The 144,179-nt window shown below is 40.8% G+C and overlaps 2 protein-coding genes and 1 non-coding gene across 13 annotated transcripts in view; 2 read left to right on the forward strand and 1 right to left on the reverse strand.

The window, feature by feature from the left end:
• Positions 1 to 11,406: 11,406 nt before the first annotated feature.
• Positions 11,407 to 81,287, reverse strand: LOC104604697 (serine/threonine-protein kinase BLUS1-like). Of its 6 annotated transcripts, XR_016081056.1 has the most exons (23): positions 80,901 to 81,282; positions 78,963 to 79,217; positions 78,727 to 78,851; positions 77,158 to 77,202; positions 76,752 to 76,833; positions 76,571 to 76,639; positions 74,850 to 75,020; positions 74,701 to 74,766; positions 73,781 to 73,849; positions 73,618 to 73,689; positions 73,431 to 73,489; positions 73,055 to 73,333; positions 49,452 to 49,588; positions 49,157 to 49,248; positions 48,912 to 48,971; positions 14,054 to 14,155; positions 13,920 to 13,971; positions 13,768 to 13,823; positions 12,901 to 12,965; positions 12,773 to 12,824; positions 12,627 to 12,703; positions 11,788 to 11,905; positions 11,407 to 11,704 (listed from the first exon to the last, which is right to left on the reverse strand). XR_016081056.1 is itself a non-coding variant. In XM_088896156.1 (22 exons), the coding sequence occupies exons 1-21, from the start codon at positions 81,063 to 81,065 to the stop codon at positions 12,589 to 12,591; spliced, it is 2,100 nt and encodes a 699-aa protein (XP_088752282.1). In that variant the 5' UTR covers positions 81,066 to 81,282; the 3' UTR covers positions 11,788 to 11,905; positions 12,551 to 12,588. The 6 variants fall into 6 exon arrangements, 3 of the variants coding, with proteins under 3 accessions (XP_010267471.1, XP_088752282.1, XP_010267470.1); XR_016081055.1 differs by lacking the exon at positions 12,627 to 12,703 and having other exon boundaries at positions 80,901 to 81,279; XM_088896156.1 differs by lacking the exons at positions 11,407 to 11,704; positions 12,627 to 12,703 and adding an exon at positions 12,551 to 12,615.
• Positions 81,288 to 100,933: 19,646 nt separating this feature from the next.
• On the forward strand, positions 100,934 to 101,051 carry LOC148804493 (U5 spliceosomal RNA). Its single transcript, XR_016081492.1, has one exon. It is a non-coding gene; the product is annotated as a U5 spliceosomal RNA (small nuclear RNA).
• A 40,514-nt stretch (positions 101,052 to 141,565) lies between these two features.
• LOC104604695 (metal-nicotianamine transporter YSL3-like) overlaps positions 141,566 to 144,179 on the forward strand; it is a 4,850-nt gene continuing 2,236 nt past the window's right edge. Inside the window, exons 1-7 of one of the 6 annotated variants that reach the window (XM_010269165.3) lie at positions 141,944 to 141,975; positions 142,100 to 142,194; positions 142,369 to 142,539; positions 142,634 to 143,057; positions 143,186 to 143,358; positions 143,942 to 144,039; positions 144,133 to 144,179. The exon at positions 144,133 to 144,179 is cut by the window's right edge and continues 88 nt beyond it. In XM_010269165.3, the coding sequence (XP_010267467.1) occupies positions 142,652 to 143,057; positions 143,186 to 143,358; positions 143,942 to 144,039; positions 144,133 to 144,179 (724 nt within the window). In that variant the 5' untranslated portion in view covers positions 141,944 to 141,975; positions 142,100 to 142,194; positions 142,369 to 142,539; positions 142,634 to 142,651. Of the gene's footprint in view, positions 141,976 to 142,034; positions 142,225 to 142,368; positions 142,540 to 142,633; positions 143,058 to 143,185; positions 143,359 to 143,941; positions 144,040 to 144,132 lie in introns of those variants that run through there. The other 5 variants (XM_088896157.1, XM_010269164.3, XM_010269162.3 and 2 more) reach the window with 5 other exon arrangements.

Genomic DNA, 144,179 nt, shown 5'->3' on the forward strand with positions numbered 1-144,179 from the left:
AACACAGAACCTTGCTCTGTCTTACTCTTACAAAAGCACTTATTATAAATTTATACTTACAATTATGTTATTGTAAGTTCAAAGCATCTTTCTAACGCAATCATATCATATGTAGCATTTTTGTAAATAAAGGGAGAAAGATGTCGGGGGTTGTAGTTGCCTAGTTGGTGGAATTGAGGAAAGGGAAGCCAAGGCCGCAGTTAGGCGTCAAACCGTCAACCCTCTTACCCTTCTTAAAAAAAAAAAAAAGACCCGACTAATGGCTAACGCTACTAACATGTAAAAGAATCATGTTGGAAGGGAACAAAGAAAATTGGAAATGCTGACGTAACGCAGCAAAGCTTCCTTATTTCCCACCCCGTGTTTAAGTCGTGTACAGCCAGTCAGCCACACCCCTTCTATGGTCATGATTCATGAAAATGCCATCTTTTCATTTTATTCTTTTTTTTTCCTCCTCCTGGTTTTCCAGTTTATATATGCTGTCAACTTTGAACAGCCATTTGATTATTTCAGATTTTATAAATAATTAAATTAAATGTTTATTTTATACAATAAAGTATTATTATTTTGTTTTCTTTTTAATTTCAGATGGGCATAACTATCCTTAAATTGATGGATGCTCCCCCTTTTCCTTGAGGCTTCATTTGGTAGAACGGTATAAAAGAAAAGCTTCGAATTGGCATACTAAGTAGATATCACCCAACCCAATTTTTTACCCAAATGCCAAATCATTCAACGTTCTGATCTCTCAACTGAACAGGTCAAGGTCAAGCCAAGTGTTAAATGTCAATCAATTCTCACTTGTATCTCCCCGTCCCCGGTTCTGCTATTCTTCTAATCTGGGCCACAACCACGGGCCACCGGCCCACAGCCGTATTATCTAAGGAGGTCGTGGCGACGAATCGGGAACTTGATTTCCCATTAAAAGCATCTTAACCGTACAATTTTTTGAGACGATTGTGATGCCAATATGCTCTCATGAATGAAAAATTGAAAATGCCACCCCTAACACGTAAAGTAAAATCATAAAAAAGAAGAAGAAAGTCTTAAAATTCCTTGGTTGGAATGGAGAATGGAGAATGGAGAGGTGACGACAGTTGATAATTAATTAACAAGTTTTTTACTACTCTACTCTATTCTATTCTATTCTATTATAATGGAGAGGTCTTAGCTAAAGGTCCTTTATTCCACAACCACTTGCCTTATCCTTACGGCATTTACATCCATAAATTAAAATAATGATAAGTGAATTGCTGGGCAACTTCAACCTCTGTTTTGTTTTTAGTATTTTAGGCAACTTTCCCAACTTCCGTTCCTTTTGCTGGCTATCTTTTCTTTTATCAGTATTTTAGCAACCCTCAAATCCCCATGACATGCACTAGTTAGTAGACCATAGCGTACGTCTACACCATTACCATGGAATCCATGTCTAACTCAGTCTCAGCTTTTAGCCTTTTACATGCGTGGTCGAGGTTGTCCTTGTTAGGCAGTAGGGTTCTCGCCATCCAGCTGGGAGGGAGATCCATTGTTGTTTGTCGAAGCAAATAAGCAACCTACATCTCGTCATATAATATCATGTCCATTATGTTGCATGTATACAAAAACCACACACAATAACGATGTTGGGTGGAGTTGTTGAGCCAATCTCACCCACACTTGAACCAACTATCATGTCCTATCCACAAGATAGAAAGATAGACACCGGGTCGTCTTTGGATCTGTGGGATTTTCAACTATTGACTTATTGATTTATAATTTATAATTAACCAATATTGTTTGCTCTAATTTTCTGGCCCAAATATTAAGAAAAAGAAAAAAAAAAAGAGGAGGTTATTTCTTTTTTATTTAAAACAGAAAATAAAGGAAAAATAGAGCACCGAATGACCGAACAGAAAGATATGTATATGATTTGTGGCTAAATTTGAAATGAGGTTTTGTGTCAGTTAGGAAGTTGACAAGTCTGCAGTTTTATCTCCATTTAATTTGTTGGGAAAAACAATAGAGGTAGACATAGTTCCAAATAACAAGTTGTAGATAACTAGACATATTAGATGGCGGAATGCTGGACACCTACAATAAGAAGTTGCGAGTTGCTAGCCCTACACATTTTCACCCTAGTCTACGTGGACGGTGGACCTCATCTTCATCATACCATAGGATCAAGTTTAAATTTAAGGGTAAATTACATATAGGTATCATGTACTTTGGGGGTAATGAAAGATACATATCATGAACTTTCAATTGTAATATTCGAGTACCTTGAACTCTCAAAAATAGATACTTGCATCTATCTATTAGCATTCTGTTAGTTAAACATTGCATAATGTCAAAAATATTTTTTTCATTGTAAATTTTTTAAATTATTCTACGAAGTAAAATCATCACTAGAGAATGTCATCATCAGAAAATTTGAATATATTATTTGTTGTGCATGTGAGAACGTCACAGGATAAGGGTATTTTTGGGATTATATAATATTTAACTAACAGAATATTAACGGATGGACCTATGCGTCTATTTTTGAAAAGTCCAAGGTACTCAAGCATTGTAATTAAAAGTTTAAGGTAGTATAGGGTACCTATATGTAATTTGCCCTAAAATTAAAGCACTAAGGACAGAATTGGAGTTAGAGTTAGATCTAAGCAGTATTTGGAGCTATGGGCATTTATTCAATAAATGCTACCACAGGTAAGGGTGTCAATGGACCGGTTTTGGACCGGGCCTCGTTTAATCCAAAATCAATTCGGACAGATTGGATGGACCAAAAAGACGGTGAATTGGACCAATCCAGTCCAAAATATTTATTAGATTGGACTAGACCTGGTCCATCCGTAATAAATTTATATTGAATTTAGTTGGATTAAGTCAATATCTGGTCCATTGATATAAGATAAGAATATAGGTGTTAATGGACCAGGTTTGGGTTGAAACCAATCTAAATAAAAATGAATTTGAACAAATTGGATGGTCCAACCATTGAATTAGATCGGTCCAAAATGATCTAAATTATTCATTGGATTGGATTGGACCTGGTCCATTTGTAATGGACTCACATTGAACTGGGTCGGATAGGACCAAATCCAGTTCAATCGACACCCCTAGCCATAGGTGCCACATCAGCATTTAGTCCATCATACTGATCCGTATGCATAGAAACTTGTAAAAATATGCCTCGATTTATGTGCACACCTACCATTGAAAAAAAGATTCATTTTAACGTTTTCCCAATAGATAGATATTTATTCACTGTTTTGATGATATAGTACCTAATAACACTTAGTTGTCAATAAAAGATTCTATTATTCCTTTTTTCGATTTTACAAACAAATCAAATAATATTTAATGAATAAACGGAAACTATACAAAACACATACCTAATTAGGCTGCTCATGCTCTCAAATCTCATGCGATGCCACAGCTGAAAGTGATTTATGCCAAAGCTCACAACTGTCTCTAGTATCAACCGTGGAGAGGAGGCCGGTTTATTCCTTTAAAAAGCCAAATTGAACGATAGATGTGTGGCTGCTATTTACAAGCAGCATACAAGACAAGGCATTTCAACTATGGAAAAAAAAAAGATTGGAATATCATCTAGTGGTGGAGATATTTTGAGAGTACATGGCTCCTAGTCCTGGGTCGGTGGGTCCTCCGCTCTCCCCTGAGTATCATTTCAGTCCATGTATAAATGTGTGGCAATAATGTATGTGGTGTAAAGGGGTTATAATTCTATGGATGATCTATCATATCCACAGACCAATTGAAATTTCTTATTTAATAATTATTATTTTTTATATTTTTAGAATTAAAAAGTAATTAATTAATTAATTATATTTTATCATTTGATCACAATGATTGAAATATTATAATTTTACGGATGATCTATCATATCCACAAAGCAATTAAAATTTCTTATTTAATAACTATTTTTTGAATATATCATATAATGTTTATTTATTTTTTACAATTTTTGGAAATAAATAATAAATAATTATTTATTATATTTTCACTTAGAAGTTGTGCCAATGCATGTTTTATGGTTGGATAGGAGAGTTGGGTTTTTCCCATCCCATAAAACATTAAAACTTAAGAGTTATAAGATACAAATTATAGTTAAGCATAAGATTTTTAATGAAATTATAATTAACAACAATATATTTCTTCATAAAACCATTAAAATATATTAATTTAATGTATATGCACCTCATTGAGGTTTTATATTTAGTGTTATTGATGTATTTTTATGATTTATTAAAGTATTTGTAGTGTTTTCAAGCATATCTATACGTATCTTAGTTTTTCTCCGATACGCATGCGTATCCGAGGCGTATCCCAATACATTTCTTAAAATTACTCTTCCGGTACACTAGACATTTCCGATAATTTGAACTTTGCTCTATCCTCATTTCCCACACAAATCTGAAAAAAAGAGAATGAGTTTGTTTGTGAATATGAAATTCACTACCCCTTTCAAAATCCCAAAAATGCCCCCTAAAAGAATATTATAACGCCGGCACCCCCGAGGTTCAGAAGTCATCAGTCATAATCAGATGGATGGATTCTCGATCAGAGACGGATGGAGCTGTTGTTGGTAGCATGGTTTTTAAAATCAAACCGGTCAAGGGTTTGGTTACCGGGTTGAACGGTCTGATCGTTCCAACCGAATGCTTGACCCGTTCTGACAGAAAAATAAAAAATCAATGGTTAATCGTCCGGTTGAACGATTCGCTGACCAAAATCAATGATTTAAAAAAAAATCTGATTTTTGAGAAAAACAAAACTGATGAGATGACCGATTCTTGATTTTTCCGATCTGATCCTGATGGTGTACAATCCGACTGGTCCTAGTTGTCAACAACCTTGCCTCTGAACGGAGCTACAGGGAGCCTGAAACAGAGAAGATGAGGAAGCTCCGGGGGGAACCTGGTATGAATGCTCCGAAGCTCAAGTTAGAATTCTTAGGCAAGATAAAACCAGATGGTGCAAAGTTCACGTACCTTGTTCTTGGGGGTAGGGAGCCTTTTATAGCCACCTCGTGCACTCACTCCTAAGCTTCTGTCAGGTCGAGTATGATTACCTCTGGTCTCCTGCTAGTTCGGGTGTCATCCCCTCTACTGGACAGAACCGCCACTGCTCCCTTTTGTCGGAGCCGTCTCTACGACTGGCGGTGACGGTGGCAGGTGGCAGTGGTAGGTGACCATTGAAGTGCGGCTGTCAAGCGTCAGATCCCAAGTCAGTCAGGTGCGTCGCCCTCAGATACGGACCTCCTCGGTGTCAGGTATGGTACGTTTGCTCAGTTCGGCGTCCTGGAGGCAAAGTGCTGGAGTGGCGAACGAGGTGAAGTCTTGAGTTCGGATAGGGGAGTGTCCCGAACTGCCATGAGGCGGGCCAATTCGGGTCACTGCCTTGTGTGGCTCGGGGCCTAAGGGAGAGTTCGGGCTCCTCGTAGGGAGTTCGGGCTCTTAGTAGGGAGATCGGGCTCTTAGTAGGGAGGTTGGGCTCCTCGTAGGGAGCTCAAGTTCTTAATAGGGAGGTCGGGCTCCTCGTAAGAAGTTCGGATTGCTGATTTTTCCCTTTGGTGCTTGTGCCCTGGGTGCGCTATTGTGCGGAGCTGTTTGCCTTTGCCACGTATTAAATGATTACGAGGTCAAGCCAAATCTTACTTCATCAGATCCGATTTTAAAAACCATGATTGACAATGTTGCATTAGAGAAGCCCGGGAAAAGGGCGAGTTCTGAGACTGAGACTGAGAGACTTGTGGAGGTACGGCCAAGAATTGCCACCCACCACTGTCATATAATAATAGTGCCATGCTTGCATGAATGCATGTACCCTGATACCGATAATATTCACGGAAGCGTTAGATCGGTAGATGCTAATGGTTGTCGATTTCTTTAGACTTAATAATAGGCAGTCAAAATCTGGAGAGAGAGAGAGTGAATGTGAAGCGGGTGTGATCACTGATCAGGGCCAATTTTATGAGTTATGAGGAGGAGGAAATCCGACCGATTTCTGGCAGTGCCAGAGTGCGCCGTGCTTTGCAGCCTTTTTTGGCTTATCCTTCCATTTCCATTTCCATTTCCATTTGATGCTCTATTGTTAATAAGGATAGAAATAGATTATACAATTAAGAAAGGTCAAAGGTAAATGAGCAATAATTATTGTTATTATTATGGAGGGATCAAGGTAGTGGGGTGAGGGAGAGGGAGAAGGAAATGCATACAAGTGTCCTGTTGTTGTTCATTACCATTTAACAGTGCAGTACAATATTGGGATTTGAGACCAAACCTTTCCCTTTTCTTCTTGGACTTTTTGGGTCTAAAGAAATCTCCGGCTCCAGGATTTTATTTTGCTCTGTCTATTTTATGAAGTATGCATCCCCCATTTATACCTAGATTTCATTCTTACAATCCTTTTTAATTTTATTAAAAACTACTTTAGACCCTGTAAAGTTTGGAAATATCATTTTTCTTCTCAAATTATTATATAAAAGCTGTTTTCATTATTTTAATTTATTTAAAATACCCTTTTCATCTTGCATACTTTGAGGGCGAGACTGATCATTTTAATTATTTAAGATTTAAAATGTTTTTACAAGCATTTATCTTTTTTTTTTTAAAAAAAAAAACGAACACAAGCAACAATGCAACATCCAGCTAGCTGGTATCTGTATTGAGTGTGAGGGGATTGCTGATTGAACCCACACCAGCATTTTTGCATTTGCAAATTGCAACCCACCCTTGCCAGCTTAGCACCTACATATATACATACAATTATTACAGGCAATTGCATTTGGCGAGCAACTCAGCAACGCCAGCTGGAGTCTGTGTAATATAAATTAGGGCATCCGCATGCCCACCTATCTTTTACATAGACAAGTAGACAACCAAACTCTCACTGTATTGATTACAATAATTAATTATGTTCTTTTTTTTTTCTTGTTATAGATTTATGGAGCGCCACTAACATAAAAATCATATTGACCTAAATTAGAGCATTAATTCAGTTTTTTAATGCTTTAATTTATTGAATTAATCCTTTCATACTCTTATCAAAGCATTATTCTCTTATAAAAAAAAAAAAAAAAAAAATTAAAGCACTAATTCATAGCTAGACTATAGCAAAGGGCACTTTGGGCCCTCCAAAATCACCTCGTTTGATGGCCCATCATAATAATGCTACAATTTTCAGTTCCTTGACTGATGACTGGTGACCTAAAATCCCACAGCCCCAGCTTAACTAGCATCTTAACAATAATTTAAGCAAGTAATTCTATTCCACCGATTCATGATTCATGATTCAACAAAATTTGATTTCTTCATTTACTGAAGTTATGAAAAATGAAAATAAGATGTACCCTAGCTAATCTAATAATAAATTAATAATGGGAGGTTTGATGCCAATATTATTAATTAGTGTGACAAGGGGTCTAGCGGATTCCAATATAAAGGTGAACCACCCATATTGAATCTTTTTCTATTCAAATTTGCACTGACTGATGAGTAATGTGTTAATAAAGAATTTCTGATAAACAATTATTATATATATTAGAAGAATTTTATTAGCTGGAACTAATGTTTTAAAAATTAGGTAGCTAGGCGTTTTTTAGCTCATCATCATTCCATTATGATGCAAGCCAAGAGACAAAGCGATAAATAATTGAAGGTGCAATAACAGAAAAGCATACATGCATACATACATTATGTATTTATTTTATTTAACATTCATCGAATGACAAAGTGATAGTGTCATCATATATCTATGTTCCCAGCCAGCATTATACATCCTAACTGCACGGGGCGTTACGTTGCATACTGTTTTGATTGCTAGGGCCCAGCCAACTACAACACTACAACACAACCACGCATACACTGTAAATATAATTGTAAAGTGAAAGTAGACAGTGAAATTTCTGCTATCTCTTCTTTTAATACTGTTGATTTATGTCATTTGTTTTAAAAAAAAAGTTTTAAATTCTTCTGCCCAGGGAGCGTAATGATGTATTTAAAATAGACCTGTTTCAAATTCTTCTGCCAGGGTTAGATTAGGATCGGGTTGGGATTTTACACTTCATTAACAGAATTTTTCAGGTCCGAATCCGATCCGACCAACAGACTTACAATTTGGGCTTTAATCCCGACCTAACGAGTTATGTTTTTCCTCTTTTCTCAGCAGTCCCACATCTTTTTAACTAACATTAAAAGTATGAATCCACGTATCCAAAAGCTTTTCCTCTGTTCATGGCAGATTTAGTTATCCAATTTCTTTTCCTTTTCTAGTAAGTTCAATTCACTTTAAAGTTATTCAACCAAATGTGGGTTAAATTAATCTGAATGGGTTTGAATGTGGAGGCATCTTGATTATCTGAAACCCCAAGATTGTAAATTTGTTGTTGTTTGCTTTTCATTTTCCTAAAGATGAAGATGATTAAGGGCAAACTTAACGAGAGAGAGAGAGAGAGAAAGAGAGAGAGAGAGAGATGACCTAATTCATTGGTGGCATCGATGCCGAAGTTCACCGGTTCCTGAGAGTTTGAGAGTGAGAATGAGAACTGAGAAGATAGAACAATGAAAAGAGGGAAATGGGAAAGGTGGGCAAACTTAACGAGAGAGAGAGAGAGACGACCTAATTCATTAGTGGCGTCGATGCCGAAGTTCACCGGTTCCTGAGAGTCTAAGAATGAGAATGAGAATTGAAAAGATAGAACAATGAAAAGAGGGAAATGGGAAAGGTGGGCAAACTTAACAAGAGAGAGAGAGAGAGAGAGAGAGATGACCTAGTTCACTAGTGGCGTCAGTGCCTGAGTTCGCCAGTTCCTGAGAGTTTGAGAATAAGAATGAGAATTGAGAAGATAGACAATGAAAAGAGGGAAATGGGAAAGGGTTAGTCGGTTTAGGAATTTAGGGTTTAAAAGCTATATAAAAGTTGGGTCAGACATTTTTTGACAAATCCCGAGCCCGACCAAAAAAAAATCGAGTTGGGCTTTTAGGCTCTAGGTCAAGCCCGCATGCTAAATTTAAAATTGGTTTTATGATGGAATTGGAATCTAAATTTTTTAGAATCAGAACCAAAATGGTCTATTTTTATAATTTGTTTGGTTCAGACATAAACCAAAATGAAAATTGGAATTAGCTGGAATTAAACTTCATTTCCAAGGGAATGAAAGAAAATGGCCATTCCCTTAAATGGGAGATGACATTCCACTAGGAATGAGAATGGGATTCCAATTCCAGCCAAACAAACAGTTGGAATCAGAATGACTAATCCCGATTCTCATTCCAAATCCTTACTTCCACAACCAAACAGACCCTAAGTTTACTTTATTCTACCATGGAGCAATCTCGCACCACCTTCGATTTGGAAAACAAAAATTCAAATGAATTTCATAACGTTTCAGATGATCCATTAGAGCCCGTTTAGCAGGACTTGTATGCTGATTTTATTGCGTTGATAGAGCCACTTCCAAAAAAAAATTATCTATAATAACTTCACTGAAAGTTGATTTTTAAGTTCATATAAGTCTTTTCGTTTTTTAAATTTTTATAAAACAATGCCAAAAAAAATTAAAGCCTTGTTTGATTAACTTGAAGATGAAATCAAATCAGCCCCCCTACAAGATTGTCCCCCACAACGTCCCACAACACATCCCCGCCATATATTGAGAACATCTCCCAATGATAATACTAGAAATGATGATGTCTTCATCGAGAGGTATTTCCAATATACGGTGGGGATGTGCTGTGGGACGTTGTGGGGGGGCTGATTTGAACTCCTTGAAGGTGGACACACCTGTGCATAATTAATTAATATGAAGTAGTCTCCATGTTTAGCAGCCTTTTTGTTTGAAATTTGAACCAAACCATTAACCATGACCAAGGGTTTGGAGATTGGTGTTATTGCAACTGTACTGTCCATCATCAATTAGGCTATGTTTGGTTTGAAGGAAAATGTAGGGAAAGGTAGGGAAGCTTTTACAACCCTTCTATTGGTTTCCCTGTCTTTTCCTTCCTTTCCCTACCTTTTCCTTTAAACCAAACATTTCCTTTCCCTACATTTTCCTTCAAACCAAACATAGCCTTGGTGTTTTTTTTTGGTTTTCTTCTGTCATCATTGGGCTAGCTCCATCTACATCTAATCTCTTGCCCGTCAAGTGCATGTCAACATTAACCCCAAACGCAGTAAACATGGAAAAAGCATAAATTTTGCCTACAAATGTATAAAATAGTGTATGGACGTACCAAGAAGCCATATTGAAATTGAAATTGAGTTCTTGCTTTCATTTGCTCTACTTCTATATTACTCGCTCGGTCTAACGTCTAAACTCTGATAAGGCGACCATTAATTCTTTGCCGATCTGTAGTCAATGGATAGCACGCACCTACTCGACGTGAGCCTCTTCTGTCTTCTCTTTAGTTACACTTTCATTATCACAGACTTTTCTAAGCATAGCCCACAGGCCACAGGCAAGTCTGAAAACGATGTTATGCCAAGGGCCCAAGGGCTTCAGCAAGGAAAACCCATACATTCAATCGCCTTGAATATATGGTAGGTTCATCTGGGTTTCCTCCACGATCACCAATTAATTAATTCATACAATTTTTTTTTTCCATTGACATGACATAGTCCAATAAAATCAATTTTGCATCTCTCCTAACTCCTAAACTCTTAGTTAAGTCTCGAGATGGCATTTGATAACTGCTGAAATAGTAGCTGAAAATTTCCAAAGTTTAAAAATGTAACACTTAGGGGGTGCTTTTTTTCTGAATTTTGAGAGAGGAAAAGTTGGTCAATGAAATTTTGATTCTTATTAACAAAAAATTCATGTTCTTTTTTCAAATTTATGTAGAGACCAGAGAATAGGCACTCATATTCCTAGCATTCATATCCTATAATATGAAAGTAAACCCCACACCCCAGAGAACATCTCAGCATGCAATGGGAACATCTACCATACCTGTCACAGGGAGATGCTTTTCTCCCAGTGCATGGTTGGAATGTGATGTGGGGCACGCTATGTGCATCGGTGGTAGCTAGGTCTCTAAGTTTGTCCTTCCTAAAAAATCTGACTTGTTAGAAAAAACACTCAGATGAGACCTAAGCCACAGGCCTACAGCCACCGAGAAAAAAATAGTACTGTATTTTGGCTTAATTTGAAAAAAGTATAAATACAAATATGTGCAGTGCAAATATATACAAAACAATATAAAATACAAGGTTTTGCGCTCTACATATTTATATTTATACTACTTTCAAACTGAGCCTTAAAAGTGTCCATTTAGTTTGGGTCAAGATTGGAATTACAAACCTGTTTGATTCAGACGGTACTGATACCAGAAAAGGCGGGATAATTAAAGTATAAAACATAATAATAAAAACATATCTAATAGTAGTTGTGAAGAAAAATATATATCGAACATCATCATAATTTTATAAATCAAAACTTCATAACATCTAAAAGATAATAAAGAAGCATATTCTCCACCACCGCCAAAACTTTTGGCATTCCTAATTGGCGATTAATTCAAAAATATCGCCCCCGATGGAAGAGTTCACTTCTAATCCATAAATGAATAAAAGCAAAATACATTTTCTCGAGAAACTCATTTACCCTTCCTATTATTATTTTCCATCCAGGGAGGCTGTGGATCGTTTGCAGAAAATCCTTCAATAATTAGTCGGTAAGTATTTTGCCTACATCTGCTTCTTACTGGTACAGGTAATAGAAGCAACAGGTTAGCAGAAAGAAGAATGTCAATGTGAAAAAATGACTGATAAAAGAAACACTACTACCTAAATCTACGTGGTTATTGCTCTTTCTACAGTTTCAAACTTCAATTTTTGAGGAGCCTCTTTATCCTCTTCTGCTTCTTTCTTCCGGACAACATGTAGCATTTAAGTGCTGTTGCAACTGGAAATTGCAGAGAAATCAAGCCATGTAGGAATTATTACTAATCTCGTAGATGTTAAAAATCATCTCAGGCACCCATTGCCTGCTCTTAGTACATGCAGAGTATGTTAAGTGAAGTGGAACAAAATATTCTCAAGGCTGTGTTTGGCTGCAGTGCAATTTTATTTGCACCAGTACAAATGTGTGGGAGTGCAAATGAAAAAAATGCAAAATTTTTAATTTTTTTTGGATTTTACTTTATTCTACTTTGGGTCTTATTTTACTTCATTTCCATTGCAACCAAACAAAGTAAGGTAAAATTTGAAGCAAAAATAAATCAAAACTTGCACCCAAATCATTTGTACTACCATAGTTTTGCATCAGTGTAAATGAATTTGCACTGCAACAAACACAGCCTTAAGGTTCAATCTAGCAAGATGCAATATAGGAAGGAGGGTTGACTTAGAAGCCAAGAACCTAATAGTCAACTTGTTACCTGATCCAACCAGAAAATGGACTCAACATTCAACCGAAGTGCACCCTGAATTTAATTTTCATAAATAATCCAGGTTGGGCTTGGCTAGGTATTGATTAGCATACCATAATTGTAAGTGAGCGAGCATTATGTCTTATGATTTAAGGGCATACAATAATATCTGTCCTAACCTAAGATGAGGTTGGCTGGTTGGAACAGTCAGTTCAGGCTATGACCAGCTGAAGCTGCAAAGATCCTGGAAATTACCTGACTCAAAAACCGTGAATACTATTAACCATATCCATAATAGAAAATTCAAGTTATTTGGTGTAGGATTTATTTATCTGCAATCACAAATATTAGGGTAGTTTGTTATTCAAACTTCAGTGCAAAAGGAAGTAGGTACACTTTACCTGTGTGTGTCTCAACTTTGCAGTAGTCAGTTCATCAGTTAAACTAATCATCCTACATAGAAAAATTAAGCAAATAAGTAAAAATATGGAGTGAAAGCTTAGCTACTTGGTATATTATGATGGCCTACCGTGCTTTAAGTTCTGAAATTTTTGCAAGTAATAACCGTTCTCTTTTGGAAGCAGCTGTTTCAACCTGCCAAAAGAACAGGTGAAGACTTTTAGTAAATAAAAAAGAATATACAGTCAAGAATTCTATGGCAAGAGAAAAATGTGATGCCAAAGGTTTAGTTCCATATCCAGTCCGAGTTCAAATCAGCCCCCCACAAGACTGTGCCCCACAGCGTCCCACAGCACATCCCTGCCGTGTATTAGGAATATCTCCCAATGATGACATCATCATCTCTGGTACTATCATGGGAAGATGTTCCCAATACACAGCAGAGATGTGCTGTGGGACGTTGTGGGGCGCAGTCTTGTGGGGGGCTGATTTGATCTCATCCAGTCCAACCCTCCCAAGACACCAGATAGCTGAGACCAACATTGGGTAGTGGTATAAAGAGTCAGCAATTCTATTAGAACGTGGAACAGGATAAGTACAAGTAGCAGATTTACCAAGAAAACAATTTTCTCAATAAGCATTAAGGAACACAGGGTGACCAGTGTTGGGTGGTTGGTTCTGGTTATTTTGAGGGATCTCTTTTTCTTCCTTTTTTTATTATTTTGAATATACATTTCGAAGATAGAAGAATCAAAAAGAACCAAAAATCTTTGCTGTGCTTCAGTCCACCATAGGAATAGTATCAAACTATTCTATGGTTGTATTTGATTCCTCAGAAATAGGTGGAGAAGATGAAGTCATGTGAGAGTCCTCAAGGCATTCCCTAATTAATTTTTGGTGGAGCAAAATGCAGCCTATACGTATCAATGAACAGTGAAAGAAATAACACCATTATAAGTCCTATCTCATCATCTTTATAACAGAGAGAAACACTCACATTTGCATCATTATCTAAATTGTGTGGTGGTGGGGGCACCTTTGCATTCTGAAAAGCTGAAAGACAATTCAAGTACTTTAAATAAACCTGTTAAATACCTGTATCATAGATTAACATGACTAAGAACATATTTGGACATATTTTTCACTCACCATCTACTACCTCAGCTTGTTGGAAGCTATTCAAAAGATCCATAATAAGATCCTGTTAATTAAAAAAAAAAAGATTATTCAAGAGGAATATAGTTATAAAGCGAAATAGAGGACTCAAATAATTTTTCTTTAACCTGTTGGAATAAGGTCTGCTGAAAAAGGCTCTGAAGATGAGGCATGAGAAGTGATGCAGGCAAAGTACTGTTGTTTAATTCCCTGGATGATGGATTGACAGGCTGAAAGAAACAGGGAAAAATTATTGTCAATAAGATTGAATATGGGTTAAGACTCTAAGATAAGAGACTAAAAAGGAAGTCTGAAAAGGAATATTTAGAATGCAACAGAATAAGATAGATGTAATGAATATTTAGAATGCAACACACTGCGACACTGAATATCCTTGTTCAGTAACATGTAATGAATATTCTTTCTCTAGCAGTTCATACATGTCCCATGACTGCATTTTCTTCATTCAGAATTTAAAAGTTTTTTTTTTTTTTATTTCATGGATGTTGGATTTTTTTCTTTTTTTATCAGTAACATGAAAAGAAAAATTACTGATGATGAAAAGAATTAATGATATCAAAAGAATGTCCTAGAACCCTCTCAAGACCACTTGGTCAAAGTGGCTCCGATACCATCTCAAAGAACCATTCAACCTAAAAGCTTAAGCTGTTAGGTGAGGTCCTTGAATAGATTGATATTCTCTAACAAACCCCTTGAAAGAGTTAGATCAACCCTTGCAACCTATCCCTTGGGATTCCTTCCTTTTAAAATTTTCAATAGACCCAACCCTGAAAGATGTTCCCCAATACAGTTGTTCCCTTTGTGTCCCTTGTTTGACCAACTAATTAGCTAGTCTGTTTGACACTTATTTTGAACACAAGATTAAGTCACTCCCAATTGCCTTACTTCCATGATTCATCATCACCATCATCATCATCCAATCCTTACTTCCCTGTATCCTGTTTCGCCAATCTGTTCTGTTCAATGCCATCTCCATTGTTAAATTATTTCTTACTAATTCCACCCATATCCTTTTTTGCCTACCCCTAGCCCTTCTAGCCCCTTCAACTAGCAACAAATCACTTCTTATGGGTGCTGTTGATGGTCTTCTATAGCATGTGATCAAACCATCATAGCCTACTTTCTCTCATTTGATCACCTATAGGAGCTATTCCTGAGTTCCTTTGGAAGACTTCATTTCTAATCCTATCCTTTCTAGTTTTCCACTCACATCCATCTCAGCAGCCTTACTTCCCTGATTGTGTGCCTATATTGCCAAGGCCCTTGACTGTTGTTTAGGAACTACCATACAACAGACTTTAGAGGCAATTGAATGTATTCTTTGCTATTTTAAGAAAATTCCAAGAAAGTACCTTTTATATAAATCATAAACATCTAAAAGTTGAAGGCCCACTTCAAATTATTGTACAATTTGTTTATGGAAATTTTGAGTCTTGTGATTGTGATTGTGCTATGGTACAAGTGTTACTGAATTATTGTTGCCGAAACTCTTATATGAGAGTTAAAGGCCCACTTCAAGGCTGTACAGTGATAACCAGACACAATTTGGTACAGCATGATAGGGAAAAACATACCCAAGTAGATCAACATTATACTTGAGCAAAAACCTTGAGTAGGGGTCTGCTACCTTTTGTGAAATCTAGTTAACAACTAGTTGACAGGGAGCTTTGAAAGGAAAACAGTTAATGTTAGCTTTTTTTCTCAAGCCAGGAACAGCCACTGATAGTAACCCAATTTTCTTCTTCCGTTGAGACTTCTAATAGCAATAGAATCAAATACCTGAGAAGACTTTGGCGCTAAAAGCATCAAGCAAAGCAAGGAGTATACATTTCATGGAGAGCAGGTTCTATGACGTTGTAACCAATACATAAAACATGTGCCTATGGGGCTTTTTTGATCTGAATGACTAATCAGTGGAAAAGTATAGAAGGAACCACTAAAGTCCCAAAAGTAGATAGATTATCCAAAATGGATATTACAGTGGTTACAATCATGAAACCAATGCCCAGTCAAGTTCTCAAAATGAGCATAACATGTAAAAATATGATAACGCCCAAGGCCCAACACTGCAGGCAGGTACCCAGCACTCAGCCCCACCCAACCATAGTGTTGACTCCACCTTGGTCCAACCCAGGAAACTGCCTATCAGATACATATATACCAGGAGGCCACATCACTAAGAGGTTTGAGCACTCTCGAAGCTGCTCAATAGAATACAGTTGTAATCTGATAAGCCCATATCAACTGGTATCAGAGCCCTGCCTCCCAATGCCAGTCACCAAATTGGGTGGCGGGTGCAATGGAGGGTAGAGTCAAATAAATAGAAGCCAACCTCCATAAGGTAACTGGAGATCTCAAGGAAATTAAGGAGATGTTGTCTGCTATCATCACCCAAATTGATCAATTGTCTACCTCCGGAAGTAAGGAAAGTTTGAGCAGCAGCAACACCCAACAGAATGCCAATGGTGGTGGCAAAAGACCCCTGCAACCCAGCAAGTGTCCATTACATCCATACACTTGGATGGTTAAGCCAGTTGCAGAAATTAGGGTTTCAAGAGAGTGAAAGAAAGAAAAGAAGAAAAGAAGAAGAGGAAGAAGAAAGGGAAGTGTCGAGAAGTGTGTGAAGTTCACTGTTCACACCCTCAAGTTCACTTTATAATTGAAAATTAATAATTACAAGAAGGCCCCTATCCGGGTGCCCAAATACAGAGAGAGTACAAGGAAGGAGAAAATGACCAAAAACACCCCTGTCTAACCATTCTCAACACTCACCTTCAAGCTGAGCATATATGTCAATCATGCCCAGTTTGGGAAGGTTCTTAGCAAACTTTGGATGGTGAACACCTTTAGTGAGGCAATCAGCTAGTTGGTCTTCTGACCTTACAAAAGGAAGGCAAATCTCTAATAAAGTGTCTATCCACCTCAATATGCTTTGTACGATAATGTTGGACAGGATTGTGAGCAATATTTATGGCTGCTTGATTGTCACAATATAGTCTCATTGGAGCGTTTGCTTGGATGCCCATCTCAGTCAATAAGGTCTTCAACCAGAGTAGTTCAGACGCTCCATGAGCCATTGCCCTATACTCTACCTCAGCACTAGAACGAGCAACCACAGATTATTTCTTACTTCTCCAGGAAACCACATTGCCCCCTCCAATTAAAGCACAATAACCGAATGGAGATCTTCTATCATCGATGGACCCTGCCCAATCAGCATCTGTGTAAGCCTCAATCTTTAGATGGCCATGGTTGGAATACAACATCCCTTTGCCAGGGCATCCTTTCAGGTAGGCTAAAATTCTGTTAACTGCCTACATATGAGATGTCCTAGGTTTATGCATATATTGGCTAACCACTCCAACAACATAGGAAATGGCAAGTCTAGTCAAATAAAAATACAAAAGGCGTCCCACCAATCTTTGATATACCCCCCTATTTGGAAGAACTTCTCCTTCAGTAGAGTTCAACTTGTGGTTGGGATCAATTGGAGTTTCTACAAGCTTACACCCTAATTTCCCAACATCATGAAGCAAATCAAGTACATATTTCCTTTGTGACAGAAAAATCCCCTTCTTGGATCTTGCAACTTCAATGCCAAAAAAGTATCGGAGATCACCAAGGTCCTTAATCTCAAATTCAGAAGCAAGGAATGACTTTAACTGAGAGATACCTGTGATATCATCACCTGTCACAACAATGTCATTGTTGAGTGGGCCGGTTTGTTGTGTTGAGTGGCCCGGTTTGTCTTTAGTTTGTTTTTATTTAATTAGGAAGTTGTTGGGCCGAGGCCCATTAGTTTTTATTTTTTAAAGTTGTGACTATTCAGTTTTAGTAGCCGCCCTACTAAGGGCATCCTTGTAATATCTCATCTTTAAGTTAAATATAAATATAACGAGGGGCTGGCGGCTAGGGTTAACTTTCTCATAACTCTAGTTGACCTCCTACTCTTTTCTTCTTCTCCTTCATTCTCTATTGCTGAAATCTTCACCTTCCCCCCTTTTTCTCTCACAAGTAGCTTGACTGAATCAGCAAATAGTGATTTCTACTTGGTATTAAAGCAGGTTGAAGGTTCTTGAAGTTGTTCTCTTATGCAGCCCTAGATCGGCCGACTGCATAGTGATTTAAGAGGCTGATTGAAGCTCTCAAGAAAGCCCAATTTTTGGATTTTCTTGATGGATCTGTGTGCCCTGTAGTTGGTCTAGGGTTTCTCATCAGAATTAGGAAAAACTGGAGAAAGGGGAAGAGTCCTGTTTTTGTTGGACCCTTCAATTTTGACCTAGGAAGTGGCACCCTAGTTTTTTAGGGTTCCTTGGAGTGTTTTGTAAGGGGCGATTCAAGTCCCACATGGTTTGGAGGCTTCTACAGAGGGTGGTTGTCTTTTCTCTCTCTTCTCCCATCCCACAGAAAAGGAATCTTTTGTGGGAAGAAAGCCCAAGACACCAAGGAAGGGTTGTTGGTTCCAAAAGGTGTCTTGTTTGATCTTGCTGCAATTTTTAGTTATTTTCTTTACCTTTTTTGAGAAGCATGGAGGGCCATAGAGTTGAAAATAAGCCCGGGAGTGAAATGGGACCAGTGGGAGGGGGTGCTAGAGACCCCTTCGGGGCTGGAACCATTACTACAGTTAGGTTGGATGGTGCAAACTACTTGGAATGGTCACAACCTGCAAAGATGGCCATTGGGACTCGTGGGAAATTAGGGTATATCACTGGTGAAGAGGTGAAACCCGAAACTAGCAACTCCCGGTGGGTGCAAGAAAATTATATGGTGATGACTTGGTTGTGTAATTCCATGTTGCCATATATAAGTAAAAATTTCTTATAAACACTGCTAAGGAAATATGGGATGGGGTTGCAGAAACCTATTCACAAAGGGAGAATGTTGCTAGGGCTTACCAACTGAGAAATCAGATTATTGCTACAAGGTAAGGAGATAGATCTGTTGCAGCCTATTTTTCAGCCCTTAAGACCCTGTGGCAGGAGATTGACCATTTGGAGAACTTTGCTTGGGGAACCACCAAGGATGCAGCTACCTATTAGAGACATTTAGAGAAGTACAGGGTGTTTGAATTCCTTGCTGGCCTTAACCCTGAGTATGATATTGCATGACAGCATCTTCTTTCCAGGGATAGTGTCACTCTCTCCCAAGCATATGCTTTTGTGTCAGGGGAGGAGTGCAGGAGGGATGTGATGATGAAAACCCAAATTTCTGATCAGTCTGCCATGGTAAGTGTTGTGAAACCTAAACAAAGTGGCGGTGAAATCAAGAAGGAAGACAAAAGAGACTTGGTTTGTGACTACTGTAAGAAGCCTAAATATATAAGAGATACTTGCTGGAAGCTTCACCCACATCTTGTGCCGACTAGATTGAGAAATAAGAAGGGAAATGCGCACATGGCAGTTACCGGTGACACTCCGGCCCCTCCTACTACAGTTGCTTTGGAGTCTGTTGCAGTTGCTGCAGTAAGGGCCGAACTTGAGAGGTATGGGCTACTTCTGAACCAGCGAGATACAACTAGTTCCAGTTCAGCCGCAAGCGGACAACAAGGTACAGGTGGCACTGGTGGAGTTCACTCTACCTCCTTTGCTCACACAGGTAGTTCACACGTCACTGCAAATTATGTTTCCACTTCAGGTAAGGAGGGACCTCCTTGGATTATAGATTCTGGAGCCTCAGAGCACATGACCCATAGCTCCACTATTTTTTCCTCTTACCAGCTTTGTTCTGGCAGAGATAGGGTCTCCACTACTGATGGATCCATGTTCCTATTACTGGGAAGCAATCTGTCAAGATTAATGATTCTATTTGTTTACCCTCTGTCCTTCATGTTCCCAGATTGAGCACAAATTTGTTATCTGTTAGTACTTTGACTAAGAATTTGAACTGCTTAGTAATTTTTTCTCCTGGAGGTTGTGTTTTGCAGGATCTGGATTCAAAGAGGACGATTGGGAGTGGTCGTGAAGTGAATGGAATCTACCTCCTGGATGTTCCCCCTCACTAGTCATCATAGCAGGGACAGTGAGTCAAGATCTGTGAGTCAGATTATGCTTTGGCATAATCGTTTGGGCCATTTGTCTTTTTCTTCTTTAAGTTCTTTGTTTCCAAAACTTTTTGAGTTTGTTAGTCTGTCAAGTCTGGAGTGTGAAGGTTGTCAACTTGGAAAGCATTGTAGACATTCTTTTAAACCTAGTAATCAAGTCCGTCAAGTCTTGATGTTCTTCTTCTTCTATGGGAGGCTATCGCTATTTTCTCCTATTTGTGGATGATTTCTCTCGATACTCTTGGATTTACTTGATGAAATCCCGCAATGAAGTACCATCCTTGGTGCGACAATTTCATCAGATGGTACTAACACAGTTTGGAACAAGAATAAAGGTGTTCAGATCTGACAATGCCAGGAAATATTTTGAAAGACATCTTGCCTTGTACTTGTTAGAATATGGTGTTGTCCATCGGAGCAGCTGCTCCTACAGTCCACAACAGAATGGTGTTGCAGTAAGGAAGAATAGACACATTGTTGAAACCACAAGAAGCATGATGATCACATCTATGGTTCCGGTTCGGTTTTGGGGTGATGCAGTTCTCACAGCAGTATATCTGATTAACAGGGTGCCTTCTCGTATACTTGGATTCAACACTCCATTCAGCCTTCTTTTTCCTCAGGGGGAGATGTTTCATGTTCCTCTCAGGGTGTTTGGGTGTGTCTGCTTTGCACACATCCTTGGTCCTCACCGCTCGAAGCTTGACCCCAAGGCAAAGAAGTGTGTCTTCCTTGGATATGCAGAGAATCAAAAAGGGTACCGCTGCTATGATCCAGTCTCTGGGAACCGATATGTTACCATGGATGTCACATTTTTTGAATCCACATACTTCTTCTCACAGAATCCTTCTCAGGGGGAGTGTTTTGGGGAAGTAAGTCAGCAGTCTATCCCTCTCCTAGTTCCAGTCCCTGTATCACCTCCTGCGCTTGACCACCACCCGGTGCCACCTCTGTTTCTCAGCATTACTCACGACAGAGACTTCACAAGGCAGTTGATTCCACTATAGCAGAACTCACACCACTTCCTGTCAATCCCTTGGAGACTCCAGATTCGGCTGATATGGATTTAGGTATTCCTCTTGATCCCGCTACTATTCAGTTCCCATTGATCCTACTAACTCTGTTACCGATAACCTTGATCTCCCTATTGCTCTTAGAAAAGGGAAGAGAAAGTGTACTGCTCATTGTATTTCACAGTACTTATCCTACAGTGGACTTTCTCTTTCCTACCGTGCTTTTCTCTCTTCTCTTGATTCAGTGTCTATACCCAAGGGTGTTAGTGAGGCTCTCTCCAAACCTGAGTGGAAGACAGCTATGCTGGAATAGATGAAAGCTTTGATTAAGAATTAGACATGGGACATTGTGGACCTACCAGAAGGCAAGGAGACAATTGGATGCAGATGGGTTTATACAGTAAAATATAAGGCAAATGGAAGTATAGAGAGGTACAAGGCAAGACTTGTCGCAAAAGGATACACACAGACCTATGGCATTGATTATTTAGAGACCTTTGTGCCAGTTGCAAAGATGACCTCTGTTCGGATACTCCTTTCCCTTGCTGCCTCATACTCTTGGCCCTTGTTTCAACTGGATGTGAAGAATGCTTTCCTAAATGGGGATCTGCAAGAAGTGTATATGGATCTTCCTGCTGGTTTCTACAATGATAATGAAAAGGGAAAGGTATGCAGGCTTAAGAAGTCACTATATGGCTTGAAACAATCTCCCAGAGCATGGTTTGACAGATTCAGAAAGGCCTTGATTGATTTTGGCTACACTCAAACTCAATCCGATCACACTTTGTTTGTGAAGCGCAGGGGATCTTTGGTGTCAGTCTTAATTGTTTATGTGGATGATATTGTTGTCACTAGGAATGATCTGAGTGAGATTGATAGTCTGAAGAGGAACCTACATAGGGAATTTGAAATTAAGGATCTTGGAGAACTGAGATACTTCTTAGGCATCGAAGTTGCAAGATCAAAACATGGAATTTTTATCTCTCAAAGGAAGTATGTCTTGGACCTTCTTCAAGAGACAGGGAAGCTTGGAACAAAGGCAATTAGCACCCCTATTGATCAGAACCATAAAATCAGTGCAACAGAAGGTGAACCAGTAAAGGACATTGGGAGATATCAAAGACTTGTGGGTCGGCTGCTATACTTGTGTATGACAAGACCAAACATCTCCTATGCAGTGAGTGTAGTAAGTCAATACATGCATGCCCCACGAGTCTAGCATTGGTAGGCAGTTGACAAGATCCTTGCTTATCTGAAGGGACATCCAGGCAAAGGCATATTGTTTATTGATCATGGACAGTTGAAACTAGAGGTTTATACAGATGCCGATTGGGCAGGATGCCTTGATGACAGGAGATCAACTTCAAGAGTGTGCACCCTAGTTGGGGGTAACCTAGTCTCATGGAAGAGTAAGAAACAAACAATGGTGGCAAGATCAAGTGTTGAAGCTGAATACAGGGCCATGGCGCATGGAGTTTCAGAACTTCTATGGATCCGTTCTCTTTTAGAAGAAATTGGTGTACAGGCAGAAGAACCCATGATGCTATACTGTGATAACCAGGCAGCAATCAACATTGCCCATAACCCAGTCTAGCATGACCAAACTAACCACATCGAAGTGGAGACATTTTATCAGAGAAAGGGTAACTTCTGGAGAAGTCTGTCTTCCATACATTGCTTCTGATCTGCAGCTCGCTGATGTTCTCACAAAGGGTCAGCTTGACATTGAGAAAAACCAATCTTTAAGATGGCATTCCTAAACTTGTCAAACCATGCTCTTGGAGACTGTTTTGGCCCATACAAAGACTCCTTCAAGCGGCACACTTTTCCATCACTGTTAGGGAAACTTAACCCAGGTGGTAAGTCCATATACACTTCCTCTTGTAAGTCCCCATTAAGGAAGGCATTCTTTACATCCATTTGATATAAAGCCCACAAGTAATGGGCGGCAAGAGACATGATCACACGAATAGAGTTCATTTTAGCAACTAGAGCAAAGCTTTCAGTAGACGATCAAGACTACAATCAGCCTTGAACCCTAATAGATTTCAGAGTAGGAAAAGTAGAAGAAAAGAAAGAGAAAGGAAGAAAAGAGAGGAGAAGAACTGGAGAAAACAAAGGTTGAAAGAAGGGACATATTCAGAATGATCTGCTGCTGCCACTCTCTTAGTATTTATAGGTTATGTTCAATACATAGGGAAAATGACAGATCTGCCCTTAGTACTTACATGACAAAAAAAGCAAATAAAAAACTGAAATAACAAACTGACCACCAACTGACACTACCATAACTGAAACAAATAATTACACATACTTTCCTACGAACACAGTGGGGACCACAGCTGTGGGGCCCACATCAGTGTTCCCCCTCAAGTTGGGAATAAATATTTATCATTCCCAACTTGGATAGGTCTGCCTCTAACTTCTTCCTTGGTTGCCTTGGTGAGGATATTTGCGAGCTGCATGTTGGATGTGATATACGGGAGACACTTCTTGTGATGAGACACTCTCTCGCACAAAATGTCGATCAACTTCAATGTGTTTAGTTCTATCATGCTGCACCGGATTGTGGGCTATATTAATAGCCGCCTGATTATCACAATACAGCATCAAGGGCTTCTCATAATAGCCGCCTGATTATCACAATAGCAGCAATGAATATGTGGCTTATCCAGAGGCTCAACCATCTAATGAACTGAGTAGACGTTCAAGACTGCTATCAGCCTTGAACCTTAATAGATTTCAGGTTCGAAAATGGGAGAAAAAGTATAGAGAAGAGAAAGAGACGAGAGAGTAGTAAAACACAAGGGTTGAAAGGAGGGACAGAATCTTAATGTTCTGCCACCGCCATTTTTATTTAGTATTTATAGGTTATGCTCATTACATGGAAAGGACAGATCTGCCCTTAGTATTTACATAACAAATAGAACAAAATAAAACTGAAATAAATGACAACTGAAATAACCAATTGACCACCAGCTAACCCTAGGATGACTAAAACACATTCTACCCTACGAACACAGTGGGACCATAGCTGTGGGGCCCACATCAGTGTTCTCTACACTCCCCCTCAAGTTGGGAATAAATGTTTATCATTCCCAACTTGGAGAGATCCGCCTCTAGCTTCTTCCTTGGTACAACTTTGATGAGGATATCTGCTAGCTGCATGTTGGATGTGATGTACAGGAGACACACTTCTTGTGATGAGACCCTCTCTCATACAAAATGTCGATCAACTTCAATATGTTTAGTTTTGTCATGCTGCACCGGATTGTGTGCTATATTAATAGCCGCTTGATTATCACAATACAGCATCAGGGGCTTCTCATACTCAATACCCAACTCCTCAAGTAGTGATCTCAGCCATAGGATTTCAGTCACTCCGTTAGCCATTGACCTGTACTCAGCTTCAGTACTAGAGCGGGAAACAACACTCTGCTTCTTACTCCTCCAAGAGACAAGGTTACCTCCTACAAGGGCACAATATCCAGAGGTAGACCTCCTGTCATCAGCACTCCCAGCCCAATCGGCATCTGTATAGACCTCCACCTTCATGTGATTATTGTTCTTGAACAATATACCTCTACCCTGGCATCTCTTCAAGTATGCTAATAAACTCTCTGCCGCAAGAAGATGAGTAGTTCTAGGGGAATGCATGTACTGGCTGACAACACTAACTGCATAACTGATATCTGGCCGAGTGAGGCCGAGATATAGGAGCTTTCCAACCAACCGTTGGAACATAACTTTGTCTTCAAGAGGCTCCCCGCCCTCTGCACTAATCTTGTGATTCTATTCAATGGATGTATCAGCAAGCTTAACACCTAACTTTCCAGTTTCCGCCAACAGATCTAGAACATATTTTCTTTGAGAGATAAAGATCCCTTGTTTAGATCTAGCAACCTCAATACCCAAAAAGTACCGTAGTGTACCAAGATCTTTCACCTCAAACTCTTGATGAAGGAGCTGTTTGAGGGACTAAATCTCACTACTATTATTTCCTGTCACTACAATATCATCCACATACACAGCAACCAGGGTCAGAGAGGAGTCCACCCTCTTAATGAATAGTGTATGATCTGACTGGGCCTGTACATAACCGAATTTTCCAAGGGCTATTCTGAATCTATCAAACCAGGCTCTAGGTGACTGCTTCAAACCATACAATGCCTTGTTCAGTCGGCAAACCTTCTTACCTGTTTCTGTATCATAGAATCCAGGAGGCAACTGCATGTAGACCTCTTCCTGTAAGTCTCCATTCAGAAAAGCATTTTTAACATCCATCTGGAACAGGGGCCAAGAATGACTTGCTGCAAGGGATAACAGAACTCGGATGGTGGTCATCTTGGCTACTGGGGCAAAGGTCTCCAAGTAGTCTATACCATAAGTTTGGGTGAACCTCTTTGCAACCAGCCGGACTTTGTACCTTTCAATGGAGCCATCAACATTATGCTTCACAGTAAATACCCATCTACATCCAACCGGTTTCTTTCCTTTGGGTAGGTCTACTAGTGCCAAAGTATTATTTTTCAACAGGGCATCCATTTCAACTTGCATTGCATCTTTCCACTCTGGAACTGATAAGGCTTCTTGCACTGTTCTTGGAATAGGGACATTGGCAATGGAAGTGAGATAGGACCGGTAAGAGGGAGAAAGGCGATCATAGGATAGAAACTGGGAAATGCAGTGAGTTGTAGATGTGGTGCAATGCCGTTTCCCTTTGCGGACGACAATAGGGAGGTCAAGGTCATCCGCAGGAGGTAAAGGAACAGTGGAAGGTGTCTCAGTGGGCTCTGGGACTGTAATACCTGGATCTGGAGCCACAGAAGGAACTGGAGCTGGCTTGGACTGCCGATGACTGGGATCAACCTGCCTACATCGCACATCGCCTGTGATAGACTCTCAACTCCTGATCCCTCTGACCACCCTCACCATTACAGCCTTCATCACCCAATGGAATAGGTAAAGGAACAGCCCCACTCCCACTGCGCTCCCCCTGAGGAAAAAGACCCAAATCCCCACTCTCACTGCTCTCCCCCTGAGGAGAAACCCTAGGATAAAAGGGTGTCTCCTCAAAGAAGGTGACATCCATGGAGACAAACTTCTTCCCCGAAACAGGATCATAGCAGCAATAACCCTTTTGAGTTTGTGCATAGCCGAGGAAAATACATTTGGAGGCCTTAGGGTCAAACTTGGAATGATGGGGCCCGAGAAGATGAACGAAACAGATACAACCAAAGGTTTTAAGGGGAACGGTAAACAACTCTTCGTCTGGGTATAGAAGGGAAAAAGGGGTTTTCATATCAAGAACCCGGGAAGGAACCCGATTAATGAGATATACTGCCGTGAGGATGGCATCACCCCAGAAGCGAATAGGTACATTGGAGGGAAACATAATGCTTCTAGCCACCTCCAAGATGTGCCTATTCTTCCTTTCGACAACTCCGTTCTGTTGTGGTGTATGAAGGCAAGTGCTCTGGTGAATAACTCCATGATGAAGGAGGTAAGAGGTCAATGGCTTAGCAAAGTATTCCTTTGCATTATCAGATCTAAGAACTTTGATCTTGGCCCCAAACTGGGTTAGAATCATCTGATGAAAGTTTTTGGTCAGAGCAAGAACCTCATCTCGAGAACGCATAAGGTAGACCCAAGAAAACGGGTATGGTCATCAACAAACAACAAAAAATATCTGTACCCACCCATAGAAGGGATGTGATATGGCCCTTAAACATCAGTATGCACAATATCAAAAGAAAGAATAAGATGTTCTACAATGTTTGGCAAGCTCACAACTCTCACATCTCAACTTTGACAACTCAACAGACTCAAATAAGGCAGGAAACAAACTCTTCAAGGACCAGAAAGATAAATGACCTAATCGATTATGCCAAAGCATAATCGGACTCACAAACTAAGAAACAAATGACTTCTTATCCACTAGCTCTTCCCAACGAGAACTCTCTCCGAGCAGATAGATCCCATTCGTCTCACGGCCAGTCTCAATCACCTTCCTCGTCTCCAAGTCCTGAAAAACACATAGGTCAGGGAAAAAGGTTACTGAACAGTTCATATGTTTGGTAATACTACTGACTGAAAGCAGGTTAGTATCAAGCTTAGGAACATGCAAGACCGAAGATAAAGAGATAGTATCCGATAACTTGATGTCACCCTTGCCAGAAATGGGAACAAGAGAGCCATCAGCAATGGATACTCTATCTCTACCGGAGGACAAGTGATAAGTAGTGAACAATGATGGCAAGCTAGTCATATGGTCGAATGCACCTGAATCTATTACTCAACAGTGTTCAGATATTACTTGGACCTGAAGCATGGTAAGCTGAGGCTCGAGTACCTGAATGTGCAAAGGCAGATGTGGCAGGGGCCGTTGGTGACTGAGATGGCTGAGCTGAACTCCCAACTTCCTTTTCCAACTGTATTAGGGCAGCCCGAACTGCAGCTAAGGTCTCTAGGGCTGTGCCTTTTGTGCCTGACGAAGATGTTGAATCAGTATTCACAGCCACATGAGCATTACCCTTATTTCTCAGTTTTGCTGGGACCAAATGAGGATGCAGCTTCCAACAAGTATCTTTTGTGTGTTTGGGTTTCTTGCAATGTTCACATACCAGGTCCCGTTTATCTTCCTTCTTCCTGTCCCTTTTTGGACCACCCCCTAACTTAGGTCTAACAGTTGTCAGGGCTGGGGAAAGAGGCTGAGGTTGCATCATGACTTTCCGCCTAGTCTCTTCACTATGCACCAGGAAGTATGCTTGAGAGAGGGTCACACTATCTCTGGTCAGTATCTGTTGCCGCACAATGTCATATTCTGAATTCAGGCCAACCAGAATTCAGAATATGGTGATCAATCTCATGCCACAGGGATTTCAAGGTAGAGAAGTAGACAGAAACTGGTTTCTCTCCTTGTTTAAGACTATTCACTTCACACTTCAGTTCATAGGCTCTGGCAACATTAAGGGGTTGAGAATAGGTTTCTTTCATAACATCCCATATCTCCTTGGTTGTCTTGGCCCACAAGTAATTTCGGCTTATATGTGGCTGCATAGAATTACACAGCCATGCCATAACCAAGTAGTTCTCTTGAACCCACTTGGTGTACATCGGGTCCTCCTTGGAAGGTTCTTTCACATCTCCCAAGAGGTAGCCCAATTTTCCCCTTCCCCCAATAGCCATCATGGCTGATTGGGCCCATTCCAAGTAGTTTGACCCGTTAAATCTCATAGTTGTAATCTGAAACTGGGGTTCAGATAGATTACCATAACAGTTGTTCCCAAAACTACATTCTCTCTGATTTTTAAACTCCATCTTTGGTCAAGAATCAGTAGGTAAGAACTGTAGGGTCACTACAACAGAAAACAACACTTGGACAGTCAATCACAATCAGAAATCAGTATGGAATCAATGCAGGTCTGATCTGAAACCAATCTGTAATCACGGTATATGCATGAAACTAGTGCAGGTCTGATCTGAAACCAATCGGCAATTACAGTACCAAGCAGTCCGTACAAGTTTTCACCCCCTAAAAGAGCTCGAAACCAAAAAATAGGTCTAAAACCAGCTTAGAGAGCAATCTGAGATGCTGGAACTGAATTAGGGTTTCAATCGTAGGTCTGAAATAAGTGCTCAGCCGCACTTTCCAAGCAGTCCGTACAGTTAGGTTTTGTCATAGGGTCAATGTGAAACCCTAAAACTGATCACCTCTGGAGAAAACCCTAAAACAAGCACTTTCCAAGAGGATAACAAGAGTTCGACCCAACAGAATGGTTTGCCACAAGGTTAATGTCAAATCCTAGAACAGAGAGAAAACCCTAAAACAGTTCGGCCGCTCCTTCTAGATAGGTCCAACCTATCTTGACTGATAGCAATCTCTAGAAAATAAATAAGACTTACCCAGAGAATGTTGTTCGCTACCTTCCAAGGTTGCCTGAATCCTAGCCTTCTCTGATTCTTCCTGATTACCAACACTCTGCAAGCCGTGGCAAGTCTTCAACAGCTGCAAACCTCTTCTGGTAACCTCCAAGAATCAGCCAACGTATACTTCTTCACAAACTTCCAGCCCTAGATAGTTCTCATGTGGTCGGCTGGACTAGACTCACATGAGAAACCCTAGATAGATAGGCTCTGATACCAAGTAGACGATCAAGACTACAATCAGCCTTGAACCCTAATAGATTTCAGATTAGGAAAAGTAGAAGAAAAGAAAGAGAAAGGAAGAAAAAAGAGGAGAAGAACTGGAGAAAACAAAGGTTGAAAGAAGGGACAGATTCAAAATGATATGCCGCCGCCACTCTCTTAGTATTCATAGGTTATGCTCAGTACATAGGGAAAAGGACAGATCTGCCCTTAGTACTTACATGACAAATAAAGCAAATAAAAAACTGAAATAAATAACAACTGAAATAACAAACTGACCACCAACTGACATTACCATAACTGAAACAAATAATTACACATACTGTCCTACGAACACAATGGAAACCACAATTGTGGGGCCCACATCAGTGTTCTCTACAGTTTCCAAATAATTAATGCCATAAGTCTAAGTGTATCCTTTGGCTACAAGCCGAGCTTTGTATCTTTCAATCGAACCATCTGCCTTGTGCTTAACAATATAAACCCACTTACACCTAACAGGAATCTTATCTTTAGGGCAAGGAACAACCTCCCAAGTATGGTTCTTTATTAGGGCCTCCATTTCTTGGTTTGGTTCATAGCTTCCTTCCAATTAGGGCACAGCATTGCCTCTGTAACACTACAAGGGATGGAAACAGGAGAGATAGCAGAAATATAGGCACAATAGGAAGGGGAGAGAGCATCATAAGAGACATAGTTAGTAATAGGATACTTGCTACATGTCCTCTTCCATTTTTGAATGGCAATAGGAAGATCAAGGTCAGAATCAATAATAGGATTGTTACGAGGTTCAAGATTACCCGAGTCTGGGGAATCAGATTGTAATGGGCATTCTGCTTCAGGAGCCACCCTCTTACTATGCCTGATGAAAAACTGTTGCCAGGACCGAGGTCAATACAAAGGAGGAGGAGGAGCAGGAGGAGAAGGAATAGAGGTAGGAATAGGGAGGCAGAAGGGAGTTCGATCTTCACTTGCATTCTCCCCCTGAAGAGAAGGACGGGATGACTAGAAAAATGAAGAGGATTCCAAAAAGGTAACATCCTTAAAGACATATCTCTTTCCAGAGAGAGCATCAAAGCATCTATAACCTTTCTAGACTGGAGAGTAATCAAGGAATACACACTTAACGGATTTAGGATCAAACTTGCGCCGGGAAGGACTCATATCATGAACAAAACAAACACAACCAAAGACCTTAAGGGGTAGATTAAAAGGAGGTTCATTAGGGAAGATTAGTTGAGGAGAATGAAGGTTAAGGACGCTTGATGGGAGTCTGTTAATGAGATATACAGCTATCTGGACTAGAGAGTAATCAAGGAATACACACTTAACAGATTTAGGATCAAACTTGCGTCGGGAAGGACTCATATCATGAACAAAACAAACACAACCAAAGACCTTAAGGGGTAGATTAAAAGGAGGTTCATTAGGGAAGAGTAGTTGAGGAGAATGAAGGTTAAGGACGCTTGATGGGAGTCTGTTAATGAGATAATACAGCTATCTCAATAGCATCGCCCCAAAAACGAGTTGGAAGATGAGTTTGGAACAATAAGCCTAGAGCAACTTCAACCACATGCCTATCTTTTCTTTCAACCACCCCAATTTGTTGTGGAGTATGACTACATGAACTTGGGTGAATAGTGCCCCTGTCTTCAAGAAATCTATGCAAGTGGTGTTCAAAGTATTCATTGGCATTGTCAGATCTTATTATCTTAACTCTTTTCTCAAATTGTGTCTCGACCATATTCATGAAGTTTTGAACAATCGTAGGAACTTCATCTCTACTTTTCATCAAGTAAAGCCATGTATACCGACTGTACTCATCAACGAAGAGAATGAAATATATGTACCCCCCCCCCCCCCATACAGGGGACAGCATATGGGCCCCAAACATCAGTATGGATCAAATGGAAAGCAACATTACTTCTTTTACTGCTTGAAAAATATGTGTTTCTACATTGTTTGGATAAATGACAAACTTCACATTCAAAATTTGATTTGGACACAGAATCAAACAAGTTTGGAAACAAAAACTTGATAGAATTGATAGACATATGACTAAGGCGACAATGCCATGTATACCGACTGTACTCATCAACAAAAGGAATGAAATATCTGTACCCCCCCCCCCCATACAGGGGACAGCATATGGGCCCCAAACATCAGTATGGATCAAATGGAAAGCAACATTACTTCTTTTACTATTTGCAAAATATGTGTTTCTACATTGTTTGGATAAATGACAAACTTCACATTCAAAATTCGATTTGGACACAGAATCAAACAAGTTTGGAAACAAAAACTTGATAGAATTGATAGACATATGACTAAGGCGACAATGCCATAATTTCAAAAGACTCGTTTTCTCATTGGAACAAGACTTAATCTGGCTTGACAATCCATGCTCTAAAGGTCCATCCAGGAGGTAAACTTCATCTATTTCATGCCCACTTCCAATCGTCTTCCCCGTGCTCCAGTCCTGAAAAACACAATGGGTGGGAAAAAAGGTCACTGAGCAATTGTGGGATTTTGTTAGAGAACTAACAGACAATAATTTTTTTTGTAGCATAGGCACATGTAGAACAAAGTCAAGAGAAAGGCTATTAGTGATTCTGACTTCACCCTGACCCGAGATTGGGGTTTGAGATCCATCTGCAACAGTAATCTTGCCCTTCCCTGGGGTTAACTTATATGAAGTAAAATGTGAAGGCATACCAGTCATATGGGCATTGGCCCCAAAGTCTACAATCATGGGCTAAAGGAGGTGGAACAAGCAAGTGCAGTACCTGTCTTGGCATATGAACTAGATAGATTACTAAGTCCAGAACCAGATGATGAAGATGTACCACCCTTCTCTAGCTACAACAATATATTCCTGAGTTTGTCCATCACATTAGCGGAGTCAAGCACATCCGAGGACTGAGCATCATTGCCAACTGTAGCCAAGTGAGCATTGCCCTTCTTCCCGGTTTTGTACTTCTCTGGTTTTAGATGAGGATTGAGCTTCCAGCACCTTTCTTTACCGTGTCTTGGCTTCTTGCAGTACTCAAAAATAACATCCTCGACCTTCTCTGCAATGGGATGTTTGCTAGTATTTTGCTTGGATCGAGATGACATAAAGGCAGAATGATCACTCATAGAGGATTGCATCATGGCGGTTCTTCGGCTTCCTTCCCCTTGTACAAGAGAGTAAGCAGTAGCAAGAGAAACAACGTCTGCACTAAGAATGTGTTGTCTAGTGAAATCAAACTCTGGTTTCAAGCCAGATCAAAGACTCTATTCTCCTCTATGTACTTCCGATACTACTTACCATCTTCAGGGTCCTTCCAAACTAGAGCTTTCAAGTGATCCATTTCTAACTATGGAGAAGAGAAATACATAGCAATAGATCTCTCCCCTTGGCGCATACTACAAGCTTCCCTCTGAAGCTGATACACTCTAGCAGTATTGTTAACTTGGGAATAAGTAGCAACTACCATATCCCAACTATCCTTGGCAGATGGAAGAAACATGTAATTTCGGGCAATATGAGGTTGCATTGAGCAAATCAGCCAAGACATAACAAGGGAGTTGTCTTGTTCCCACCTTGCAAATTTCGGGTCTTTAGGACTCGGCTTCACTTCCCTTCATGTGATGAATCCTAGTTTACCCCTCCCAGTTATGGTAAGTTTAGCAAATTGAGACCACTCTAAAAAATTAGTTTCATCCAGCTTAACAGTAGTTATTATACCACTGGAGATATCTGTAGTTCCTAGGAGCACATCGGGAACCATTTGAAAATCCTTAGATGATTCCATTTTCTAACAAGACACCTTCTCACCAACCAAAAAGGACCCCCAACACTTTAACCGAGGTTCCAGACCCAAAAACACGTTACCCCACGGTTAAGAACCAAAAGAAGACCCAAAAAACTAGGTTGGCAGTAAAATAGAGGGAGAAAAAAATCTCCCAAAAATCACATAGTGCTCAGAAAATTTCGGGACCACTTCCCATCAATCCCAAATTAAAAAATGACCTGAATGGTCTAGGTTTTACAGTAGAAAAAAATCATTAAACCTGTTGTACATGGCTTGACATCAGATCTGGAATTTCTGCGATTTTTTCCTTGAAAAATCCACCAAAAATCCTAAAAAAATCATATAACAACAAGAGTCATACCAAAATTTTTCTAAAATCAGGGTGAATCAAACTCTGTTGGTTTCATAGACTGTCGCTGACACCTGTACAGATTGCTGATGTCATCTGGTGGCAGTCTGACGTTAGCAATTTGCCTTTGGGTAGGAGATCAACAAAAAACTAACTCCCAAATGCTTCTACCCGCTCTGATACCAAGTTGCAGAAATTAGTGTTTAAAGAGAGTGAAAGAGAAGAGAAGAAAAGAAGAAGAGGAAGAAGAAAGGGAAGTGTCGAGGGTGTGTGAAGTTCACTGTTCACACCCTCAAAAGTTCACTTTATAGTTGAAAATTAATAATTACAAGAAGGCTCCTATCTGGGTGCCCAAATACAGAGGGAGTACAAAAAACGAGAAAATGAGCAAAAAACACCCATGTCTAACCATTCTCAACAAAGCCATAGTTTGGTACCAGCGGTACCATAAGACCCATCCACAACTCACTTGGCTCGACTTTACTGAAGTCCTATGTGTAACTTTTAGACCTTCTGGCTTTGAGGACTTTGATGAGTCCTCATCCAGGATCAAGCAGACTAGAATGGTGTGCTAATACCAATCTGTGGAAGCTCCAAAAGGATAGACTGAACAAGCTCAAAAGGGTTCCCAAACCTCTAGGGCCAATCCTTAAGACACCCCTGTTAAAGTTGAGACCAATCTGGGAAAGCTCAACCCCATGGTAGTGCTACCCTTCAAGAAACTTCCCTGGTCAGAGATGCAAACCTGGAGGGAGAAAGGGCTTCGCTACAATTGTTATGAACTATCCATTCCAGAGCATAAATGTAAAGCCCAACAGATATTTCTACTTCAGGTCGATGAGACTAGTGAAGAGCCAAATCCGATTGAGGAAAGGACAAAAACCAAGATGAGAAGGAAACTCCTCTAGTCGAGTACTGTGAAATATCCCTCCAGGTCCTTATTGGGCTTAATTTCCTACAGACCATGAGGGTAATGGGCTTAATTACCAATAAATAGTGGGAACATTCAATTTTATCTCCCACTTGCTCTCTAAGAGACTGGACCTAGTGGTTCAACTCACGACGCTTTTTGTAGTTCATGTAGCCAACAAAAGAAAAATCCAATGCGAGGGGGTATGTAATGGGGTATAGTTGAAGATTCAAGGGAATGTATTCCACATGGACCTTTACCCACTGGACTTCTCAGGGGCAGACATTGTCCTAGGGATCCATTGGCTTAGTCAACTCAGCTTGGTGATATGTGATTGAGCCAAATTGACCAGGACCACCAATGCAACCTAGCTGGGTTCAAAGTTCCAAACCATCACAATTGGGTCCATAATATCCCCAAGCCCTACTTAAATCCTACCAACACATGGGGACCCATACACATGTCCTTGGGGTCATTCTCATTGGAGCCTATCATAATCACCTCAGGTCCACCTAGTCCTATGCTTTCAGCTGAGAACCAAGCCCAATTACATCAACTATTACAAGGATACAATGATGTCTTCAAAGAACCCAAGGACTTACCCCCCCACCAGACCCCATGATCATTGAAACCCTTTGTTGCTTGGTGCCCCGCTCACCAATGTGAGGCCGTACTGATATCCCCATTACCAACAGGTGGAAATTGAAATGATGGTCCAAGAGCTGATAACAAAAGGGCAGATCCAACCCAGCTGCAGCTCTTACTCTTCCTCGGTATTGTTGGTCAAAAAGGACGGGTTGTGGAGGTTTTATGTAGATTATTGGGCTTTGAACCAAATCATTTTCAATGACAGGTTTTCAATTCCCCTAATTGAGGAGTTGTTTGATGTGCTAGGCTAGGCCAACTACTTCTCCAAGTTGGACATACAATCAAGATACCACTAGACTAGAGTCCACCCCAATGACATCCACAAGACCACCTTTCAAACCTCAGAAAGGCACTATGAAGTTGTACTTATGCCCTTCAGTTTAACAAATGCTCCATTCACTTTTCAACAACTGATGAATGAAATCTTCAAGCCGTTCCTATGAAGATTTATACTCATCTTTTCTGACAATATGCTAGTTTACAGCCCTGATTGGGCATCACACTTGCATCACCTAAAATGTACCTTTGGGGTATTGAGGACTCATAAGCATGGTGAATTGGGCTAGGCCCACATCCCTCAAGGCGCTGAGAGGATTTTTGTGCCTGACCAGCTTTTACCGCAACTTCATCAAGGGCTACAGGGTTATTGCAGCACCCCTAACTCAGATACTTAAGAAAATTACTTTTGAAACTTTGAAAGGAATGAACAAGCTGAAAAGGCCTTCAATGACCTCAAGGCGGCAGTAACCTCTCCTCTGACTCTCATATTGCTTGACTTCTCTCAAGAATTTACAGTTGAAATGGATGCTTCGGGGAAGGGAGTGGGTGCTGTACTCATGCAACAACAACAACCCATAGCCTATTTCAGTAAGATCCTGAGTCCTCGGGCCCAATTGAAATCGACATATGAGAAGGAACTCATAGCAATCACTATGGCAGTCCAGAAATGGTGTGCCTACTTATTGGGCCAGCCATCCATAGTCAGGACAGCTCACAAGAGTATTAAGCACCTCCTGGACCAGTGTGTCTTGGGCTGAGATCAGCGTGAGTGAGCCTATAAATTGCTTGGCTATGACTTCAAAATTGAATACAAGCCCAGGCCTTCGAATGCAGTAACAGATGCCCTTTCTAGGGCTGAGGAGTTTCAGTTAACAGGGTTGTCCAACCCAGTTTATCCCTTGCTGGATCAACTCAGAGCCGAAGCATAACAAGACCCCAAGTTAGTGAAAACTAAGGACCTATGGCTTCAGGATCCAGTTCAGACTCCAGGGTATTCGGTGTCTAATTCCACCTATTTTTTAACAGAAGCTTGGTAATACCCAGTAGGTCGATTCACATTGAAGAATTGTTAAAGCTATTTCATGACTCAGCTGCAGGGAAGGGGGGGAGGGGGGGGGGGCACTCTGGAGTTCTCACTCTCAGAACATATAGGCACATAGCAGCCCACTACTTCTGGAAGGGGATGAAGAAGGCAGTTCAGGCTTATGTCAACAAGTGCTCCATTTGCCAACAGCAAAAGTATAGCACCAGTCACCAGCCAGTCTTCTTCAACCTCTGCCAATCCCAGAGAGAATTTGGGAGGATGTGACCATGGATTTTATCACTGGATCACCCAGGTAAACAGGGAAGCCTGTGGTCCTCATTGTAGTCAACCGCTTGAGTAAATATGCTCATTTCATTGCCCTTCCGCACCCATATATAGCAGCTACTGTGGTTAAGTTTACATCCAGGAAGTGGCCAAGCTGCATAGCGCTCCTAGCTCAATCCTTACGGATAGGGACCCATTGTTTATGAGAAGGTTTTGGGAGTTCTTCAAGGCCCAAGGAGTTTAGATGCTACATTCTACAAGCTACCATCCCCAAATGGATGGTCAATTAGAAGTCATTAGCAGGTGCTTAGATGTGTATCTTAGATGCTTCATCAGTGAAAGACCTAAGCAGTGGACAGCTTGGCTACCATGGGCAGAGTGTTGGTACAATACAACATATCATGTTTCTACAGGTACGACACTATATGGAAGCAAACCTCCAGCCTTGCTTCCTTACGAGAAGGGGTCTTCAACAATGGAAGAAGTTGACCTCCAACTCACCTCTAGAGATGAGGTTCTTAAATCACTAAAGCATCACCTGTTGAGAACACAACAGAGAATGGAGTTAGTCTATGATAGAAAGCACGGGGAGTTGGGATTTTCTGTAGGGGACTGGCTATACCTCAAGCTGAATCTGCCACCCACCTCCAAATATCAAGATGGTTAAGAATATCATTAAACAAGCTCTCATCTCTTGGAAGAACCTGTGTGTTTTGACAGCTGTGTTTAAGTAGTTCGAACCAGTAGAGAGTAAGGGAGAAAGAAGAAGGAAGATGAAGAATAGTCGAATCTGATAGCCTAAACTCTATCAGTCGACCCTAATATGAATTAGCCATAATTAGTTGTACAAAGACTAAACTGCCCCCCACTTAAGTATGGGACAGGAAGTCTCTATTAAAACTGTCACATAAGCACATAACTTAACAGAAATAAAATGACTAATATACCCTTATTCGGCTAGCTCTAACACTCCCCCTCAAGCTGGAGAATATATGTCATATAATCCCAGTTTGTTATATATATAGTTCATTCTCCCTGAGCTTAAGCCTTTTGTAAACAAATCTGCCCATTGATCACCTGAGCCCACATGTTCTGTGCTTATCTCTCCAGTAAGGACCTTCTCCCTCACAAAGTGGCAATCAATCTCTATGTGCTTTGTTCTCTCATGAAAAACAGGGTTAGATGAGATGTGGAGTGCAACTTGATTGTCATAGTACAATTTCATAGGTCTATCCATGGAGAACCCGATTTCTTGTAGGAGATTCCGAAACCATACTAATTCACATGTAGTGTGTGCCATGGCTCTGTATTCGGCTTCAGCACTGCTCCTTGCCACAACCGTCTGTTTCTTACTCTTCCATGTCATAAGATAACCTCCAAGAAATGTGCAGTAACCTGTAGTAGATCTTCTATCAGACACAGAGCCTGCCCAATCTGCATCTGTATACCCAATTACCTCAAGTCTTCCTCCTAGTTTGTACAATAACCCATGGCCTGGAGCTCCCTTCAAGTACCTTAAATTCTAAGAACTGCATCCCAGTGAGGTATCCAAAGGTTCTACATAAATTGGCTCACCACACTGACTGCAAAGGAGATGTCTGGTCTCGTGATAGTCAAATAGTTCAGCTTCCCCACTAATCGTCTATACCTTCCAGGATCATCAAATATTTCCCCTGTATCACTACTCAACTTAGCATTTGGCTCCATGGGAGTTTCAGCCGGTTTTGCACCTAACAGTCCTGTTTCATCCAATAGATCAAGAACATATTTTCTTTGGCACAGGTTTACACCTTGTTTTGATCTAGCAACTTCTATACCCAAGAAATAATTCAATGTCCCAAGGTCTTTTGATTGAAAATGATTTTGCAGAAAGACGTTTAGTTTATCGATCCCCAATTTGTCACTACCAGTTATGACAATATAAGCCACATAGACCACTAATAAAATATTTCTGGCTTCTAAATCATAACCGAACACCGAGTGGTCAACCTGGCATTGTTTCATTCCAAAATTCTTCACCACTTCACTAAACTTCCCAAACCAAGCACGAGGCGATTGTTTCAACCCATAAATTGCCTTTTTCAATCTGCACACCTTACCATCCTCCCCCTGAGCAACAAACCCTAGTGGTTGCTCCATATATACCTCCTCCATAAGGTCACCATGAAGGAAGGCATTTTTAATGTCAAGTTGAAACAAGGGCCAATCATACATAACTACCAGGGAAATTAAGACACGGAGAAAGCCAATCTTAGCCACTAGAGAGAAGGTCTCTATATAGTCCACCCCATACAATTGTGAATAACCTTTCGCAACAAGTCTGGCCTTCAGACGCTCCACACTACCATACGGCAAGTATTTAACAGTATACACCCATTTACAACCCACAACATGCTTACCAGGAGGAAGAGTAGTGAGCTCCCACATTTGAGTATGCTGAAGGGCAGAAAGTTCCTCCTCCATTGCCTGTCGCCACCCAGGTGAGCTAAGAGCCTCTTGAACATTCTTAGGTATAGAAATAGATGACAATAGTGAAACAAACTGGCGATGTGAAGCGGAAAGGCAAGAGACTGAAACAAAATTGGAAATGGGATGGAGGGTACAACTACATTTACCTTTCCGTAAAGCAGTGGGAAGATCAAGTTGTTGACAGTTGTTTATGTATTCAAGTTTAGTACCATAAGGGTAGTGTTGTAATTTCTCCTCTGTTTATATTGTTCGACTGTACTAGTATAAATAATAAAATCATTCTTTCGCCCCCTATGTTCTGGAGGGCTTTCAGTCACTCGACTCACCTCTCTTCTCTCTTCTCCTCTCCTCTCTTCACTTGCTCTTGCTCAACATGGTATCAGAGCAAGTCGTCCAGGCCTGAAGGGTGGTGTCAAGCTAACTACTGTTGCATCCAGTGTTGTCTCCAATCGAACTCCTAATCTGGTGAAGTCAGTTCGACCCAAAAGTTAACAGAGTCTTTTCGTCTTCCAGCCCAGAAATTGCTCCTCCTGTCTGCTCGACTGTAGAGAGACTATTGTTTGTAGTTCGTAGAGGGTGTTCTGTCTTCAGAAAGGCTAGCATCTGAAACTAAAAGAAGTATTGCACATCTTCTGTTCGGATGCCTATTGTTTGAGGATTCGTAGAAGGAGCTCTGGTTTACAGTCAAGGAGTTCTGGTTTACCATAAGGGAAACTATCATCTGAAACTAAAAGAGGTACTATCATCCTTGTCTGTTCGGATGCCTATTGTTTGCTTAACTGTTTGATGACTGTTCGGCTACCCTACTGTTGTCTGTTCGACTGATGAACTGTTCGGCTGCCCTACTGTTAAGCGACTGTATTCCTTAACACAGTAACTGTATTCAAACCTTTTTTTTGTTGGTATTGTGGACTGTTGATGGTCTGTTTTAGCCGACTAATTGTCTGCTCAACATTAATCTTATTAATTGACTGTTCGGCTACCCTATTGATCTCCTTGACTGGTTAGCTATCAGCCCTACTAAGTAGGTCATTCAGACCTGTTCTTGTACTGCAACAGCAGTGTGCAGACTTGTTTTAGTGAAACCGTAGGTCAGAAGGACATGTTTCAGTACTGCAACAGCAGTGTTCAGTTTGTTGTTTGTTCTCAGTGAAACTGTAGGTCAGAAGGACCTGTTCTTGTACTGCAACAGCAGTGTTCAGTTTGTTATTTGTTCTCAGTGAAACTGTAGGTCAGAAGGACCTGTTCTTGTACTGCAATAGCAGTGCTCTTTCTTTTGTTCTCAGTGAAACCGGTGGTCAGAAAGACCTATCTCTGAAATAGTCTTGTACGGATGTAACTTTTTGGTTGTTGTTTCAACTTTTTATTCAGATATCATGGGCAGTGAAGACTCAGCCACATCTGGAATTTCCTCAATGCTGAATGGAATGGGTGGGGGTGACCTATCCTTTCCTATGGCTGTTGTCCCTCTTGATGGTTTAAATTACCTGGAGTGGTCAAGAGGGATCAAATTATACATCACTACAAGGGGGAAGATAGGCTATATTAATGGGAGGATAAAAGAACCATCCTCCAGGAGTGTTGAATATGATAGATGGAATCAGAAGAACAGTATTGTTATGTCCTGGCTCTTGGTTTCCATGCAACCTCAAATCAGGAAGAATTTCATGTGGGCTGAAACTGCGAATGAAATCTAGGAACAAGCAAAGTCTACATATTCATAATTGCGACACTATGCCAAAATTTATCAATTGTAAGCAGCATCTTCTACTTGTAGAGAGGGGGAGAAGTGTTTATCGGTATATTACTCAGACTTAACATCTGTCTGGAAGGAGTTGGATCACTACCAGAGTGTGGATTGGAAGTGTGATGAGGATGCTAAGAAGTACAAACAGCTTGTCTCCCAGCAAAGGGTGTTTGCATTCTTACATGGTCTGAATCCTATGTATGAATCTATCAGGGTTCAGATTCTCAGCTCTAAGGATCTCCCTTCTGTTCAGGAAGTCTATGCTCTTGTACAATTTGAAGAAAGCAGGAGAAATTTGATAAACAACCCTGGTGGGGATGCTGTTGTGTTAGATGCAAAAGGGGGGTGTATCTACTGGTGTGGGATCTTCTTCCCGAAAAGGAGATCTCCAGAAAAAAACAGAAGATAAGGAAAAATTGTGGCGCACTCATTGCCAGAAACCCCGACACACCAAAGATACCTGTTGGGATCTTCATGGGAAACCAAAATGGGCTCAAGATCTGACTAAGAAGCAAGGTTCAAAGGTGAATAAGAAGTATGGACAGCAAAGTACAAAGAAACATCACATGGCCAACATGGCTACTCGAGAGAATCAACCCCCCATTTCTACTGTGACTCAGACACATCTCACTAGACCTGACCCGAGGGAGGACATTATGAATTCCTTCCGTGACCATTTAGAGCTCTATGGTAGAGCAATTCGTCAGATGGATACTCCTCCCTCAACCTCATTTGCATCTACGTCAAGTAACCCTGTCACTGCTTTCCATGTTGCTTCTCACACCCTTGACTCTCCATGGATCATTGATTCTGGAGCATCAAAACGTATGACTGGTACGTCCTCTTACTTTCAAACCTATCACCCTCTTTCTAGAAGAGACAAGGTGAGACTAGCCGATGGATCATACTCTTCCATAGCTGGTCAAGGAACTCTCTCTCTTCCTCTTGGCCTTACCCTTTCTGATGTTCTTCATGTTCCAAATTTTCCCATTAATTTGTTCTCTGTTAGTAGTGTTAATAATTCCTTGAATTGCTCAGTGACTTTTTTCCCTTCTCATTGAGTGATTCAGGATCTGGCCTCGGGGAGGACGATTGGTAGGGGTCGTATGGCTGATGGACTTTACATGCTGGAGAATAAGGCCAGTCTTCATGTTACAGAGTCTATGAGTCAGTCTACGAGTCAGTCCTGTAAGAAAAAAGTCTATTTATGGCATTGTCGTCTTGGTCATTTGTCTTTTGAGTCTTTGAAAGTTGTATTCCCAGAACTGTTTAAGTCAATGTCTATTTCTGATTTTTCTTGTCAAACATGTCAGTTGAGTAAGCATTGTAGAACTCATTTTCTTCAAAGAAATAGTAAATCTGAATCTTCGTTTCACATTGTTCATTCTGATGTGTGGGACCCTGTTACTTTACCATCTGAGAGTGGCTACAAGTATTTCATTACCCTCATTGATGATTATTCTAGATATACTTGGGTATACCCGATGCGAACCAGGGAAGAAGTACCAAAAATCATTCAAGATTTCCAGCGGATGGTCTTCACTCAATTTCAAACTGAAATCCAAATTTTCCAATCAGACAATGCAAAAGAATTTTTTCATAGTGACCTCACGGAATTTTTTGCTTCGCATGGTTCCCTTTACCGTAGCTCTTGTGCCCGCACACCACAACAAAATGGTGTGGCCGAACGGAAGAACCGACATCTCCTTGAAGTGGCTTGAGGTTTACTACTTCATATGAATGTTCCCAAACGGTTTTGGCTTGAAGCTGTTCTTTGTTACACTTACCTTATAAACCGTATGCCCTTTCGTCGGTTAGAGTACAAAGCCCCACATCAACTTCTCTTTCCTAAGGCTCCCCTTCTTTCTATTCCTCCTCGTGTCTTTAGTTGCCGGTGTTTTGTCCAAAATCTGTCTCCCACCCGTGGGAAATTGGATTCTCGTGCTATCCCTTGCATATTTCTTGGTTACTCCTTCACTCAAAAAAGATACCGTTGTTTTGATCATGTTTCTCGTAAATTCTGTCTCCATGGATGTTTCTTTCTTTGAAGATGAGCCTTTCTATCCTGTTTCTCCTCAGGGAGAGTGTAGGCATGAGGAGAAACTGGTTTAGCTTCCCTCTCTCCTTGACCCTCCACCTTTTCGTGTTTTTTCTCGTCGTCGCAAAGGCCAACCAAATTCAAGAGCTGTAGAGAATCCGGAAGCTGTACCTCCAGTGCCACCAGACTCCTCAGGGGAGGATCATACTCAGGTATTTTGGCTCCTAATGATGTCCTTGAATCTATTGAAAATGATTCCTCTACTGTTATTGATCTTGACCGTCCTATTGCTCACAGAAAGGGTGTTAGATTGTGCACCACTAAACATCCAATTTCCAACTTTGTCTCCAATGAGAACATTTCATCCTCATTCTGTGCCTTCCTTACCTCTATTGACAGTGTCCCTATCCCTAAGAATGTGGCAGAAGCTCTTTCAGTTCCTGAATGGACAAATGCCATGAGGGAAGAAATTAATGCCCTTCACAAAAATGGCACATGGGAACTTGTTGATCTTCCTAAGGGAAAGGTTCTAGTTGGATGTAAATGGGTGTTCACAGTCAAGCATAAGGCTGATGGAATAGTGGAAAGGTATAAAGCTCGCTTAGTCGCAAAGGGATTTACTCAAGTGTATGGAGTTGATTATGCAGAAACTTTTGCCCCTGTTGCCAAGATGAATTCCATTAGAGTCCTTTTCTCTCTTGCGGCTAATCTGGATTGGGTTTTACACCAGCTGGACATCAAGAATGCATTCTTGAATGGTGACCTTGAAGAGGAAGTGTACATGATTCAACCTCCTGGTTTTCTAGCCCAAGGCAATGAACAGAAAGTGTGCAAGTTGAAGAAGTCCTTATACGGGCTGAAACAATCACCAAGAGCTTGGTTCAGCAGATTCCATGTGGCAGTTTAGCAGAAAAGATACAGGCAATGTCAATCAGATCGCACACTGTTTGTGAAAAAAGGAGAAGGTAAAATTGCTTCTCTAATTGTATATGTGGAAGACATAATTGTTACTGGTGATTAGGAAGATGAAATTCAGAAATTGAAACTTTTTCTTGCCACTCAGTTTGAAGTGAAGGATCTAGGACCTGCCAGATACTTCCTTGGAATTGAAGTTGCCCGATCAAAGAACGGTATCTTCATTTCTCAAAGGAAATATGTCCTAGATTTACTTCAAGACACTAGAAAGATGGGGGTGAAGCCAGTTGACTCTCTCATTGACCCCAACCATAAATTAGGTGACAACTGTGGTGAATCGCTCAAAGATGTGAAACAGTTTCAGAGGCTTGTAGGGAGATCGTTATACCTTTCTATGACTCGCCTAGACATTGCATATGTTGTTGGTGTCCTCAATCAGTTCATGCATGCTCCTAGGTCTTCTCATCTTGAAGCAGCAAAGAGAATCCTTCGATATCTAAAGAAGTATCCGGGTACTGTTTTGTTATTTCAAAAGCACGGACATTTGAAAGTTGAAGTTTATACAGATGCAGATTGGGCTGGATCCCAAAGTGACAGAAAGTCTACCAGTGGCTATTGCACCTTTATAGGAGGGAACCTTGTTACATGGAGGAGTAAAAAGCAAAATGTGGTAGCTAGATCCAGTGCTGAAGCTGAATATCGTGCTATGGCCCACGGGGTTGCTGAAGGCATGTGGATAAAGAATTTGTTGGGGGAGTTGGGTTTCCCAGTGACCAAAACTATAACTCTATTTTGTGGTAACAAAGCAGCTATAAGCATTGCTGCCAATCCGGTGCTACATGATAGAACAAAGAACATCGAAGTTGACAAGCATTTTATCAGAGAGAAAGTTATCACAGGCGAAGTGTGTACCCCCTATGTCACTTCTGAGAACCAACTTGCAGACATCTTTACAAAGGGTTTAAACCTTTCCAGACATCATGATCTTTGTGACAAGTTGGGCATGATTGATATCTATGCTCCAACTTGAGGGGGAGTGTTGACAGTTGTTTATGTATTCAGGTTTAGTACCATAAGGGTACTGTTGTAATTTCTCCTCTGTTTATATTGTTCGACTGTACTAGTATAAATAATAAAATCATTCTTTCGCCCCCTATGTTCTGGAGGGCTTTCAGTCACTCGACTCACCTCTCTTCTCTCTTCTCTCTTCTCCTCTCCTCTCTTCACTTGCTCTTGCTCAACACAAGTCCTGAAGGTTCTGGGACAAGAGCAACAACAAGATCCATAGACAAGGTAGAAGCTGGAGGAGGAGCCGGTGTCTGTCGATGATTATACACGTGCCGGATCGATGGTCATTCAGTAGGGATCTGCATTGGAGGAGGTGAAGGGTCAACCCCAACTAGAACACCCGGAATGGGATCACTGACTGGAAGAGGAAAAGGAAGCAAAGGTGGAGACATCGATGCTTCAGGTCCTGAAAAGAAGGGGACAGACTCAAAAAAGGTGACATCAGGACAGACATAGCACTTCCAATTAATGGATTGTAACACTTGTACCCTTTTTGACTCCGAGAGTAGCCAAGAAAGACACACTTAATAGAGTGTGCGTCTAGCTTGTCTATCCTAGGCCTCAGATTGTGAACAAAGCACACACAGCCAAAGATGCGGGATGTTAATGGAAAGGGAGACAAGGTGGGGAACAAAATAGAAAAGGGAGACCGACCATGAAGAATGAAGGAGGGCATCCGATTAATAAGAAAACACGCAGTAAGTACAACATCACTCCAAAATCGTTTAGAAACACTCATATAATGAAGAATAGACCGAGCAGTTTCAAGATGACAGTTCTTTCGTTCTGCCACCCCATTTTGTTGAGGAGTGGATGCACATGAAGTTTGATGAATGATGCCATGCTATTCTAAATACTATTGAAAGGAAGTAAGAAAGTATTCACGACCGTTTACTGAACGAAAAACTTTGATTGGAACACCAAATTGTGTATGTATTTCAGCATGGAATTTTTGAAAAATGGAAAATAATTCACTCATTTCTTTCATTAAATAAATCCATGTCATCCTTGAACAATCATGAATAAAAGTGACAAAATACTTGCAACCATTATAAGACTATTTTAATCGGACCCCAAACATCTGAATGAACCAAAGAAAAAGGACTCAACATACAACTATCAACTCTAGGACTGAAGGGAACCCGACAATGTTTCCCATACTAACACGACTCACACTGTAAAGACAACAAATGACTCAAAGATGGAACCGGTATCTTGAGTGCCTTGAGAGATGAATGTCCCAGCCGACAATGCCACTGTAGAGGAGTGAGTGAAGTCTGAAGTGCAACTGACGATCCACCACCGTCAAGGTAATACAATCCACCAGCCTCATGCCCCCCACCAATCTTCTTCTCCATCTTGAGATCCTGAAAAACACAAAAGGAAGGGAAAAATGTAATAGGGCAATTAAGAGTCTTAGTTAATTTACTAACAGACATAAGATTGAATGGAAACTTAGGGACATAAAGAACAGATGATAAAGAAAGAGAAGTTGTGTCAACATTACCAACACCACAGATGGGAGAAGAGGAACCGTTGGCAAGGGTAACAGTTTGAGATGTGGAAGTTTCAGAGAGGGAAGAGAACACACCTAGAGTCCTGGTCATGTGATCAGAGGCTCCAGAATCAATAATCCAAGGAGAGGGTTTGGATGCCAAACAAGATATACCTGAGTGGGCAAGGGTGGTTGTAGTATGCTCTGAAGTAGCTTGGAGGAACCTCTCATACTCATCACGCGGTACACTCACCATCTCCTTCCCGGAAACAAATGTAGATGTGGAAGGTGTTAGATCTGCTTGTTGATTACCACTGACATCAACCCCACCAGCTACTGCATGATTAGCCCATGTAGAAGGAGGGCCATGGAGATCATAACAGAAATTCACCGAATGTTCGTCCCTGCCACAATGGGTACACTTCCTTGTAGAGTTACTTTTTCCTTTACCACGGCCTCACCCTAAGTTACGACCACCACCACGACCAAATATGGAACCACCACGACCTCCTCGAGAGGCATGCCCTCCCCCTCTAGTACCACATTCACCTCCTCTGGCTATCACAAATGCTGATCTGTTAGACTGTGTGGGATTCTCTGTAGGTCCCAAAGAAATCCTATGAAGCCGTGCAAAAACTTCCTCAAGTGTAGGAAGAGTAGAGCCTCCCAATATTTGAGCCCTATCTAGTTGTTCCCTCTGTTGTTGTTGAACCTTAACATCTAGAGTGAGAGGATGAAAGACATTGAGTTCATTTCTAAGGTTCTTCATATTGGCATAGTACTCTTCTAGGGTTTTATTCCCTTGTTGCAGATCGAAATACTCCTGATAGAGCTGATATACCCTTGTAGTATTATCCTGCCCAAAATAAAGCTTCTTGGCATGTTCCCATATGCCCTTAGTTGTATCTAAGAACATAAAGTTGACACTTATTTTGGGTTCCATACTATTCCATAACCATGTCATGATTTGGGCATTTTCCTGTTCCCAGTCATCAAACCCTGGAGAGTCAGCTGATGGTTTATCTTCCTTCACGTGTTTCACTTCCCTCTTTGCCTTGAAGAAAACGTCCACTGACTTGGCCCATGGCACATAATTCTCACCATTATGTTTAATGGAGGTCATCTGCACACCCAAATAGTCGGAGGGGATCATCACACCCGGTTTCTGATCACTAGAACCATCTCCCATTGCTGCCATTATGTCCCCCACTGCTATCTCTAATGCTGAACTCTCAGTCACCAACCAAATACTTCTGTCAAGGCAACACTACAACACACTGATAACAATCTCACAACTAGTCACAATCAATAACTTGATGTAGACTAAAATTAAGGTTAAGAACTGGATGTTTTGACCAGATTCGGCTACCATCCAGATTAGAACATTGATGAAAGCTACTAGGCTGAAGTATTCAACCACTTCTTTCAGCACAAATTTTTTTTTCTGTTCCCACCACTACTGACATCCCAGAAATATTAGGCACCATTACAACAACACAACACTCAAGCAACCACACACAAACCCTCTTGAAATTGTTTAGTAGAGGGTAAACACCACAAGCACCACCACACGACTAGGGCTGTCACACATGCTGACAGCAGTATTAGGCTGATATCCTAGGGTTGCCGCACCTTCCTAATACTTGTAATAGGGATTGCGGCAGTCCTAAAACAAAAAATAAATAACAGATGCCGCAGCTATCAGATTGTGTACCTCAGATTCGCAGCCCAGAGAAGAAAAAAAAAGGAGAGAGAACTTGAAGTCGCAGGATAGAAATCTTGAAGCCGCAGCCTTCTTCTCCTTCGTTTATGGCTCTGATACCATGTTTTTGACAGCTGTGTTTAAGTAGTTCGAACCAGTAGAGAGTAAGGGAGAAAGAAGAAGAAGAAGGAAGAAGAACAGTCGAATCTGATAGCCTAAACCCTATCAGTTGACCCTAATATGAATTAGCCTCTAATTAGTTGTACAAAGACTAAACTGCCCCCCACTAAAGTATGGGACAGGAAGTCTCTATTAAAACTGCCACATAAGCACATAACTTAACAGAAATAAAATGACTAATCTACCTTTATTCGGCTAGCTCTAACACTGTGCATCCTGAAGATGCTGCATGGGAGGATTTCTCTAAAGTACAGCAGCAGTACCCTCATTTCAACCTTGAGGACTAGGTGCCTCTTAAAGGGGATGGGATTGATAAAGGCCCAAGGCCCAACACTGCAGGCAGATACCCAGCACTGAGCCCCACCCAACCATTCAGTTCACAACAGTGTTGACTCCAGATTGGTCCAACCCAGGGAACTGCCTATCAGATATATACCTGGAGGCAACGTCACCGAGGTTGTTAGACACCAGTATGCAGGGAAAAAGGCTATATATAGCCTTATCCAGATCTGATCAAAGAATGAATTGGAGAATACTCCCTTCTTCCCTTCCCTTCTGTCTCTTCCTTTCTGAGTTAATTCTCTGTAAGAGGTTTGAGCACCCTCCGAGCTGCTCAGATTGGATACAGTTGTAATCTGATAAGACCAGAGCTTATCAAACTAAGTATCAGTACAAGACATAACATGCAACTTTGGTTAGTTAGTTTCCCATGTGCTTATTTTACCGAATATAACCATTCTGACATTGCCAAGACATTGTAACAACCAAAACTGGAGTAATTGATAAACTGTCATACACCAACTAAACTAGACTTGAATAGGATTAAGAAAATTGATGATAAATTCAGCAGGTACTAACCAGCTGCTTGGAATCATCTTTCCAATCACCAACACTAGCAGACTTCCTCAGAGGTGATCCCTGAAAACCAAAAGACTGACATGAAAACAAGAAAAGCTGCTACAGTCTTGAAAAATGTTGACACAGAATGATTATTCACAAGTGAAGTCCTTGAAACTGTACTTAATAGAATATCCTACATGTATGTTTTAGTTTAGTAAGAATTATTTAATTTAGGAAAAACATATTAAAAGAATTATAGGTACATTTATGAGGTCCAGGTTTTCCGATGTTACTGAGAAGCGGCCTTTTATTTGCACCACATTGGTCTTCTTCTCCTCCAAAGAATCTCTGAATCCTATAAGAGGAAAGAGGATAAGTAACAGAAGTTTTCTAAAGTTTACGTACTGGTTCTTCTTAAGTAACATTTTTCTTTTTGATAATAAAATATTAGCAAGAAAAGCCATACTATCCTGAAGAACTGAGCTTCATGTTTAGCAAGGTTAAGCAACACGGAAAAAAAAATATTAGTTTTTCTTATGTCAATCTGAACTCTAATACCTCCTGATGATCTTATGGGAGCTGATAAACTGTTTGCAGAAGCTCGATTTGGAAGCATTAATGGACCACTAAAGCTGGGTGCTCTCCGTATGTCATGCTTACCCTTCTCATTTGCTGCTTGACTTTCAACCTCGCACCTAATAATAACAGGTCCACAACTCTCAGATTTGAAGCATATATGGTATCAATGCTATAATAACACATACTCAAAACAAAATAGCCTCCCATAATGTACTACAAATAATTGCAAAAATAAAGAGAAAAAATCATATCGACTATTGAGAAAAAAAATCAAAACTTCCTCTTACCATATTTGCAAACAAACTTAAGAAAATTCAGAGGGATATATTTGGAAAGGATGGAAGGTGAATATTTTCTTTCTTGGAGAGAGAGAAAAGAGAGAAAAGAGAGAGAGAGGAGAGGAGAGGAGAGAGGAGAGAAGAAGAGGGAGGGAAAATAGTTTGGAGTCAAAAAGTGTTGCTGGCGGCGCCACTTCTTATTTATAATGATACAACATAATAATAAATGGGAGATTACATTTATACCCCTGGTGGCACACCCTAATAATAAACTAATTAAAAGAAGAAAAGAACAAGCTGACAACATCCTAGGCTGACAGCACACTAACAGCAAAGATAAAATAATAACACTAACAACACTCCCCCTCAAGTTGGGCTGAATATGTCTATCATGCCCAACTTGTCACACAACTCATTGTGCCGTGAGTATAGAAGCCCCTCTGTCTCCTTGGAGTTGACATAAGGAGTACAAATTTCTCCCTTTTCCAATTTTTCCCTTATGAAGTGTTTGTCCAATCCAATGTGCTTGGTCCTCTTGTGCAGGACAGGATTCCTGACAATGCTTATGCCTGCCTTGTTGTCACAGTAAAGAGACATAGGATTATGAGCAGTTACTCCAAGCTCCCCTAGAAATATTTTAGCCAAAGTACTTCAACCACCCCATGTTCATAGCCCTATACTCCGCTTCAGCTCTTGACCTTGCTACCACACTTTGTTTTTTGCTTCTCCATGTCACTAGATTTCCTCCCACAAATGTGCAATACCCACTTGTGGACTTTCTTTCATCCACAGCACCTGCCCAATCAGCATTCGCATAGACTTCCACCTTCAAATGATTATGTTTACTAAATAGCAAACTTGTTCTTGGATACTTTTTCAAATACCTAAGAATCCTCTCTACTGCTTCCATGTGTGGTTTCTTAGGGGAATGCATGCATTGGATCAGAACCCCAACTGAATAAGCAATGTCTGGACGGGTCATGGGCAAATAAAGCAACCTTCCCACTAACCTTTGGAACTATTTCACATCTTGCAAAGGTTCACCATCACAGTCACCCAATTTATGATCGACATCCATAGGAGTATCTGCTAGCCTTGCACCTAACTTGCATGTGTCTTGTAACAGATCAAGGGTGTACTTCCTCTAAGAAATGAGCATGCCCCTTTTTGAGTGGGTAACTTCAATTCCAAGAAAGTACTTTAATGGACCCAAATCTTTCACCTCAAATTGAGATGCTAGGAACTATTTCAACTTTTGTATTTTTGAGCTCCAATTTCTTGTAATGGTGATATCATCCACATATACTATCAACATAGCAATATGTTCTTGACATCTCTTCACAAAGAGAGTGTGATCAGACTAACATTGTTTGAATCCTACTTGCTGGACTGCCATATGAAACTTACTGAACCAAGCCCTAGGGGATTGTTTTAAACCATAAAGAGACTTTCTCAGCTTGCACACCTTATTTTCACTTCCCTTGGCATAAAATCCTGGGGGTTGAACCATGTACACCTCTTCCAGGTCACCATTTAAAAAGGCATTCTTTATGTCCAGTTGATGCAATTCCCAGTCAAGGTTAGCTGCCAATGATAGAAGAACTCGAATTGAGTTCATCTTAGCTATTGGAGCAAACGTTTCATTATAGTCAATGCAATAGACTTGAGTGTACCCTTTTGCTACTAATCTTGCTTTGTACCTTTCAACTGTCCCGTCCGCCTTATGTTTAACCGTAAACATCCACTTACACCCTGTTGAGAAAGTTTAGGCAAGGATGTTTTTAGTCTTCACCTCTTCTCTTTGTACTCTTTTTGTATTTGGGTGCCCAAGTAGGGACCTCTTTGTAATTTCTTGTTTCAAAATATAAAATGCTTTTTGAGGGTGTGAACAGTAACAAGAACACACCATTCGACGCATTCCTCTCTTCTCCTTTCTCTCTTTCTTTCTTCCTTTCTCATACAAACCCTAGATTTACAATACTAGTTGACAACTTGGTATCAAAGCAAGGTTAAGGCACTTGGGAGTACCTTTCTTGCTGACTCTCTTGCATGAGATGAACTGCTGACGTCAGACCGCTGCCAGATGACGTCAGCAGTCTGTACAGGTGTGTCGGCAGCAATACATGAATCATATATGGTTTGATTCACCCTGATTTTAGATCTTTGGTATGGCTCTTGTCTTCGTTCGAAGCTTCTATGATTTTTAATAGATTTTTCAAGCAGAAAATCGCAAAAAATCCAGATCTGATGTCGAGCCTTATACACTTTGTTTAATCAGTTTTCCTACTGCAAAACCTAAACCATTCAGGTCGTTTTTTACCTTGGGAGCAATGGAAAGTGGTCCCGTATTTTTCTAAGCCCTAGACAATTTTTGGGAGATTTTCTTCTCCCTCTATTTTGGCGCCAACTTAGTTTTTTGGCCCTTTTTTGCTTCTTAACCGTGTGGTGGTCTAGTTTCTTGGGTCCTTAGCTGTGGTTAAATATTTGGGGCACCTTTTGGTTGACGCGAAAGTGTTTTGATAGATTATGGAATCATCTAAGGATGTACAAATGGTTTCTAGTGTGTTCCCGGGAAGTGCGAACATTTCCAATGGTATGATAACCACTGTTAAACTTGATGGAACCATCTTTTTGGAGTGGTCCCAATCTGCTAAACTTACAATCACTGCGAGAGGTAAACCAGGATTCATCACAGAAAGGAGGTGAAGCCAAATCTGGAAGATCCAAAATATGCAAAGTGGGAACAGGATAACTCCCTTGTAATGTCATGGTTGATTTGCTCAATGCAACCTCATATTGCCCGAAACTACATGTTTCTTCCAATGGCCAATGATATTTGGGATAGAGTTGTTGCCACTTATTCCCAAGTTAACAATACTGCTAGAGTATACCAGCTTCAGAGGGAAGCTTGCAGTATGCGTCAGGGGGAGAGATCTGTGACTATGCATTTCTCTTCTCTACAGTCTATCTAGGAAGAAATGGATCAACTGAAGACTCTTGTATGGAAGGACCCTGAAGATGGTGAGCAATATCGAAAGTATATAGAGGAGAATAGTCTTTGATTTCTTGGTTGGCTTGAATCTAGAGTTTGATTTTACTAGGCAACATATTCTTAGTGCCAGCAATGTCACTCTTGCTTCCGCGTACTCCCTTGTACAAGGGGAAGAGAGTAGAAGGACAGCCATGATGCAACCTCCTATGATTGATCACTCTGCCTTTATGTCATCTCGATCCAAGAAAAATACTAGTAAGCACCATGTTATTGAGAAGGCTGAGGATGTGGTTTGTGATTATTGCAAGAAGCCAAGACATACTAAGGAAAAGTGTTGGAAGCCCAATCCTCACTTAAAACCAGAAAAGTACAAAACCGGGAGGAAGGGAAATGCTCACTTGGCTACAGTTGGTAATGATGTTCAACCTTCTAATGTTCATGACTCATGGACAAACTTAGGAATTTACTGTTGTAGTTGGAAAAGGGTGGTACATCCTCCTCATATGGTTATGGACTTAGTAATCCATCTAGTTCATATGCCAAGACAGGTACTACACTTGCTTGTTCCACATCTTTTAGTCCTTGGATTGTAGACTCCGAGGACAGTGCCCATATGACTGGTATGCCTTCACATTTTACCTCATATAAGTTAACCCCATGGAAGGGCAAGATTACTATTGCTGATGGATCTCAGACCCCTATTTCGGGTCAAAGGTGAAGTCAAACTCACTCATAATCTTTCTCTTGAATCGGTTCTTCATGTGCCCCAATTACATAAAAGTTTGTTGTCTGTTAGTTCTCTTACAAAATCCCATAATTGCTCAGTGACCTTTTTTCCTACCCATTGTATTTTTCAAAACCTAAGCACAAGGAAGATGATTGGAAGTGGGCATGAAGCTGATGGAGTACCTCTTTGATGGACCTTCAGAGCATGGATTATCAAGCCAGACTGAGTCTTGTTCAAATGAGAAAATGAGTCTTTTGAAATTATGGCATTGTCGTCTTGGCCATATGTCTTTCAATTCTGTAAAACTTTTGTTTCCAAACTTATTTGACTCGGTGTCAAAGTTGAACTTTGAATGTAAAGTTTGTCATCTATCAAAACAGTGTAGAACCACATATTTTGCAAGTAGTAAAAGAAGTAATGTTGCTTTTCATTTGATTCATACTGATGTTTGGGTCCCATATGCTATCCCTTGCATGGGTGGGTATAAATACTTCATCCTCTTCATTGATGACTACAGTCGGTATACATGGCTCTACTTAATGAAAAGTCGAGATGAAATTCCTATGGTGGTTCAAAACTTCATGAATATGGTAAAGACACAGTTTGAGAAAAGAGTTAAGATAATAAGATTTGACAATGCCAAGGATTACTTTAAACATCATTTGCATAGATTTCTTGAAGATCGGGGCATTATTCACTAGAGTTCATATAGTCATACTCCACAACAAAATGGGGTAGCTGAAAGGAAGAATAAGCATGTGGTTGAAGTTGCTCGAGGTTTACTGTTTCAGACTCATGTTCCCACCCATTTCTAGGGTGATGCTATTGAGACATCGGTGTATCTCATCAACAGACTTCCTTCAAGGACCCTTAATCTTCAGTCTCCTCATCAACTTCTCTTTCCTGATGAACGTCTTTTCAATCTCCCCCTTAAAATCTTTGGTTGTGTTTGTTTTGTTCATGATACGAGTCCTTCCCGGCATAAGTTTGATCCTAAGTAAGTTAAATGTGTCTTCCTTGGTTACTCTCCTATCTAGAAAGGCTATAGATGCTTTGATGCTCTCTCTGGCATGAGATATGTCTCCAAGCATGTTACCTTTTTGGAGTCTTCCTCCTTTTTCCAATCATCCCATCCTTCTCTTCAGGGGGAGAATGCAAGTGAAGATCGGACTCTTTTTGCCTTCCTGTCCCTGTCTCTTTTGTTCCTCCTCCTCCCTCTCTTCCCTGTAATGATGCCCATCACAATATGATCTCCCAGACTCAGGTAATCTTGAACCTCCTAATAATTCTATTATTTTTCCTATTGCCATTCGAAAAGGGAAGAGGGCATGTAGCAAATATCCTATTACTAACTATGCGTCTTATGATTTTCTCTCACCTTCCTATTGTGCCTATATTTCTACCATCTCTTCTGTTTCCATCCCTCGCAGTGTTATAGAGGCAATGCAATCCCCTCACTAGAAGGAAGCTATGAACCAAGAGATGGAGGCCCTGATAAAGAACCAGACTTGGGAGGTTGTTCCTTGTCCTAAGGAAAAGACTCCTATTGGGTGTAAGTGAGTCTACACTGTTAAGCACAAGGTAGATGGCTCAATTGAAAGGTACAAAGCTCGACTTGTAGCCAAAGGATACACAAACTTATGGCATTGATTATCTGGAAACATTTGCTCCAGTTGCTAAAATGAACTCTATTCATGTGATCATTTCTCTTGCTACCCATTACTCTTGGTTTTTATATCAAATGGATGTGAATAATGCCTTCCTCAATGGGGACTTACAAGAAGAAGTGTATATGGACTTACCACCTGGGGTGAGCTTTCCTAACAGTGACGGAAAAGTTTGTCGCTTAAAGAAGTCCTTGTATGGGCTCAAGCAATCTCCTAGAGCTTGGTTTGACAAGTTCAGAAATGCTATCTTAAAGATTGGGTTTTCTCAATCTCAGGCAGACCACACTTTATTCATTAGAAGAGTTGATGAAAGAGTAACAATGTTGATAGTATATGTTGATGACATTGTTGTGATAGGTGACGATATGACAGGTATCTCCCAATTAAAGTCCTTCCTTGCTTCTGAATTTGAGATTAAAGACCTTGGTGATCTCCGATAGTTTCTTGGCATTGAAGTCGCAAGATCTAATAAGGAAATTTTTCTGTCACAAAGGAAATATGTACTTGACTTGCTTCATGAAATTGGGAAATTAGGGTGTAAACCTGTAGAAACTCCAATTGATCACAACCACAAGTTGAGTGCTACTAAAGGAGAAGTTCTTCCAAACAGAGGGGTATATCAGAGATTGGTGGGTCGTCTTCTGTATCTCTATTTGACTAGATCTGACATATCCTATGGTGTTGGAGTGGTTAGCCAATATATGCATGAACCTAGGACCTCTCATATGCAAGCAGTTAATAAAATTTTATCCTATTTGAAGGGATGCCCTGGTAAAGGGATGTTGTATTCCAACCACAACCATCTAAAGATTGAGGCATACACAGATGCAGATTGGGCAGGGTCCATTGATGATAGAAGATCAACATCTAGTTATTGTACATTAGTTTGAGGCAATGTGGTTTCATGGAGAAATAAGAAACAATTTGTGGTTGCTCGTTCTGGTGCTGAGGTAGAATATAGGGCAATGGCTCATAGAGTTTTTAAACTACTCTGGTTGAAGACCTTATTGGCTGAGATGGGCATCCAAGCGGATATCCCAATGAGATTGTATTGTGACAATCAAGCAGCCATAAACATTGCCCACAACCCTGTTCAACATGATTGTACAAAGAATATTGAGGTGGGCATACACTTTATTAGAGAAAAAATTGGTAGTGGAGAGATTTGCCTTCCTTTTGTAAGATTGGAAGACCAACTAGCCGACTGCCTCACTAAAGGTGTTCACCACCCAAAGTTTGCTAAGAACATTGCCAAGCTGGGCATGATTGACATATATGCTCAACTTGAGGGGAGTGCTGAGAAAGTTTAGGCAAGGGTCTTTTTAGTCTTTACCTTCTCTTTGTATTGTTGTTGTATTTGGGTGCCCAAGTAGGGACCTCTTTGTAATTTCTTGTTTCAAAATATAAAATGCTTTTTGAGGGTGTGAACAGTAACAAGAACACGCCATTCGACACATTCTTCTCTTCTCCTTTCTCTCTTTCTTTCTTCCTTTCTCATACAAACCCTAGATTTACAATACTAGTTGACAACTCACCCCATTGGGTCTTTCCCCCTTGGAAGATCCACCAACTCCCAAGTCTGATTTTTATGGAGGGCATTAATCTCCTCTTTCATAGCATCTATCCATTCAGGGTATTTTAAGGCCTCTGCAACATTTATAAGTACAATGATGCAATCAACTACAGATAGGAAGGATCGATACGAGGGGGAAATGTGATCATAGGAAACAAATTGGGTAATGGGGTATTTAGTAGTGCATGACCTGACTCCCTTTCTTTGAGCAATAGGAATATCAAGGTCATCCACAACCAAAATGGGTGTAGGGGTATCAACATGTGCACTAGGGCCCAATTCATTTGGACTTACCTCCTAGGAGTATGAAGGTGTCGATTGCTCAATGTTTGGTGGCTCCACATCTTTGTCACATTGTTGATCTCTACGGCATTTACGTTGGAAAACATGAAAGGGAGCAAGGTTCGGAATAGAAGGAAGAGAGACTTGACGGATGCATGACCTGACTCCCTTTCTTTGAGCAATAGGAATATCAAGGTCATCCACAACCAAAATGGGTGTAGGGGTATCAACATGTGCACTAGGGCCCAATTCATTTGGACTTACCTCCTAGGAGTATGAAGGTGTCGATTGCTCAATGTTTGGTGGCTCCACATCTTTGTCACATTGTTGATCTCTACGGCATTTACGTTGGAAAACATGAAAGGGAGCAAGGTTCGGAATAGAAGGAAGAGAGACTTGACGGATGCATGACCTGACTCCCTTTCTTTGAGCAATAGGAATATCAAGGTCATCCACAACCAAAATGGGTGTAGGGGTATCAACATGTGCACTAGGGCCCAATTCATTTGGACTTACCTCCTAGGAGTATGAAGGTGTCGATTGCTCAATGTTTGGTGGCTCCACATCTTTGTCACATTGTTGATCTCTACGGCATTTACGTTGGAAAACATGAAAGGGAGCAAGGTTCGGAATAGAAGAGAGACTTGACGGACCCGGACCTGCTTCTCCTCTTCCACGCTACTCTCCCCCTGAGGAGAAGCAGGGAAGAATAATTCAAACTCAAAGAAGGAAACATCCATAGAGGCAAATTCAAAGCACCGGTAACCCTTTTGAGATGAAGGATACCCCAGAAAGATACATGGAATAGACCGAGGGTCTAACTTACTACAAGACGGAGACAAATCATGGACAAAAGCACGACAACCAAACTCTCTCATGGGAATGGAAAATAAAGGAGACTGGGGGAACAACAATTGATGAGGGGCCATGTAGTTCAACACTCTAGAGGGCATGCGATTGATGACATAAGCAGCTGCAAGTATAGCATCCATCCAAAATTTTTTTGGTACATTCATGTGTAACATCATCCCTCATGCTACCTCAAGGAGGTGTCTGTTCTTTCTTTTTGCAACACCATTTTGTTGTGGTGTTCGTGCACATAAGCTCCTGTGAATAGATCCATGAGAGGCAAAGAACTCATTGAGCTCACCATGGAAATATTCCTTTGCATTATCGGATTGAATGATCTAGATTTCAACATGAAACTGTGTAAACACCATCCTCTGGAAGTCTTTCATAATCTTTGAAACTTCGTCTCTGCTACACATGGGAAATACCCATGTATAGCGGGAGAAATCATCAATCAATGCGATAAAGTACTTATACCCGCCCTTAGAGGTAGTAGGCCCTCATACATCAGAGTACACAATAAGGAAAAGAAAACTTGATCTTTAATTACTTGAATGAAATGTTGTTCTACATTGTTTACTCAACTGACAAGTTTGACACTAGAAATCTGTCACTGAACATGACTTAAATAAAAAAGAAAACAAAGACTTCACTATTTCAAATGAAACATGACCCAATCGACTATGCCACAAAAAAACTAACTCTTATTTGATTGAGTATATGACTCTGAGGATGACACCGAGAGACCAGCCTTGTTGTCAAGAATGTAGAGACCATCCACTAAGCTTTCTCTACCAATCGTCTTCCTAGAAGTTAGATCCTAAAAAACACATGAACTAGGAAAAAAGTTTACATTACAGTTTAAAGATCTTGCGATACTACTAATGGAAAGCAAATTGATAGGCAGTTGAGGAACATGTAACACATTATTCAGGTTAAGGCCATGAGGAAGGGATATTGATCCCTAGCCTGCAATAGAGGAAAATAATCCATCTGCAAGCCTCACTTTATCCCTTCCTGACAAAAGGCTAAATCTAAAAAAGATTTGGCTTACCGGTCATGTGGTTAAAAGCCCTTGAGTCAATGATCCAAGGGGAATCAGTGGTAATGGTGACATGGAAGGCAGAGGCCACATTACATGATGTAGACGCAAATAAAGTAGGAGTACCAGTAACTGAACTGTTCATCCGTCGCAAAGCCCTACCATATGACTCCAAGTGATTTCAAAAGGAATTTATGATATCTTCCTTGGGGTCAGAACTAGTGAAGTGGTCCCAAGTAGTACTAGTAGTCTGAGTATCTTGGGTTGCCACATTTGCTGCATTATGTGTTGTATTTGGCTTGTTCTAACCCTACACTTTACCCTGTTCTTGATTCTTCACAGCCCACTTTGGCCTCCCATGGATCTCCCAACATGTGTCACGTGTATGTCTAAAACGCCAACAATGGGTACAAAACAACTTTTCCTTATCATCAACCTTCTTGGAGTCACTTTTCTTTTCCATATCGTTACCACCCATTGTAGCCAACGCCACCTGTTGCTCTCCCTCAGTTGTAACCATCACACTTCTCCTACTTTCCTTAGATTGGACTAGGGCATACACCTTTTGAACTGAAGGCAACTCTTTACTACCTAAAATCTGGACTCTAAGAGGTTCATATACGGGGTTTAGCCCCAACAAGAAGGCAGAAACCTGTTGCTGAGAAAGTAGCATCTTATAGGCCTTAACATCATCATCATGTTTCCATTCTATAGCCTAATAGTGGTCCAACTCCTTCCATACTGAAGTAAGGGTTGAGTAATAAGCTGACAAACTACGGTTCCCCTGCTTACAGGTTGAGGATTCAGCTTGTAATTGGTAAATCTTGGCATAATGTCTTTGCTTAGAATAAGTGGTTTTAGCATGTTCCCATATTTCATTAGCAGTACCTGCCCACATAAAGTTCTTCTTCACATCAGATTCCATAGATGCGAGAAGCCAAGACATCACCATATTGTTCTATTGGTTCCACCTATCATATTCAGCAGTCCCATTCTTGGGTTATTTCACCCTTCCATTTACGTAACCAGCTTTTCCCCTTGCTGTTCTATTACATACAGTTTTACACCCCTAGCCCACTCCAGGTAGTTCAGGCCATTTAGCCATTTAAAGGGGTAATTAGCATATGAAACATCATGTTTTCATCTCCCATACCAGTTGATCCATGGGTTGATGTAACCCCGGATGAGACAGAGTCATCATTTGCCATTGAGAGCAACACAAACTACAAGCCAAGAAACTGATCTACAGATGCACACGACCAATCCCCACTGAACTAGTACCTTTCACAGTCTCAGTCCAGGCACTAAACATAAAACCAAACACCACTGAAATGCACAGCAGCAACTAAACAGTCCAGGAACAATCACACACCCCTATACAGCACCTGTTCAAAGGTGCAAATCCAAAGAAAAAAGCCTTCACAGCATGGCCAAAGAGAGAACAGGGTCTTCACAGTATCAGTTGTCTCTTACTAGGGTTACCTTGGTGCTACGACCAAGGAAGAACCCAGAAGAAACAGGAACAGGTTGTTCTACACAGTCCGATTAGGGTTTCTTGCCTTCGCTATCCAAGAAATCAGAAAACTGGGTGGATTAATGTGATTCTGAAGAGAACAAAGGACTCCCATCGCCTAGAACCTTGCTCTGATACCATATTTTCTTTCTTGGAAAGAGAGAAAAGAAAGAAAAGAGAGGGGAGGGGAGAAGAGGAGAGAGAGAGAAAATAGTTTGGGAGTCAAAAAGTGTTGCTGGCGGCGCCCAGCTTGTTATTTATAATGATATAACATAATAATAAATGGGAGATTACATTTATACCCCTGGCGGCACACCCTAATAATAAACTAATTAAAAGAAGAAAAGAACAAGCTGACAGCATCCTAGGCTGACACAGAACACTAACAGCAAAGATAAAATAATAACACTAACAACAGTGAACAAAGTATTCACTTATGTTAGTGGACTGGGTGATGCAGAACAGAAAAGCACTTTAAAAAGAAAGAGATCTAGGAATCACTCCAAGAAGGTTTAGACCTCACACCCAAACCTTGGAAGCATCACACATCCACAAAAAGAAATAAACTTCTATATTTTTTTCACTGTCCTGGAAACAACCAATACACCCATATTTACAACCTAAAATAGCAGCTGGTTGTTTCTAATTAGGAATCCTACTCTCAGTTGGCTTAGGAGTACTAATTTAAACTGAAAATAGTGGCTTCTTACAACTATATCACCAAAATATCCTTGCTGTAAAACACTCACCTAACATATTCCTATATCTTAAACTTGATTACTAACTCAAAACACCCAGAATTTATTATAGCTCCCAGTTAGAATCTGAGCCATAATTGTGCCAAATAAGAACCAAAGCATTGGAATCTCTGGGAACTTTTTCCTCCTATAAGTTTTGATGTTTTCTGTATGATCTCTATCACTGGAACTTACTTTGCTCCTCCAAAGGCTGTTGGTAGTTTGGTTTGGAAGGCTGAAGCTGGTGAACAAGGCTTTCCCTAGGTGCTGTAAAAAATCTAGTACAATTGGGAAGTAAGGGTAGTTTGGTAATTGCACTTAGAAAAGAATTTTCCAATAAAATTCATTGTGTAGGTGCCCATACACTCAGTGTCTCTCAAACTGTTCACAGGTCTCTCCTCTCTTTCTTGTCTTCTTAATCTAACAGATAACATGGAATTAGTACAACAACATCTGTCAACACTCCCCCTCAAGTTGGGGCATAGATATCAATCATGCCCAACTTGTCACAAAGATCATGATGTCTAGAATGGTGTAGCCCTTTTGTAAAGATGTCTACAAGTTGGTTCTCAAAACTAACATAGGGAGTACATACTTCGCCTGTGATGACTTTCTCTCTGATAAAATGCTTGTCAACTTCGATGTGCTCTGTTCTATCATGTAGCACTGGGTCAGTAGCAATGTTTATAGCTGCTTTGTTATCACAGAATAGAATCATAGGCTTGTCCACTAGGAAACCCAACTCACTCAACAGATTCTTTATCCACATACTTTCAGCTACTCCGTGAGACATTGCATGATATTCAGCTTCAGCACTGGATCTAGCCACAACATTTTGCTTTTTACTCCTCCATGTAACAAGGTTCCCTCCTATAAAGGTGCAGTAGCCACTAGTAGACTTTCTGTCACTTTGAGATCCAGCCCAATCTGCATCTGTATAAACTTAAACTTTCAAATGTGCCTTTGAAATAATAAGACAGCACCAGGAAACTTTTTTAGATATCGGAGGATTCTTTCTGCCGCTTCAAGATGAGTGGACCTAGGTGCATGCATGAACTGACTGAGGACACCAACAGCATAAGCAATGTCTGGGCGAGTCATAGAAAGATATAACAATCTCCCTACAAGCCTTTGAAACTGTTTCACATCCTTGAGAGGTTCACCTTGGCTGTCACCTAATTTATGGTTGGGGTCAATGGGAGAGTCAACTGGCTTCACTCCCATCTTTCCAATGTCCTGAAGGAAATCTAGGACATATTTCCTTTGGGAAATGAAGATACCCATTTTTAATCAGGCAACTTCAATTCCAAGGAAGTATCTGGAAGGTCCTAGATCCTTCACTTCAAACTGAGTGACAAGGAAACCCTTCAACCTCTGGATTTCATCCTTCCAGTCACCAGTAACAATTATGTCATCCACGTATATTATTAAAGTAGCCATTTTACCTTCTCTTTTCACAAACAGTGTGTGATTTGATTGACATTGCTTGTATCCTTTCTGCTGAACCGCAACATGGAATTTGTTGAACCAAGCTCTTGGTGATTGTTTCAGCCCGTATAAAGACTTCTTCAACTTGCACACTTTCTGTTCATTGCCTTGAGCCAGGAAACCAGGGGGTTGAATCATGTAAACTTCCTCTTCAAGATCACCATTCAAGAATGCATTCTTGATGTCAAGCTGATGTAGATCCCAATCCAGATTAGCAGCAAGAGAGAATAGAACTCTAATGGAGTTCATCTTGGCAACAGGGGCAAAAGTTTCTGCATAATCAACTCCGTACACTTGAGTAAACCCCTTTGCCACTAAGCAAGCTTTATACCTCTCCACCGTTCCATCAGCCCTATGCTTGACAGTGAACACCCATTTACATCCAACCGGATCCTTTCCCTTAGGAAGATCTACAAGTTCCCATGTGCCATTTTTATGAAGGGCATTAATTTCTTCCTTCATGGCATCTGTCCATTCAAGTACTGAAAGAGCTTCTGCCACATTCTTGGGGATAGGGACACTATCAATAGAGGTAAGAAAAGCACGAAATGAGGGTGAAATGTTCTCATAGGAAACAAAGTTGGAAATGGGATGTTTAGTGGTGCACAATCTAACACATTTCCTGTGAAACATAGGAAGGTCAAGGTCATTAGCAGCAGAGGTATCAATTTCAATAGAATCAGGGACATCATTGGGAGTCAAGTTACCTGAGTGGGTATGATCCTCCCCCGAGGAGTTTGATGGCACTGGAGGTACAACTTCTAGATTCTCCACAACTCTTGAATTTGGTTGGCCTTTGCGACGACAAAAGAAGACACGAAAAGGTGGAGGATCAGGAAGAGAAGGGAGTTGAACCAGTTTCTCCTCATGCTTACACTCCCCCTGAGGAGAAACATGAAAGAATGGCTCATCCTCAAAGAAAGAAACATCCACGGAGACATAGAATTTCCGAGAAACAAGATCAAAACAACGATATCCCTTTTGAGTGAAGGAGTAACCAAGGAATATGCAAGGAATAGCACGATAATCCAATTTCCCATGAGTGGGAGACAGATTTTGGACAAAGCACCAACAACTAAAGACACGAGGAGGAATGGGAAGAAGGGGGGCCTTAGGAAAGAGAATCCAAGGAATATGCAAGGAATAGCACGAGAATCCAATTTCCCATGAGTGGGAGACAGATTTTGGACAAAGCACCAACAACTAAAGACACGAGGAGGAATGGGAAAAAGGGGGGCCTTAGGAAAGAGAAGCTAATGTGGGGCTTTGTACTCTTAACCAACGAGAGGGCATACGATTAATGAGGTAGGTAGAACAAAGAACAACCTCAAGCCAAAAACGTCTGGGGACATTCATATGGAGTAGTAAACCCCGAGCCACTACAAGGAGATGTCGGTTCTTCCGTTCAGCCACACCATTTTGTTGTGGTGTTCGGGCACAAGAGCTACAGTGAAGTGAACCACGTGAAGCAAAGAACTCCGTGAGATCATTATGAAAAAACTCTTTCGCATTGTCTAATTGAAAATTTTAGATTTCAGTCTGAAATTGAGTGAAGACCATCCGCTGAAAATCTTGGATAATTTTTGGTACTTCCTTCCTAGTTCGCATAGGATATACCCAAGTATATCTAGAATAATCATCAATAAGGGTAATAAAATACTTGTAACCACTCTCAGATGGTAAAGTAACAGGGCCCCATACATCAGAATGAACAATGTGAAAAGGAAATTCAGATTTACTATTTTTTTGAAGAAAATGAGTTCTACAATGTTTACTTAACTGACACGTTTGACAAGACTGACTCATAGACTCTGTAACATAAAGACCAGCCTTATTCTCCAGCATGTAAAGTCCATCAACCATACGTCCCCTACCAATTGTCCTCCCCAAGGCCAGATCCTGAATCACACAATGAGAAGGTGTGATTTTGGAACATGTAGGACATCAGAGAGGGTAAGGCCAAGGGGAAAAGAGATGGTTCCTTGACCAGCTATGGAAGTGTATGATCCATTAGCTAGTCTCGCTTTGTCTCTTCTAGAAAGAAGGTGATAGGTTTGAAAGTAAGAGGACGTACCAGTCATGTGTTTTGACGCTCCATAATCAATGACCCATGGAGAGTCAAGGGTGTGAGAAGCAACATGGAAAGCTGCGGCAGAGTTACCTGACGTAGATGCAAATGAGGTTGAGGGAGGAGCATCCATCTGACGAATTGCTCTACCATAGAGCTCTAAATGGTCACGGAATGAATTCATAATATCCTCCCTTGGGTCAGATCCAGAGAGATGTGTCTGAGTCACAGTAGGGATGGAGGGCTGATTCTCCCGAGTAGCCATGTTGGTCATGTTGTAATTCTTTGTACCTTGTTATTCGGACCTTTTATTCACATCTGAACCTTGCTTCTTATTCAGATCTTGAGCCCATTTTGGTTTCCCATGAAGATCCCAATAGGTATCTCTTGTGTGTCGGGGTTTCTGGCAATGAGTGCACCACAATTTGTCCTTATCTTCTATTTTTTTCTGGAGATCTTTCCTGGAAGAAGATCCCACACTAGTAGAGACACCCCCTTTTGCTGCCAATACAACTGCATCCCCACCAGGGTTGTTCATCAAATTCCTTCTGCTCTCTTCAGATTGTACAAGAGCATAAACTTCCTGAACTGATGGAAGATCCTTAGAACTGAGAATATGGACTCTGATAGATAGGGTTGTTCATAAGAAGGCCCAACCCGACCAAACCGACCAACCCGGACCAATGCAACCCGAGTCAAACGGGTTTTCATCAGCACGGGTCGGTTTTGGGTTGTGCAAATTCCTAAACCGATGATTCGAGTCAGTTTCGGTTTTGTGTGAAAACCGAAACCGACCCAAACCGAACCAACTTAGTTCCTAGTTCAAACACGAAGTTCCAAAGCACATTAGGCCACCTAGTTTTTGAATGGTTGCAAGAAACTTTGGATTAGTGAATAGTGATTAATGAACAACTTTTGTGATTAACTTTTTTAAATTTTATCATAGGAGATGGCTGAAATGATGTTCAATTTATGACTGTTTTTAAAATTAGCAAGATTTTATCACAGGGATGAACTTAGAACCGAAACCGACCCAAATCGACCCAACCCGACTCAAACCGACCAGGTCGGTTTTTCTTAACACTGGGTCGGTTTCAATTTCTATGTCAGATAACCCGACCAGGTTGGGTCGGTTGGAAAAACCGCAATAAACCGACCCAACCCGACCCGTGAACAGCCCTACTAATAGATTCATACATAGGATTCAGACCATGTAAGAAGGCAAACACTCTTTGCTGGGAGACAAGTTTCTTGTACAATTTTGCATCCTCGTCACACTTCCAATCCACATTCTAGTAATGGTCCAACTCCTTCCAGACAGAAGTCAAGTCAGAGTAATATACTGATAAACACCTCTCCCCCTGTCTACAAGTAGACGATTCTGCCTACAGTTGATAGATCTTGGCATAGTGTCGCAATTCTGAATATGTAGAATTTGCTTGTTCCCAGATCTCATTTGTAGTTTCAGCCCACATGAAATTCTTCCTTATTTGAGGTTGCATGGAGACTAAGAGCCAAGACATAACCATACTATTCTCTTGATTCCATCTATCATATTCAGCACTCCCAGAGTGTGGTTCTTTAATTCTCCCATTAATATAGCCTATCTTCCCCCTTGCAGTGATGTATAATTTGATCCCTCTTGACCACTCTAGGTAATTTAAACCATCAAGAGGGACAACAGACATAGGAAAGAATAGGTCACCACCCCCACTCATTCCATTCAGCATTGAAGAAACTCCAGATGTGGCTGAATCTTCACCACTCATGATTTCAGGTTTAAAAAACAGCACCCAAAGAAGGAGCACTGCCTCACAGAGTTGTTACAGAAGGCACCAAGCACTTCCTGACCTTCAGTCCACTAGAAAGACTGCTGTTGCAGCACACAAACAGGTCCTTATGACCTACAGTTTCACAGGGATCCAAGAACAAACACTGTTGTTGTAGCACGTAAACAGGTTTGTATGACCTACGGTTTTACAGGGATCCGAAAAGACAAACACTGCTGTTACAGCACATAAACAGGTCTGTATGACCTACGGATTTACAGAGATCATACGACCCCACAACAGAATGGAAGGAGCAAGGTGAAGTTCACCACTAATCGACAGACCTAGTGTTAGACAGTTTTTGTATGCCCTTAGCTTCAATCAGTTCTGATGTACTTTTGATATTTAATGTAAATAAATAAAGCACATGTTTGATTCATGTTGTGTGGTATGCTTCTGTGTAAGACCCTAAAACTGGACACTTAATGAGACTTGTGTTAGTTTTAAATGTTCACAGCCGTTGGATAAGTCTGGGGAGATTTATCCTACCAAGGCTGACACTGGTGTGCTGCCAACTGTTGGGGTGGCTTGTCTCAGCCGCCAGAGTGAGACCCAACGCACACGCAATGTAGGATTACTTGAACCCTTGAACCGAACTAGATTTCCAGTGTTGCCCTGGACCTTGGAGATTGATGGGCAAAACTGGAAAGTTACACCTGACCCCTAGACCCGATTATGGTACTGCACTAGGTGTCGGATCGGAATGTCTTTGATATGCCAATCAATGAGATCCTTAGCGGGGGTCAAAACCTGGGTATGTTGGGTCAGTCTGAGAATTCATCTGAGTGGGTGATCATGGTGACGGGATCAGCCCCTTTGTCGGACAAGGGTAATGATCGGGGATGCACCCTCTCTGATGGAAACCAAACTGCCGGCAGTTGATTTCAATCGTTGGAATTTTTTTTGCAAAATTTATATATATATATGATATATAGATATATATGGTTTCAAAATGTTTGCAAATGGTTTTAATTCACGGGATCCATGTAAGTAGAGAGTGCAGCACTGTTCCTTGCAGTCGAGGGAGAGGTCCTCTCTTGTCGGGCAGTGCTTGATCATTATGGGCTGAGAGGTTAAGTGTAAGGCCATTTGGGATAATACCTGATGGGCTAATCTTGCATCTGCCCACAGTCCCTGGGCTTTTATAAGATGGCTTGGCCCAGGGACCACTTAGTGTAAGTGTTGGGCTCATAGGGTCCATGTGATGGGCTCAAGGGGTTCACTGGGCTTTCTAGTGAATTCGGCTAGGCCTTGTAACAAAGGCTGGGCCGAACCCATGTGGCTGGTGTGTAGATCAATGCTTGGGTCCCATGCCATACAAAAAAGCCCAACTGGGCAGTAGTTTGGAAAACTATTGAGCACTTGATTCATATTGGGCCTAAAGCCCATTTCGATCTGGGCTGATTTGATCAGACACTTAAGGGGGCGGATCTGAGATTAGGTTAAGCCCAAAAGCTGATCTAATCTGCAGATAAGATTAAGAAGAGTCCTAATCCAAATACAGATTTGGATAAGGGCAACTCCTGATATGATTAGGAGGTTTTCTTAATCATTAAGTTAGAGGAGAAAAAACCCTAATTCGAATTACAAGAATTCAAACCCAAGGGATTTTGCAGAAAACACACCTGCATTCTGAAGATTAGATCTCAGAAACCCTAGAGGAGAAAAGCAGTTCGCCACTTTCTTCTCTAGTTTTCTCCTCCATCAGTCGTCGCCTACCACCACCAGTTCGATTTCTCTGAGAGGGAAAGATCAAGAAAGAGTTCTTGATATCAGTCTTTGCTGAAAGGCTGATTCAGTTCGGTGTTCATTGTTTCCCGAGGATTCTTGTGAAGGATTCAGTGCGTAGGACGCACTCTGTTAGTTCTGTTCCACAATTGCTGTGTCATCTTCAGCAGGAGCAGATCTTGGTGTCTTCTTTGGGCGTGAACACCAACTTTGGGAGATATTACTTCTCTGGATCAGGTATAATCCCTCACTTGTCTTTCGGTTCAAATCTGGTTTGGTTTGGTTCAAGTAGGATCCTTGAATTTTGATTCTAAAATCAGGGAATGTGATTCCCAATTGAAAAGAAGGTAGGAAATTTTTTGAAATTCGCCCTCCCATTCCGCAACAGTTTTGGCGTCCATACGATGGATCCCACCATTCCTTTCACCTGGAATAGTGCCAACTTCAGGGCAGCTAAACAGCCAATGAGAGCAAAGTAAAAGAAAGAGCTACTTCAGTCCATCAACAGGGTAGCCGAACAGTAGTAACACAAAAAGGAACACTTCAGTCGAATACTAGGGCATCAATAGTCCATCAATGGGTGCAAAGTAACAAAAAAATAAAAAAAAAAACTTCAGTCGATAACCAGGGCACCCGAACCACAGATGAACAGTAGATAATACCTTCTTGAACATCAGATGATAGCCTCTCTATAAACCAGAACTTTCTCTACGCTGGAAGATGAAAAGTCAGGCAGACTTCTTTGAACATCAAATAGAAAACTCTCTATAAACCAAAACTTTTTTCTACGCCAGAAGATGAAAAGTCAGGCAGGCTTCTACTCGCTTAAGGTCGAACAGCAGATGGATACAGCTGGGAGATAAAGAGACTGACTGCTCGACTTTGGAAGATGAACAAATCAGATTTGCTCGACATCACCCTTCAAGCCTGAACGACTTGCTCTGATACCATGTTGAACAAGAGAAGAGAAAGAGAAGAGAGGCGAGAGGACTGAGAGCCCAAAAGAATGCTGCATGCGTGTGTAGTATGTTATTATTTATACTAGGATGGTCGTACAACATAAAAAATGAAGAAATTACAAAAGTACCCTTGCGGTACTATACATTTGTGTACAACATCTGTCAACAGCCTTGAAATCCACTAACTTAAGGCCCATTTAAAACCAGTTAAACGGGTCAGGAGACTCAGGACTGACCATGTCTTTGAAAGAAGGCTAATTGGACGGAGATAGGGCTCCAGGGCTGGATGGCTTCCCTATTCTTTTCTTCCAAAAGTGTTGGGAAATTGTAAAGTCGGATCTCATAGAGTTTTTCAGAGACTTCCATTCATCTACCATTGTTAACAAGGGCCTTAACTCTACCTTTCTCTGCCTCATCCCTAAGAAAGAGGGAGTTTTGGAAGTTAAAGACTTTAGACCTATAAGTTTGGTTGGGAGCATATACAAAATTTTGGCGAAGGTTCTAGCCAACAGACTTAAAGAAGTCCTTGAAGATCTAATTTTCCCAAATCAGTTTGCTTTTGTAAAAGGAAGACAAATTGTGGACAGCATTCTTATTGCAAATGAGTGTGTGGATGACAGAAAATCCTCTGGGATCCCGGGGGGTCCTTGTGAAATTTGATCTTGAGAAGGCATACGACAAAGTGGATTGGGACTGCATTCTTCATTGCTTAAGGCTAAGAGGTTATGGGAGAAACTGGATCAGGTGGATTAAAGATTGTATTGGCTCTCCTTGGTTTTCAATATTGATAAATGGTGAAACGAAAGGTTATTTCAAGGCTAGCAGGGGTCTGAGACAAGGTTGCCCTCTTTCCCCATTACTTTTCACTTTGTTGATGGATATATTTAATTATCTCTTTGACAAGTCAATTCTTCTCAACTTGGTGAAAGGTTTTGAAGTGGGTAGGAATAAACTTCACATCTCTCACTTACAGTTCGCCGACAACATAATCCTATTCTTGGATGCCTCCATAACCAACATCACAAACACTAAAATTGTAATCAAATATTTCGAGATTCTCACTGGTCTGAGAGTTAATTTCTGCAATAGTATTGTGGCTATCAACTCAGTGGAAGAGGAACATCTAGAAAATTTCAAATCTTTATTGGGGTGCAAAGTGGAGAATCTCCCCATTACCTCCCTTAGGATGCCTCTTGGAGGGAATCTAAAATCCCTCAACTTTTGTAGTCCTATGATGGAGAAATGCGAGAAGAAACTATCGACTTGGAAAGTGTTATCTCTCCAAAGGGGGTAGGCTTACTCTCTTAAAGGCCTCCTTATCAAATCTGCCGGTCTACTTTTTCTCTGTCTTCCAGATTCCGACCAAAGTCAGAAATCAGATTGAGAAGCTTCAAAGGAATTTTCTTTGGGAAGGTGGTGGAGAAAAGAGAAACCATTTAGTCAGCTGGAAACAAGTATACAGACCAAAAGAGGAAGGCAGTTTGGGTATTGGATAGCTTAAAGAGAAAATTTCTTCTCTCCTAGGCAAATGGCTCTGTAGATTTCCGAAAGAACCTAATGCTCTTTGGACTGCTGCCATCTCAAGTAAATATGGACGAAATACAAACGGGTGGGATTGCAATCTCCATTTGAACAGGATAAAGGCCACCAATCCTTGGAAAGGTATATGTTTCATTCATACTTCTTTCTTTCCTTTTATAAGGTATAAGGTGGGAAATGGTTCTATAATTAAATTCTAGAAAGATCTTTGGTGGGGGGAATCTACCCTAGAAGCCTCTTTCCCTAGGCTGTTTAACCTCACCAAGAAGCCTCTATTTCTGCTTGCCTCCCAAACCAGTCTGCCGAAAATTCTTTAAACCTCCACCTCAGAAGACCCCCAAGGGACTCGGAGATTTCTAATTTAATAGCCTTAATCCAAACCCTCAAAGATGCCTATATATCCCCCTCTCATTCTGACATCCGAATATGGACCCTTCACCCAAATGGCAAATTCTCTTCTAAGTCTATGTTCAGGGCTTTGACTGCTAAAGATTAGCATCCCTCTTTTCCTTACAAGAAAATTTGGTGGAGCCACATCCCCTCAAGAATTTGCTTCTTTGTATGGGTAGCCTGTCTCAAGAAAGTTAATACTTGTGATCTCCTACAGAAAAAACTTTTGGGAAGATGCTCCATTTCTCCTTATGTTTGTATTTTATGTCTCAGCAAGGATGAATCTGCAGATCACATTCTTCTTCATTGCAGCTTTACTCAAAGGATATGGTCCCACTTCTTGAATATGGCAGTGTACAGCTGGGCTTTTCCAAAACACATTATGGACAACTTGAATCAATGACAAGGAACAGGGCTTAGCAAAAGGAGTAAAGTCTTTTGGCAATCAGTGCCTCATTCAATGTGGAGCGTTTGGGAAGAAAGAAACATCCGTATCTTTGACAATAAAAGCAGAACCTTGGAGGAGTTAATCTCAGATATTACCTATCTTTGCATCCTTTGGTCGGTGAATTCAGCTCTGTATAAAGGACTTTCAGTAAATGTCTCAATGATATAATCAGAGATATTCACCCCTTTCTGTTTCTGCCTCATCCCCAGCAAACTCCCTTGAGGCATCCCGTATCCATCAGTGAAGGTGTGATAACCCTTAATTTTGACGGTTGTGCCTTAGGCAATCCAGGCCTTGCAGGTATTGGTGGTACAGTAAGGGACAAAAGGGGCAATATATGCTGGACTTTTAGTGGTCCAATCGGTTGGGCCGACTCCACATAGGCTGAAGTGATGGCTGCTCTCACCGGAATCAGGATAATAAAGAATTTGGGAATTCAGAATTTGATCATTGCAGGTGATTCAGCAAATACGATAAAATGGTTAAGAGACAAAAAAGGGGGCCCTTGAAGACTGTATCACTATCTGACTGAAGCTTGGGATTCTTTGGATGGTTTGAATGTTAACTTAGTTTGGATTCCTAGGGAACACAATCATACTGCAGATGGCCTAGCTAAATTTGGTGTGTATTTGGAGCATCTGTATAGCAACAAGCTTCCTCCTTGGTAACTTGTAGGGGTTCCCCCCCTGCTTTGTATTCTCTTACTGTTGGCATTTATATTCTCTTCATTTAGTCTGGTTCTAAGATTCTTCTCCCAGTAAATGATCATGAGAAGACGAATCTAAATTTACATCAATTGCTAAATGAGAATTCAGATGGACGCAGAGCAAATTTAACTCATTGCATTGAGCTGGCATCAATCCATGCTCCTGAAAATACATTACATTGAAGTTCAAATCTAAAAGATTTTGCCCACAAAATTTCAGATCCCCCCTTTATTTACTTTTCTCAATTCTGTGAAGGGTTAACTCAACAAGCACCATAATTTATTTGCCAATCTGGATCGATCTTCTATAGTTTGGTTTTGGACTTCCATATGTTAATGAGAGTCAAGTTTTGCACTTGATGCTAATATACCATGCCCAAGTGACTCCATAACAGTTCTCAAATGCACCCAAGGCCTAATTTATTTGCATTGTCTTCTCTTTGGTTCTTTTTGAAAATTTGAAAGAAAATAAAGGGTAAAAGAGTCACAAGGTATGTTTAAATCCATTTTAAAACCTCAGGGTATGTTTAAGTCAATTTCTGAAACCTCAGGACATGCTTAAGTCTTTAACCCTTAAAATTAATATCTGATTTAACTTCTTTTAACTTCTGTATCAATCCAGGATCAATTATGAAGTTAAATTGGAATTTGCAATTCAAAAAAAATCATAAAATTCTATTTTCTTTTGATTTTCTGCAATATCAATGCTTCAAACAGTTGTAACATGGAGAAAGAGGAAAGACGTATTAACAGCATCCACAACAAACCTTTCAGAGGTACACCCCCATTCTGATGGAGAATGGTTAAGCACTACAGCAGGCATTAGTGGTCCACTCTGTGTTTGGCGACTTTTGCCTGTCTGACTTTTAGAATGGGAATGCAGCAGGTCCTTTTGAGGGACTGACTTTATTGATTCACTTCTTAATTCCTCTATTTCATTCACTTTTTTAGTTGGATGATCAGATCCAAGCAAATTACTTTCTGAAATTTCTCTTTTTGTGTTCAAGCATTGAGGTTGTGATAATTCAGCATTAGTTGTACTTCCTCTGCAATAAAAGTATGTTGGAATGTTATTGGTTTATTTGTCATAAAACTGAATTATAGTTATTTAGGACAAACAAATTTAGGTTAGAAAAGGAATACCTGCAATAAATCTCATTTGTAGAAATTGGTTTCCCCAAACATCTAGAAGCAGAGGCATCCTGCCAATAATAACCAAGTTTAGTATAACCTTATTTGATATAAAAACTAACTATTACAGCCATCACAAAACCAATGCTCATTGTAGAAGTTCCAAGTATAGTTTCAAAATGTAAGGAAGCAAAGATACCTTATCATCAACAAACAACCTCATGCTTTCATCATCTTCCTTCATTCCTGGAATATCATCATCATCCTGAACCTACCAGAATGATAGGAGAAATCTAGTCCAGATTTTTCTAATTAAAACAATGCCTATTCACAGTTTTACATTTGACAAAAATATGACACACCAGTTCTGCTTGGGCCTTCAAATCCTCAACATCAAAGTTCCATGCACTAACACCTCGTTTGTACTCATTCTGACAGAAAAAACATATGGAACACCACCCAAGAAAAGGTTGTAAGATGAAGCACCCATAAATGTAACAGTCAAATAATGAAACTAGGAAATATAAAAAGGAATGACAAAATTAAAATTGAGTATATTCAAGAGAACAAGAGAATGAGTGACACTATCACAGAGTTGATTAAGATGGTTTTCTGAAGAACGAGAGAATGAGTAACTTGGTACAAGTCAAAGATTCTAAAAGGACAAGGGAAGGCCAAAAACTGCCCCACTATTGAAGGTACTCTGCCAGTAAATTTTCCACTGGAACTTCCCCACATATCTGCAATATATGGAGATGTCAACAATTGGAAACCAAAGGTGGAAGATAATAAGGAAGTTGTGATATGTAACCAAAAGCAAGGAAATTTTGGAGATGCATTGCCAAAAAATGATAAATCTGAATTATCAGGATGAATTCCAGGACTGGAATCTTTTTGTATTATAGAGGTTGTATGTCACCCTTCTCCACTGGTTGGATAAGACCTATCTCTTATTTCATAAATAATATCTTCTTGATCATTGCTAATGATAAAAAATAGAGATTTCTTGAATGTTCATAAACCTATTACCCTTGAAGGTAGGCTATATTGGGGATATTTTGGAGAAACTGCTAAGATATTGAACCATGAATGTATAATCATAAAAGAATACAACTAATTTCTCCCAATTAGTTATTTTTTTATGCCAATAAAGCAAAGTTTCCCATTTAATACAAATGGAAACACAAGTTAGGCTCAGTTTCTATTTTACATCGTTTGACACATAAGAGAAAGCAAAATGTCAAAAGAATCATTTCCATAACTATGACCAAGTATTTCTAACCTGTGATAATGCTTCTTGTTCTGCTGAAGGCATCCTTTTGAGAACTAGTTGTGCTGCATCCTTAAGCTGCAAGAACACGAGGTCATTATACCAAAACTCCAACCATACAAGAAGAAAGACCATTGCAGCACACTGGTTAGGTGGCCAACCTGAAGAGCTTTTACACGGTCCCAAAGCGGAGGCAAGTTAGTCAATACAATCTTCACAGAAAGTTCTGGAGGCTTTGCATGCTTGAAAAAAGAATGTTTTAGTAATTTCTCTGCTGTAGGTCTCTTTCTTTGATCTTTCACCAAGCACATGGCAACCATTTCTTTGAAAGACTGATCACAACAGGAAATCTTCTAATTAGAATATTATTCAGTTCTCAAATGAAAGCACAAGTCATATGGAGGTGTATCAGGGAAGCTTTGCTTTGGATGGTGTGCGAGGAGAGATGCTAGAATATTCTGTTGGGATATGTAGAGATGTAGCAAAGAACCCTTAGTTGGTACTTTGTATGCTTTTTATATGCAGTTATATGAAACCCATCTTTCTTTTTATTGTTTCAGGCTGCTGTTTTGGTTTTTAACTGTCATAGTCAACAGGGGTATTTTTGTCATTGTACCTTCTTTTATTGAATCATATATAAATAGCAATGGGGGGCAGCAGAACCTAATTATTCTGCTCTCTCTTCCTTTCATTTTTTTCTTCTCTTCTCCTTCTCTTTCTTTTCTATTTTTCTGAATAGGTTTTGTACTAAACATAAGACTGCTATAGCAACCTTTTCAAGTTGGTATTAGAGCAGGTTTAGGTTTAGGTATGTATGCTTAACCCAGCTGGCTACATGAGACTCTATTAGGGCTTGAGTTTCAGACCTTTTTCGCTTGATTCTTGGAGGTCAGTGGAGATCAGTGCACTGTTCAAGCAGTTTTCTGAATTCTGTTTTTGCCCAATGACCAGGAAGGATCAGAGATACTTGTTCAGTTGGGGTTTAGTGGTTAAACCTCAGTTTGAAGGTGGCACTAAATGTTTTCTGGGTGGCTTTCTGTTTGTTTTAGAGATCGACAGCAAGAGGAGGACCAACAGAAGCTTCTGGAAGTAGTGGTTGGAGTTTTCTTGTGTTCTCCAAATTATCTCTAGGGTTTTTCCTTGTTGGAATAGCCAGTTTTGAGTGACAGTAAATTGTGTACGGCTTGGCTGCTGTATATTTTTTTGAAAATCCTTTTCTATCAGAAAGAAGTCGGGCTGTGATACCTTGCTTAAATGCTTAGTTCAGCATGAAGAATGTTGGAAATGAGTTCAAATCCATTAGGGAAGGACTTGTAGGGGCTGGTAGCGTGACAGACAGCAACCCTTTCCAGATTATGACCATTAAGTTTGATGGAACAAACTATCTGGAGTGGGCTCAATCAGCTATGATGGCCATTGGTAGTTGGGTGGTTGAAGGAGCCTAACACTGTAATATGAACTTATGGGGATGCTATCAAAGGTTCAAGTGGCTGACAACAAATAAGGATACAAGGATTTAATGGGAAAGGAGATCAGCAAATGGGATGGAAGATTCTTTAGCTAAACAAGGGGTGAATAGAGACAATTTGTACTGGGCACAATTGTAATATGTATTAAGCATTTAAGGCTGCATTTCGCACCTCTGTTTGGTAAGTGATGATTGAAATTTTCTCTGTTTTTAATTAATTAATGAATTCTGTGCATGCACAACATATGCTCGAAGTAAACCAACTTATACAGCATACAATAGACTAAGTTTCATGACCTATATTCTCATCATTACCATGCATATGGATGAGGCAAGTATTGGACAGATGAAAAACTTGCAAGTGAAGGATACATTTGACAATCAATCCTAAACAGCCAAAAAGGCTACTGATACCTTTGAGAACCTTTTATCTCGGTCATAATCAAGTCCAGGAGGGGCATTCTGGATGGTCATGAGGAGAACCTTGGCAAAAGAATAGGAAAAATTAGTCAGATGTTTAAGTACTTTATGTGAAAGCTTCCCAAGTACAATATTGTAATATGTAATTCAAAATCTGAATAATGACTGTTTCTACCTTCAATGGAGGGAATTTTGAAAAAGGAGCATGGCCATGAGCCAATTCCAGAGCCGTAATCCCAAATGACCAGATGTCAGCTCTGTAGAATGCTTATACAATAATAATTATTTCTAGAAGAATAGAAAATAAACCTTCAAAAGTAAAGATTTTTGCTTGGTGGAAACACAAGCAAAATTTTGGTAGTATAAAAACAATAAGCACATTTTGGCACACATTATGATTTTGGAAATATCAAAAACTATATCAAGAATGTAATGTTTCACAATGATAATTATTTCTAAATTGTTGTCAGATAAAAAATTTGGCTTGATTAGCTAGGGCTTTCTACAGGCACTAGGCATCTAAATCACAACTCTAAATTCTATAGACATGCTATTTGTTCTGTAGATGATATGATACTCACTTGAAATCATATCCACATCCTGGCTGCAACACCTCTGGAGCCATCCTGCACAATAAAAGATCAATTGAAACAAAACCAGGTAAATAATAATCCCTCTATTTCTGGGTCCTGGAACCATAATATTTGGTTTTAAAACCATAAACCCATGTCAAAGACCAAGTCATGGTTTCATGTTCTGTTTTGTGTTCCAAAAACAAATGGGACACAAAACCAACCACCAATCTTTTTTTTATCAGCATCAACATCAAATTTTATTACTTAGATAAAGAGAAATGTACAAATCAAAGGCAGCCTCAGCTACCACCAAGAAAATACAAAGACAATTTAATATTCAGTCTTACAACTGAGCCCAGAAACACACTGCCCTGTTCACCCCTTGCTTTGCCGACCTATTCAGTCTAGTTGATCAGCTAGACCATTTGCCGACCTAGGAGTCCATTGAATTATCAGCTGCATATCCCTTGAGAACCTCTTGAATTGTTGGATTTTGTTTCTAAAATACCAAGGAGCCTTCTCATTCTGTTTTAGCCAACTTATTACTATTTTGGAGTCACCTTCAACTATTAGCTTTCTTACCCCCATCTCCACAGTTTTCTGCATCCCGTAAATCACTGCATTCAGTTCTGCTGTTACAGAATCACACAATCCAATGGGGCCTGAGTACATGCCCATGATCACTCCGCTTTCATTTATTAAAACCCCTCCAATTCCAGACGGACCCAGATTCCCAAACCAACCACCAATCAAACAGCCTAAACATAATTAAAATTTCATATTGTCCCTCTTTTGTGTAAAATATGAAAATTCATCTTCTTCTGACCAATACAAAGGCCTTAACTTGTATGGGATGTCACAAGGGCCTGGGGTGAGGCAGCAGATTTGATTTTCTGTATTGTTCATTTCTAATGATATAGCTTCCTACCATTAGTGTCCCCTGGTGGACAGGGGTTTCACATTCAATCCATCAATAAATTTGTCATTGTTATTCATAAAAAAACAAATGATGAATTTGGTAATGCTAAATCCAAATTCCCCTTTTTTATGCTTTTAACTTTGTTGCATCTATTCAAGATTATCAAGCATGAAGCTAACCTATTCAGTGAAATCTATAAAAAGAGATTTGGGATAATAAATGGGTCAGTTATTAACAACAGATCCAATACCACTGCTTTTGCTACCTTCATATTCCTCCTAAATCATAATTTTACTACAGTTCTTGTTTCTATATTATAATCTACCTTTTAACAAATGAAGAGTGACTTAATTGACTGTTGGTTAAGATGGAAAACATGATCTGAATTTAATTCTTTAGTAAATTGTGGTTCAGTATGTAATTTTCTGCTCGGCTATTTTACAATTGTCAAACCAGAAAAATAAACACCATGGAAACCATTTTGAAGTTCATTTTTGTTCCTAGTATAAATGAAGTGTAAACATGCCACTGCACCTTTGTTTTCCTGCTATCATGACCCATCATAAATTAGACTAGAAAGAATAAGAATTGTGTAGAGAAAATGAGAAGAAATTATTTGAAAACAGATTATTGTTAAGTAAAAGGTGATAACTCACCAGCAAGGAGTTCCTATAAAAGTATTTCTTGAGCGTTGCCTATCACCGTTGTCAAACATGCATGCTGAAACACCAAAATCACCAAGCTTCACCACCCCATTACTATCAAGAAGGATATTTCCAGCCTGGAAAGATAAATGTTACTAAACCAACTAGTCTTCAATCTTTATAAAATACATTGTCCAGAAAAATATTCAGCTATTGAAGATGGTATGTAACTTGAAGTTTGACCTCACCTTGACATCACGATGAATATGTCCATGTCGATGGAGGTACTCCAAAGCCTTCAGAGTTTCTTTAAGAATAGAACCAATTACAGACTCTTCAAATCCATCTGGATATGCTATCTTCATAAGGTGCAAGCAAGAACCTTCAGCCATGAATGGCATGACCACCCAGAGATTCCGATCAACAACAAATGAACAATATGCCCTTGTTATATTTGGATGATCTATTAAACTCATTGTTTGGGCCTCCTTACGTATATTATCCTACAACACGCAAAGACAAAAGAGTCATCATTGAGCATGAACATAACCACCTGTTTTACTCAAATTTTCAATTCTGACTTTTGACATACTTATCTGTCTTTTGATGGATAACTGTCAATTCATTTTATTGCTTAAAAAAGATATCATAGTACGATAATTTTATAATGTTGCTCCCCCAGGAGGTGGCTAGCCTCAGCTAATCACCTCTCAAATATCAGTTACAGCTCTCCTTGAGGTACTTGACCCCAGTACAATTGATCCCTTAATGCCCCCTTAAGATATTTTCTATGAGCAATATCTAAATGTCCCTAGTGGAATTGTCAATTGGTGGAGCTGACCCAGCATGGGGATTAGGGTATGAGTGTGGAAGGGGTATGTATGTTTTTTGGTCTCAAAATTCCCCAAGTGACTCCAAAATAACCAGTTCTAACCAGACAAAATTCGGGATTAGGGTACGAGTGTGGAAGGGGTATGTATGCTTATGTGTGTGTGTGTAGATATATGTGTGTATCATAAACTTGTATGTACATACATACATAAACTTGGCCCATGGTCATCCCTACTAATTAAGGGCACCTTTTTTATTTTATCACTTAATATAAAAGTTAATGAAAGAGGGGCTTGAGATCAGTGACGAACTCTGACAACCCCATTCTCCCTCACCCCTTTCTCTTTTCTTTTCTTCTCTTATCCTCCAACAATTTTTATTTCCATAACTACGCATAACTGCCACCCACAATCTTAGGCAATTGCATGCAACACAATATCCTCACTACAAACACCAACGATTCCCTGATGAAAAACAACAAAAAGAACTCCAAAGATTTTGGCTTCCCAAATTGTGTGGTTTACCAAAATACCCTTGCACTTAGAACACCCAGTCTTGCAATAAGGAACCCTTGAAATTGAATGAAGGAATGCTCAAAGACAAGTATCTTGCAGGAAAAAGTAAATCTTGGAACCTCTCCCACTTTTGATCTTTCGGCAAGTTGGATAACATGAAACAGTTCCCATGCACGGAAAATACAAGGGCAAAAGTTGATCTTATACTCAGTTAGAACATAGATGACACTCTACTTAATAAGCAAAGAAACCATATCTAAATGATGCAAGACTTTTGACAAGTGTTAAGCATTAAATTTTTTTAATTGTCAGTATTGAGAATGCAGCTAACTGATAACAGAATTATAATTGACAGAAATTCACCATAAGTGGAAATGATGGGATTCATGCACTTTATAAAACACAAGGAAACATAATGACTATGCCAGATAATCTGAAAAGGCCTAAATAATAGAACATATGCAAAGAGAAGTCTAAGTGATTAGATACAGTGGATATCTTGGATAACCTATAAAATGGCTATATTAGATCTCGTCCACAATCCTTGTCTGAATCAAAATTGATCAATTTAACCCCCTCCCCCCCCCCCCCCCCACTATAACATCCGCTTCCAGAATCAAGCCTTAGACTTGCCATCTCAAATCTCATTACTTCAAATAAAAGAACACATTCCAGATTAATGACGCACCCATACGAAACTCAAGACAATCAAATCCAATCCCAAACCATGCATCAGAATCGAACCTTTCATATAAGAAGTCCAAAAATTGAACAAAGATACTATTAATCAAGTAAGTATATATACTAGAAAAGTGAGTAAAAGGAAGTGAGGATACTAACCAGATTGATACTGTATCCATCTAGATCCAAACACTTAACAGAGACAACTTCATTACGAGGAAGATAGATAGCCCTATAAACAACAGCACTGGCGCCATTGCCAACCTGTTCGAGGAGCCTGTAATCATCCTTATTAGTAGAATAGCTTTTTCGGTCGTTTCCCATCCTCCCAATGTCCTGACAACCGCCTTCAAGAAGCCGGAACAAAAAGTCGGAGAAGGAGAACTACCCCCAAGTTTTCCTTTTCTTTTTTGATTTATTTTCTCTTTTAGCTTCTGCCGCGAACTCCTCGAGAATCCTTAATTACTTTCTTTCCTTTTTTAATTTATTTTTTTCCCTTTTCCACGTTATATGACTTGTATCTTTCCGTTGACACACCAGGGAAAAGAGTCTCAGAGAGAGAGAGAGGGGGGGTTTTGGCTGGTCGAACGGTCGGGGAGATGACATAGGATGCCGTACTTAGTGGTTGGATGCTTGCCACGTGGAAATAAGACGATCCGGTACTTCTGTACTCACGAGTCACGATTCTCTTTCCTCTTCAGAAAATCTTCGTTTGGCATTAATGTGAGGGCGACCTAGGAGTCTGCTAAGAAACTCGAGTACTGCGAGTCGTGTGCCAATTTTGTCAGAGTTCACTTTGGCTAACTGCTGCGACATTTGTCGTAGCCCGGGGCCAAAACTGATAATCATGGTCTTTCTTTAGCCGAGATCGGATTAGCGAATTGGGATCTGTTCCTCAGAGCACGCCTCACACCGATCTCACATCTACATTCCACTCTGAATTCGGAACATCTCCTCACAAATAATAATATAAGTACGGGAGATGTTTCAGATGTGCGGCCAATAAACTTGTTTATAGGCCGGACCGGGCTTTTATTGGTTATCAATGCAATATATTGACGCCCGAGACCGGTCGGATCATTGCACCTATATCTTAAACCCGAGCCTGCCTCTCGTAAAAGCTCGAGGCCCAAGCCCGAAGCCCAACACTGCAATTGCAGATTTTAGTTTACCACAGGGTTGGCGAATTAGGGAGAGAGTGAGAGAGAGAGAGCAATGGGCAACGGTTTTCTAAACTGCCAACGCTTCAAATCTAAGTTCACCACAGGGTTGGTGAACTAAGGAGAGAGAGAGAGTAGATGTCATCGATCTGAGTTCACCGCAGGGATGACAATTTTCTAAACTACCAACGCTTCAGATCTGAGTTCACCATTGCACTGTAGATGTTGTCGACCTGATGTTAGAACTTGGGAGTGTTTGGAGAAGAGCAAAGCTCGAAGAAATGGGGACTGGTTGCTGGCTTGCCGCTACTGGAGCATAGCTCGGAGAATTGGGGATGTTGTCACGCTACTGAGAGATAGTTGAGGACAGAGCTCGGAGAGTTGCCATCGCCTCGCTGGTCACCGGATCGCTGCTTGAGTGTAGATTGTAAAAACAGGGATGAGTTTGAATGAACATTTGGGCTGGTTTAGAAATATTATATATATATATATATATTGTCAGGCCAACCAGGCTCGGGCTGTGCTTTTTTGTGAAATCCTGAACCCAGCTCGAAATCAAGTCAGGCTTAGATAATAGGGCCAAGCCCGACCGTGGCTGGACCGGGCCGTCAAACTACCCGACCCATAAACAGGTCTAGCAGCCAAGACATGCTATAAGGTCGGTATGACGCGCACACTATCAGGAACAGATCCAGACTCCATATTAGCCCCCCACCAACACCAAGACGTCACAGAGATATAGCAATTTTGTGAGGACTTAAGGTTGGCACAAAGAATAAAGGTTGGAAAGATTGCTAACGACACAAATCCAATCAATTGATTGAGGAGAAATAGTCTTCTCCCTGGGACAAACAAACCACTTTTACGGTTTTACCACTTCATTGAGTAGAAATAAGTAAATAACAGTTGAGGAAAGATTCGGAACTATGAGGGATGGTGAGCCAAGGCTGTAGGGGTGGCAAATGGGTAGGTTTCGCACCAAAAAAAAAAAGAGAAAAAGGCAAATAGGTGGGTTGGGTGTGGATTAAGTACCAATACACTCATATTAACCCACAACCCACTCTGACCCTAATCCACCCATTTAACCCATTTGACCCTCCGATTCAAAATAAACTTTTTTACTTTATTCTAATTGCATGAAAACATAGAATTATATATTTCAATTAAAAATATAAAATATTCAATTTTTTCAAATATATATCATGTAAAAGAACAAAACTTGTAGGAAAATTCAAAAAAAAAACACAAAAGAAGAGGAGGAAAGAAGGAAAGAAAGAAGTCTAATAGGTCACTTGACCCATGTTGGCCCACCATTTTGGGCCTACATCTTTTGAACTACTTGTTTTTTTAATGGGTGAAAATGATGAAACCAGGTCATGATGAACCCAATTTCAAACTACCCAAATGAGCATTTGGGTAAACCCAATACCCAATTTTAATTTTTTGGTGTATGTTCACACCTAACATGCATTGGGTACAATTACACATATAAATTGGTCCCCCTAAGAAAAACTTCTTGTTTCTGCCAATCTTATCATCACCTTTACTCCTTTTTTTTCAAAAAAGACTCCTAAGGAGATTTATTAATCCTAATCTAACAAGAGACTAGGTGCAAAGACCATCTCTATGTGTTACAATTCCTTGTCAAAGAGAGAGACAGAGAGATGTTAATTGTAAGAGCTAGTGTTTTGAAAACCGGACCGAATTGGGCAGTCGAATCTTTTGGCCCATAAACCAAATAGGTCATTGGTTCCATTTTGTCCTTGAACCTTTTTTATTTTTTATTTTTTATTTTTTTGCAAAAAAAACAACAAAGAACCACTAACCAGGGCGATCGAACAACTATACCATTCAACCCGAGCAATGGTTCATGGTTTAATAATTTTTTAAAAATAAGGATTAAGAGAAAAAAGAAGAGAGAGAGAGAGAGAGATTGGAGAGAAAGAAAGAAGTAAGATCTCATATCTAAAATCTCAAATCAAAGAATGAGAGAGATCTGAAAGGGTTGGACAGAAACATCACAATTAGACATGTTCATGGGTCGGGTAGCCCAACCCAATCTAAGTTGGGCTTGGATAGAATTTCAGGACCCGAGCTTGAGCTCAAGCCTAAAATATCAGGCCCGACCTTTTTCGGGAGGAGCTCAGGCTTTCTCAAAAAAGCTCGGCCTAAGCCCCAGCCTGACTTGATAATGTATTATATAATAAAAATATATTTTATATAATAATATATAATATTTTTTCTTTATTTTTCTTCTCTTTTTTTAAGTAATAGTGAGATCTTTCATTATTTTTTTAGGTTTTGAGGTCTTTTAATATAAATAAAATAGTTTTTAATTGAATAAAAAAGGAAAAGTCTATTTTCCAAAATTCTAGTTGGGTCTAGGCTTTGGGCTTTATATGAGGCTCGGGCTCGGACTCAAGACCTAGGCCCGATGGTCGGGCCAGGCTTGAGCTTGAGCCTAAGCATATTCTATTAATATAGAGGCAAAGCCTAACCAGTACCTGGCTCAGCTCATTGAACAGATGCAATTTTTGTTGTTGTCGCTGCCACCACTGTTATCATCACTAGTGAATATAGTCTCCTCCTCCTCCTTCTTTCCTTCCTTCCTTCCTTTTTTTTCTTTCTTTCCTTTATTTTATTTCTCTCCTTTTTTTCTTTTTTTCTTTCTTTTCTTTCTTTCTTTCCTTTCTTTTATTTCTTTCCTTTTTTCTTTTTTCCTTTCTTTCCTTTCTTTCTTTTTTTCTAAGCCAACAACTACTCACCTCTCTCTTTTCTCATATCCTTCAAACACTAATATTTCAATCCAAGTGTTAAATACCTCAAACCACTTAAATTGTTCGACTCGGATGGTCAAAGTATTGACTTGAAAACCGATGGTCACAGTGGTTCTCTGGAAATGTTGAAAGAGCTAGAGATGTTGTGTTCCTGTGTCAGGATATTTTACAGAAAATTCACTCTTCTCAAGTGACTTTTAAGTTTGTAAATAGGACTGCAAATAGGGTAGCTCATGAGTTGGAAAAAAAAGGGCTTGAAGGGTTGGGCTTTTATATTTTTTTGTGTCCTAGTTGGATTTAAAATTATGTTGACAAGGATCTATCACTCTTTTCTACCAAAAAAAAAAGAACAAAAATACAAATTTTGGGCTTTTAAAAAATAGCAAAATACAAATTCCTTAACATTTTTTTTAAAAGCCATTGGGTTGGTACAAGGCAACAAACCTAATTGAGGCCAAAAGAACTAGCTCCAACTGGAAAAGGAGTATTGGATTAAGATGGTCCCATTGTCCTAGGCTCAGATGCATCACAAAGTCTGACTTTGGGCTGACTTGGGGTCCCGTATGGTTTGGCCCAATGCATATCTCCCTGGTTACAGAAATGAATGGATTAGATGGCATTTACTTCGTTAGTGTAAGGACTAAGGAGGAGTTGCATTGTGTTGGTAAGATGCTAGGAGCAGAACTTGCCAATCACTTTGACTCAATCCCATATCAGATACTTGGAGTAGAATTCCCACCCATGAAAGACTATATAAAAACTATTAATGAGCACTCAATTAACTCGTCTAGCCATGGAAAAATCTGAAAAAAATGTTCCAAGGAACCCAAATGTCAAAAGGAGCTCCTAGCATTTCTCACATTTCTTTTTTGTCGAAGACATTATGCTTTTCATGAGGGCTCATAGGGATGAAAATTGAGAATTTGAAGGAAGTTCTTGATCAATTCCAATCCATGCCTGGCTAGTGCATCAACTTTGAGAAATCTGGCATCTTTTTTAGCAAAAATATACACCAAAGACATCAACAGATGATTAAGAGGCAACTCCACATGATACCATTAGATCCTAGATCTAAGTATCTTGGAGTCCCCATGAGTTGGCCTAAGAACAAACATACTGACTTAACCTACATCCTAGAAAACATCAATGCCAAACTTAACAAATGGAAAGCCTCAACTTTAAGCCAGGTAGGAAAGAAAACCCTAATCTAGTCAGTCATCCAATCCTTGCCTATTCGTTCCATGAATGTAATAAAGTTCCCCTAGAAAACAATTTATGAAATAGAAAAAAAATAAGAAGTTTATGGTGGACGAATTTACAAGCCAACCCTAACCCTTATAGATGGTGCGTGCGGAGTAAATTAACTCAATCAAAACAAAATGGAGGTTTGGGTTTTAAGAATTTGAAAAACATTAATTTAGTTCTACTAAAAAAAACTGGCTTAGAGCTACTTGAATGAACAACATAAAATTTGGGCTTAGGTCTGGAAGGTAAAGTATCTGAGAAATGTAGGGATTTTTCCTTACTCTATTAAAAATAATAACACATTGTCAGTATCTAATTTTTGCTCAGTCCCTTGACCCTACCTCTTCGTACCCTCCTTTTAGATTCTAAAACTTGGAATTACAACCAAATCAAATTCAGACTTTACAAACCCAAAAATTCATCTTTTGACACAATCCGTGGGATAAATGAAAACCTCAATATCAACATCAATGTCCAATCAAATATGGCCTACAGACTTAGGAAACTATAAATTAGTCACACATCCACCATTCATCATGCCAACTTCCTTTCTAATGGCCCTAATCCAACACATCCATTGCCTCAAAATCACTAGGAAACAATCACATTGCAAGTCTACAATGACCAATCTCAAAAGTGCCAAGATTTCATTTTGATAGCTCTACACAACTAAAATTCGAAAACCTAAATTAACAATTTATTTCTCAAATCAAAACCATCCACTTGACTCATCATCTTAATCCATGCCTACCCACCAAATTTCATCACAAAATTCCCCTGTTTGACTCGTCATCAAGCCTAAATCCTATTTTAGCAAATCTTATCAAGTAGAAATTATCAACCATCATTGATGTGTCTAGAAGCATGTCGTTAACCACTTCGGAATACCAGTTTAGAGATTTATAAATTTTTCAAATACTCGTGTAACCTTAAACAACATAGTACGTGGTGAGGAAGGGGTTGAACCCATAGGGAAGTGAGGGAAAAATTATTATTTTCTCGTTCTAGATAAATAAAAAGGAAAATAGAATTGGGAATTGTAGAAAATAAGAAAATAAAATCTATTAATGCTGAAATTAAAGGTTCAGAATTAAACAAGACAATAATTAAAATTCAGAAATTAAAGGAGTACTGAAATCAACAAAAAAAAAATTGATCCAAAATTCGGATCCAGTGGCAGTAGCTGCAGATTGGCTGGACAGCTTGCAGGAACTCCCCCTGACAAGAACTAGGCATCATTCCCTTCTTCAGCCCTCAAACCCCTTGAGACACCTTAGCCTTGAACTGGACGAATTCGAATTTTCAAAACGAATAGAAATTAAATCTAAAGGAGTGCTAGAATAAAAATAATAGAAAATAAAATAAAGAAAATAAAAGGATGGTTGATCAGATCCAGTAGCGATAGTTGCAGATTGGCTGAACCGCTTGCAGGAACCCCTCCTGACAATAACTGGGCGTCCTTCCCTTCTATAACCCTTGAACTCCTCAAGAAACCTTAGCCTTGTGAACTGGGTGAATTGACCAACCCCTTCTCCAAGGCCCTTGAGATCTTTTTTATAGAGAAGGGTGGATAAAACTAGGATTAGAGAGAAAGAGGGGGGCAGTAGCTAGGTTTTTGCAGAAATATGGGCACCCTAGGGTTTAGAATGGAGGGTTAGCATTGTTCTAAGGTTATCCTAAGGATGAAAAGAAAAGGAGAGGGCACTCAATATTATGTAGGGCTGAGATTTAATGGCTAAAGGCTGAATGGTGAAGATTAGAAGTTAGGTGGCTCCCTAGGGTTAGAATGGTAAAAAGAGAGTGCACAAGAATGGATGGTGGAGATTAAAAGGGATGGAAGGTAAGGATTTAGCAGTTAGGGGTGGCTAGGGTTTGTTAAGGATGAAAAGAATGAGTGGAGAGGCACCCTAGGGTTTTATAAGAAGAGGGGAGTATGCTAATACAGTAGGAGGGGCGCCATTCTAAGCTTAGCAGATAAGAGGTGCCCTCCTATGCTAATTTTTTCACAAAAACACCCCATCTCTCAGCTGGACTTCACACCAGCTTCCCAAAAACTGCATTTCAGCCTTAAAACTCCCCAATTTTCCCCAAGATTTGCATAGAAACCCTCAGAGGTCGCAATATTGAATTTAGTTGGGAAAAGGGGACATTTTGACTATTCTAAGGCCGAAACTACCCTTGAAATGATGCCCTTAAGGCATCAAACTACAGAGTTATCACACCCCCAACTTAACCATTGCTAGTCCTTTAGCAATGCAGCCTTAAAATTACACCGAGTATATAGATCATTCCCATTACAAGATCATCTTTAACAAAATTACCAAGTATCATAATTCCAGAATTCTCAAACTTTGTATAGATCGTATTGGGCTTAAGGGGTAAAATTGTCTTGCTTTAAATATTACAAAAATTTGGCTTAAAAATATTATAACCCTTTCATTTGCAAACTGTCTTGATAAGCTGAGATTGATTTTTAAAATGAGGCGGGTATTCTTCTTATCATTTCTTACAGTGGATTTCTACCCCTGAACTTGATATGCACACTTATTTCTATTGCTACCTTCCACCGTTTGACGTGAATCTTGACACTTGACTTAGGTGAAGAGACCTGATTACTAAGTGTTAGGTGATTGTCTTTGGCATTCCCTTTCCCGTTTGACGTAAATCTCGACACTTAACTTAGGTGAAGAGACCCGGTTACTAAGTCTAGGGTGTCCATCGACCTTTTATTCTCCTTTTTTTAAGCACTGTTCAAGGTGGTCCACTGTCTCTAATAATTTGAAGAATTTTTGTCCACTGACTTTTTATTCTCAATCTTTCTCTTCTTATCCTGCCAGGGGCAAACTTGGGAGTATTTTCCAATTTCTAAACGGTTTCGACAATATTCAAATAAGACCAATTTTGACTCCTATCACTTGCTACCAATTTCTATAAAATTCAATATTCTTCTATCAGTTTTTTTAACTTTTTTTCTATTTCGGAATCTCTTTTAATGAAAAAAATTTAAATTTTCAGGGACTTGGGCCAAAGGGAACAATCGGGAGGGTTTTCCTAAGGGGTTCAAGGTTTGCCAACTGGTCTCTAATAAAAAATTCTAACACTACAGACAAAAATCAATTGAAAACTACGTTCGGTTGCCACCCAACCAGCGGTAAGTTTAATGTCTTCAGCCTAACACATTCATGCACTTCTCTCATCTACACTTCTAGACTCGCTTTCTTCTTCACACAAACAGGGCTCAAATTGGGCTAACCAAAGGGTAGACATGGCATCTAAAAGATCGTCAACTAAATCTACCCTGAACTCATCTTCCCCTAGGTTTGGATACTTAGAGGCACTAAAAACATTTATTTAGACTTTTTGCTCCCCAAATGAAATGTCCATTTCTCCCAATTTACATTTGATGTTTCCATTGGTCATTGCTAGAAATGGACATCTTAAGATTATCGGGTTATGGTTCAGTTCCTTAATTGGGGTCATGTCTAGAATGATAAAATCCACTAGGAAGTGACAACCCTCTACCCTAACAATGATGTCCTCAATAACACCTCAAGGAGTCTTGGCTGACCAATCAACAAGTTGCAGAATTACCGAGGTTGGTTTTAACTCGTCGATCTTAAACATGTTATAAATAATGGACAGAAGCAGATTTGTACTGGCCCCAAGATCCAATAGGGCCCAATCGAAGGTGATTCTAGAGATGGCACAACTTATGAGAGGAGCACCCGGGTTTTTCATTTTCTGGGGGAGTTGGTTTAGGAGGATCACACTAACATCTGCGAGAGCATCACTTTTTGTGGAGCCAATCGTGGCTCCATCATTTGCGTACATAGCTCTTCCAAGAATTTGGCATAGGCTGGGATTTATTCGATCACATCGAGGAGAGGGAAGTTAATATGGACTCCCCTGCTCTCCTCGTTGCGAGTCTCTTTCTTCTTTCGCACTGGCCCGGCTGTGAGTGAAGTTGGAAAGGGAACTACGGGTTGGTTCACTATAGGCTCTTCTTCTAATTTTTCCTTTTCTTTTTCTTCCCCCCCCCCCCAACTTAGGGTCTTCTTGCTCCTTTTCTTCTTCACTAACTCTCTTTTTCTCATATAGGTCGTCTAAAATCCTCCCACTCCTTAAGGTTGTAATAGCCTTGGTATTTTCAAGCTGAGGGTTATTAGGAGGTGGTTGAATACGTTGTAGAGGAAAACCCGGTGGCCGATTTCTAGGGTTTGCAACCGGTTGACTCGGTAGTTGCCCTACTTTTCTCCTCGCCTTGGCTTCGGCTAGCTGTCCTATTTGGCTCTCTAATCTATCGATGGACCGCTGCTGATTTAGGATCAGCTGCTGAAGCTGCATGAATTGATCATCAACTGTGTGGGTCTGAGGAGGTTGTGGGTAGGCCTGATAAGATTGAGTCGGTTGATTCCTAGGGTACATCTACTGGAATTGACTCTGCACTTGTGGCCTCTGAAATTGCTGGGCCATGGAGTTAGATGAGCAGTACTGCTAGGACTGTGTGTAGGTTTGACATGGTTGAGCCAGTTAAGTCCCAGGGTAATCATTGTACTCACAGTGAGTCTGGGCTTCAGATCATTGAGAGTGCATATATGGCAGGGTGGTTTCTTAGACTTGGGCCCTATAAGTGAAGTTAGGTTGATTTTTCCACCCAGGGTTATATGGGTCAAAGAATGGGTTAGCATTGGGTTGGAAAAATCTGTTGGCCGCATGTACTTGGTCTGGAATGACTGGTTGACATGGGCCTACCGCAGGGCACTAGCTAACATGATGGGTCGGACTTGCACAGATGGAACATGTTGGATAGGATGACAAGGTTGGGTATGGGCCACTTTGTTGACGAAATGCAAGGACTTGATCAAGTCTTTAGGCCATCCCATTAATCCTATCCAGTTGTTGAGACACATGGTTCCAATTTATCCGTGGCTCAGGTTAGAAGTAGTTACCCATTCCACAAACTCTGGCCATTGAATTCAGTTTATCTTATTTTTTTTAACCACCCTTTTTCTTCTTTTTTTTTTGAAATTTGAAATTTAAATTTTGAATTTTAATTTCAATTTTAGATTTTGAAATTTAAATTATGTAATTTAAACTCAAATTTGAATTTTCTCTTTTTTTTTTTTAAATTTTAAATTTTTATTTGAAATTTAAATTCAAATTTAGATTTTGAAATTTAAATTCAAATTCAAATTTTTAAATTTAAAAAAAATGCAAGCCAATCAACCACACGACCTAGGACTAACCTAAGGTTTCCTAAACTAGTGGTTCAACCAATATGAATCCTCTTAGATTCACTTGGAATTACACCACTTCCTTTGGTTAGCCAAGTAAGAGGTGGGGATGTGGGAGGCTCCCCTTGCTCTCGCAAGGACCTAATTAAGTAACCACAAAACCCACTTAGGCTTAGTCGTTTAACCTCTTTCCTTAAACACCAACTGCTAGTTATGGAAAGTAATCACAAGTTTCCCTAAGATTCAACACACTTTTGAACTAAATGTGAGGCTCCCTAAAGGATTTTGCTATCTAAAATTTAAATTAGGGTTTAGGGTGAACTGCATGTGAAGGGTGGTGATTTTTTGGGCCAAGGAAGGGTGATGAAACCCCATCATAACTTATTTAAGTTGGATTGCCCTTAAATGGATTAACGGAAAGAAAACAAAATAAACAAAGAAAATGCAACTAATTACAATGCATGAACAATTATTTCTAGTATGCAATTCAGCAATATAACATAAAATAATAAAATAAACTAAGCAAAAGAAGCAATTAAAATAATAAGAAAAAGAAAACCTAACACATTCACAACTAACAAGATAATTTCCTATATGATGCATGCTCTAGAATATCAAACCCTAAATGTTGGAATGCAAATGCAAAACTTTAAAATATTAAAATTTTTTATTTCTTTTTTATTTTTATTTTTATATATTATATATTATTTATTTTTGAAATTCGAAATTTGAAATTCAAATTCAGATTTGAATTAAAATTTAACTTTAAATTCAGATTTGAATTAAAATTTAAATTTAAATTCAGATTTGAAATTTAACTCAAATTCGAAAATTTGAACAATTTCCTACTTAACAATTAATTATTCAATTAAATAACTAATTAAAGGGCAACTAAATAAAGCAACAAATAATTATTGCAAATAGAAAATGAAAAATTAATTGTGCTAAAAATAAAATTAACAACTACCAAAATAAATTCTAACAAGAAAAAAATAACTACTCAAAAGATGAAATCGAAAATACAAAAAAAAAGATTATGCGGCAATAAAAAATAAAATAAAAATTCAGAAATTAAAGGAGTACTGATCAACAAAAAAAAAAAAAAAACAAAAGTGATCCAAAATTCGGATCCAGTGGCGGTAGCGACAGATTGGCTAGACAACTTGCAAGAACCCCTCCTAACAAGAACTGGGTGTCCTTCCATTCTTCAGCCCTCGAACCCCTCGAGACACCTTAGTCTTGAATCGGACGAATTTAGATCTGCAAAACGAACAAAAATTAAATCCAAATGAGTGTTGGAATAAAAATAATAGAAAATAAAATAAAGAAAATAAAAAGGCGGTTGATCAAACCCAGTAGCGGTAGTTAAAGATTGGCTAAACTGCTTGCATGAACCTCTCCTAACAAGAACTGGGCGTCCTTCCCTTCTACAACCCTTGAACTCCTCACGAAACCTTAGCCTTGTGAACTGGGTGAATTGACCAACCCCTTCTCCAGGGCCCTTGGGGTCCTTTTTATAGAGAATGGTGGATAAAAGTGGGATTAGAGAGAAAGAGGGGGCGACAGCTGGGTTTTTGAATAAATATGGGCACCCTAGGGTTTAGAATGGAGGGTTAGGATTGTTTTAAGGTGATCCTAAGGCTAAAAAGAAAAGGAGAGGGCACCCAATATTATGTAGGGTTGAGATTTAATGACTAAAGGCTGAATGGTGAAGATTAGAAGTTAGGTGGCTCCCTAGGGTTAGAATGCTAAAACGAGAGTGCCCTAGAATGGATGGTGGAGTTTAGAAGGGATGGAAGGTGAGGATTTAGCAGTTAGGGGTGGCTAGGGTTTGTTAAGGATGAAAAGAATGAGTAGAGAGGCGCCCTAGGGTTTTATAAGGAGAGGGGAGTATGCTAATACAGTAGGAGGGGCGCCATTCTGGGTTTAGTAGATAGGAGGCGCCCTCCTGTGCTTAGTTTTTCACAAAAACACCCCCTCTCTTAGCTGGACTTTACACCAGCTTCCCAAAAATTGCATTTCAGATTTGAAACTCCCCAGTTTTCCTCAAGATTTGCACAGAGACCCTCAGAGGTCACAATATTGAATTTAACTGGGAAAGGGGACATTTTGACTATTCTAAGGCCGAAAATACCCTTGAAATGATGCCCTTAAGGCATCCAACTACAATGTTATCAATCATCCCAGTTTCATTTGACATATTAGACCTCACCACTGAGTTTAAAAGCTTAAAAAACCTAACACATCAAATTTCACGACCAAACTCCTCCATTTAACCATTAAAAAAGTGAGATTCCATTACAGATCATCTCGCTAACTGATAAACCATTGGCCCAAACTAAATCTATCAATCTACACCTCTAATAGAATATGCATCACTTCCATTAGATTCAGGATGTTCAAAAGTTCATACCCACCAAATTTCATCCCAAAGTTCCCCCATTTGACCTTCATCAAACAAATATTCTATTTCAACAAATCTCATTGATCTAAATTTGTCAGCCAAAGATCCCCATCATCCTGACCCTATTTGGCTAATGAAACCTTACCACTTTGTTCAGAGACCCAAAAAACCCAACACGTCAAATTTCATGACTTGATTTGTCCGTTTGACCGTTAAGAAAATGCCATTTTGATGCGTTAGATTGAATTACCCCTCATTTGTCCCAATTTAAAACCTCAAAAGTGTGATGGCGGATGTCAGACCCATTCAAACACTTGGACTGGTGAAATTGATCCTAATAGACTCCAAAAGCTCAAAGATACCCCCACTTAAAACTAAGAAAAGACAAAACCACTTTTAAAAGGTAATCAAATTTACATTTTCTACCACTGATAGCCAAAATATGAGATTGCCATGACATGCATGCCCCAAGTTCAGCACCATTTTCTTTGAAAAATATTTGCCTATGTAAAAAATCTCTATTGAATCCCAAGCACTGTAGTTGCACGAGTTTTAGACCTCTTCCTCTCCCTTCCTCTATAAATACAGACCCAACACAAGTTTTGAAAAGAGGAAGAAAACCTGAGGGGGGCTTTCAAGAGAACTTGTGGTACGGATATGAAGAGGAGAGATCTTAGAAACACTTCTAACCTCTATAAAACTTCCACTCATGAGAAACCCCCAAATATCTGAACCTTAAACTTTAAAACCACCATCTATTTTTTAGACCTGAAATTTTCCTGAAATCCTCAAGCATTCGTCCATATCAAACCTCTATTGAGCCCATTCAACTACTCTTTTGATTAGTTCGATTGCTGGAATATTGTTGTCAAAGTTACATACGAGAGGTAAGCCTCTCACCCTATTTGTAGCTTGAATTTGTGCTTTTTGTATTGCTTGAAGTTGAGAAATTGGAGAATCATTGTTCTCAACTTCTAGACTGAGAATAGAGGTAGAGAGGTGAGGGTCTTAGGGAAGTCAGTACCTAAGACTCGATAACATCACCACAAAATCAGTCTTAGGAGAAGTTGAGAGCATGTTTCTCCAAATTTCATAAATTTCAACAACTATTTCTATTGTTTTTCACATGAAATAGAGCCTAGACAACTCTTGTCTTGGGTTGCTACAACAACTTGGAGAGGGGTGCCTAAAACCTTTTCTCTCCCAATCCTTCTGGATTTAGAATCTCTCGGTAGTGTGTCTTTTTCTATGAAGAACGGAGTCACTATCAAAAACATAAATCAACTTTTCAAATCTAAAAATGAGAGCCCATTTCCTCTAAAAGATGGGTGGCAACTCCATTTCTTTGAGTCGACCATGATCTTTCCGGAGGTTACACACATGTTTATGGAAAGTTGTAGTGCCTCTTATGCAAGGTATATTGGATGAGGTTGGGTATATAGTGACCCTTGAATCTTTAGGCCCTGTGGATCAAATACCCTAGGTGCAGCAAAATACCAAGTTTTAGCTGATTTCCCAATCTATAATAGCTGCCCTAAGGAATAAGTCGATTTTTGCCCTTATTCTTAATGGGGAGTGGGATGAATAGCAAATTCAGTCTCATTTTAGCTCCCAAGAGTAACAAATAATTGTGAACACCCCTATTTACCTAGTAGACACTTTAAGGTCTTGGATTTGGCTCCTCACCCCTCAGGAAAATTCTCTGCAAAGCACGCTTATGCTAAGCTAGAAAGCCTTTTAATCTCTCCCATTTCACAGACTCAAAGAAAGCGCTTCAAACAGATTTGGAAGTTGAATATTCCATCTCGGTACCAACTAGTTTTTTGGAGGGTGGTTAATAATTATGTCCCTGTGAAAGGAAAGACTCTTTGCTAACCCCAAGGAGGACCAATGTGTTCTTTGTGATCAAGAGGTAATATTGTTGAACCACCTATTCTTCTATTGCCCATTTGCTAAAGCTATTCTATTTACTACTCCCTGCAATGTAGGGGTGTAAACGGGTCGAATTTGAAGCAAATCATCCAATATTCGAATTCGATTTCGACTAAAGGTATGACGATTTGAATTCGATTCGAAATTCGACGGATAGTTAAAAATAAAAATTGAATTTGAATTCGATTAAAAATTTAATATTCGGTTCTATTTGAATTCGATCGATAGAATGCATTCTTAACTCGAAAATAAAAAAAAAAAGAAAAACAAAAATTACTGAGGTGATGTCACCGCTCTATGCAAAGATCTGTTAAAAATTACCTGTAAAAAAGGTGATGAGGGAAGATTTGGCCCTCCAGTGAAATTGCGACACGTGGCACCTCATGACAACTAGGCAAGCACCCAGGCAACAATTTACCAAGTTGGTGTCCCCCCCGGGCACCGGTCTGGCTGGCCTGGCGCGACCTGCACGCGGCTCGCGCGGCCTGCGCAACCTGGCCGGACACAGGCGCCGACCTGGCAACTTGGCCCGGACACAGGCGCCGACCTGACAACCTGGCCTGGACACAGGCACCGACCTGGCAACCTGGCCCGGACACCGACCCGCCGACAGACACAGGCGCCGGCCTGGCAAACTGGCCCGGACACTGACCCACCGACTGACATAGGCATCGACCTGACAACCTGGCCCAGGCGCCGACCTGGCCGCCTGGCACAAGCGCCAGCCTGACAACCTCGAGGAGTTCATCACCGTACCCCGGTTCTGACGGGATATGACATCTTACCATTTGAAGGCTTTTCACCCACCTAACCCGCGAGGGTACCACTATATAAGGACTCCGACCCCCAAAGCCGGAGGGGAGAAAAAAGGATGGTAACCCCCGCTCTCTAGCTTTCTCATTTATCTCCAAGCCCTCTGTAATCAGAATGCTAACTTAGGCATCGGAGAGTCCCCGCTGGGAAAATACCCCGGGTCCTCTGATTCAGTTCTCGTAGGTCCCTCAACTCCCGCCAAATACAAAGGAGAGAAAATCACCTCACGCGGAGTGTAGTCGGGTTGCGCTGCACCAGGGAGCTCCACCATCCTCCGAGTTGCAGACCGCCTAGGAGTAAGTCAAGTGACGAGTTCGCCACCAGGGAGCACCACCAAGCAGTTCGCTACCAGGGAGCACTACCAGGCAATTCGCCATCAGGCAGTTCGCCCCCAGGTAGCTCGCCACCAAGCAGTTCGCCACCAGGGAGCACTACCAGGCAGTTCGCCATCAGGCAGTTCGCCACCAGGCAGTTCACCATCAGGCAGTTCGCCACCTGGGAGCACTACCAGGCAGCTCGCCATCGGGCAGTTCGCCATTAGGTAGTTCGCCACCAGGGAGTTCACCACTAGGTAGTTCGCCACCAGGCAGTTAGCCACCAGAAGGTTCGCCCCCAGGCAGTTCGCCACCAGGGAGCACCACCAGGCAGTTCGCCACCCGACAGTTCGTCACCAAGTAGCGCTCCACCAAGGAGCTCGCCACTAGGTAGTTCGCCACCAAGCAGTTCGTCACCAAGTAGTTCTCCCCCAGGGAGTTCGCCACCAAGTAGCTCATCACCAAGGCACGTCACCACCGGGTCAAACAACGAGGTACTTAGCCAAAAAAATTTATACATCACAAAAAATGGTACGTGACCAAAAACGGTTACATCAATTGGCGTTGTTTGTGGGAAACGCTACGAAAAGCTAAGTTCTCATCTTACAAAAGCTAAGTTCTCATCTTACCAAAGCTAAGTCCTCACTTTTTTGAAACTATCACTTTATAGTTTACATTTTTTATGAACTCAAAAACTATGCAGGGGGCTAACAGACTAAGTAGCTCTACCAACCTTACTTTCAATTTAGATAATGCCTCATCAGTCCTCTCTGCAAGGTCCCCCCTACAAAGATGAGCTCTTCGTGGCTTCCACGGGAGTTGACGGCCAACAGACTACATAGGCGCCCTTACCGGTTGAGCCTTCCAAGGCTCCCGTGTGAGCTGGCAACCTAAAGTTAGTAGTGCTGCCCCCGAAGGTCGAGCTCCTAGTAGCTTCTTGTAGGAGTGGGTGACCGGCATTACGAAGCTGATGCAGCACAATCATAGCTCGACACCTCACAGGCAAAGCCTATGGGCCACATTACTGCTTAAGACCCGGTCGCTTCTCCGGCACGGGCAAAGTCAAAAAAGAGTAGACTACGAGTCACTCCCAAAAGCCTACGGGCCACATTACTGCTTAAGACCCGGTCGCCTCTCCGACACGGGCAAAAGTCAAAAAAGAGTAGACTACGAGTCACTCCCAAAAGCCTACGGGCCACATTACTGCTTAAGACCCGGTCGCCTCTCCGGCACGGGCAAAGTCAAAAAAGAGTAGACTACGAGTCACTCCCAAAAGCCTACAGGCCAGATTACTGCTTAAGACCCGGTCGCCTCTCCGACATGGGCAAAAGTCAAAAAAGAGTAGACTACGAGTCACTCCCAAAAGCCTACGGGCCACATTACTGCTTAAGACCCGGTCGCCTCTCCGGCACGGGCAAAGTCAAAAAAGAGTAGACTACGAGTCACTCCCAAAAGCCCACGGGCCACATTACTGCTTAAGACCCGGTCGCCTCTCCGACACGGGCAAAAGTAAAAAAAGAGTAGACTACGAGTCACTCCCAAAAACCTACGGGCCACATTACTGCTTAAGACCCGGTCGCCTCTCCGACACGGGAAAAAGTCAAAAAAGAGTAGACTACGAGTCACTCCCAAAAAGCCTACGGGCCACATTACTGCTTAAGACCCGGTCGCCTCTCCGGCACGGGAAAGTCAAAAAAGAGTAGACTACGAGTCACTCCCAAAGCCTACGGGCCACATTACTGCTTAAGGCCCGATCGCCTCTCCGGCACGAGCAAAAGTCAAAAAAGAGTAGACTACGAGTCACTCCCAAAGCCTGCGGGCCACACTATTGCTAAATATCCAGTCGCTTTCTTAGCAGGAACAAAATCAGCAAAAGTGAACTATAAGTTGCCCCAGAGCCTAAGGGCTACACTACTGAACTGGCGGAGACCCCCTCGTCTCACTGGCAGCTCGCCACATATAGGCAGCTCCCAAAGCCTAAGGAATTGGATAAAAACTTACTAGCTCGTCGACTTACGAGCCAAAAGAAATCTACTCCCTTCGCTGAGTTACTCTCAGCTCGGGAGTGGGGGGCAATTAATGAGGGCAGATTTGGCCCTCCAGTGAAATTGCGACACGTGGCACCTCGTGACAACTAGGCAAGCACCCAGGCAACAACTGACCAAGTTGGTGTCCCCCCGGGCACCGGTCTGGCTGGCCTGGCACGACCTGCACGCGGCCTGGCGCGACCTGGCCGGATCAGCTTGCCACAAGCGCCGACCGAGCAACCTGGCCCGGACACAGGCGCCGACCTGGCAATCTGGCCCGGACACAGGCGCCGACCTAACAACCTGGCCCGGACACAGGTGCTGACCTGGCAACTTGGCCCGGACACCGACCCGCCGACATACACAGGCGCCGACCTGGCAACCTGGCCCGGACACCGACCCGCCGATTGACATAGGCGCCGACCTGACAACCTGGCCCAGGCGCCAACCTGGCCGCCTGGCACAAGCGCCAGCCTGACAACCTCGAGGAGTTCATCACCGTACCCCGGTTCTGACGGGATATGACGTCTTACCATTTGAAGGCTTTTCACCCACCTAACCCGCGAGGGCACCACTATATAAGGACTCCGACCCCCAAAGCCGGAGGGGAGAAAAAAGGATGGTAACCCCCGCTCTCTAGCTCTCTCATTTCTCTCCAAGCCCTCTGTAATCAGAATGCTAACTTTGGCATCGGAGAGTCCCCGCCGGGAAAATACCCCCGGGTCCTCTGATTGAGTTCTCGCAGGTCCCTCAGCTCCCGCCGTCTACAAAGGAGAGAAAATCACCTCACGTGGAGGGTAGTCGGGTTGCGCTGCACCAGGGAGCTCCACCATCCTCCGAGTTGCAGACCGCTTAGGAGCAAGTCAAGTGACGAGTTCGCCATCAGGCAGTTCACCATCAGGCAGCTCGCCATCAAGCAGTTCGCCATCAGGCAGTTCGCCACCAGGGAGCACCACCAGGCAGTTCGCCACCAGGTAGCTCGCCACCAAGCAGTTCGCCACCAAGGAGCACTACCACACAGTTCGCCATCAGGCAGTTCGCCACCAGGCAGTTCGCCATCAGGCAGTTCGCCACCAGGCAGTTCGCCACCAGGGAGCACTACCAGGCAGTTCGCCACCAGGCAGTTCGCCACCAGGCAGCTCGCCACCGGGAAGTTCGCCATCAGGCAGTTCTCCACAAGGGAGTTCACCACTAGGCAGTTCGCCACCAGGCAGTTCGCCATTAGGCGGTTCGCCCCCAAGCAGTTTGCCACCAGGCAGTTCGCCACCCGGCAGTTCGTCACCAAGTAGCGCTCCACCAGGGAGCTCGCCACTGGGTAGTTCGCCACCAAACAGTTCGTCACCAAGTAGTTCTCCCCCAGGGAGTTTGCCACCAAGTAGCTCGTCACCACCGGGTCAAACAACGAGGTACTTAGCCAAAAAAATTTATACATTACAAAAAATGGTACGTGACCAAAAACGGTTACATCAAAAGGCAACATGTTCAAAAACTAAAGCAAAGCCCAAAAAACAATCCCGTAGATTTTTTAATCTATTATACAGATATCAAACCTTTAAACATCATAGTTCATAAAACCCTCTAGCTTCTTCTTCTTCTTCTCACCATGTATCATTTTCGGGAAACCTTTACTTTAAATGAATCATAAATTTGCACTACAAAATGAAGAAAAAATCCCAAAACTTGCATACCAGATCATCAATATATTTCTATCTTCATGGTTGAGATATAAGATATAGAACTTGGCTGGAACTTGGTTGGAACTACAATGGGAAGAAGATGAAGATTTCGGAAATTGGGGTAGGTAGAGAAGTGACAACTCACTAAGCTCTGAGTTCAAAAAGAAGCTTTCTTTATGAAAAAGTAAAGAGAGATCTCATATCGACAGATTATTTTTAAACAGTATAACTAAGGTATTCGAATTCGACCATTTATTATAATCGAATTATTCGAATTCTATTCCATTGAGCCAAATCTCGAATTCAAAATCAGACTTTCGATTACACTTGACACCCCTACTGGAATGTGGCCCTCCAAACCTTGTTCCATTCTTTTTGGCTCCAACGTATCCCTTCTTTATCCCAAAGTATTAATGATAGAAACCTAGTCAACTCAGTTTTATCTTGGTATGGGTTAGCTTTAATCTACATCTGGCAAACTTAGAATGAAGGGTGCTTCAAAAACCACCGTGTCTCAGCCCGAAGTTTCTGATATAAAGAACATCGTGAATTTGCTAGTGGTATAATTTTGTGTTTTTAGCTGTCAAAAAAAAAAAAAAAAGAATTGTTTAACCGCGCGGTGAGCACAAAGCAAACTATTCTTTCACATTTTACTAGAGAATACCGTGTGCTCGCCAGACACAGTGGCATACGCCAATTTTTTATGGGTTCTTCCCTATTCTGAGAAGGCCCTAACAAATCCAACCTCCTAAGTATTATCAATTTAGGTTTTGCATTGGCTTTTCAACAAATGATCTTGTCCTCTTCCTCTGATAATTTGGCATGAAATGGACGTAGCTCTTTACCACTCACAAATCTCCAAAACATTTATTTGGTGCTGCTCTTTATAACAAGGAGTGTGAGGATTTGGCTTGTAATATCATTCAATGCGGGACACAAACTGTATGGTAGTAGAAAACAATTGGTTCATTTCCTCTTTGATTAAGCTCAGTGAAACTTTCTTTTTCAAAAGAATTCCAATTGGGGGAGGCGTTTCAGGATCAGACGATAGTCTATAAAAGTAGTTCCAAGTCCATGACTCTACAAACAAGTTAAATAATAGTAGTAATTGTAGTAGCAGCAGTTTTAGTGGGTTTCCCAGAATTGAAGAAAAAATCTTAAATACATTTCGTCATCACAAGTGCCATATTGGTTGGTGAAGCCTAAAGTGAACAAGTGGGTTTTTTCTCTGTTAAAGACAATTCCATTATCTGTTAATGGCTTTTTTTTTTTTTTTTTTCTTTTTGACTGGACCATTGCCAGCTTGATAATGGTGGAGATAAAAGGAATGGTTTCATGATTATTGATTTGTTTTCATCTTTTCAAATCTCTGCTCAATTCCCTTGGCAAGAAATGTAATGAAACCAGAACTCCTATATGCATTTATACATAGAACCTCACTTCTAGCTCATTTGATATGAGCTTTTGAAGGTTGGTTAGAGATTGGGAAACCAATGGCAAATCATTTTCCTAAAACCTGTCTCTTTTGAACCATGGAACCTGGCCTAACATCACCCACATTGGTCATTAAAAAAAAAAAAAATCATTTGGTTCGCTTCCATAATTAGAGTTGGAATCAGAATGACCTATTTCCATAGCCTGTCTGGTTCAGATGGGAATTGGAATTGGAATTGGAATGAGATCTCGTTCCTAGGAGGGAGAGAATGACCATTTCCTCAAATGGGGGAATGTTATTCCACCAGAAATGGGAATGTGATTCTGATTCTACCCAACCAAATGGCTGGAATTGGAATGTACCATTCCAAATTCTGATTCCAAATCCCTCTTTGCACAAACCAAACAGGCCCTAAAGATTTTTAGCCATTGGATGGTTTCTCTTTCACATAATTTTAACTTTCTATCTAAAAGTACATTTCTTTTTAAGAAAATGTTTGATGATAGTTGTATATAACACCAGTTTGTCAATTTCTAATCGAACCCAATGGTTGAACTAGTAAACTGGTTATCTAGTGAGCTTTTTAGCATCCCTGTTTTTTACTATTTCTTTTGCTGGTTAATGATTAAACCAATGGTTAAATATCCTCTTTGAGTTTGACATCACTGTCTTATACAGTATGTTAGTGGAGCTTCTAAGGCAGGATGTCAAGAGTATTTTATGTAATGTAGACAGTAGTTTTTATTTTCTTCATAGAAAGGAAAGAAAACAGAATACAAAAATCTAAGATTAACCCTTCCCCAAATATCTTCAAAAGAAATATAAAGAAACTAGAATGTAATGTTCTATGTTCATGCAGTCTTTCACGAGGTGGGTGAGGTCTTCTAGTAACCAATTTACTTACAGTCTCCTGGCTCCAGAATTCTTTGTCAAAATGTGTGCTTCCATTGCCACCAAGCCTTGACTACAATGATGGAGGTAATGCCTATCAACTTTGCTTTGTTAAATATAAGTTGGCCTTTATATATGCTTTCTACCAATGCATCCTAAGGGTTGAATGGCCACTACTAATACCCGAAACCATGACCACTACATGTGCAAATAATACATCGTGGTCATTCATTGGATCTACAGCAAAGTCAGTAGCTGTAGGTTTACGGCAGATCTGACTTCAAATTTAAGCACATCTCCGGCTCCAGTAAAACCATTAAAATTCTCTCTACTTGTCTTTTTAAATTTGCTGAGATAAGTGGAAAAGTTAACAACTGTTGAAAGAGTTCATCAGGGCTTCATGCATGTTCAGGTCAAGTATGCTACTAATTTGAATTTGGATTCATCGACTCAGTTTTTTAGATATACAAAATAAGAGAAGAATGAGAGTTTGAGCTATAAAAGAAAAATGCAGAGGCTTCAGCAACAGCACAATTTGTCACACCTCATTTAGGGAATTCCTATCATTAAAAAATCAACTAAAAAAATTATTAGAACATTATTCCATTATTTGGCATAACGATTACAAATCTGCACATGTTTTCAGATAATTAAGATATCTGAATTAGTGTGGATCCCTATTCTATCCAATTAAAATCAAATCAAGGCTTAGGTTGGTTTTTGGTATGTGTTTTCAAGGCACCATCGTGTAAGAATGGTTGTTTTCGGCATGACTAATGTATTTTGATTGGTGGATTAATTCTGGTTAGTTCAAGCTTATATAGTTTAAGAAGATATGGATTTGTCACCCTCGAATTTGATGAAAATTCGAATCGAGCTTAATCGAATTCGAGATTGAACTATTTCATTAGAACTCGATTCAATTGTAGCTTTATTTTTGAAAATTTTCTTTTTGTTTTAAATCCAAAATTTTCTTTTTTTTTGATACTAGCAATTGTGCAACCCTCCATAGAACTCAACAAGCTCTTTTGTAAAGTAAGCAATGTTGAAGCGGAAGCAAAGCAAGAGTTGAGATCGTCTGTGACGCAACGTGACGCACTCGACCGAAAGACGCCACAAGCACCGGACGATCAAGCGACTTCGTTCGTGAAGCCTTACGTAAAGACTAGGCATATGCCTTGGTAGAGAGAGAAAAGATGGCGAAAGAAAATTCTTGTGTGTGTCCTCTATTAACTTAGAACAGGGTTATTTATAATACATCCGGTAGACTTGTAGAATAACTAGGAGAGTTAAACTTGTAAAACAACTACAACAACTGGGAATGGGACTTCTAAACATCTTCGAAATCTTCCTCAGGCTGCCTTTGATATCCACCGCCCGATAGTCACTATCCTCCAATGCTTATCCAATGCATGGAGCTGTCACCATTATCCTATGGTTGTTGGATCACGTAAGGTCTCTAGACGTGAGAGGCATGAGCTGTTGTCGGTTGGTGAGCTGGTCCTCCATCATTCTCCCTCACTTGGAAAGAACTCGACCCCGAGTCATGATCGGGATATGAAGTGTCGCTTCCGATAAATAACGATGAAGATCTGCAACATTAAATGTTTTGGAAATACCCATGTGATCTGGAAAGTCCACTACGTAGGCATTGTCATTGATCTTCTTAAGGATCTTGTATGGGCCGTATTTCCGAGGCTGTAACTTGCTATGCTTCCCAACAGGTATGCGTTCCTTCCTTAAGAACACCATGACTTCATCACCGACGCCAAACACCTGGTACCTGCGATGCTTGTCAGCTGCAAGCTTAAATTTTGCATTGGTCCTTTGAAGTTTTTGTTGTATTTCCTCCTATACTAACTGGATCTATCCTGCTAACTACTCTGCTGAAGTACTAAGGCCAGGTACCCTGGGTAGCTTTACCAAGTCCAACGCATGGTTAGGTACCTTCATATAAACAATAGAAAATGGGGATCTACCTGTAGAGCTATGAACTGCGTTGTTGTAGGCAAACTCTGCTTGCGCTATGGCAAACTCCCACTGCTTCGGCCTCTCTCTGCAAATACTGCGGATCAAATTACCTAGAGTTCGATTTATCACTTATGTCTGTCCATCTGTCTACGGATGAGCTGTACTGCTAAAATTTAATGATGAGTCAAATAGTCTCCACAAGGTCATCCAGAAGTGACTTAGGAACCTCGTATCTCGGTCCGACGTTATGGTCTTAGGTACCCCATGTAAATGGACAATATCTCTGAAAAATAGTTTGGCTATCGCTGTTGCATCCGTGGTTTTCTTGCATGGGAGGAAATGTGCCATCTTGGAGAACCGGTCAACCACCACAAAGACGGAGTCCATGTTTCTTGGAGTCTTCAGTAAGCCTAGCACGAAATCCATAGACAAGTCTTCCCAAATCGCAGTAGGAACAGGTAAAGGCATGTAGAGGCCAGTATTCTGGGTTTGACCTTTAGCCATCTAACATATGTAGCACCTACTCACGATAGTGGTCACATCTCTTCTTAATTTAGGCCAGTAGTAACGCCCCTTGACAGCCTCAATCGTCTTGTCCCTCCCGAGGTATCCTACTAAGCCACCTCCATGCAAATCCCTGATGATTTTCTCACGGAGGGAGATGCAAGGAATGCACAGTTGGTCCCCCTTCATAAGAAAGCCATCATGTACGTAGAAATCATCCGCTAGTTGCCAATTCATGCATTTTTCCCAAACCTGCTTGAAGTCTTCATCCCAGGCGTATAGATCCTTCAAACATTCAAACCCCACAATTTCGATACTAAGAGTCTTGATGAGGGCCACACGCCTGCTCAAAGCATCGGCCACTATGTTCTGTTGCCCAACCTTATACACAATTTTGTATGGGAATTTATCAATAAAAGCATACCACCTTGCATGCAGATCACTCCTCAACTGTTTTTGCTTACTTAAATACTTAAGAGCTTGATGGTCGATGTAGAGGACAAATTCTTTAGCAATCAAATAGTGTTCCCAGGTCTTTAATGCTCTTACGACAGCATAAAAATCTTTATCATAAGTGGACCATTTCTTCCTGGCTTCGCATAGCTTTTCACTAAAGAAGGCAACTGGTCTCTTTTCTTGTGATAACACGGCCCCTATGCCAACTCCACTAGCATCACACTCAACCTCAAATAATTTGTCAAAGCTTGGCAGTGCTAAGATAGGAGCGGTGCACAACTTCTCTTTGATGAGAGCAAAACTTTGCTCTTGTTCTTCTCCCCATTGAAACTTACCCTTTTTTCAAACACTCAGTGATAGGGGCTACAATGCTACTAAAGTGTTTGATAAACCGCCTATGGAAAGTTGCTAACCCATGAAAACGCCTTACGTCTGTGACGTTCGTTGGGGTTGGCCACTCCCTAATGGCTCGCACTTTCTCCTCATCCACCTTAATTCCGTCCTTGCTTATTATGAAACCCAAGAACAACAAACTATCGCTCATAAAAGTACACTTCTTTAGATTAGCATATAGTTTGTTATCCCTTAATGCACTCAATACCTCTCGGATATGTCCTATGTGCTCATCGACAAATTTGTTGTAAATCAAGACATCATCAAAATATACCACAACAAATTTACTAATGAAAGGGCGTAGTACCTAATTCATCAGTCTCATGAAGGTGCTGGGTGCGTTAGTTAGTCCAAAAGGCATGACTAACCATTCGAACAATCCATCTCTGGTCTTGAAAGCTGTCTTCCATTCATCTCCGGGACGGATTCTGATCTGATGGTAACTACTCCTGAGATCGACTTTGGAAAAGCCCACAGTCCCATTAAGTTGATCAAGCATGTCATCCAGCCTGGGAATGGGAAACTTGTAGCCAATAGTGATTTTGTTGATTGCTCTGCTGTCGACACACATCCTCCAACTCCCATCTTTCTTAGGAGTTAATAATGTTGGTACTGCACATGGGCTCATGCTGACCTGGATATGACCCTTTCTTAACAATTCTTCAACCTTCTCTCGTAAAATCTCATTTTCTTTAGGGCTCATCCTGTAGTGTGGCAGATTAGGTAGGCTAGCACCAGGAACAAAATCAATGTGATGCTGGATATCTCGCATGGGTGGGAGCTCATTAGGTAACTCGTCAGGAGCTAGGTCATGAAACTCGTCGAATAATCCCTGCACTTCCACTAGGATTTTGTTCTCCCCCAGTGATTCACTCACACTTTCTCCCTTTACCACTAGCAAGTGGACCTCGCGGGTATCCTTACATTCTCTTACAAACTCAGAGTGACGATGGGCTATGGTAAGAAAATTTCTTTCTTCTGCCTATGAAGCCTTGGGTTGGTTCTTTTCTGCCATGGGTAATAGTGTATAGCGCACACCCTCTTTCTTGAGTTGGTATGTGTTCTTCCTACCCAGGTGCTTGGCATCTGCATCAAACTGCCAAGGCCTACCAAGCAAAGTATGGCAAGCATCTATATCCACAATATCACAATAAACCTCATTAGTGTACTTACCAATAGAGAATGGAACCTTGCAGCGTTCTTCCACACGTACGCCCCCGACTTCCTTGATCCACCCAATCATGTAAGGGTTCGGGTGTCTCTCAGGAAGTAGTTGCAGTTTCTGTACCACATCCCTGCAGATAATATTTTCCTGACTGCCGCTATCAATAATTAATTCAAATAGCTTACCTTGTACAGTACACCCGGTGCGAAACAGCCGGTGTCGTTGTGTGGTATCTTTGCTTCTCTAAGATAGCATTAGCTTTCTCACTACACACGTGTATTCTTCATCCTCATAGGTACCTTCTTCGTCCTCCCCATTGGGTCCACAATATACTTCATCGTCACACACTTCTTTCTCATCCCTCTCCACCATGTTAACTACCTTTCTTCTGGGACAGTCACTAGACCTATGCCTCACTTCATTGCACTTGAAGCACTTAAAAGGAGCAGGTTTTGCATAGGGATTAATGGCTTTAGAAGGGTTTGTAGTATTACCTCGAATGTTTCCTTCCATGGCGGCCTTACTGGCATTGGCTAGACTCGGTGGGTGGGAGGGTTGTACTCCTTGGGTTGGCTTGCCCTTGTCGACTGCTGCCGGCCTGTTGTCGCTCCCGCTATACCGTCGATAGTTATCGGCTCGGGTCCTTTCTTGGAACATTAACTCAGCCTTCAAAGCTAAGTCCCTTGCTTCCTGCACACTCAGAACCATCTGGACGCCAATCTTGTCTCGGATAGCAGGTCTCAGACCACTCAGATAACGGGCTGCCTGTTGATTGTCACTTTCTGATAACTGGTTCCGTTCAGCCAATCTAGAAATTTTGAGGTGTACTCGTTCACGCTTCTTGTTCCCTGTGCACACCGTTGATATGACTCAAACATATACTGCTCATAATCAGGAGGTAAAAACCTACCTCTTATTAATTGCTTCATTCACCTCCATGTTCAAACTGAACCTCTTCCTTCTCTGATCCGAGTCTCCCTCATTCGTTCCCACCAGACAGATGCTCCTCCCTTCAGTCGAAATGCTACTAATTTCACTCTTCTTTCTTCCGGGATCTCCATGTACTCGAAGAAACGGTCGACCTCGGTGATCCAATCTAGAAGGCCCTCTATGTCCAGATCTCCACTAAAAGTCAGAATATCCACCTTGAGTTTAAATTCATCGTTGTTCCGACGGTGATTAAAATTGCCAGGATTTTGCCAATTCCTACCGTTTCTGCCATCACCGGGAATAACTGGAACAACGCCGAGTTCTAGTTCGTCGTCGCTATCATCATCAAGAATAGGGTGCCTGGGTATAAGAATCGATGATTGGTCTACCGTGGTCGTCCCCTCCGGCTTGGTACAACGTGTTATCCCTATTCCTTGGAACATCCTCCCGTAACAAAGTCCGTAGTTGTCCAGCGATCTCTACCAACTGCTGTTCAATGTTACGCGTGGTTGTGCGCTGCTCTTCGATTGCTCTCCAAACAGCTTGTAACCCCTTATCTCCGTCCACGGGGTGGGTTGCGACTGCTACCGTCTTGGTTGGCCATCTAACTAGGCGAACTCCCGCTCTAATACCACCTGACGCAGCGTGACGCACTCGACCAGGCGACGCCACAAGCACCGGACGATCGAGCAACTTCGTTCGTGAAGCCTTACGTAAAGACTAGGCGTATGCCTTGGTAGAGAGAGAAAAGATGGCGAAAGAAAATTCTTGTATGTATCCTCTATTAACTTAGAACAGGGTTATTTATAATACATCTGGTAGACTTGTAGAATAACTAGGAGAGTTAAACTTGTAAAACAACTAAAAAAACTACAACAACTGGGAACTGGACTTCTAGACATCTTCGAAATCTTCCTGAGGCTGCCTTTGATATCCACCATCCTCCAATGCTTATCCAATGCATGGAGCTGTCACCATTATCGTATGGTTGTTGGATCACGTAAGGTCTCTAGACGTGAGAGGCATGAGCTGTCGTCGGTTGGTGAGCTGGTCCTCCATCAGTCTGTCCCGACCAATCTAATTGGAACATGTCACCTTCACCACCCGAATTTGAAACTTATGGAAGAAAACCCTCTAACGGCAAGATAGACGGCAAGAAAAACAATTATGTGAAGCCAAATATCTTCTCCACTGCGAGCTGCTCTCTTTCCCTCCCTCCCCACCACCCCCCATCACCCTCAACAACATCAATAGCATGACAAACCTAACCCTGCAACCATCTGTCGTCTTGCCGTTGAAACTTGTCAACTGAGCCGGGTCCTGGAGTAAAAGACGACCCTGCAAACCGAGCTCCACCACTGCTGCCATCTTGCCGTTGAAACTTGTCAACTGAGCTGGGTCCCGGAGTAAAAGGCGACCCTGCAAACTAAGCTCCACTGCCGCTGCCATCTTGCCGTTGAAACTTGTCAACTGAGCTGGGTCCCGGAGTAAAAGACGAACCTATAACCCGAGCTCTACCGCCGCTGCTATCTTGCCGTTGAAACTTGTCAACTGAACCTGGTCCCGGAGTAAAAGACGACCCTGCAAACCGAGCTCCACCACCGCTGCCATCTTGCTGTTGAAACTTGTCAACTGAGCTGGGTCCTGGAGTAAAAGACGACCTTGCAAACTGAGTTCCACCGCCACCGCCATCTTGCCGTTGAAACTTGTCAACTAAGCCGGGGTCCCGGAGTAAAAGACAACCCTGCAAACCGAGCTCCACCGCCGTTGCCATCTAGCCATTGAAACTTGTCAACTGAGCCGCATGCCGTAGTTAAAGACAACCCTGCAACTGAGCTCCATCGCCGCTGCCATCTTGCCATTGAGCTGCAACTGAGCTGTTCCCATAGTGAAACACGACCCTGCAACCCTCAACCACTTCAGGTTAAATTTACACTCCCTCTATTATTAGTTAGTTAGTTTTCCTTTTTTTTTTTTGATTGAATGGAAGTATTTTGTTCATGATCGCAACCCTCCATCACCGCTACCATCACGCCATTCAAAAGCTTGGCACTAGATTCAGAGACGGTTTGTGGCACTAAATTCAAAAGCTTGGCACTGTTATGGTTCGCCTCTGACTTTCAAACCTCACTCTGGCCACTTAGATATTATTTGGCAATAGCACCGAAGGGGCCATATCAGCAAAAATTGCATATAACATGGCTCTTCTTACAAAGAAAATAACAATGTAAACTTTCTCAGGTTTTCAATTTGGTCAAAACAATGATAATTGATATGTAAGTTGCTATTTAAGACATGCCATAGGCTATATTTGATGAGACAGAATCTAACCAACCACCTCGCATGCCCTCAATTTGTTCTTAAAAATGTTTGCCAAACTTTTTATGGTTGTTTTAAAAGATCTAGTTAGTTTTGATGTAAAAAAGGATAGATATGATCTCTATTTGATGATATTTAAGTTGCTAGATGTAAAATGGTTTCTCATGCGTCAACAAATAGACCTGATAGTGTGCCACCATAGAAATGTGAAATACATCAAAGAAATTGTGCTATATTAAAGTCTAATACCCCAAGGAATCCAAGCATGCTATAAGTTACACCTTAATCTATATAGATTCAAAATTATAGTTAGATATTATTAAGATTGTTTAACAACTATATTGTCACTTATGTATTTACAGGAAGACCTTGGTTATTCTTTATTCAAATGGTGCGATCAGCATCTTAAAGAAGTACCAAAAGTTGAGAATTTACGAATAATACAAGGTGACGGTTCAACAGTACATTTGCTCCAAAGGGATTTATTAAATTAAATAAGAATGGAATAGGCATTTTTTAAATATGAGATATAGTTGGAATGGTCAAGATTAGAAACGTTCTAACCATACATTAGTTGTTTTATTAGTTTTAATTATTATGTTACGTATATTTTGTACTAAGTTTTATATTTTGACTTAAAAAGTGACATATTTCGGTTAATTATGGAATATTTCAATTAATCCGATTTGGGGCACTCCATTATTTCTAATATATTAAAGCTAAAATTTGAATTGGTATATCTGTGATTTGAAACTCAACTGATTCAATTTTTAAGCTACCTAACTAAAGCTCCATTGTTAATGCCTACTAAAGCAGCTACTCTTTTTTTTTTACAATATTTGAAACATGAGGCCATGAGCTGTAGTGTTTATTCCAAAATCCTAACAATTCAAGTAACTGAACCATTATTTTGAAAACTATTAAAGGTTCAGTTACTTGAATTTGGGGAAATCATGCTTTTCTTGCATCATTATATAATTCAGTTATGTTCAGACCGTGTTCTCTTCTTTTAAAGGATTTCACTCTTTTTTGAGACTTTATAAATGTTCCATTGACTTTATTTTCATGACTATTACTGTTGGACTCCTTCAAAACTTTTGCAATTATCTGGTGCATCTTGGTCATGATAATGATGATGAAGCACATCATTTAGAGCAAAAGACCATGAGCGCTTTCCTCACTTTGAACAATTGAATGATCCATAATCTAATTGAACGATTGAATGATCCAAAATTTCTATCCGTCAAATTTCCCACATATCAAGCTTCTAACTGATCCAAAATTACTGCATTCAAATACTCAAGGCAATTTATCAATCCAATTATTCAAGGCAATAGATCATGTTCATCGTCCATTCCTTCGGGTGTTGCAAGCAACATGTTCATTGTCCATTCCTCCGGGTGCTGCAAGCAACATGTTTGATGATGGGCAAATGAAAAACTGAATGATTTTGTTGATTATCCAAGTTTATTGTTTCAATATAATCAAATCAAAATAAGACCTAAATAAACTATTAACATGAATAAAACCTCCAAACCAAAATAAAACCTAAATAAACTATATTGTTGAACTACACCACACCACACCAATGATTCATATGAAACACTGGTCATTTTGTGATGAATAATTTGGAAAAGCCCTCTCTTGTGGAAGAAACTCTACAGGAAAATTCGGCTTTAGAAATGGGCAAAACCATTGCAAAAAGACACCAAAAACCGTTGCTAATGGCTCTAGCAACGGTTTAGCCACGGTTTTTTCTCGGTGGCGGATACTGGCATGGCTAAAACCTTTAGCCACGGATATTGTACACCGTGGGTAAAAATATACATATAGCCACGGTTTTAACCATTGCTAATAAAAAAATTTATTACAACGGATTTATATTGTACCGTTGCTACAAATATCTATGGCAACGGTTTTCGCCGTAGCTACAAATATCTATAGCAACAATTTTGGTCGTGACCACAAATATCTATAGCAATGGTTTTGATCGTGGCTACAAAAATCTATAGCAACGGTTTTAGCCATGGCTATAAAATATGCAGTATTGATGAACAAGTAGAGATAGCAACGGTTTTAGATAAAACTGTTGCATAAAGTATTAACAATTCATTTAAATTATCATGATTTTTTACATTAACGGTTGCTATAAAAATTTTATAGCAACGGTTAGTGTCAAAAACCGATGCCTTACAATAATCATTACAAAATACAACCGTTGTTAAAATTGCAACTGTATGGAACTTTTTCGCAACGGTACCGAACCGTTGCTAAAAGTGTAGTTCTCATTCGAATTTTGAATAAATGCCATTACAAAAAAATTTTAGTTTCACCTGTTCCTGTATGATAAAAGGGGTTTTTACAAATAAAACCTGTACACATTTACACAAAATATCCACAGTAGTCTTTGTTCAATATACTCATTTAAAAATTTTTTCATCACCAAAAATAATTTGACAAAATTATCCTCATCGCATCTGAACAGTTGCTTATATGCACGTGCATCATACTCAAGACCTTCGCTTTAGATCATAAACTTTAGTCTGTCAAGTTCAACAAAAATGAATACATAAGGATTGATGTCAATAATTAACTATATAAATTAAATAATATAAGAGTTTTATATGCATTATACACTTACCATTGATTTAACCCATGCAATGTGAGATCCAAGTGCATTTCCATGAGCTACCATATTACCACATTTCCTTAACAAAACTAATTCATTAATCATTACTGATTTTAAGGATATCTCACACCATCCATGATCAAATGCTTCATAACCCACCACCTTTTTAGGATCTTCACTAACAAGTATACCTCTAGCCGCATCTTTCTTATCAAATCTTAGGTAAAGGAGTTTCACATGTTTTAATGCCTGCACATTAAATCATTTTAGGATAATAATCATATTTTTAAAAGAAATAACATTTATTATATCATACTAAGAATACACTACAAAAAAAATATTTCTAGCGGCAATTTTTGATTTGGTACATTCATGCTAGTTGTTTTAAGCATTTATTATGATACATGATTGGTTGATGGTTGCTTAACAGCCTTTAAGAGGGTCCTATTCATTTGGATTTCTCCCTATGTATTTTTGAAAATATTTCCATAAACTTAACTTCTCAAAATTTGTAATAACCCCTATTTGCTATGTGTCATATACCTTGTGGGGACACCTGTTGGGAGGCTATTTAAGTCAAATAACTACCCCTAACACCATGTACAAGAAAATGGGGAGGTTATTTTAACTTCTCATCATTGAACAGCATGAAGATAGAGAAAGTTGAAGGGGTAAACCCATTACAGAGACTGGGTGGGTATACATGAGGAGAGAACATGCAAAGTATCAGTATAAGAAGTAATTACAAAAAAGAGAGTCAGTTGAATGATTTGAACTTGTTGCCCAATAGAAGATTTTAGTTGACACATTGTGTATGACTTCATCAGTTTGAGAGGATTTTCCTTCAAAAATTCTGTTGTTCCTCTCCATCCAAATAGATCAAATGACAGCTGCAAGGATCACGCCCCCAATGATTTTACCATTAATTGAAAGGTCATCATTCATCAATGTGTTAGCCATTTAAGAAGTCAAGAATGGTGCTAGGGAATACCCATTTCAGGTGCAGATTGGCCAGCATATGATGCCAATAAGCCTGCTCACTGAGTACTGTAAGAAAAGATGGCTTACTAGCTATTTCCTTATCAGAATTGCACAAGGGACTTTTCTTTGGTAAGACACTTACCAAAGAAATACCCCTCCTAATCAGCTTGTCTTTGGTAAGACACTTACCAAAGGCTGCTGTCCATACCAAAAATACCACTTTCGAAGGGACTTTTCTTGGCCAAATAACCTTTTATGGGAAGGAGGGGATGCCAAAACTAAGGCTCTGCATCATTGATTTGACAGAGAAGGTTCCTTTTCTATCCCAACACCAAATTCTTCTGTCATCCTCTGCTGCAATTGGCTGTAACTATTACAGCTATCCCAACATAATCATAGGAGTAGGGGATGAGAGAGGGAGAGAGGACTCAAAACCCGTATCTACTGTTTTTGTCACTCAAATACCACATCAGAATTTTAAAAAATAAATAACCCATGGCACTCCAATATCAGTAAACCTTATAAACATTAAAAATAAATAACTCAAGGCATGCCACAATAATCCAAATATGATTCTGATCACAACTTGATCAGAATAAAGAAAAGTGTATATTGATATATACACTTTACCACTGTTTAGTTAATTTTGTCAATGCTGAAGCCCTTGTTGGATATGTCATTTGGCTTTTTTTTTATGAATATATGTCATTTGGCTTTTCAGATCAAAGTATCATAAACAGTGTAAGAAATTCCATACCCCAACAAACAATAAAGAAAAGGTTAACAATGTGAATAAGTAAATGAATGTTTTTCCAGTTCACATAACTTTCTTCTCCTCACTTTTTTATGAGAATAACAGAACTGCACTTCCATCCAGAATTTTTTGTTTTTGTTTACAATACAATAATATAACTAGTCAAATGGTTACTGTTTAAATAATTTAGTTTTGGTGATAGGGTCTGTTTGACTAGTTAAAGCGGTTTTTTATTTCGTTTTTTCATTTCTGTTATGTCCGTTATTGTACTCAGGGGCACAAGGGTCTTTTCCCTTGTTATTTCTGCCGCCCTATATATATTATAATAAAGGTTGGCGCCACCAGCACTGTTACATTGCAAATACCCTCTCTTCTCTTCTCCCTTCTCTCTTCTTCTTCTCTTCCCTTCTCTTCCTCTTATTTCTGGCCAGCAATACTGTCAAGATGGTATCAGAGCGGGAATACTGACTAAAGATAGCAGATCGAACAACCCTAGTCTCTACAACTAAACCTGGGCGGAATAGAAATCTGAATCTGGACTGAGGAAAAACAACCCTACTCTTTACAATTGGTACAGTTCTTCCGTTTTTTTCCTTCTTTACCCTCCTTGGTCATGTACCAAGTGAAAACCAAATGATTCTGGGCCGTTGAATGCTGTCGGTTCTATATACCTCCTTTTTTTTTGGATCGTGTGATCATGTTCATGTGTTAAGACGACTACAGGTCAAGGATGACCTGTCATCTCAATAATTTGACTTGGTTATAAGTGATAAGGATCTCTCTTGCTGATTAATGGCTTTAGACATTCTGGAAGGCTGGTGCAAATACATTCCGTGCTTTTAACCCAACTCAAGCTGAAGAGACTTATTCAATGGTCACCGCTAACCGCTTTTGGTCCCAAATCTTTGGGGTTGCTTTTTCCAATAAATGTTGGTTACATTTCTTTATGTTATTTGTACCAGTAACCGGTTTATGGATGAGTGCTCTTGGAGTAGTCGGTCTGGCTCTGAACCTACGTGCCTATGACTTCGTTTCCCAGGAAATCCGTGCAGCGGAAGATCCTGAATTTGAAACTTTTACACTAAAAATATTCTCTTAAACGAAGGTAGGTTGGGACTGTTAAAACCGTACAGGTCTGAAATCTGCCAAATATTGCTTCTGTTTTTGTCCTGATTTTTGGTACTGTTTGTGCTCAGCCTGTTGTTAAACCCAAGTGTGTGGGTGTGGATTGAGTGGAACACTGTTTTGTGAAGTAAGGAGGGGTCCTAAGTCCGGTGTTTGGGACTGATTATCTGTTTTGACCATGTCGTCTGAGAATTTTGTTACTTCAAAGATTTCAGGGAGTCACAATGGAGTGAGTGGGGGAATAGATATGAGTTTTCCCATGGCTATTATTCCCTTTGATGGTCTGAACTACCTTGAGTGGTCTAGGGGAATAAAATTCTACATCACTGCTAGGGGGAAAATATGATACATCAACGGGAGAGTGAAGGAACCCAAGTATGGAAGTGCTGAATATGATAGGTGGAACCAAGAGAATAGTATGGTAATGTCTTGGCTCTTGGTTTCCATGCTGCCACAAGTAAGGAAGACCTTTATGTGGGTTGAAACTGCTTGTGAGATATGGGAACAAGCGAAGTCTACCTATTCAGAGCAGAGACATTATGCCAAGATATATCAACTGCAAGCTGAATCCTCTACTTGCAAGCAGGGGGAGAGGAGTCTCTCGATGTACTATTCTGATTTGACATCGATATGGAAAGAACTTGATCATTATCAGAATGTAAATTGGAAGTGTGATGAAGATGCAAAGGCATATAAGTCACTTGTATCTCAGCAACGAGTTTTTGCCTTCCTCCTAGGGCTGAATCCTCCGTATGAGTCCATCAGGGTGCAGATCTTGGGCAGTAAAGACTTGCCATCAGTTTAGGAGGTGTATGGATTGGTGCAGTCAGAAGAGAGTAGAAGTGTGATGAATGGTGTAGAAGGGGAGTCAATTGCCCTAGCTGTCCGGGGAAATTCAGATACACATGTCGGAGGTGGTTTTAAAAAGGGTGACTCTTAGAAAAAAATAGATGATAAGAGCAAACTTTGGTGCACTCACGGCTAGAAGACACGACACACAAGAGATACATGTTGGGATCTCCATGGAAAACCTAAATGGGCACAGGATTTGGATAAGAAGTCAACACCTGATCAGAGCAAGAAACCAGGCCAGTAGAATAAAAAAAGGTATACCTCAGCTAATATGGCGTCAACAGAGACTAGTCCTTTGGTAACTTAGGAGAGGCATCCCAGTTCTGACCCTAAGGAAGATATTATCAACTCCTTTCGTGAACATTTGGAATTGTATGGTAGGATTCTCCGCCAGATGGATTCTGGTCCTACTCCCTCTACCTTGTTTGCGTCTACATCAGGTAATGCTGCCACAGCCTTCCATGTGTCATCTCATACCACTGATTCTCCTTGGATTATTGACTCCGGTGCCTCAAACCACATGATCGGTAAGTCAAATTTGTTTCAGACATATAACCTTTTCTTTGGGAGAGATAAGGTAAGACTGACTGATGGTTCTTTTTCTACCATAGCTGGTCGAGGTACCATACCTCTCCCACTTGGCCTTACCCTTCCTAATGTACTGCATGTTCTGAAATTACCTATTAATTTGTTATCCATTAGTAGTCTAACTCACTCCTTGAACTGCTCGGTCACTTTTTTTCCGTCTTCATGTGTGTTTCAAGATTTGGCCTCGGGGAAGACGATTGGTAGAGGAAGCATGGTGGATGGTCTCTACGTGTTGGAGAATAATGCTGGTCTTGTGGCTACAGAGTCCATGAATTCGTCAAGTGAGAGTCAAGCCTATTTATGGCATAGTCGTCTAGGTCATCTTTCTTTTGAGTCATTAAAAGTTATGTTTCCAAAATTGTTTGAGTCCTTGTTAGTGAGTCAGTTACAGTGTCAGACTTGTCAATTGAGTAAGCATTGCAGAAGTTCTTTACCTTTGCGAAATAAAAGATCTAAATTTCCATTTCATATTGTTTATTCTGATGTTTGGGGCCCTGTTACTCTACCTACTGAGCCTGGCTATAAGTACTTCATTACCTTGATTGATGACTATTCAAAATACACTTGGGTATACCCTATGCGATCTCGGGATGAAGTGCCAAAAATTGTGAAAGATTTCCAACGCATGGTGTTCACTCAGTTCCAAACAGAAATCCATATCTTCCATTCGGACAATGCGAAGGAATATTTCCATAGTGATCTCACGGAGTTTTTTGCTTCAAGTGGGTCACTTCAGCGAAGCTCTTGTGCCAGGACATCCTAACAAAATGGTGTGGCTGAACGGAAGAACCGCCACCTCCTCGAAGTAGCTCGTGGCTAATCAATTCATATGAATGTGCCAAAACGGTTTTGGATGGATGCAGTCTTGTGTGCTACATATATCATCAATCGCATGCCCTCTCGGCTACTAGAGTATAAGGCCCCACATCAGCTTTTGTTCCCTACAACCCTGTTGTCCACCATTCCGATGCGTGTTTTTGGGTGTCGTTGCTTTGTCCATAACCTGTCCCCTACTCGCGGTAAGCTTGACCCTCGGGCTATTCCTTGTGTTTTTTCTTGGTTACCCTTTATCTCAAAAGGGGTATCGCTGCTATGATTCCACCTCTCGCAAGTACTATGTCTCTATTAATGTATCATTCTTTGAGAATCAACCTTTTTTCTCGGTTTCTCCTCAGGGGGAGAGTAGGGTTGAGGAGAAACAGGCGACTCAAACTCAATTACCTCCTTTACCCGATCCTCCTCCATTCTGGGTTTTTCATCGTCGCAATAAAAGCCAGCAGAGTTCAAGAGCCATGGAATCTGGCACTTGCAACCAACATCATCGGATTCACCCGAGGCAGATCCGTCTCATCAGCCAGGTACACTTGCTCCTGTTGATATGTCTGTTCCTCTAAATGTTTATTCACCTATCATCAATGATCTTAATATTCCTATTGCTAAGAGAAAGGGTGTTAGGTCTTGTACCACTAATCATCTTATCTCTAATTTTGTGTCCTATGATCATATTTCACCTTCATACCGTGCCTTCCTCTCTTCTGTGGACAGTGTCACCATTCCTAAGAATGCGGCAGAAGCTTTGTCTAAACCTGAATAGATAGATGCGATGCAGGAAGAAATTGATGCTTTACACAAAAATGGCACTTGGGAGTTGGTAGACCTTCCTGAAGGGAAGGAACTAGTGGGTTGCAAGTGGGTGTTCATAGTGAAACACAAGCCTGATGGAACAGTTGAAAGGTACAAGGCTAGACTGGTAGCAAGAGGCTTCACACAGGTATATGGAGTGGACTATGCAGAGACTTTTGCTCCAGTAGCCAAGATGAACTCTATCAGGATCTTTCTTTCATTGGCAGCAAATCTTGACTGGGAACTTCACCAATTGGACATCAAAAATGCTTTCTTGAATGGTAACTTGGAAGAGGAAGTGTACATGACCCAACCCCCTGGGTTCTGTGCCAAAGGCAGTGAACAAAAGGTGTGCAAGTTAAAAAAAAATCCTTATATGGGTTGAAACAATCACCTCGGGCTTGGTTTAGTAATTTCCATTTAGCAATTCAACAAATGGGGTTCAAACAATGCCAGTCAGATCATACTCTATTTGTGAAAAGAGATGAAGGTAAAATTGCAGCCCTTATTGTGTATGTGGATGACATAGTGATCACCGGAGATTGGGAGGCTGAAATACAGAGACTAAAAAAATTCTTAGCCACTCAATTTGAGGTGAAAGATCTAGGCCCCTTACGTTACTTCCTTGGAATTGAAGTTGCTCGCTCTCACAAGGGCATCTTTATTTCCCAACGGAAATATGTACTAGATCTACTAGAAGATACAGGCAAGTTGGGGTAAAACCAATTGATTCACCAATTGAAGCTAATCATCATCTGGGAGACAGTCATGAAGAGTTTTTGAAAGATGTGAAGAAGTTCCAGAGACTCGTGGGGAGACTTTTGTATTTGTCTATGACCAGGCCTGATATTGCCTATGTAGTGGGTATCCTCAGTCAATTCATACACAACCCTAGGACAACTCACTTTGAAGCTGTAGAGAGGATCTTGAGATACCTCAAGATCCTTCTCGGAGCTGGTTTGTTGTTCCAGAAACATGGTCACTTAAAGGTGGAAGTATATGCAGATGCAGATTGGGCAGGAGCAATCAATGACCGAAAGTCTACCAGTGGGTATTGTGCCTTTCTTTGTAGGAGGAAACCTGGTCACATGGAAAAGTAAAAAACAAAGTGTGGTGGCTAGATCTAGTGCTGAAGTAGAGTATAGAGCGATGGCTCATGGGGTTGCTGAAATCATGTGGATAAGAAATCTGTTAGGTGAACTGGGTTTCGCAGTGAGCAATCCTATGTCACTCTACTGTGACAATAAAGCTGCCATCAATATTGCTGCTAATCTAGTTCTACATGATAGGACGAAACACATTGAAGTGGGCAAGCATTTTATTAGAGAGAAACTTGAAAATGGAGAATTGTGTACACCATATGTCAACTCAGAAGAACTTGCAGATATCTTCACCAAAGGTTTTCATCATGTGCGGCACAAAGATTTGTGTGACAAGTTGGACATGATTGACATCTATGCTCCAACTTGAGGGGGAGTGTTAAAATAATTTAGTTTTGATGCTAGGGTCTGTTTGACTAGTTAAAGTGGTTTTTTATTTCGTTTTTTCATTTTTGTTATGTCTGTTATTGTACTCAAGGGCACAAGGGTCTTTTCCCTTGTTATTTCTGCCACCCTATATATATTATAATAAAGTCTGGCACCGCCAGCACTGTTACATTGCAAATACCCTCTCTTCTCTTCTCCCTTCTCTCTTCTTCTTCTCTTCCCTTCTCTTCCTCTTATTTTTGGCCAGCAATACTGTCAAGAGTTACAACAACCAGTAGATAAAGTTTGTTCCTTCCACCTGAGCACAGGTGAGATACTTTGATGGGCATCTAACATTTTTTTTCTCTTGATGGATGACTAAATACTTTATTAATGATATAAAGAAATGGACCATCAAACATTTCCTTCATATTTTTTATTAATAACCTTAATTCAAAATTTTCAAGGTTTTTTATCAGTATATTTATAGTTAAAGATTTGAATCACTGTTTTCCATCATGTGGCCAAATTTTAACTGGTTTAAGGCAGCACTCTTGTACACCTTGAAATACCCAGAAAAAGGCCATGTATACAGCTAATATCTGATAGTTTGATAAAGCAAGGGTAAAAAGAATTATGTTTCATTATGGGATCACCTCTCAAGCAGAAGAATGTAATGGGCATCATGTTAACAGAATAAGTGGGATACCCTATCAAAAAGGAATTTTAGGTATGAAACCAAATACTGTATATCATTCCTTTTCAGTATCAAACAAAAAAAAATCCATTTGATACTAATCAAAAAAACAAGGACAACTTGAACAAAATCCCCAACTTCATGATCTATGTAAAAAATAAAGATCTTAGAATCAAGTTAAACAGTAGACCTGAAAGTCAAGATATAACAGAACAAATGAACATATTGAAATTTGAAAGCCCATGGCCATATAACTACTTAGCATCCAATGCCATATACCAAAGTGATAGTGCTTATACTACAACAAATGAACAAATAATTGAGAAGTCCTTATGGCTTTCCCATATAGACAACATTTCAGATATATTCAAAACTATTATCTCAGTACATAATCTTGAATAATTTCTGTTACCACTTGAAAAAATCTTCAATTATTTTTGGCCTTCTTCATTTCCTATTAGAATCCTTGTTTGCACCAATTGTTCTTTCTAACTTTTTTTTATCAATAATTGTTCTTTCTAACTTATGCAGTAGTCTTTCTTTAATATTGATGAGGGCAGATTTGGCCCTCCAGTGAAATTGCGACACGTGGCACCTCGTGACAACTAGGCAAGCACCCAGGCAACAACTTACTAAGTTGGTGTCCCCCCCGAGCACCGGTCTGGCTGGCCTGGCGCGACCTGCACGCGGCCCACGAGCGACCTACACGCGGCCCACGGGCGGCCTACACGTGGCCTGGCGCGGCCTGCGCGCGACCTGGCCGGATCAGCCTGCCACAGGCGCCGACCTGGCAACCTGGCCCGGACACAGGCGCCGACCTGGCAATCAGGCCTGGACATAGGTGCCGACTTGACAACCTGACCCGGAAACAGGCGCCGACCTGACAACCTGACCCGGACACAAGCGCCGGCCTGGCGACCTAGCCCGGACACCGACCCGCCGACTGACACAGGCGCCAACCTGACAACCTGGCCAGGACACAGGCCCTGACCTGGCAACCTGGCCCGGACACCGACCCGCCGACTGACACAGGCGCCGACCTGGCAACCTGGCCCAGACACCGACCCGCCGACTGACAAAGGCGCCAACCTGACAACCTGGCCCGGACACAGGCGCCGGCCTGGCAACCTGGCCTGGACACTGACCGGCCGACTGACATAGGCGCCGACCTGACAACCTGGCCTAGGCGCCGACCTGGCCGCCTGGCACAAGCGCCAGCCTGACAACCTCGAGGAGTTCATCACTGTACCCCGGTTCTGACGGGATATGATGTCTTACCATTTGAAGGCTTTTCACCCACCGAACCCGCGAGGGCACCACTATATAAGGACTCTGACCCCCAAAGCCGGAGGGGAGAAAAAAGGATGGTAACCCCCACTCTCTAGCTCTCTCATTTCTCTCCAAGCCCTCTGTAATCAGAATGCTAACTTAGGCATCGGAGAGTCCCTGCCGGAAAAATATCCCCGAGTCCTCTGATTCAGTTCTCACAGGTCCCTCATCTCCCGCCGTCTACAAAGGAAAGAAAATCACCTCACGCGGAGGGTAGTCGGGTTGCGCTGCACCAGGGAGCTCCACCATCCTCTGAGTTGCAGACCGCCTAGGAGCAAGTCAAGTGACGAGTTCGCCATCAGGCAGTTCGCCACCAGGGAGTTCACCACCAGGCAGTTCGCCACCAGGTAGTTCGCCACCAGGGAGCACTACCAGGCAGTTCGCCATCAGGCAGTTCACCCCCAGGCAGTTCGCCACCAGGGAGCACTACCAGGCAGTTCGCCATCAGGTAGTTCGCCACCAGGCAGTTCACCATCAGGCAGTTCGCCACCAGGGAGTTCACCACTAGGCAGTTCGCCACCAGGCAGTTCGCCACCAGGCAATTCACCCCCAGGCAGTTGCCACCAGGGAGCACCACCAGGCAGTTCGCCACCCGGCAGTTCGTCACCAAGTAGCTCTCCACCAGGGAGCTCGCCACTAGGTAGTTCGCCACCAAGCAGTTCGTCACCAAGTAGTTCTCCCCCAGGGAGTTCGCCACCAAGTAGCTCATCACCAAGGCACGTCACCACCGGGTCAAACAACGAGGTACTTAGCCAAAAAATTTATACATCACAAAAAATCGTATGTGACCAAAAACGGTTACATCAATTGGCGCCGTCTGTGGGATACGCTACGAAAAGCTAAGTTCCCATCCTACAAAAGCTAAGTTCTCATCTTACCAAAGCTAAGTCCTCACTTTTTTGAAGCTATCACTTTATAGTTTACATTTTTTATGAACTCAAAAACTATGCAGGGGGTAACAGACTAAGTAGCTCTACCAACCTTACTTTCAATTCAGATAATGCCTCATCAGTCCTCTCCGCAAGGTCCCCCTACAAAGATGAGCTCTTTGTGGCTTCCACGGGAGTTGACGGCCAACAGACTACATAGGCGCCCTTACCGGTCGAGCCTTCCAAGGCTCCCATGTGAGCTGGCAACCTAAAGTTAGTAGTGCTGCCCCTGAAGGTCGAGCTCCTAGTAGCTTCTTGTAGGAGTGGGTGACCGGCATTACGAAGCTGATGCAGCACAATCATAGCTCGACACCTCACAGGCAAAGCCTACAGGCCACATTACTGCTTAAGACCCGGTCGCCTCTCCGGCACGGGCAAAGTCAAAAAAGAGTAGACTACGAGTCACTCCCAAAAGCCTACGGGCCACATTACTGCTTAAGACCCGATCGCCTCTCCGGCACGGGCAAAAGTAAAAAAAGAGTAGACTACGAGTCACTCCCAAAAGCCTACGGGCCACATTACTGCTTAAGACCCGATCGCCTCTCCGGCACGAGCAAAAGTCAAAAAAGAGTAGACTACGAGTCACTCCCAAAAGCCTACGGGCCACATTACTACTTAAGACCCGGTCGCCTCTCCGACACAGGCAAAAGTCAAAAAAGAGTAGACTACGAGTCACTCCCAAAAAGCCAACGAGCCACATTACTACTTAAGACCCGGTCGCCTCTCCGGCACGGTAAAGTCAAAAAAGAGTAGACTACGAGTCACTCCCAAAGCCTACGGGCCACATTACTGCTTAAGGCCCGGTCGCCTCTCCGGCACGAGCAAAAGTCAAAAAAGAGTAGACTATGAGTCACTCCCAAAGCCTGCGGGCCACACTATTGCTAACTATCCAGTCGCTTTCTCAGTAGGAACAAAATCAGCAAAAGTGAACTATAAGTTGCCCCAGAGCCTAAGGGCTACACTACTGAACTGGCGGAGACCCCCTCGTCTTACTGGCAGCTCGCCACATACAGGCAGCTCCCAGAGCCTAAGGAATTGGATCAAAACTTACTAGTTCATCGACTTACGGGCCGAAAGAAATCTACTCCCTTCGCTGAGTTACTCTCAACTCGGGAGTGGGGGGCAATTGATGAGGGCAGATTTGGCCCTCCAATGAAATTGCGACACGTCGCACCTCGTGACAACTAGGCAAGCACCCAGGCAACAACTTACCAAGTTGGTGTCCCCCCTGGGCACCGGTCTGGCTGGCCTGGCGCGACCTGCACGCGGCCCAGGGGTGACCTGCACACGGCCCACGGGCGACCTGCACGCGGCCTGGTGCGGCCCGCCCGGCCTGCGCGTTACCTGGCGCGGCCTGTGCGTGGCCTGGCGCGGCCTGCGCGACCTGGCCGGATCAGCCTGCCACAGGCGCCGACCTAGCAACCTGGCCCGGATACAGGCACCGACCTGGCAATCTGGCCCGGACACAGGTGCCGACCTGACAACCTGACCCGGACACAGGCGCCGACCTGACAACCTGACCCGGACACAGGCGCCGGCCTGGCAACCTGGCCCGGACACCGACCCGCCGTCTAACACAGGCGCCGACCTGACAACCTGGCCCGGACACATGCGCCAACCTGGCAACCTGGCCCGGACACCGATCCGCCGACTGACACAGGCGCCGACCTGGCAACCTGGCCCGGACACAGGCGCCGGCCTGGCAACCTGGCCCGGACACCGACCCACCGACCTGACAACCTGGCCCAGGCGTCGACCTGCCCGCCTTGCACAAGCGCCAGCCTAACAACCTCGAGGAGTTCATCACCGTACCCCGGTTTTGACGGGATATGACGTCTTACCATTTGAAGGCTTTTCACCCACCTAACCCGCGAGGGCACCACTATATGAGGACTCCGACCCCCAAATCCAAAGGGGAGAAAAAAGGATGGTAACCCCCGCTCTCTAGCTCTCTCATTTCTCTCCAAACCCTCTGTAATCAGAATGCTAACTTAGGCATCGGAGAGTCCCCGCCGGGAAAATACCCCCGGGTCCTCTGATTCAGTTCTCGCAGGTCCCTCAGCTCCTGCCGTCTATAAAGGAGAGAAAATCACCTCACGCGGAGGGTAGTCGGGTTGCGCTGCACTAGGGAGCTCCACCATCCTCTAAGTTGCAGACCGCCTAGGAACAAGTCAAGTGACGAGTTCGCCATTAGGCAGTTCGCCACTAGGGAGTTCACCACCAGGCAGTTCGCCACCAGGGAGCACTACCAGGCAGTTCGCCATCAGGCAGTTCGCCACCAGGCAGTTCGCCACCAGGGAGCACTACCAGGCAGTTCGCCATCAGGCAGTTTGCCACCAGGCAATTCACCCCCAGGCAGTTTGCCACCAGGTAGCTCGCCACCAGGCAGTTCGCCACCAGGGAGCACTACCAAGCAGTTCGCCACCAGGCAGTTCACCCCCAGGCAATTTGCCACCAGGTAGCTCGCCACCAGGCAGTTCGCCACCTGGTAGTTCGCCACCAGGGAGCACTACCAGGCAGTTCGCCATCAGGCAGTTCGCCACCAGGCAGTTCGCCACCAGGGAGTTCACTACTTGGCAGTTCGCCACCAGGGAGTTCACCACTAGGCAGTTCACCACCAGGCAGTTCGCCACCAGGCAATTCGCCACCAGGCAGTTCGCCACCAGGGAGCACCACCAGGCAGTTCGCCACCCGGCAGTTCGTCACCAAGTAGCTCTCCACCAGGGAGCTCGCCACTGGGTAGTTCGCCACCCAGCAGTTCGTCACCAAGTAGTTCTCCCCCAGGGATTTCGCCACCAAGTAGCTCATCACCAAGGCACGTCACCATCGGGTCAAACAACGAGGTACTTAGCCAAAAAAATTTATACATCACAAAAAATGGTACGTGACCAAAAACGGTTAGATCAAATATGGTTACGTGACATGTTGGTTCTAACCTCTGTTCATTGGGTACACCTATGTAATCTATTAACAAGTCATGCTCACCAGGATCCTCATCTCCAGTACTTCTTGTTGATGGGGGCTGTTTCTCGATTGCCTAACATTTTGGTTTATAAAGAATGGCCTGTCTGATAGCTATCCTTATGACCTGTTAGCTCTTCTAGAAGGCCTAAGGCTTATCTATTTATCAGGTTGGAATGATTTGGTAATTGAAGGGGGACTGCCAAGTGGGCGAATGCCTAGTGGTAGTTGAGAGGATGACTTTAGCTGCATGTCAGCATGTGGTCTTTGGCCCCTCAGACTATTAAAGATGCTAAGGCTTTAGCTTACTTCTGAAAATCCATCTTTAATATCTCTATGTATAAGAATGACTGAATCTAACATGAGATCTAGTTAAACCATATGCAGAGTCATAAAGTTAATTGGTCAAACCATAGTTCTTTAGTTAAAAATAAGAACTACATGTTGAGCCACAACAATTGGTTTTAAACCAAACATGAATCCCGTTTCTCCATTCTCTTCTGCTCAATGCCCTGATAAGACAAGGATTTCTTCTAGCCATTAAATTCTAAATTCTTATTGGCATAGTTTAACCCTTCTGCTGGTATTTTCTACAATAAACTCAACCCTAGAAACCAAAATAGCCTAAACTCATTGTTTTAAACCCTGGTTGCTAATGTTGGCTTTGCTGTGTTGCCACTGATTTCCAGCATATCAGCATCTAGGGGTTGTAGCATGGAGACATGACTATAAATGAATAAATTAATACATAAGCTGGCATGCCAACATCTAGACTTGCAATGTTGACACCTTTGTCATTAAGAGTTGTTCAGTATTATTGGATACTTTTTCTAACTTCGGGAACATCATCAGCACTGAGAAGCATCAATGAGCCTCAATGGGCTGATAAGAAAAAAAGTGAAATGGGCCATGATGGGGGCAAAGTGTAGAAGAGCAGCAAGGTGATTAGGTAGAATCAATTTAACCACTCTGAACTGGTTGAACCAATTTAACAACTTGTTTAAGTTTAGGTTGGGTTCATCTTGAAATTAGCTGAGAACAGGATAGGGGCTGTTGTGTAGACAGGGCTGGGTATGGAAGGCTTGTTTAAGTTTAGTGGTCTTGTTGCTTGAGAGTTGAGAGAGAGCCTTTATGGGCTGCAATTGGAAATTATCCAATGAGCCTTTATGGGCTATAACTGGAGTATCACCTATCTCTTAAGATGGTTCTATTGCTGATGACTTGTTCATGGGCCGGGCTTTGGGCCTGACTTTACACTATGTCGGGCTCGACCTTCAAGCCGGATCAATTAAAAATTTGACAAAAGCCAAAGCCCGAACCCAGCCCATGAACGGGTCTTGTTGAAGTCATTCAACAGTCATTCAACAGGTCTTGTTGAAGTCATTCAACAGGTCTTGTTGAAGTCATTCAAATTCGGGTGGTGAAGGCAGAGTGTTCCAATTAGATTGGTCGGGACAGAAAATTTTCTGTCCTAGGGGACAGACGATCTCAACTTGAAAGGAGCATGTGCAGTTAGGAATGGCAACGGGGCGGGGATTACATTCCCGATCCCCGACCCCCAAATCATTCTCCATCCTTGTCCCCGATCCCTGTCGAGTGTCGAGGAAAGGAATTCTCCCCCATCCCCGACGCTGACGGGATTAATTTCCTATTGGAGGCCCGAATCCTCGAGATTGAGAGAAAGAGAGACGAGAGTCTGAGACTGAGAGAAAATTGAGAGAAAGAGAGATTGAGAGTCGGAGAATCTGAGAGAGAGAGAGGACCGTTTCAAGTTGCGATTGGTGATGGTAGACATCCGACGTTCGATGGGTGACGGCCACGGCAACGGTGGTTGGCGACGATAGACGAAGGAAGATTGGAAAACTAGAGTTTTAGTTTTTAGTTCTTTCTTCTTTAATCTTTCTTTGTCCTCTGTCGAGTGATAGTCAGCGACAATAGACGTTCGATGTCCGATGGACGACGGCAACGACGATCGGCGACGATAGACGAAGGAAGAAGAAGAACTAGGGTTCTTTGAAACTCTTTTTCTATCCTCTCAGCTCTGTCTGTCGAGTGGTAGTCAAGAATCAAGAGATAGTCTCGAGAGTTTTTTACTTTTTTTAGAATGAATAGTTTTTGTTTTTTAAGTTTTAATCTTTTACAAATAAATGAATAATATATAATAATAATATAAATATTATATAAATAATATAATATATATATATATATATTAATTGGGGTTGGGGCAGAGGGAGGATTGCATTCCCCATCCTGTCCCTGAATCCGATCGGAATTCAGGAATAGCCCCATACCCGACCCCGTTGAGTCGGGGAGCCTGGGTGCCCGTCGGGGACGAGAAAATTGCCACCACTCTTCCATAAAGATGCTCACGGTTCGATTAACCGAACTGTATGATAAATTTTTGGACCGAATCGATATGTTCGGTTTTTATATTTAATCGAATCAAAACCGAACCGGTGCAATTGGTTAAGTTGACTGGTTAACCGCGATGTTGTCGAGATACAGTAGAGCTTTTATAACTCGCAGCCAGGCCTCCGGTGTCATGCAAGAGGCGAGAGAGAGAGGCGAGAATCACGAAACTCGAGAGAGAGAGAGTGCTCAGAGAGGCGAGACTCGAGAGAGAGAAAGAGAGAGAGAGAGGGAGGGAGTACGAGGGAGTGAGAGTTAGAGAAAGAGTTTTGAGAGGAGCGACTCAAGAGAGATAATTCAGCACTAGGCGGCGGGTGTCAGAGTCAGACGACTCAGACTGTCAGACAAGCTGTTTGCCAGTCTGGCAGCCTGACTATCAATAGTCAGTACGACAGTTTAAAACTTCAAATGTGTTTATTAAATTTAAAAAATATTATATTATATAAAAATATTATATATATATATATATCGATCGATTCGATTAACCGTCGATTTTTTAAAATGATTAATCGAAACTGAACCGAAACTATCGATTTTCTAAAAATATTGAACCGAAACGGAACGACCAGTTCGGTTTTTCAGGTTTTTTTGCTCATCCCTATTCCCCTTATGTGCAGTAATAGAGGGACCGGGACAGACGTGTTGGTTAGAAGCTGGGGCAGAGCCTGAGATCTAAAAATGGAAAGGAAAAATCTTCACAAAACCCTTTTCATGCTTACGTAATTTGGAACCTACATCTCCTGAGCCTTTCCAATAATTGTTTTTTCTTTCTTTCTTTGCTCTATCTCAACTGTCTACAAATTGGCCTTCATTTTCTTGTTCATCCAATTTATCTAACTGCTGATAGATTCTACTGAGAAGCGTAAACAGATAACCTAATCCCTCAAAGTGTGAAAGGTAGGAGGGTTGCTTTTGCTTAATTGAGAACAAGAGAGATACTTGCCAGCATTCTGCTTCCCCAAAAATACTCCACTTGGAGTTAACATTAGAGAAGACGTCTACAAACAAATAAAAAAAGGGGTATTAATTATAGGTGACAATTGAATAACGTGAGCCACCCAACTACCTTTCAGTGAAGCGAGATCACATCTGCTGTGTTTGACCCGTCCATTGCAATTGCAAGTAAATTATTCTAGCAGGGTTGTCTTCAAATGCGGCAAGGAACTGTTACACTACATGAGTACTCTGTTTTAAATAAAGAAGGCAAAGAAAAGCGAGGTGTTAGGAGAGTGAATGTATGTCAGTATGTAGCCCCTGCCTCTGCCTATACCTCCAGTCGAACCACGCCACTATCTGTTTACTCAGCAAGAGTCCAAATTTACTCCCATTCACTCTGCAGGAAAGTGAAAGAATCCCAATTCCCAACTCACCGAATCAATGATGCTGTTGAGGGTGATGGCTGCCGTTTGCGTAAACATCCTATTTATCCGATAGGGTGAGGTCATTGCCGGATCATCCACGCCTAATTTTTTGTAGTACGTATGAATAATATATTTTGAGATGAAATTATTGGAAACTATAGTCTGAATTCTATTTCTAATCGAAATTAGGAGTTACATCTGCGCCTCAAAATCTTGTACAGCAAGTATTTAAAATATTTCCCAATGATGACATCATTATTTGTGGGGCGTAGATCTGAATTAAGAAATTAGGATAATAATTTGATCAATTATCAAATAACTGAGGCCCCGTTTGGTTTACGAAAATAGGGGTTTGGAATCGGAATTGGAATGGGCTATTTTAATTCAACTGTTTGGTTGGGTGGAATCGGAATTTCATTCCCATTCTTGTTGGAATGGCATTCCCCCATTTGAGGGAATGATCATTCCCTGCCCCTCCCTTGGGAATGAAATTTCATTCCTGCTGATTTTAATTCCCATTTCCATTCATGTTTGAACCAAGCAGACTATGAGAATGGATCATTTCGATTCCGATTTCGAAAGCTACGAACCAAATGGACCCTCATCAAATATGTATGATACCTAATGGTTCATTTTCTCATCCTTCTAATTTGGGATTTGGGAAATTGTCTAAAACTCACCATGAGCTTTCAGCATTTCTCTTAAACTCACCACAACTTTTCAAAATGTCTAAAACTCACCATGTCACTATCTTGATGTTAAATAAACCAACGGGTGTTAATATATTACCATTTTAACCTTCACAGAAAAATACAAAATAAATTAATGGGTGTTAATATATTACCATTTTAATATTTAGACATGAAAAAAGGAAAAAGTTCAAAAAAATATTTTCAAATATAAAATACATAAAAACATAGAAATTACAAAAAATATAAAAAATTATAGAAATTGCAAACAAAATAAAAAATTATTTTCAAATTATAGAAACTATAGAAATTGAAAAACAAAATCAGAAAATAAAAATTGTAGAAAAAACACCAAAATTTATAGAAAAACACATAAATTGTAAATAAATAACAAAAGTATAGGAAAATTTATAGATTGTAGAAAATAGAAAAATGTAAAAAAATAGAAATTATAAAAAACATTGGAAATTATAATAAAACACTAAAAATGCAAAAAAAAAGAACAAGAAAATTGAAAACTGAAAAAGACCACTTTTCCTCTAACTCACCATTCAAGGGTAATTTGGTCATGAAAATTGTTATTTATGCTGACATGGACACTCTGTTAAGAAGTGATGGTGCGCAATCCAGCCAGTCTTAGCTGTCAACGACCTTGCGCCTGAACTGAGCAGCAGGGAACCTGAAACGGAGAAGATGAGGAAGCTCCGGGGGGAACCCGGTGTAAAGGCTCCGAAGTTCAAGTTAGAATCCTTCAAAGGCGAGATAAAACGAGATAGCGCAAAGTTTGCATACCATGTTCTTGGGGGGTAGAGAGCCTTTTATAACCACCTTGCGCACTCACTCCTAGGCTTCTGCCAGGTCGGGTATGATTACTTCCGTGCTTCTGCCAGTTCGGGTGTCATCACCTCTGCTGGGGCAGAACCGCCACTGCCCTTTTTGTCGGAGCCATCTCTGTAATTGGAGATGGTGGTGGCAGGTGGCCATTGAAGTGCGACTGTCAAACGTCAGATCCCAAGTCAGTCAGGTGCGCCGCCCCTGGATACGGACTCCTTCGGTGTCAGGTACGGTGTTCTGGAGGCGAAGTGCTGGAGCGGTGTGCGAGGCGAAGTCTTGAGTTCGGATAGGGGAGTGTCCCGAACTGCCATGAGGCGGGCCAGTTCGGGTCACTGCCTTGTGTGGCTAGGGGTTAAAGGGAGAGTTCAGGCTCCTCATAGGGAGTTCGGTCTCCTCGAGGGGAGTTCGGACTGCTGGTTTCTTCCCTTTGGTGTTTGCACCCTGGGTACATTGCTTTAAGTGCCGAGCTACTTGTTTTTTGCCATGTGGCGTGATTGCGAGGTCGGGCCAAATCTTCCTTCATCAAGAAGCATTAATGGTGCACTAATGGAAGGTGAGTTTTGGAAAATAAAAACTTACATTGTGAATTTTAGACATTTTAAAAAGTTGTGATGAATTTAAGAGAAATATCGAAAACTCATGGTGAGTTTTAGACAATCCCTTCCAATTTTATAAACCCTTTTGGCTTCTGATATCAAGGGCTATATGAAAACAAAACAAAATAATTCATCCATGCATTAATGGTGGGGTCTTTCTATCGGAATAATTCAAATTAGTTCCACACGTTTGAGCTAATTGACAAGTTGCTATTTGGACACAAATTAGATGGACCTATAAACCTAACAACGTCTGCGACACCTCTCTTTCTGCTACATTTTTACCATGCATATAACTTTTTCTTTTTTTTTTTGATAACTAGTGGAGAAGCCCGTGAGATGCACGGGTGAAAATGAATGAAAAAATAATAGTTAAAATTATAACTAAATTTATTAATGTAAATCAAATATGATAAAGAAAATACAATTTGGGATGAAAATATGGACTTGACCCTAAGTTGGGAAGAAATTGGATATAGGCGATTAGAAAGTGGTTCAATTGATATTTGACAATTTATGATTATTTCTTTGCTATTACTTTCTCATCTGTTTGTATGTGTGTTATCTACCATCTTTCATGCTCTTTTTTGTATTGTCTCTAGTTTGCACTTTTCACTATTTCATTATAAAATATAAAGTGAGTTGTGTCGTGCCAACATGACACGATTTTGTAGGTTGTCTATGCTTTAACAGGCCGTGCCATGCCAACACGTGGTCCTGGGTGAGTCATGCCCTACCTGACTTGAAACTCTTTAAAGGTTAGGCCTGCAGCACAAGCCCAGGTGGGCTCAGCCATAGGCCGAGGTGTGAGAGGCATCATTTTTTATTAAAAATTTGAAAAAAATAATGAAAAGTTAAATAAATTAACAAAATAGACAAGAAATTGAAAAATTCTTAAAATTTTATTCTATATGAATTTGATGTATACAATTGTTTATATATGAAATTAAAAAATTACAATATAATTTGAACAAAATAGTATAATAAAATTGAATTATATATATATATATATATATTCTCTGATGGGTTGTGGGCCTATACCAGCATGGTACATCTTTTTGTTCTATATCATGCTGATGCACGAGCCTCAAAACCCAAGCCCAACACAACCCGGGTGTATGGGCTAGCCCAATTGCTACAGTGACTGGGTTGTGTTGGTATAACCCACTTTCTAGTTTCACATTTATGAGAGATCAAACATTGGAATAGCAGAAAATGATAAAGGTAAAAATGAAAGGATGAAACTTTGGTTGATAGTCAATATGTTAACAGTTAGTATTCATTTTTATTGGAAAAAACTTTGTTTCATAGTGTACATCTCATTCAATGATAGGTTAAATAAATATTGGAATAACAAAAACATGATTCAATCCGATCCAAAGTCTGATCCTATTTTATCATATTTGGATATCTTCATTACGGATTTTCGGATCAGATTGGATAACTGGATCCGATTAAAAACCGAATCGGATTCGGATCACCCCTATCCGATTCGATTCAAAAGGATCCAATATGTTATTTATATTATATTTTTATAAAATTTTTATAAAAAACATTTATATATGATGAAAATAGTTGAAAAATACTTTCATTTCTTGTTTTTCATTATTTAAATCATTATATTTTATTTTTTAATAATTTATTATTTAAAAAAACTAAATCTGGTTGGATAAGATTTGAATATCCAACATCCTTATCGAATTCAAATCTAAATCAATATTTGTGAGATCCGATTGGATTGGATTGGACCTATAATTTATCATATCAGATTCAGATATATCCTGATTTGAATCCAATCTGATTCATTTGCATCCCTATAAAAAGGGAAAGTGTAATAAGGCTTTTTGACAAAAATATTGCTACCATCCTCATTTTTATTATAGATTATAAAAATATATAATGATTATAAAAAAATTAGGGTACAATGGCTAAGGAGGGATAATAATGAAAATATAAAATACTATATATAATATTATAAAACACAATTGAAATAACAATAACTAAAGGGGGCAATAATAAAAATAGATATATAATTGGAATAATAATGACTAAAGAAGGATAATAATGAAAATGAATAATCGGATTACCCATCTATTCTTATTTTTATATAGGATAATAAAAAAATTAAAAACATCCTATCTTTATTCTCACTTGAATTAGGGTATAATGACTGAGGGGCGAGAGCCTAACCATTCTCATTTTTATAAATGGTACAGATTAAAGATAATATATTAATCAGCAAACTGCAGAAAGTCCATGACTAATATACCATATTTACCATATTAAAAGATATCCTTTCACTGCTACAATCTATGGATTAAAATGGGTCTATTCGCAAGGAGGAGTCCTCCGTTTCCGTCGAGTCCACTAAGTGGGTGGGTTCAATTTCATTACTTGTATCACATCCACTACCGTGGAATCTGGGTCCACGTCCACCATATTTGGTGAACAACAGAGCAAATGCCAATTTCGAGGTTGGACTATTTTAGAGAACTCAATTTGGAATTTCGGATCCTAATGGATGGCAGACAGTGAGCTCAGCCATACGCACAAAAGAATCCGATCGAAAATGGTGGCCCGTGGCCGGTGGGGTCTCGCTTGTTCGTGGTCTGTAGTCTGTAGGACAAGGATAAGAAGAATATCATTGACGGATCAAAGGGACGGAGTGCACTATTCAACGGCCAAGATTGAGAATACTGTAGGATGACTGTAGGATGTAGTCTCCAGCACCGCTTTACTGCTAACAAGTAGGAAAGGGGGAAGGGGGCGATATCAAACGGATGGCTCAGGCCTCAGCTTGCGGTAGATTCCATTGTACCGTAACAATTTGAAAGCGTGGAAGGTCATTAATGATTAATCAGAAAAGAGTCGGTTACGCAACGCCTAGGCGCCTACTTGCTTTGGAGAAAGAGGATATAGCCCAACGTTCAAAGTAGATAGAGATGCTCGAACAGCTAAATTCCATGGCTTTCAACTTTCGACCACAGCAATTGATTGATAGCAGAAGGCAGAAGCAGATGATGTGAGATATGGAAGGGCGGTAAGCCACATTTTACAGAGAGAGAGAGAGAGAGAGAGAGAGAGCGCTAGCGGACCAAATAGACCCATCGCTGGCTTGTGCTTCTCAAGTGGAGGGCCATTGCGGCCGGCTCCGGCTTCTTTCTACTGATTGATTCCTGCTTGAATTGATTTATATTGGGAGTCAAATCATGCATACCCCTTGTTCGGTCATACTTCTCTTTGAGAAAATCAGATAATAGTAAGAAATTGGTGAACAAAGTCAGCACCAATTTTCTTGCTTCCCATTTGCTATCCAGCATAATAATTAATCTTAAATGGAGATGGGAGGTAGGCCCACATAAATAAAAGATTAGCTGAACTCCGGCATTTACGAATTGACATCATTTAATCATTTAATAGGGGCATGAGGCTGCAGGGATAGATAGTTTTGGTGTTTGGTTGCGTCATTCCAGATAAACAATGGACTCAAACAATTCCAGCTTGTTTTCCTCTGTTTTGCTATGTATTATCATCTACTTTAGAATTATTATATGTAATTGTAAAGGCTTTTAGGACTCGATTAGAATGATTGAGTTTTAATAAACATTTTGTGTAATGATAGATCGTTTTCCTTTTTATAAACAAAGTAAATTATATTACCACAAAGATATATATACATGGGTTCGAGAGCCACGAAGGGTCCTCACTTAATTTTCCCTGCCTTTTCTTTCAACCAAATACCAAAGTGAAGCTTAAAAGATTTTTATTTTTGATAAAACCAAGGTGGTGTTTTGGTATTTCTTTTCAGTGTATCTTCCAATCTATGCAAAGTTCAAAAGATGAGAAAATTGTCTCTTTCTTTTTTTCTGTTTGGTATCATATAGATTGAAAGATACAACGGCAAATGTGTAGAAAGAACGAAAAACGTAAAAAATCAGAAAGCTTCAAATGAAGCTTTTGATCTTTTTTATACTGAAAATAGCCTTTCCAATTGTTTTTAACAGTCTAATAAAACATAACATGAATCAAACAGTCTTGATCTTTAAAGATAAGAACCCAAAACTTAATGAGTCAATTGGGCTGTTGGAAGATCTACCTTAAAAGATTTGCCAAACAGCCCCAAATTAAGGTTGTATTTGAATTTGATAAAAATAAGAGATAGAAAGTTGTGAGAAAATTATTACAGATTATTTTCTTTTGTAATTAGAAATCCGAATTTCATCATGAAAAAATCAAAATTGCAATTGAGGTAAAGTTATTACAGATTATTATTATTGTTTTTTTTTGTAATTAGAAGTCCGAATTTCATTATTAAAAAATCAAAATTGCAAAGAAAAGTTAAGTGGTAATTGAAATAAATTGAAACCATTAAGTAAGCCATTACGAATAACGAATGGTCGGTCAATCAACACCCGATCAATCCAATCGAAAGAAAAAAAGGGGCCCCATCATCAGAATTTGAAAAGTTAAATATAATATCACCGATTACAAGCCAAGTGTGGGAGGAGCTTCTATCATGATGCATTAGGATATTTGGCTCCATTCAACAAAAATAAATAAAATTAATGACATTTTCTCTTTTTGGTAAGTTAATAATACAGGTAAATGCAGTTATTTGGGTAAATTTTTTCGGGTAAATAAGATAATGACTATTTTAGTCATAAAAATCCATTATTAAAAAGGGTATTTTTGTTTCATTCAAGTGTTAGCAACTTTCCTCCTAGGTGGAAAAATTATTTACTCACCTAGGAGATGGGTATCATTTATCCGGGTAAGTGGTGCCTGAGAAAATAAACTTTCCCTGGTCCCCACATAAATATGAAAAAAGAATATGAGATTCTTGGTCAATGAGAATTAAAATCCCATTGACTAACTTTCCCCCTCTCGAAATCCGAAAAAAGATCAAATTTGGATAGGGCCTTTTACTGGAAAATATCAAATTTGGATAGGGGCGTGTTTAAATCCGATGCCATAAGTATGCAAGAGACTCCATACCGGATGTATATGCAGAAGATTTCAAATTCAGTTCATTTAGAAACCGGATGTAATATGAGGGTACATCTATGGTACCAGATAGACATGATTTGGAAGAGTTACTTTTGACCAATTAAAACCTCAATGAATTTCACATGATCGGTTGCCATTTTGTGTTTACCATTTTTTTTGATAAATTGTTGAAATCTTCTTGAAATTTTTTATTATTGCTGAAACCTTTGGAAATTGATGAGGGGTGATTTGGTTTATTAGTCATGAAGAGCCACACAGTGAGCCCTAATGGTTGAATAACACCTCAGTGCCATATGGGGGCAAGTTGCACCTAGCCAAATAGGATCAAGACAATCAGCCCAACCTACGTCTCAATCAATGGAAGACCGATGGGTCGCTCCCCGTTAGAGTGGAGCATGTCACTTCGGGAGAACAAACCGATGATTTCGGATGTCGGCTTGACCTCTCCGACTTGGGCAACTAACGAATTGAGTACCCAACTGACCTTCGAGGTTTCGACCTACATGTCGGGCTATCCTTATCCGGTTAGAACACCTATCAGTTCGAAGCCGATGGAGGCACGTCGCTTACCTAGCACGAATGACCCCAGTCTCCACACACTTCAGAGAGATTGGATGAGGATCGTTGCCAGTGTCGGTGCATCGTGCCCTGAAGATAATGTGCCAATAAGGCCTATCACTCCCGAATATCCCAAACATGGCTCTTGGACCCCGGGGCCTATAAAAAGGCATCTACTTGCCTTCATAAGGTATGCGCGGTTAAGTGCAATCAATCATCTTGCTCTCACTCTCCTCTGCTTTTTGCTCTCTAAGCTACTTTCATCAGCTCAGCTAACTTAAGCATCGAAGTGCTTGCTCTAGGTCCAAACCCCCAAGTACTTTGGTCTTCTGTTCTTGTAAATCCATCTACTGACCTCATTCGCCGATCGCTTGAGCTATCCTCCAATAGGGAAGTCAAATGCATGATTTGCTCTTGATTAGTAATTATAATCACCTCCCCTAAACTTTTTAACATAGGTGCAAGGAGACCCTCTCTGTTAGAATCTTCAAACAAGAGACATGAAAAATGTCTAAAATACCCATATAATTACTTTTAACCAAAATATTTATTTTCCAAATTTTCTCTTCATATTAACCACTACCCAAACCCTTCCAATCTCTTTTTCAAAATTGATTTTTTTTTCAAAATTTCCCTTCATATCAATCCCTAAAAAGGTAAAGATGCAACTTTAAACTCTCTTTTTTTTTGTTCATAAAGTTCGTATTGTTTTTTACCCATAGAAACCAACCTCAATTGTAACTACATGGATATTTTTGGACATTCTCATGCCTCTTATTAGAATATTCTAATAAACAAAATCTACTTGCAACGGTGTCATAAAGTTCAAAGGAGGTGATTGCGTTTACCAAACTTTGGGAGATATTAGCAATGGTCAGAAACTTCAAAGGAGGTTTCAATAGTTTACCCAATTATTTTGTATGCCTTAGGAAAAAAAAATCATTGCTACTCAAAAGAAGAAATACAATATAGGGATGGCAATTTTCCCATACTCAACGGGGACCCGACTTCCCAGACCCAATGGAGTTGGGGATGGGGATTGTTTTGGTGGGGCGGGGATTAATAAGAATCCTCGATCGGGGTCGGGGTTTGGGATGGGGATTGAGGTTCCCACCATGCCCTACCCCGACCCCGATTATATTATTTCTATATATCAAAACATATTTAAAACATTGTTTATAATTAAAAAAAATTATTTATTTTAAATATATTTATTTATAAAAAAAACTGTTATCTAAAAAAAATTCAGAGATTTAGATCTCCGTAGGAACCCATCCCCGTGGAGAGTTAATTTTATTCCCAACGGAGATTAGAATCAAGGATGAGAGTTAATTTGAGAATCGGGGTCGGGGATGGGGAATATGATCCCCACCCCGAACCTGCCCGTTGTCATTTCTAATACAATCAGTCGTTAAGGCCTCTGAATTAAAAAGGAGGATACACAACCGTGTATGTGCAACCTTGACCAGTGGGAGATCATTAATTTCTACAATGGGACAAGGATATTATTAATCCACTAAGGAAGAGAAAGGATTCTCTCGCAATAGAATTCGAACGCTTTAGTCGTTCAGCAGGTCGTAGAACCAATGAGGTTCCAACGCCAGTATTAAATTCATGGGCTCCACCCTAAAAGATGCGGGCCCATGTATCCTTGCAAGTTGCAACAAAGAAATGGCCACTAATTATGCATCTCCTTTCAAAAGAATATGATAAAAACAAGATTGTGTTTGGTTTGAAGGAAAAAATAGGAAAAGGAAGAAAATAGCAGAAAAATTTATACAAGGTTTGTAAATCAAACTTAAATCAAATTCATCCTAATATTTTTTAGATACGTGAAAGAAAAGGCTTTAATATAAGCAAGGGGTAATTAACCCCAATGTTCCATATCATGTATTTTTGATATCATAATCGATTGCTTAGTATATGAGATTGGATGAAACAATTAGTAAACAGATCAATGTCTTCAGATTTAATGCGATTCAATCATGACTAAACAGATGTCGGAATCCAACATAAATGAATCGAATTTAAATTGGAAGAGATTAAATCTGATCCATTTCAGCCCTAGGGCTAATTTTAAACTACTTTTTGAAGAGGTTTTTCCTAGCATTTCATCCATACTTTTGTCATGTAAATACAAATGAGAACTGATCAAACATGCAATCAAGGATTAGAATACCGATTCGCCTGATAACAAAAGTTAGGTATAAATAACACTGATATTTTGATTTTGGATACAAATATGATATATCCGATACCCGATACTTTGATCTTTGCACGCAATGACGCAATGCCTACCAGACCCATGTAATAGAGGAGACCAGATTGGTTGGGTTACCTATAGCGGTGTCAATTGTAATAAATTTGGTCCAATCCGATTCAGTCCGATATGAATTCATTATAAATGGAACATGTCCAATTCAATCTAATCAATGTCTTGGACCAATTTGGATTGATCCAAATTCAATGTCTGGACCGTCTAATCTATTCAAATTCATTTTGATTTAGATTGATTTTAATCCAAACCCGGTCCATTGACACATATATTGTTATCTTATATCAATAAACCAGATATTTGCTAGCTTAATCCAATCCAACTTGATGATGCGCAATCTGGTCGGTCTTAGCTTCCGGTTACCTTGCCTCTAACGAAATTGGAGGTGCCTGAAACAAGGAAGAAAATGGAAACTTTCGGGGAGGAACCCGGTTGGAACACTCTGAAGCTCAAGTTAGTGCTCTTGAGAAGGCAAGGAGAATGAGGGACTTCAAGACCAGAAAGCACACGAATCACATATCTCCTTCGTTGGGGGAAGGGGGCCTTTTATAATCACCTTGTACACTCACTCCCATACCTCTGCCAGATCGGGCATCATCACCTCTGCCAGATCGAGTGTCATCATCTCTGCCAGATGCCAGTTCGGGTGTCATAACCTCTGCCAGTTGCCAGTTCGGGTGTCATAACCACCACTATCTTCTTTTTCAGGGCCATCTCTGCCACGTCTGAGATGGCGGTGGCAGGTGGCCGTTGGAGGGCGGCTGTCATGTGTCGGACCCCTAATCAGTCAGGCGCGCCGCCTCCGTGTACGGGCTTCCTGGGCGTCAGGTACGGCTGTTTAGTCAGGCGACTTGGAGCCGAAGTGGTGTGCGAGGTGAAGTCTTGAGTTCGGATAGAAGTGTGGCCCGAACTGCCCCGGGGTGGGTCAACTCGGGTTTTTGCCCTTTGCGCTCCTTGTAAGGCTTAGGACCTCCAAGGGAGAGCTTGGGTTCTTCCTTGGGGAGCTCGGGTCGTGGGTTCCTTTTTTGGGGGAGCTTGGGACTCATTTTCTCGGAGCTCGGGTTGTGGGCCCGCTGCCGTGCCGAGCTGACGCTTCTGCCAGGTCACTCTCGGTTGCTTCCACGTGTCACGTGGCCAAGGGGTCGGGCCAAATCTCCCTCCATCACAACCTAATATAAATATGTTACGGATGGACCAGGTTCAATCTAATATAATAATATTTTGGACCGGAATGTCTTATTGGTCCGTCCAATACGTTCAAATTGATTTTGGAATGGACGGGGTCCAATCGAAAACCGGTCCATTCACACCCTTAGTTACCTATCACAGTAGACACGCCAGTGTCCAGTAAAGATAAGCCTAGATGGAACCCACAGTAAACAGTAACCCAGCTCCAATTCATCCCGTAGTGGAGACAGTTCCGGTATGGTTTAATCGGATCCATCCGACGGTTCCGACCGATTTACAGCCCTCTACACTACTAATATTGCTTTCTTGCTGATACTTGCCTTGGCTACACATCTGGAATTCTGGATCAGTATAAAAGAATCTAATATATTTATTTCTCTTCTCTCCGGTCATCCCTCTCCTATTACAACCCACTCATAGTCACAAAAAGGAAGTAAAACCGCTTTGGATTTACAACGTACAAAGCGGGAAGGTAGTATAAACTTGTACTACTTCTGAAAGAGAAGCTATTATTTCTGTAATTGTTTATGTTCATTGACCAAGAAGCCCTTGTGGTAAGGTCTTCTGACTTCTGCTGATTGGATCGGGGGTCCAAGAAGAGGTTTCCCTCGTCCCCATCAAAATTGCAAGAGCAGCAGCAGAATTGTAAAAGTGAATCTGCAGCTCCGAAACATAAATGGGTGGATCTCTTTGAAGTCTTGACAGCACAACAAAACGATCGCATTCGTCAACGTTGGGTGCGCAATCTTCACCCAATCTCTTACTCCTTTTCTTTTTCTTTCAATGGGTGACGTTTAGTGGGCTTTTAAGGGAAGAATCGATCCTTCCTTCAGTTGAATCTTGTTCAAATTCTTTACTCAGTACCCGACTTTCCTTCTCAATGGACACGATAAAAATATGAAGAATAAAGAGAGATCCTTGGAACAAAGAGAGCTGCAGATTTCCGCCTGTATAGTGTACTACAATCACTAATTTCTACTTTAGAAGTACATGCTATTGCTATTGTGATCGGAGTCTTCGCAGATTTTCTTATTGTTTTTTTTTTCTTCGTTCATGATTTTATTCTTGTGTGCGCTTATGCTTTTTACTGCTTCAATTGATTATTATTTGTATTCATCATTGCGAACCAGGTGTGTCTTCTGGCGGTTTCCGAGGGAATTCGATAGGCGGGTGGGATTCAGTTTCAGTAAATTGATCAAGAAGGGAGGCCAGTTTCTGTTTGTTTGTTTTTCTACTGCTTAAGCAATTCCTCTGCTGAAGAACTAATAACAACAGCAGGAGCACTGGAGGAGGAGAATAAGGTACCCAGGGTCTTATGCATAAGCACATTGTTCCAAAATTTGTGTGAAAATTTTCTTTTTTACCACTTCTCTAACCAAGATATTGGAATTTCAGATGGGGTTCCCCTGTTGAATGAAGAAGTGGTGCCAAACGACCTGTACTATAAAATCGGGAGCCATGGATATGGAGGAATCGAAAGATGAGAAAGAGATCGATAGAGAGGACTTGGAAGAGCCACAGGAAAAACCAATGGAAGAGTGGAAGAGAATTCCACCATGGACTAAGCAGATTACAGTCCGCGGGCTTATTGCAAGCTTACTGATCGGGGTTATCTATAGCGTGATAGTGATGAAGCTTAACCTCACCACTGGCCTCGTTCCTAACCTCAATGTCTCTGCTGCCCTTCTCGCTTTTGTTTTCATACGGTCGTGGACAACGCTGCTTCAGAAAGCTGGAATTGTCTCATCCCCGTTCACACGGCAGGAGAACACCGTAATCCAGACTTGTGCAGTTGCATGTTATAGCATTGCTGTAGGAGGTGAGATGCTCTAATATTCTGTAAATTTATCAAGAGATTCAGAGCAGAGAAAAAGTTTTGTTTTTTCCTTTAAAATATCCATTTCTTCCTCACTGTTTTTCAGATTTTTGTTGTTATTTGTATCTCAGGAGGTTTCGGGTCCTATCTTTTGGGATTAAATAAGAAGACATATGAACAGGCAGGGGTTGATACAGAAGGCAATACTCCAGGGAGCTTCAAAGAACCTGGAATTGGTTGGATGACTGGGTTCCTTTTTGTAGTTAGCTTTGTTGGACTTTTGGCCTTGGTTCCTCTCAGAAAGGTAGATTCTCTATTTCACTGTTATATTTATAATATGATTTGGAGGCAGATTCCTCTATTTCCTCTCAGACTTGGGTTTTGTTGTATGGTATTTTTTCCTTTGCTTCTAAATTTTCTGGTTACAAGTGAGATTACAATTCATCTTCTTGCAATAAGATTGTCAATTCCTATAAAGGGGTTCTGGGTAACCACCTTAAATTTATCTTTAGCGCATTAATTATTTCTGATATGCTGTAACTTCTCACTCATGTTGACTTGGTGGGTGTAACCCTCGCCCGACCTTGTAACATAAATCGGTGTAGTAGATATTTGTCTTTAGGTTCTGTTTGTTTTTGTTTTGTTCAAAAAAGTAACCTTGTCTTAAATAATGTTCCATTTCAAACTTGTCAAGCTTTATGCTGGATTTCTGCAGTTTAATTTGCTCAGTTTTGCTGTTATAGCAGCAATCAAATACAAATATAACGATATAAAATGCTAATATTTTGGAACTGAACATCATTGTGGAGTAGTTCTATAACTCTAATCATTATTTCTTTTCCGATCCTAAAGATATGCTCATAAAGTGGATTATAATTATTCCACAGATTATGATAATTGACTACAAATTGACCTATCCGAGTGGTACTGCGACTGCGGTTCTTATTAATGGTTTCCACACTTCTCAAGGGGACAAAATGGCCAAGTACCTATTTGTTTTTCACAGTTCCTTTCTCCTTATAGAATCAATAATTCAGATATAAACTTGATCTAAAAAGAGTTATCGTCTTTAACACAGAAAGCAAGTGCATGGGTTTGCAAAGTTCTTCTCAATCAGCTTCCTTT

The sequence above is a fragment of the Nelumbo nucifera genome, chromosome 1 (assembly GCF_055504915.1).
Source record: "Nelumbo nucifera cultivar China Antique chromosome 1, China Antique-T2T, whole genome shotgun sequence".
Taxonomy (NCBI): Eukaryota; Viridiplantae; Streptophyta; class Magnoliopsida; order Proteales; family Nelumbonaceae; genus Nelumbo; species Nelumbo nucifera.

Bases quoted from the DNA above. Each gene is read 5' to 3' on its own strand.
- LOC104604697 (XM_010269168.3), bottom strand. From the start codon at position 81,065: ATGGGAAACGACCGAAAAAGCTATTCTACTAATAAGGATGATTACAGG. The intron at 73,850-74,700 runs GTTAGAAATACT...TTTTTCTGTCAG, and splicing joins AACAAGAAGCATTATCACAG to AATGAGTACAAACGAGGTGT. The intron at 73,690-73,780 runs GTGTGTCATATT...TCATTCTGGTAG, and splicing joins TGAAGGCCCAAGCAGAACTG to GTTCAGGATGATGATGATAT.